This window comes from Caretta caretta, chromosome 9 (genome assembly GCF_965140235.1).
Source record: "Caretta caretta isolate rCarCar2 chromosome 9, rCarCar1.hap1, whole genome shotgun sequence".
Taxonomy (NCBI): Eukaryota; Metazoa; Chordata; order Testudines; family Cheloniidae; genus Caretta; species Caretta caretta.
In genome coordinates, this window is record NC_134214.1 from 82,081,903 (window position 1) to 82,226,081 (window position 144,179).

Below are 144,179 nucleotides of genomic sequence, written 5' to 3' on the forward strand. Positions count from 1 at the left end.
TTTGTGACTTGCTTTCCCTTGCCTGAGGCGCAAGACTACCAAGATGAGAGCAGCCCTCACAGTTGAGAAGCGAGACAGCTACCGGTCAGTCGGGAATCAATTTGGAGTGGGCAAATCTACTGTGGGGACTGCTGTGATGCAAGTAGCCAACGCAATCAAAGATCTGCTGATATCAAGGGTAGTGACCCTGGGAAATGTACAGGTCATAGTGGATGGCTTTGCTGCAATGGGATTCCCTAACTGTGGTGGGGCCATAGACGGAACCTATATCCCTATCTTGGCACCGGAGGACCAAGCCGGCGAGTACATAAACCGCAAGGGGTACTTTTCGATAGTGCTGCAAGCTCTGGTGGATCACAAGGGACGTTTCACCAACATCAACGTGGGATGGCCGGGAAAGGTACATGATGCTCGCATCTTCAGGAGCTCTGGTCTGTTTCAAAAGCTGCAAGAAGGGACTTTATTCCCAGACCAGAAAATAACCATTGGGGATGTTGAAATGCCTATATAGTTATCCTTGGGGACCCAGCCTACCCCTCAATGCCATGGCTCATGAAGCCGTACACAGGCAGCCTGAACAATAGTTAGGAGCTGTTCAACTACAAGCTGAGCAAGTGCAGAATGGTGGTAGAATGTGCATTTGGATGTTTAAAGGCGCGCTGGCGCAGTTTACTGACTCGGTTAGACCTCAGCGAAACCAATATTCCCACTCTTATTACTGCTTGCTGTGCGCTCCACAATATCTGTGAGAGTAATGGGGAGACGTTTAAGTTAAGAGTGCTGTCCAGAGCGGTCCCAACAGAGCACTCTGGGATAGCTCCCGGAGGTCAATACTGTCTAATTGCATCCACAGTACCCCAAATTCGACCTGTCAAGGCCAATTTAAGCACTAATCCACTTGTCAGGGGTGGAGTAAGGAAATCGATTTTAAGAGCCCTTTAAGTCGAAAAAAAGGGCTTCATCGTGTGGACAGATGCAGGTTTACATTGATTTAACACTGCTAAATTCGACCTAAACTCCTAGTGTAGACCAGGGCTTAAGCACCGAGTCATTCAGCTGACCTGTGCAGAGATGAGGTCACCTCAAATACATCTTAGTTTAATGAATGCATTATTTCCTTACCTTTCCCACTCTTGTTGCAATAATTTCTCAATATCTCACCATTCCTCAGGGGCTCTGGAAGGTGGCAACAGAAACGTTACAATGTAGGAAAAGTCTTTTATTTATTTGGTAAGTATACTCTGTGCATAATGGAGCTTAACTATGCTTCTTTCAAACGTCTTCCCCAGTAATATACAGTCATTCTGTCATAGCTAAAGTGACTACATGGTACTCACATAGCTAAAGTGTCCTCAGATGTAGAATTAAAACTGTGGGTCAATGTAAATAGGAGGTTCCAGTTTACTGTAATTCGACTGCCATGCCTGACTGTTTTCCAACTCCCTCTGCTTTCAAGTGGAATGCTCCTACAGACTTCAATGAAAGTTGGCTCAGATCCTTATCTGAAGAAAAGGATTTATGAATGTATAGGCATGTACAAAGCAGGCAGGATAAAAACTTCATGATGTCTTCCTCAAAGCCCACTAACTCACTTCCACTAGCAACCCAAATCCATTACCAATAATAATACACTGAAATAGCACATTCCTCTGGGCCCCTCAGTGTATCTGAGCTGTCCGTTCAGAATGTAAACTCATGAGATCAGGGGCAATGTCTTTAGTGGTTTTTTTTTTTTTTTTTTTTTTTTTTTTTAACACAGTGGTGAGAACAACTTATGTCATGATACTGTCTTGTGGACTGTGAAAATTGTATCATGATCAGTGGAACTGGAGTCTGAGCACCAGTATTCCCTGGAGGGACTGCTATTGACAGGACTTAGGAAAACAGGGATTGCGGGAGTTAGGTTGGAAGCAGCTGATCCCCATGAAATGAACAGTGCACAGGGTTTAACAAAGTTCCCTTTGTTCAACTTGGCCTGCACTCAGCAGCATGCTTTGCTAATGAAATATGGGGGAAACATCTGAGCTGTGAGTCCTCTGAAGTGCAGCAGCTGGTTGCCGTGTACCATGTCAGTCGGTCCGAAGCCCCCCAGAGCCCTGGATTTGCAAACACCAAACCTAGCCAAGGATGGACCCAGAGGAAGGAGGAGTTTAAGCTGTAGCCAGACCTGGTCATGCAGGAGGATTACAAACAGCAGGAAAGTAAAACTATTAGTTCACCTTATTGGGGAGCCAGGCAGAGAGGTTAGCACCATTCTGAAGCTCACCATCACAGCAGTCCAAGGAGCACTGGGGACCTATTGGTCCCCAAAGCAGAATGAATCTGTGGAGCAACACAGGCTTTTCACTAGAGATTAATCCAAAGGGTAGGGGCCCTATGTTACTGCCTTATGCACAGTGCCTGCCACAATTTTGGAGACCTGACAGATCCTCTAATTTGGGCAGTGTGGTCTGTGGCAGTTGGGATCACCCCCTTCAGGATGGGCTGCTCCAGGAAGGGGATCTCACACTGGAAACGTGCCTAGACATGGGGTGTGCGGCAGAAGCCTCAAGAGAAATGGTGAAAACCATAGCGGGTGCAACACCCCCAGAAGTACATGCAGTGAGATGACAAAGGAGAGCAGTGGTCCTTGCCCATAGCGAGATGCATTTACTCTGGTAGACAGCATGAGTGGGTAAAGGAGAAGTGCCTTGCACTAGGAGAGCATTGCAAGGTGGCATATTGGACCATTTCAGCAATGAGTGCAAGAGCAGAAGAGGCTCTCAGAAAGATTCAGATTGTACAAGAAAGGGACGGCACATCAGACAGTGGTGATAACACCATGACTCTCTCCTTGAGTCCCACAGCATACTGAGTTCAGGCTGTCAGGACAGGAAAGGAACAAGGGACAATACCAACCTCCATGCATGCAACAATGTCAATAGGGAAATATCATGTGATTTCAGCTGGATAGCAGGGCGTCCTGCAATGTGTTTCCTCAAGGGGAATTGGACTCACACATCCATTACAAAAAGCAGTTGCAATCCAATAATGTAGGATGAGAATATAATGCAACCAATAGGAAAATGTGACCTCATAGTAACTATCCCAAAAAAACAACAGATGGTACCAACTGAAGTTTGTGATGGTGGATGGTAAGCACCTCAGACCCCTCTGGGGGAATACAGCCATACAAGCCATGGATCTGATCAGCGTGCAGCATCAGAATTTTATAGCTGCAGAGCAAGCAGCAAAAAGGGGGTGTCCCATTGACAGTGGAGACCATATGGGGGTGTTTTCAAAGGCCTCAAAGGAAAGCTGCAACTGGAAGTAGATCCTACAGTGGAACCTGTGTGCTTTCAGGAAGGAAAATTCCAGTGGCACTGCATAATCCAGTATGCAAGAAGCCTGAAAGTCTCTGCAGAGCAGGGATATCATAGCACCCATAGAGGCCAGAACAACCTGAATCAGCAGCATGGTGGTAGCAGAGAAGCCATCAGTCAATTACACATCTGCATAGACTCAAAGCCACTAAACTGGGCATTGAAAAGATGCCAATATCCACTGCCCACAATTGATGACAGAACTCTACAAAGCCATAATCTTTATGGTCTGATCTGAAGAATGGGTTTTAGTACATACATGTGGATAAAGAGTCAAGCATGCTGACAACCTTTGCAGCACCATTTGGTCTCTACATTTGGCTGTGTATACCAATGGGCATAAGGCCAGCACCAGAAGTGTTACAGGAAAGATTCACTCAAATGCTGAAAGGACTGACCAGGGTGAAAAATAATAGCAGATGATATGCTTTTTGTAGGTGAAGGGAGTGATGATACAGAAGCTGAACACCATGACAGAAAACTATAAGTTTTTCAGTAGTGATCCAGGAACATTACGTAGAGAGGTCATGCAAAAAATACATGCCTTGCACCTGGGCATTGACAGCTGTCTGAGACGGTCTCGAGAGTATGTTTACTAGCTGGGATTGAATACACAACTCAAATTCTTTATAGAGGGGTCTGACACTTGCCAGTCGTGTGATACCTGCCAGCAGAAGAGGCCACATGAGTTGGCCACCTGACCATGGGAAAGGTGAGAGCGGATTTATTTACCTTCAAGAAAAAGCAGTCCTTGATTACAGTGGACTACGACTCACATTTTTGGGATGTCAATGCCCTGGCTGATATAAGAAGCAAATCAGAGAATGGCAAACTGAAGGCCCATTTTGTGAGATATGGCTTTCCAGACACTGTATTCACTGACAATGGAGCCCTGTTTGCCTTGGAATAATTCAAGGAATTTACACGCAAATGACCACCACACTGACATTATACTCCATATTCTTTATGAAAATATTCTTGTGGTAAGAATATGAATAAGATATGCTTTATGCAAGATAACTCTTGTAAGGTATCGTTGGAGAGGTTATAATTAACTGAATATGATTATCCTATTTGTATGCATGTATCATTTCTGTATCTGAAGTTAGGAATATTGACTATGTATCTATGTTTCAAACATGTTACTTTGGGGGACGCCCCCTGCTAACACTTCAGGTACAACAATGAAAAAGCGCAACAGTGCTGATGGCTCATCAGCAAGAGACAATGGATTGTAAAATAGCTTAGTCTTCCTGTGACCGTCAGCCTGTGAAGAATGGCTACAGGGGCCCTACAGAGGCATGTGACCATGTCACCTGATACTGGAACCCATCTTGAATTCTGTACTTTTCTCATGAGAAGCTGGGGTGGGGGTCCAAACTAGGAAACAAAGGACTCCCACCTTATGCAAATCCTATTTAAGGGTGGGAAGTGAGGTAATCCAGGTCATCAGTTCTCCCCTGCTACCCCACCCAAGATGACTGCTGGAACAACTAAGACTGAACTGGGGGAAAGAACTGGATCTAGGCTGGAAGGGCATCTGGCCTGTGAAGAAGATTATTGGAACCACATTTAGGGTGAGAATTCACATGGAACCAGTTTCTTTAGTTTATTAAGCTTAGTTTGCGTACTCTGTTTTATTTGCTTAGTAATCTGCCTTGTTCTTTCTGTCTGCTACCTCCTTAACTTCTTAAAATACACCTGTTATAGTTCATAAATTTCTGGTTTATAATATAACCCAGTTTATGTGATTTCTAACTGGGGCGGCGAGGAGTTGTGCATACCCTCCTCCCCATTGAGGAAAGAGGCAAATTTCATATAATTTTGGGTTTGTACTCCAAAGGAGTGGGGGTGGACATCTGGATACTGGGGCAAGCCCCTTAAACTGAGCCTTCCCAGAGTGGATCTCAGTCTCTGTGCAGCTGGGTGTGGCCCTGCCTGTGTGCTTGGCTGGAAAAGGCTGGGGACTCTAGCTTAGCAAGACCAGGTAAAAGGGGGCCCAGGCTGGTAGAATAGTCTGACTTAGTGGCATCCCAGCACACTAGGTGACATCCCAGGGGGTCCAGCTTGTCACAAACACCTCTTTTGCAGCGAGGGTTGCCAACTTTCTACTCGCACAAAACCGAACACGCTTGCCCTGCCACTGCCCTGCCCCTCCTCCAAGGCCCTGCCTCGCCCCTCCTCCAAGGCCCCACCCTCACTCACTCCATCCCTCCTCCCTCTGTTACTTGGTCTCCCCACCCTCACTCACTCATTTTCACCGGGCTGGCTAAGAGGGTTGGGGTGTGGAAGGGGGTGAGGGCTCCGGCTGGGGGTGCGGGCTCTAGGATGGGACCAGAAATGAGGAGTTCAGGTTGTGGGAGGGAGCTCCAGGCTGAGGCAGTGGGCTGGGATGCAAGAGAGGGTAAGGGCTCTGGCTGGGGGTTTAGGAGGGGGCTCCAGGCTGGGGGGTGAAGCCGAAGCATTCAGAGTATGGAAGGGGTCTCCCGGCTGAGGCAGGAGGTTGGGGTGTGGGAGGGAATATGGGTACTGGGCTGGGGGGGTGGGCTCTGGGCAGGACAGAAATGAGGGGTTCAGGAGGGGGCTCTGGGCTGGGGGGTAAGGGCACTGGGGTGTGGCTGGGGGTGAGAAATTTGGGGTGCAGGAGGGGGCTCTGACTGGGGGTTCAGACTCTTGGGTGGGGCTGAGGATGAGGGGTTTGGGTGCAGGAGGGGGTTCCAGGCTGGGATCAAGAGGTCCAGAGGGCAGGAGGGGGATCAGGGCTGGGGCAGAGGGTTGGGGTGTGGGGCCATGAGGGCTCTGACTAGGGGTGTGGGCTCTGGGTGAGGGGATTGGGGTTCAGGAGAGTACTCTGGGTTGGGATTGAGGGGTTCAGAGGGCAGGAGGGGGATCAGGGATGGGACAAGGATTTGGGACACAGGAGGGGGTCAGGGGTGCAGGCTCGGGTGGCACTTACCTCAAGCAGCTCCTGGAAGCAGCAGCATGGCTCCCCTCCGGAGGCGGGGCTAGGCAGCTCTGCATGCTGCCCCATCCACAGGTGCCACTCCCGCAGTTCCCATTGGCTGTGGTTCCCAGATAATGGGAGCTGCAGAGCCAGGGCTTGGGACGGGGCAGCATGTGGAGCCCCCTGGCTGCCCCTATGCATAGGAGTTGGAGGGGAGACATGCCACTGCTTCTGGGAGCTGCACATAGCCATGGCAGGCAGGGAGCCTGCCTTAGCCCTGCTGACTGGACTTTTAACAGCCCGGTCAGCAGTGCTGACCGGAGCTGCCAGGGTTCTTTTGACTGGATGTTCTGGTCAAAAATCAGACACCTGGCAACGCTATCTGCAGCATACCCACAAAGTAATGGTAAAGTGGAATCCACTGTGAAAACAGCTAAGAGACTTACATAAGGCTGTTTCTTCTAATTCAGACCCTTTGCTAGCAGGTTGGCACATAGGAATTACATCACAGGCATGCCAAACAGTCCAGGACAGGCACTGATTGGATGAAGGACCAAACCCTGCTACCAGTGAGGGGAGACCTCTTGCAGCCAGAAGGGGTTGGGGAGAAGAGACTTCATCAAGGGGAGATGGTCACCAATCAGAGAAAGCAGATACTAGAGTATGACAGGTCAGCCAAGGACCAGCTGGCCCTGGTGACGGGCTCTCTTGTGAAGAGTCAGCCATTAGAGCAGGGGTGGGCAAACTTTTTGGCCCGAGGGCCACATCGGGGTTGCAAAACTGCACGGAGGGCCGGGTAGGGAAGGCTGTGACTCCCCAAACAGCCTGGCCCCCGCTCCCTATCCACCCCCTGACTGTCCCCTTCAGAACCCCCGACCCATCCAACCCCCCTGCTCCTTGTCCCCTGACCACCCCCTCTCGGGACCTCCCGCCCCTAACCACCCCCCCAGGACCCCACCCTCTATTCAACCCCCCCTGCTCCCTGTCCCCCAACTGCCCCGGCCTCTATCCACATCCCCGAGGACTCCCACGCCTATCCAACCCCCCCGCTCCCTGTCCCCTGACTGCCTCCCCACCCAGAATCTCTGCCCCATCCAATTGCCCCCTGACTGCCCCACGGGACCCCCTACTCCTTAACCAACCCCTCTGCTCCCCGCCCCCTTACCATGCTGCTCAGAGCGGCAGGAGCTCGCAGCCACGCCACCGCACTGCCCAGCAGGAGCAGTGGGCCAGAGCACCAGCAGCGGGGTGAGCTGAGGCTGTGGGGGAGGGGAGACAGCAGCACAGGGGCCGGGGGCTAGTCTCCCCGGCCAGGAGCTCAAGGGCTGGGCAGGACAGTCCTGTGGGCCGGATGTGGCCCGTGGGCCGTAGTTTGCCCAACTCTGCATTAGAGGAACACCAGAGATAATGGACAAGAGGAGGCATGAGGCATGCAGTGGCACCCAGGTCATTTGAGATGACTACAGAAGAGGGACAAGTGACCCGAAGGAACAGGAGACACAGGCCATCAGACAAACCCAGAGAGATCCTACAGAGATCACAGAACAAAGACAGAACCATTCAGAGGCCAAGCCCACAGGAAGGGAGGAGGCTGCACAGAGATCGTTTGCTAGAGTCAGAGACAGTTGGCAGGGAGAGCTACATAACGCCCAGTGTGGTCACCTGTTGAGGAGACCAAACTGTCTCAAAGACCATGTAAACCAGCTGAGTCTATGATAAAGACAAGATGCCAACTCAGCTATGTGCTAACAACCTCTAAACAAAGGACACGGAGTGGGGCATCAATTAATTGTTTTTAATGTTTATACGATGATGTTTGTCAAATTGAAAGGCTATATCATGATCAGTGGAACTAGAACCAGAGGGCCCACATTCAGTGGGGGTGGGGGGGGCTGTTATTGATGGGACACCAGGAAAACAGGGAATGTGGACAATAAGGTCAGAAGCAATGCAGCCACATAGCCAGAGCAGTGCACAGGTTTAATAAAGTTCCATTTGTTCAGCCTAACCTACATTCTGCTTCACTCTTTGCAAAAGAAAGAAGAATATCTAACAGGAAGGAGGCTAGAGAGACACACAAAGTTAAGGGTTCTCCAAGTCTAGTTTCATCCATTATGGTGTTGATGTAATTGTTACGTAAGTATTGGTTCCTGAGATTCTCTACATCCACAAGTAGAAAATAAGAATAATAATGAAACTGAATATTGTATTGAAATTGATGCCCAATTTTCAGTCATGCGCCATTATTTGTTTTTATTTTTACTACTTTAGCACTTATCAAACAAAAGGATGCAACTTTCCAGGATACCCCTGGCTTGGTTTTTAGTCAATTACAATAGTTATTAAAACCAAGCTAGTAGAAGATGACAACAAACAGAAATATCCCCTAACATCAAGACTAAATATTGTAGGACCATTCTAAACCTAAACAAAAAGCTAGCTTGGGCTAGCAGGACTGCCTCAGTAATGTCTATCCACAGTTCAGAGAGGTGGGACCATAGCTCGGTAAACAAGCTGGGGTTAAGAAGTCAGCCCCCACTGAGTGATAGAAGGGCTGAATTCTGCTGACTATAACATAAAGAATGGTCACATGTGTTTAGTTTCTCTGAAGCTATTAACTGAATAAGCACTCAAGCTAAAGTTAGCATCTTAGCTGAATGAATGATTCCATACATTTGAGAAGAACAGGAGGGGCAAAACTCAGAGAACCAGGATGAAATAAAGGAGAGGAAAGTGTCAGCTGGACATCAGAAGATCTGGGGAGTGATGAATGCCACCTGAGATTATTAAAACTAGACTGTATAAAGCAGTGGACAACACATGGTAGAAAGCAGTCAGACACTGGCAAGAGAGTAGCCTAGATGACTGAGTGTTGTGGGGAACTGTACCTTTAAGAGGCTCTGGTAAGAGCCAGCTGGAACCAGCTGTTATGCCAGACTCCTTGGCTTTGAATGCCTACTGACCACCCACAAGTGTTTCCCAGCTCTAACTTCTATGACATAGTGGCCTAATTTCCAAAGGGGCTGAATATTCACAGCTCTCATTGAAACCAAATTAGGCCACTCCGGTATTTTCTTGTGAGCTGAACTGCTGCCTCTCCAGGCAGCAAATTTTGATGTTGTGATGCTGGACAAGACTGGACCCATTCAGCAGCTACTTTCATCTGAGTGGAGTTGCAACATGCTGACCTTGTATCAGGCCACCTCTTAACCAGACTGTTGTCTAGGTTCCCTGGGCTCCTTCCTGTTCTCCCCCTCGGGTGTACCTGCATCCCAGGATTGTCCTCTGTCTCCCCAGGATATACTGCCAAGGGTAGCAGTAGCAGCTCCTCAGCATTGGGAGTGGCAGGGCCCTCAGGACACGTAGCACAGTGCTCCTTGGTATACTGCTCCAGCCACGGGGAAAATGCATCTGTTCCCCCTCAGCAGTTCCCTCCCAACTGAGCTGCAGGGCTAGCCTTTTATACTTCCTCTTCCTGTCCCGCCCCTCTGCTTCCGGTGTGCAGGGTGTGGTCCCCCGGCTGTGACCACTAGGTGGCTTGCAGCATTCCCTCCGCATCTGCCTCTGAGGGAAGCCACACCTCCTTGCTACACCTGCAATCAATCCACAGCTGAGAGCTAGCCCCAAGACTCTTCCCAATGATATGGTCCAGATCCTCAAAGATATTTAGTCTCCTAACTTTCATTGAAAGGATAGGAGCCTAAATACCTTTGCGGATCTGGGCCTACAGCTTCATCCTTCTCAAAACTCCCTTTGAAAGGCCTTAGGTACAGGCAGAAAACTCTTGCTCCCATCAGCCTCCTGTGCAAGGAACTCCCACTGAAGTCAAAGAGCATTCTGCACTCAGAGGGCTTCTTGCATGCTCCATCCCCTTAGCCATAAGATTGAATAGAGCCCTCCTTGGCAGCTGCTACAAGTAAAGTCACATCTACTAAAACTGGTTAAATGTAAAACTTCTCTTTCAAAGTTACAGCGAACTGGAGTTTAGTTCATAACTCATTGGGATTATAATTGTTGGTGGTTGTGTTTTCTCATGACAAAGAGCCATTACTGTAATTAAGGTATTCTCTCTCCCTCCAAGGAGAATTCACTGAAGAATTGCTATAGCAACAAGCAGTCTATTCCTGTTAAGCAAGTGAGTCATCAAACACAATTACACTGATATCCGTAAAGATGATTGTGACATGTATCTCTGACAACAGAGCTCACCTTTTTGCCAAAATAACAGCACAAAAGTGGCCACAGAAAATGTGATCAGATCAATAGCTATTGGCAGGCGTGTCTCTCCTCTGGCCAAGAGAAGGCCATATTTAGATTCTTTTAATTAAAGGGCAAATATTCTACAGGTTCTAACATCATAAAACCCACTTGATTCTGCTCCTGTATTTCAGGATTGATAAACAGACAGACAGACACATAAATAGAGAGCAAAGTGGCTGGCTTCAGCTTTATTTGCATGAGTTTGGAATCCCACGTTACTCACCTGTGATGAAGCCAAGAGTGAGTGATGCAGCTTATCCCAGCCAAGAGCCAATACAACCTTTGTGCCACTCCACTGAATCATGCCTTTTGTACACTATATGCCATGCATTTTAAAGGAAAATGTAGCTTCGTTTGCAATTTAAACTCCATTTGAAAGGCCTTATGTGTGGCTATAAAACAGACAGGTAGGATTTTAAAGATATTCATTGGTGATATTTGTCCTGTCCCTATGGCTGCCTTTGTACCATAAATACAAGCCTCAGAGCTAATGAACCTCTAGACTGACCTGTAGTAGTGTATCTATCCACAGTAATGTCATGATTCAAAGGTAAATATTTCACCTTCCACCAGGGCTGGAAGCAAAAGCTTTATCCTTGGTAACCCCTGGTATAAAGCTCCCTTTTCTAGCCCTGAGGAGTCACTGAGCTATGTCTGAGGCCAGTGAAATTTAGAAGACAAACTCCCATAACTGGATGGGAAAGGAGGAAATGTTTCCTTGACAAGCCGATTTTTAAAATGGCAGCTGTTTGAAGCTGTTTAGAGGTTTAGAAAGGTGCAGGTAGTCCAAGCTGAGATGGACTAGTGGGCAGAGTGAAGCAAAGGTGCACAATATACACACTATGTCCCATAGATAATGTACTATTAAGCAAACACTCACAAGCCAGGCTTGTTAGGAGAGAAGGCACAAAACATTGTACAGCACAGCACTCTGCTCAGGCTGCATGTTCAGGCTTCTGAAAATATCCTCACTACACTGGATAAAATCCACTCCTAGCACAAAATATTGTGAGTAGCTCTAGCCTGATTGTAGGACCCCTACCTAAAATTGCCAACAAGCATGCCATTTACTGCCAGATGGGGTGGCAGTTTTTATGATGGGGACATTTGTCCACTAGGAAGTGGACTGAGTTCCTCCAAATTCATTTCACAGAGGCCATCTGATAATATGATCTTTGGTCACAGCTGACCTAAACTATATTTGAACCTGTGGCTTAGAGGTGAAAGTCTCCGTGTCCTATTACCAATGCCCTGAAATATTAATTCCCTGCATTCTATCTATTAAAACTGTACTTTGTTTATAAGAACACATGTTATCTGCTGGAAGTAAAGGACCTGAATTTACAGCCCCCTACTCATGTGACTAGTCCACTTGACTTTAGTGGAGCTACTCATGTGGGTAAGTGCTACAGAATCCAGCTCAAGAGGTCTGTCCCTTCCATTATTTCTCTTTCCCTGCACTATATAGGCACAAAATATAGTAGGTCCTAAATGACCAGTGTCTCTGGTTTGGTTTGGTTGTGGTTTCTGTAATCTCATCACTGCAGCATTACTTCTGATCACAGCAACTTCACCCAGTAATGCTGTATCACAATGTCTAAAAGACATTAAACGGCTCCATGAGTTTACATTGCAGGACGTGGGAAAGTCAGGCATGTTCCATGAGTTCCATGAGTTCCATGCTTGATACTGTCAGTAATTAGGCAGCAGGAGGCATACACAGTAAGTGCAATCATCACAGTCCTGGAAAACCTGGGCTGAAGGAGCGACTTAGGGTATGTTAACTTTTGTGCATGTTGCTATGATGTGTATTCCTGCCCAAGGGATGATGTCTGTAAGATCTTAGCTTCCAGTCTTAAAATGAGTTCCTTGTGGGTGAAAGCCTTATGTCTGTGCAGAGTTCCATTGATTTCAGTGGGGCTCTTCATGGGTTCCAGCGTCCATCCCTGAGGAACTCATTGCAGGATCAAGGCCTCAGCATTTAACACTAGTACATTATAGGGTTGCCTGACACTTCCCATTGCAAGGTCCTGTTTTCAGTTGCTTATAACTTTGAAGTTTTCCATGCTGGATGTCTGCCTGAGGCTTGATGTTAAAAAAAAATCTGCCAAAATGTGTCAGCTGTTTCCAAGAATCAGACTGGGAAAAATTCTGGTCACCTTTTCTTTGGAAAGCTATAATGACCCCATGCTTTTGAACAGGGGTTAAAGTTTGGCAGGAAGGTGGACTTTGTGTCAGAGATCTGCCTTTTGCTGTCCCCAAACTACCCAACTGGCCAAGTTATAAGCCTTTAGAAAATCACAGTTGAGACTTTTTCCATGTTTGCAGCCAAAACCTCTGAAGAGTCTGTCCTCCCTGAGCATGCTCAAGCCTTTCCTAACTCCTAAGCTAACCAGATTGCTATCCCCACAGAGCAACTGAGCATGCTCCAGCCAAGGACTACTGAGGCAAAGTGGGTCTTTCCCTGTAATGGTTGCTCAATTGCTTCAGGCTGGGCGCTAGTGCCGAGAGCTTGTCTCTGCTATGCTTTGAATGACCTCCCTTGCTGGCACCGAGGCAGTGTAGAGGAGGAAGCTGAGTCAAATGTAGCGGGGACAAAAGCCAGAACGGGGGTAGGAGGGAGGATAGGAATAGATTGGGACAAGGAGTCTGGTAAGACTGGGATTGGAGTGGGGAAGAGAAACTGACTGGAAGGCAGGAAGGGGTGGGAGGGCAGGCTGGAAGTGGTTGAGTAGGGAGAATGGGATGGGGAGCCAAAAGAGGGGGCAGAGGGAGACTGGGACTGATTGGGCACAGAGACTGGGACTGAGAGCCAGTGGGAGGGGGAGAGTGGAACTGATTGGGGAAGGGGAAGGAGACTGGGACTGGGAGCTGGTGAGGGAACCGGGGGGACTGGGGGGTGTAGGCATAGATCTTGTTGGGCACTCATGATTTGAGTGCAAGGTTAAACTGTAAGCAAGGGAGTGACAGGCTGGATATGTTTTTTTGGGGCTGTTTGAGGTAAGTGGACACGCTGTGAACTGATAAGCTTGAAATGTGGACAAGGTGAGGATGTAAGCAATTGGTCCTTACACGATCTGTGCGATGTCCAAGATTCAAGAAGTACAGAAGTTAGCAGCTGGGAAGAATGTCCATAAACTGTGTAGTGTGTGACATGATTTGGAATTGTGGTGTACCTAAGTCCCCTGCATCTGGGCCTAGCCAGCAAGGGCATAGGGCTGTTACATGCCTAATAAAGTAACCTGCATGACAAGTTGGAGTCGAATGAGTTTTTGGATCCCAGAGAACTGGAGGAAGTGTTCTCGCAAATCAGGACAAGGGGTTCTGGGTAAGCTGAGTGGAGAAGGTCTCAGAGGGAATCCCAAAGGGGGAAACGCTAAGATCGGACAAGGAGCTGGAGGGAGCTGGGGAAAAAAAGACTGTCTGGGAAAGGAGACTGGGACTAGGAACCAGTGTAGGAGGGAATGGGGTAAGAGATGGAGAAGAGACATATATGACATGGAGTTGAGGTGTGGTGGGAGAACTGGGACTGGCTGTTCAAAGAGACTGGGGCAATGCCCCAAGGAAGGAGTGAGGGGGGAATTGGGTAAGGAGCCCAGAAAGAGAGACTTGGACTGGCTGGGGGCCTGTGGAAAAGCACTTACGTGATCCATGTAATTAAAGACTGTATTGCAATGCATATGCACAAGCAACCTGAATTCTGGCCTTTCCTAACTTCTGAGTGCTTGACTTTGCAGACATAATAATGTTCTTTGATGTAGTTTTTTGTGTTTAATTATAAACAGCAGCATGTCATGGGAATATGAGCTACATACACGTGATACAGTGATAATATGCTGGAAACCGTCACTGTCAACAGGTAGTTAGCAGCATCTTCGGTGCATCTGTGCAAGTACCAGTCAACCTGCAGTGGTGCTGTTTTGACAAGGGAATAGTTGGCCACGGGACAGAAATGCCTTGTTTGTAAAAAGAACCTTAAAAACCAAACTTGCATTTCCCATCGGAATAGCTGCATCTCCCTGCTGTGCCATTGACTGGGTATCTGATTTTAAAGCAAACAATCTTTCTGCTCCCCAGACAACCACATGCTCTCTCAGCGAGAGTGAGAGCTTTATTCAATAGTCTGCTTGTCTTGACGTAAGAACCAAGATGATGACATTGTGAAAAAAAGTCAACAATAACTCTGCTGCAACTGCACGTGTTACTTTGGGTGTCTCATCTCATCTCAACTACTCGGCACCCATCACCATGATATCTGGGTGCCAAGAAAATACTTAAGGTAAGAATTAGTATGGAGATCTGTATTCCCAACTCTTCCCTTGCCTTTCCCTGGTAGCATTATCCCTAAATGATAATATATTGCTGTTATTTATGGATGAACTCCTTTGTGTCTTCCATTGCAGTAGTAGCTGGGAGCATTACAGGGTGTTTTATCAATTACTCTGCACTTATGCCCTCCACGTAGAGGGTATAAACCCCAGTTTTCTTTGTAATTACTTCTGCCGACTAGGTTTTCTTTAAGGAATACATATAACATGTATGTGCAACAGACCTGTGCAAACATGCATGCAGACCTGTGCAGACACTCAGATGTGCCGATGCACCTAACCCTAGAGCTGCCACAGGTCTTTTCATTCTGGTGCTAGCCCTTATAATAACTGAATGTACAGATCCCGCAAGGCTCCTCAGAGGAAACCTCCTGGAGCCAAAAGCAACCTTCTCCCATTTAAACCACCAAAAGCACTGAACAAGATGCCAGGATATTTACAGACCACCAGGAGCCGCCTGGGAAAGCCATCTAGGCCCGGATCCACAAAAGGACTTAGAACATCACTGGAACAACAATGGGATCCACAAAGTGTGAGTTAGGCACCGAGGCTCTCTCTACAATAACTGGGGAGAGAAAGGTGCCTGAGAATGAGATCTACAAAAGCCTGCATGCTAAGCCAACCAATGGAAGGGGTGTGTCCTAAGCTCTGCCCCTCTCATAGAGTGAGGCACCTATCTCTGCTTGTGATCCACGGCTGGGAACCCCTCTCTTGGAGCCAGGTGGCATAAGTGCCTAAGCTGTTCCTTGTGAGAACAAGTTAGGCACCTGCCTCACTCCATGCAAAACACCAGCAGTAGGTGACTGTTTAACTTTTAACCCAGGGGCTAAAGCGCTCACCTGGGATGCAGGAGACCTTGTTCAAATTCTTTTTCCCCATCTGGGGGGTGAGAGGAATTGAACCAAGATCTTCCCCACCCCAGGTGAGTGCCCTGACCACAGGGCTTTTAGTTATATGGTGTCTGCTGTTGTCTCTGGCAGCCAGATTTTGAATAGAACCCAAATCAGTCGGCATGCTCAGAGGCCACCTACTAGATTTAGCCCCAAACCCAAGATAGATGAGCAAACATCTGGTTTGTAGATCACACTGGATACCTAGATAGAGGCAGCAGTGCACATGCCTAGAGGCAGAAACTTAGGCACCTAGGGAACTTTTACAGCCAAAATGTAGGCACATATAGTTAGGTGGCAGCTGAGCAGGGGGTTTGTGGATAGTGGCAACTAAGAGAGGGACTTAGGCCTTGCATCTCTTTGTGGATCTGGGTCCTACAGCAGGCTGGCAAAATCCATACAGAATTCTGACCTGGTGCTAGCCAGAATGCAGGCATTGGGAGTGACACGACTGAGGAGTGGCTAGGTGTGAACTCCTTTTCTCTCCAGCTTGTCTAGCTGAGGAAAAGCAGCTGAGCTTCATCTGCTCAGGGCAGGTGGCCTTGTTATCTTTAAGCAGTCCAATTAAGGTAACCTATAAAAGTGGTCTAGTCACTAACACTAGAGGGGTTTAGTGCAAACTAGGAGGCTGGGTTCTGGGTGTGAATGTTGAGGTATAGGTGTTTGATGTGGATTTCAGTTTAATCATGGCTTTTTTTAAACCATCTGAGGGCAACTAGAGCTGGGTCAATCTATGCTGACACCTCAGTGTCTGCTACCACTTATTTTGCTTAATTATCTAGTGCTAGCAACATTCAGGTAGGATGGTTCTCCCATGATATTATAATTATTAATTGCTGGCTAATGGGCATTTATTTAAAAAAAAAACATACACACACTAGTCAGATGCACAGAACAGAATCTGGGGCAGGGAAGGTCTTTGATTTGCTACGGTGCCTGTCTAAATATTTTATTTAAGATAAATAAAAAGACCAAACTGTCCTGGGATTAGGTGAGAGTCTTCGGTTCTTGTCTTGCTTGGCCTCAAAGCAGAGAATTCACTGTGTGGTTTATTAAAGCAAGATTTACAATAGTGCCCAGCAGGAAATGAATTAGTAGGTTTGAGGTCCTCTTGCTGCCACTTCATGTTAACTCTGCATGCTGAGCAGGTCCAGCCTGCAGCTGTCCTCTGTCATACTGCAAAGCTGTCTCTCCATCTGAGGGCTCACATCACTGACTGTATGGAAGGTGATAGTCCTGCATAGGACTGATTCCTCTGCATCCCTCTTTGTTTTTGGAAATGTGCCCGCGCCTTAAGATATTACTGCTATCCCCTGTGCTGAGCAGTGCCATAAGGGCAGTTTTGAAATCTCTGTCGGGACTGGAATGTAAACTCGATGAGTGTTTTTCAACCTACTCACCCACGCAAAATTTCAGAATAACAGAGCATTAAATGTGGGCAGGGTGCAGGTCCCTGCCACTGAGGTCTCAGTCCAAATTAGATATAACCCAGCAATAGCTAATACACACAACCTGGCTGATCTAGCATGTAATGCTGCTGGAGTTAATCTTCTCAGACAGGGTTAGCTGATATCTGTAAGAGGCCTAGCAGGTGAAGCCCTTCCATCCCATTCACTGCCTCAGGTGTTGCTGGGACCATGTTGTTGTACTATCCCTGCTATTTTCTGTGGGTACTCAGAATTCACTGAGCATCCTTTGGGTCCTGCACGGGGCATTCATCATTCACTACTGATATGGGTTACGGGAAAGGGGCCTTTTGACTGATGGGAACTCAGAGACCATAGTGAGTGGATGTAGCAATGTATCCTGCTACCTAAATACTCTGGGGTAATGGCTAACTGTAGCACACATCCCATTGTGTGTGCATATCATACCGGGAGGGGCAGAGTTAACATTATGTCTCATGAGATGTCACATTTGATCACATGAGAGAGAAAGAGAGAGGTGTGTGATCTGCTGTCTGACCGCTGGACCTGGAGCCCTACTCCTGAGATCTGATCCTGGCTCTGATGTTTCCCATCATGAAGTGGAGATACTGATTCTTCCAAATGTCAAGCTGGATGTTGAGGGGGTTTGATAGCTAAAGTTTATAAGCATCCTGCAAAATACCATGGTTACTTTGAATCATAAGAACAGCATAAGGAGAATGCAAGAGGTAGCTTCCTCCCTGCCTCCCTTTATCACTTGTGACATGGGGATGTAGTGCTTGCCTTCAAAGGGACTGACACAGGGCACTCTGCCAGCACCATCAAATTCTGGGAGGCTTTATGAAATGGCTCCTCACATCCTATTCTGTGCTGGCACACCTAGCAGAGGAAGCCTAGTGCCCAGTGCCCTTGGTGGTCAGCCACTCCGGGAGCAGAGATTCTTATATTGGCCCAACTGCTGACAGTGTGGTATTCTGTCTCTGACAGTGGCCGAATGCTTCATACAGTCCCTGAAATGCACTTGTATGCAATTACACCTGTGGGGTAATGTTACACCACCGGCAGACATTCTTTCCTGCCCCTAAATGATGGTCAGCCTATATGCAGATGACAGAGAACCTTTGTAAATTTATTGTAGTGGGATCACAGTATAAGATTTGCTTATTCAAACAGATCTTCCCTTTTCTTTTGTGATCAGCTCTTCATTATTTCTACATTCCTCCCCTTAGATGTCACCTGCAAAGCATAATGGAACAGTGACTGTCCCAGGGGCTCAGTTATCCAACCCATCCCCATCCCTTTGAAACTCTTTAACAATGTATGGCCTACATTTTTTAAAGTTCCTAGTGATTTTCAGTGTCTCCATTTTTTGGTGCCCAATTTGAAACACCTTTGAGGGACCAGAGCACCCATCCCTTTAAAACATCTCCAGCGGGGCATTCAAACTCACTAATCAGTTTTGAAAATGTAGGATATATATGAGTGTATAGATGTGCATTACCTTTACACTAATAGGGGTGTATGTGTGTTCTTATTACCCTATTCTATTTTCAAAGATAAAACTGCACAAATTACCATAAATTATTGTTATTACGTCTTCCATTTACTCTAATGTGTATTTGCACGCAATGCTTACTGAAAAGTAGTTAGGGAGAAAGAAACTCCCAGCGAGAACTCAATGGGAAGCGGTGCTGAAAGCCTCAGTAGCACAATAGCTTTTCTGAAAAATACAACCCTCTTTTGCCTTAGTAACACTTCTGCCATTGATCCCAAGCCAGGCAGGTCATTCAGAGGTGGGTCTCTTTTTCAAAGTAAGGTAATTAACCAAGGGAGATTTCCACTCTCGGGAATGAGCTGTTATTCTGAGAACTGTGAGAGATCATATCATATGAAACAGTGATTCCGCTGCCTTCGCTGCAGACGCTGTGGGTTCAGTGAAAGCCTGGCCCTCCCGATTCCTTCACCTCTCAGTTTACAGGTCAGTGCTTTGATTTGAGGAGTCAGCAGCACACTGTAAGACTTTGCCGCTACACAGTGGATTTGGTGACTCTCTCCAAGAATCAATTTCTTCAAGGCCTCATTCTCTTTGAGATACCTGACTTCATCTGTGACCCTGTATTACAAAGCACTGTTCTCCCGTGGATGGATTGATTGTTGGTTTCACTGCACACCACACAAGCCTGTCTATTTAAAAAAAAATGTTGTGAGTGAATGTAGCGCTTGTGAAAGAAAGATTATTAGGGCAGATTTGACTCAGGCACAGCATGGGCAGGAACTGCCCAAATGTCTCCCCACCTACTGTAGTTCTGCCAATACATTTCCCTCCTGGCCCACAGCATGCCATGCCCTTCTAGATTCAGGGGCCCATACAGCTCAGCTCAGAATGCACCTCAGTGCTGATCTGCAACCACCCTAGTCTTGCAGTCCAGGCTCAGACAGCGCTCTGCTAATGCAGCACCACACTCTGCTATTCTTTTCTAGTCTCAGGTTCTCATCATACGTGTCTGCTAATGCACTTCAACTACTGATGTGCTGCTGTTCCAGTGCTGGACCCCTCCGCCCCACACATGGAGCCAATGCACAGCTTTGCCCCGCTGACCTTCCCAGCTACTCCAGTCCTTATCCATCCGTAGCAAAGACTGTCAGTTATGTTGGACTGTGCCAAACTCCAGGGTGCCAAATTGTGCCCAAACTGAATGACAGTGCAAACTCCACTACCAAGACCAGACGGTTTCTGAAATAGTTGCTCAATATGAGTACACGTTGCAGTCTTTGTGTCGGTACCCAGTAACTTGGAAATAAAACCACCTACAATTGTTTGCAGAAGCTTATGTCGAGCATTTATAATTCATAATTAGCTTCTGATTTTCTATTCATGTTCAGAAAACTTTATTACATAATAATAATTCTTTGGATTAGTATCTCATTGCACAGGGAGCAAATGGGAAAAAGGTCCACCTAGAAATCCCAAACTCTCCTACATAACACAATGAGGGCAGCAGTTGCTTCTATGACTGTTTAGTCCAGGCCCAAACTTAAGGAAACACTGTTTGGTAACAGGAGGGAGCCCTGCCAGAGCCCAGTAAGTCTAGCAGATAAAAAGATAAGGAGAAATACAGTGTCCAGCAGCAATCTGTGTCCAGTAGCCTCAATAAAGAATCTGCTTTATATTCAGCACAACAAAGTCCTGTCTCTTCTCTACCACAAGGCATGCTAGTCACTGTGTGTGATGCAGGAGCCTGAGTCCCATTTTCCAGAGACTTAGGCATAAAGAAAAGGAGTACTTGTGGCACCTTAGAGACTAACCAATTTATTTGAGCATGAGCTTTCGTGAGCTACAGCTCACTTCATCAGATGCATACCGTGGAAACTGCAGCAGACTTTATATACACACAGAGAATATGAAACAATACCTCCTCCCACCCCACTGTCCTGCTGGTAATAGCTTATCTAAAGTGATCAACAGGTGGGCCATTTCCAGCACAAATCCAGGATTTGTGCTGGAAATGGCCCACCTGTTGATCACTTTAGATAAGCTATTACCAGCAGGACAGTGGGGTGGGAGGAGGTATTGTTTCATATTCTCTGTGTGTATATAAAGTCTGCTGCAGTTTCCACGGTATGCATCTGATGAAGTGAGCTGTAGCTCACGAAAGCTCATGCTCAAATAAATTGGTTAGTCTCTAAGGTGCCACAAGTACTCCTTTTCTTTTTGCGAATACAGACTAACACGGCTGTTCCTCTGAAACCTGTCATTAGGCATAAAGGAGGTCCTTTAATGAGGTTCATTTTCTCTAAACTTTCTCACTACTTTGTCACCGAACATGAATCAAATTATTATTCCTGGTAATAAAAATTATTTATTTATATGTATTGCTTTTCATCCTGAAGGAATCCAAAGCATTTTACAGCTATGTGTACCAAAGCACAAATAAAATGCAGCCTCCTCTAGCCCCATGTCTTCCAAAAATTTACTTTGGGAATTTTAATATTGGTGCAGTACAGATGGGGCCTCAGCTCTTAAAGCTTGCACCAAAAGATGATTGCAAAGTCTAAATTAACTAACTGCAGAGGAAGTGCAGGTCTACAAATCTCTGTGTTCCTTTGGCTCAAAAGACCTTAATAATCTGGAGCAAAACTATTTGGACCAAAATATTTCAATCAAGTGGGGTAAAAGTAAGAACACCTTCAGTTGTTTTAGATGGGGTTTGTCTAGAAATAGGAGTGAGAAATCCGGTATTTTCAGGTGTAACCCTGAAAATACAGGGCCTGATTCTCATCTCACAGGTATGTTTTGCACCTGTGTAATCCACAGAAGTCAATGGAGTTACTCCTGATTTACACCAGCCCTGCGGTGTACTTATTCCAGTGGGGCCTCCAATACATATGTACATTCCATAGGGTGCTCCAAAGCAGCAGCAGGATTCAATTGAGCAGCATAGCAGCCACAGAAGAGCACTGTGGGGCACTTTCAAAGATGCCATTAATTACTGAGCACACCCTGAAAAGTTTCACCTGGAGTTGCCACTGCCACTAACATCATATTAATGAGTTAGTTGCTCAGAAACTCATGATGGTCTTTATGAAGCTAGATTGCAAATATTAAAGCCCAAATGGCATTGGTGGCTAGAGATGAGTGAATAACGGAACTAACTAATTTTATCTCTTACTGATCACAAATTGTCTGCATGCTAATTACAATTTGCTCCAGTTTGTTAGTTATTCAAAACGATTTGCCAAATAACATCTACAGCTAATTCTTTCTCAGTAGACAATGCATGAGTAGTTCTTTGCAAGCACTTGGAATTCAAGTTGTGAATATTCACCCTTCGATTTTGTGCCTGCAGATAATTGAGAGCACAATTAAATGTGGGAACATTTTACAGCAGTTGTGTGTCAAACTGTAATTCTCAGTTTCACCTCGTGCTTTCCCACTATCTGGTTGATGTATCCATGTGTTGTTTCTCAGATATGCTTACATTGTAAGCTCTTTGGGATAGGGCCCACCATTCACTATGTGTGTATAGTGCCCAGCACAATGAAGCCCTGGTCCAGGATCCGGGCCTCTAGGCTCTACTGCAATACAAAATAAACAACAACAGCCAAGTACACATTTGTCTAAGAGCTATAAAAATGTTCCTACGCTTATTCCTAGTGATGTTTTTAGTGCAAAAACAGCGACCACATCTGGAAACGGGGCCTTTAGAAACCTCCCTAATTGTCCATTACACAGAATCTTGCACCTTCCTCCAAAGCATCTCCTGCTGGTCGCTGTCAGAGACAGGATTCGTGACTAGCTGGGATCTGGTTTGATAATTCCTATGCTTCCCTGTTACCAGACTGGTGTTTGTATAAGCTTTGTCATTTGTATCATAAAAACCCAGTACGAAAACCCTTTTCCTTTCATCTCATTGGATTGATCTGAGGCATTTAACTCAAATGACACTGGTCGCAAAAGAGCCTCCCCCGCCCTCTGCTCTCCAGGGATTGCTGCGGCAGTAATGTGGCCTTCTTTTCAGTGCTGTCTCTGTGTAGATTATGCAAAGACTTTAAATGTAGAACTTTCCACAATCTCCAGCTGAAAACAAGCAGACCTGAAAGTTCCCATTTGGGAAAGACTGCAGGCACAGTACCGTTGTTTCCCCACTTGATTATTCAGCACTGCTAATTATAACCATGCTTAACTTCTTATAATTTCAAGCACCATTGGAGTAATAGAAAATAACACAGCCCGTCAGAAAAGTAGATACATCTATTTGCCTCATAAAAGACACTCTCCAGTATAAAATGTAGGGTAAATACCTGGAATTCCATCCTCATTTCATCCTTGTATAAGGAATTTTAAAGGTCCTTTCTACTCTGTGCTTAAACATGGTAGCAGCAAAATTGGCATCAGATATCAGGGCCACATCTCTCTCACACTCACACGCTGCAGGAGCTAATATGGTTGCATTTTCCATTGCAGACAAGCCCTTAACCATGTTCTAATAGCCTTGGACTTATTTTACATGTACATATTGTGCTGAAGCACCCAGCACTGGTGAGTCGCAGAGGAAGGCCAGTAGATTAGACAAACCATTGGTCTGTTCCTTTGTGGTAATTTTTAAGCTCCTAAATATGAAAACGCTGAATTAAAAGCATAAGATTTGAAGAACTCGTCCTGGTTCACAAACGATACTAATCGCCCCTCAACACCTAATTATGTAGTTGTGCATCCATTTGTAATATCTATTAGCTGAGAGTCTTTGCTACAGATTCTGTAACAGGAATTCAGATAAAGGATATTTACTACACTGTAAAATATTCATTTCAGGGAAGCCCAGTACTTATGACTTATCTAAAAACATACACTCACCCAGCACAAGAGAGAATGGCTAACAATGGTCCATCCTGAAAGGTGCAGTGACCGGAATTATTGCTGGTTATTATGATGCTTTGCTGGCATGGTTATGGCTCTATTGAAAGTGGTCAGATGCTCTGATTGCTGTCTTCAGAGCATTAAGAAAACACCAGACTTGAGGCCCCGTTTTCAGTGGCTTGAAGCAATCTTACAGCTAACTTAACTTGCTACTTTGCAATTCCAGCTGCAGGGAGGAATCCCAAAATGGTGTAGCCGGGATGGTGGGGTGTGGCTGGAGGGCTGTCGCAGCATGAGACTGTTTGGAAAAAACACTTCTTATGCTGCACAGCATTTTAGATGGCAAGCTCTTCGGGGTCCATGCTTTCCTATTTGCATGTACGTTGCCTAGCCCTCTGGGTATTCCCATGCTACTACTCTCAGCTCCCCTCACCATAGTATTTAAGAATTGGCCAGGACACTGCATGTCCCGATACCTTTTTCCAAAATGCCAGTTGAATCTTAAACATTCAGCTGGACAGTCCAGCACAGGAAGACAGAAAGAACTCAGATTTAATGTCTCAGATGAAAGCTTGCCAGTGCATTAAGATACTACACTCTCTGGCCTCAAGGTGGAGCCGTGCTGACAGGCCAATGGAAATGAGGGCTGAAGAACCAAAGCAAAGTCCTTTACCATAGCAATCTGATCAGTGAGATTGGCTGAAGAGGCATCTGGAGTCTTACCACATGAGGACAGGTTTCAGAGTAGCAGCCGTGTTAGTCTGTATTCGCAAAAAGAACAGGAGTATTTGTGGCACCTTAGAGACTAACAAATTTATTTGAGCATAAGCTTTCGTGAGCTACAGCTCACTTCATCGGATGCACATGAGGAAAGAGTTTCCATTACACAGTGCTCTGACAGAGCTGATTATGGACAAGATAATATGATGTGGCTCTTGTGTTAGCAAACGCATCACCTTGGATCCCGGAACTGCATGGACAACTTCTGGTCTTTGACATCCCTCTAAGAAACATTTTGGAGCCAAACTGATGCTGATGTTTGACACAGTGACTGACAGCAGGGAGGAGGAAGAATGGGAGGGGAGATTTATGCTAAGAGAAGTCACAGGTGTGTTTGGCAACCTAATGAATCAAATCTCCTGGATGCATGCAGACTTCCTAGAAGGAAGGAAAAGTTGTGAGTTCCTGTGAGATTAATAGAATCACAAATAATATTCCTAGGAACTTGCCAGTGGAGCAATATCATATGGAAATAATCTTTTTTGGAGGTACAAAGAGAATGGCAGAGCTCGTGACAAAAGGAACTGTTGTACAGCTATTGTGCATGGTGCTTTGTAAGTGTGTACGTAGGGACGCAAAGCAACACTCCAGATCGGAACACTCCAAACTTTGGTGTTGAAATACCAGCCCTCAGCTGAACCAAAAACATCCATTGACCTTTTATTTCTCTACTAATGCTGAACTTTGGGGTGTTCAAAACTCCAGGTCCAAACACTGAATCTTGAACTCATCTCTTGTGTGTGTGTGTGTGTAAGGCTTTCTACATACCTGAAGTGTTCTGATGACACAATGGTAACATGGGAATGAATTCAATATACGTTGTGATTTAACCAGATTACAACAACCTCCCCCACAGCCTGTGCTCCCAGCTGAAACCACGTGAATAATCCAATGGGAAATAATATTTATTGTGAATGTTGGCAAAACATATTATCAACTAATTACTTGATGAATATTTTAATTATTCAGCCAGCTCTGGAGTCTGCATGGCTGTAGAACGGCTCAGATAGCAAGCTGTGATGAACATTCATGAGGGTATTTGCTGTTTTTCATTGAATAAATTATTTGCAAATAACTAATAGGTTGGAAGCTCCATGGGGCAGGGACCATCTTCTAATTTATGTCTGTACAAGGCATCGCTCATGGGCCCTGATCTTTGACTGAGCACTCTGGGCACTGTTGCTATACAGATAAAATCACCACATCAGTGCTGTTATTTTGTTATTCAGCTGGCTTTACTCTCAGCTTAGCCCTGGCTTTTCAATTCTCCATCTATTAAACATAAAGCACAAGGTAAACTCCGGAGAGGAAACAGCCGTGACTGAGTCTGGCTCTCCCTTCTCAGGTGACCCTGGCTCATCGAGTCACACTGAATGAACGGGTACGCTGCCTCTGCTACTGCTGGTGCTGCTGCCCCCTGTCCAGCGTAGTTCACTGAGCACTGCCCACTGCACGCTCAGCTCAGAAAGCAATATGTGACGCCCATGCTGGCTGCCGAGTTAAGAAAGGCAGGTAAAACACAGAGCATCGCCAACACTTCCCCTTCTCCCCCCACCACTAATGGAGCTGGAATAGTGTGGCAGAGCTCCGACCTTGTCTCAGGGGGTCCCATGCTTCCTGGTGGATTACGCTAGCCTCAGAGGCTCACTGTGACCCTCTACGTAGCCCTTCTCCCTCTCGAGGCAAGGGTCACAGCCTACTGAGCCATTTTCATCATAAGCCAGCAAGGAGGTTGGTGAGAGAACTCCCACAGTCTCTGTTGTCCCTATGGGCTTATTCCAACATAGTTTAGCCTCCTGTCCTGACAGGGGCCTGTCTTCCTCTCCCAGGAGGTGTTTCTGTAGTGACGGGTTGGGGAGAACCCAGGCCTGCCCTCTACTCCGGGTTCCGGCGCAGGGACCCTAATGGCAGCAGCTGTTGGCAGCCAACCTTTTACTGCCAGAGTTGCTACATTTCACTGGGCCACTTCCCCACAGCTCTCCTGCTTCTCTCTCTCAACACCTTTGTCACCCTTGCCTTAGGGCTCCCTTTCCAGTGACTTGAGGGTGTCTTCATTACCCAGCCCTTCAGCCGCACTTCCTCTCCCTTAGCTCTCCCTGGCCTGACTGGAGTGAGCACTTTTATAGTATCAGAGGGGCCTTAATTAGAGTCAGGTGTTCACATTAGCTTAACAGTCTCACCTGTCTCTTTTCAGGTTAATTGGAGTCAGGTGTTCTCATTAGCCTAATGGCTTCAACTGACTCTTAGCAGGTTAATTGGAGTCATGCATCCACCATAGCCTGGAGCAGCCCCTGCTCTGGTCAGTCAAAGAACAGAAAACTGCTTTTCCAGTGGCCAGTATATCTGCCATCGACTACTCTGCTATACCCAACTGGCCTGGGTCTATCACAATAGTTATAGTTATATCAAAGGCAACCCTCCTAGTGGGGACGCAGCTTGTACCAGCCAAAGAGTTCTTTACTCGTATAGTTTCTACCAGTTCCCTAAACAAAATAAGTTATACCGGCAAAGGACCTTTTGCAACTATAACTGTGTCTACGCTAGGGCTTTTGCTGGCATAGCTATTTCAGTAAGGGGGTAGTTTTTCTCCACACCACACCTGACATAGCGAAGGCAGCAAAAGTATAGACCAGGCCTAAGAAAAAAATTAAGCCGCTAAACCTTATGGTTGGGAAGATAGCCTTCAAAATGTTAAACCAATGTAAAGCAGGCAGGGATGCCTGCTGGACTCTGCAGTCAGAATGGTTATGAGAGCAGACTGGATTTCCCCAGTTTATCACAATGGGACGCTAACTCTGCAGCCTAATGAGGATACTTTAAATGTCAATGATGTTAACTGTTTCCTCCTGAGCATTTTAGCAGAAACATTCTGGCTAATGAATCTTTTTGCATTGTTGTTGAATGCAGGAGCTGATATTGGACAGTAGGACAATCCAGTTGTATCCAGGTTTGCTAAGCTCGGGAGTGAGGAATTCAGCCCCTCACCCCCAAGTTTAAACTCACCTCTGCCTTTACCCTAGGGGAGGGAGAGAAGAGATGCATCCTCTCTCCAGAGCCAACCATTTTAACTACCTCCTAGTTGGCAAAGACAATTCCCACACACCCCTGGGAGCCAGAAGTTCCTGCAGTCCGCTATGCAGCTATCAAAACATGACAACTTCTGTAAGGCAGTCATGTGTTTCAATGCAAAAATCTGCAGCACACTGAAGATCTGCCATGAATTGAATTGGATAACAAAATAAATGATGATCTAGTAAACCTGGCAGCAGGGACAAACAAGGGAGAGGGCTTGGGGACAGTTGTGTTGTGCATAATTCTAAGGCATCATTTAGCTTGCCTACAGCCCAGGACAGGAGGCTATGCCAATGGGTGTAATATCAGGATTTAGCCTGGTGCATTTGCCTGGTATTTATACATTGATAAATTATGGACACACCAGTCACTGTCCAATATATTGATAGTTAGATTGAGCGTTGTAAATTTCCCCCCTCACTCAAACCCTAATAATGCGATCAAGTGTGTTCAAAGGGAATGTAACCAGCTAGAGCAGCACGCAGGGTGTATCAGGGATTGGATTGTTTGAATATCTGTTTTGGAAATTAGATCTGACTACGAAGAGGTGCTTTGGCTTTGCTGATTAGCTATTGTACTTAAACCAAAAGCCGGGGCTCTGGTCTCGCTTTCTAGTGTTACATTTGCATATTTTTTCATTCCCCACGTCTCCTTTCCGGGGACAGGCTGCGCCCTTTCTCAGCAACATGTATATAAAAAGTTAGCTGCTGCAACCAGAATCTGCAGGGCCCATGTGACTGAGCACTCGCTTCAGGTACCGGCCAGAGATTCTCCTGTGTTTCAGGGGACACACGCTCAGTGAATGGCACAAGTTTTAGTAAAGACATAGACAACACTTGGAGCAGTAAATAGCTATCCGTACCCGGTACACACTCTTATTTAATGCCAATTGTTATAAGTAGAACTATTCTATATTAAGTGTCCGGAACCCTATAGATTGCACTAGTATTACTCCTGTGATTTGCCCATTGCTATTAAATATTGTAGCATGTATCTTACAATGACGGGCACTAGCTATTTAGCTATTTATCTGTTTGTCTAGGCATTTAAACTGCATTCATCACCTTGCTATCAGATTACCTGGACACTCCTGAGTGTTAAGAACCTCAGCCCATTCTGTTCATGGTGATTGCACAGTCTCAAGCAAAGTACCTGGATCTTCAGCCTGAGATGTGAGCAAAGTGATTCCCCTTTTGAGGATAACCTTTGTCCTAAGCCATGCTGGTTTGCAAGCAGGGAGAGAAGATATAAGGAGCCCTGCCTGCACCCCACGTAATCTGCATGGCAGAGTCTCAGTAGAGCCACAGCTCATATACCTGTGTGGCCTACAGGTAAGGGTCATGTCTAGTCTATTACTTACCCTCAAACTGGCTAATGCATATGCTGCACTCTACATCAGCTACTATCCAGGGCACAGTTGGCACCTACTCAAAGAGCAGCACAATGCACTTGACTAAACATACCTTATCCCCCGAGAGGAATTCTAGGTTTCCTTTCTGCAGAGAATGCAACTAGCCGAGTCTTCACTCCCCATTTCTTCACCAGCCAAGGCAGCAGATTTTAATGCTGTGTAGGTAGAATAGGTAGATGGATAGTTTACCAAGCATTTTGGGATTCTTTGGGATTAAAGTTGCTAGATAAATGTTAGCTATTACAAAGAGGAAAATCACTGAATTCCCAAGAGAAGGGACTGCAACAGTATGATTACTCAGCTCCACCGAATAGGGGAAGGCAGATCCCAGAAAGAAAAAAATTGCTTAGAACAAGATCCTGAATTAGTCTAATAAGGAATGAGGGGCTTTGGAGAACTCAGAGATAAATAGATTAAGAATAATCTTATGCGTAAAGTGGGACTCAGGAGATCTGGGTTCTCTTCCCAGCATTGTTGGAGACTTCTTCTGCAGCCTCAGGCCAGTCACATCCCATCTCTGTAGTTCAGTTTCATTGACAGTTCCATCTGTCTCTCTGTTCTAGGGTTTTCTATCAGACCCATCTAGTTTCTAAGCTGGGGTCATAATTCTTGCCTACTTTACAGGGTTCTTGTCAGGCCATTTCATTTTATAAAGTGCTTTTAAACCTTCAGATGGAAGTCATAGAGAAGTGCAATAGAATATTATTATTCGCGTTGCTTGGTGCGTAATACTATAGTTAGACAACACGATGGTGAGGATGGTATAAATGGTAGATAGATCAAAGATCTAATTGCGTGCTCTCTGTATCGATCTATACCAGAGGTTGTGAATGCCTAATATTGAAGAGAAAGCATGTTGGGGGTTTTTTCCTTCTAATTGGCCATGAGTCTGTCTGCCAAGTGCTGAGCACCTTCATCTTCCACTGTAGTCAATAGCAGATGAGAGAGTTCATCATTTCCCAGGAGCTGCTCATCTCCAGGTTCGTCTTGTATTGGAGACATTACTCAAGAACTGTTTTTCCTTATGTAAAGATTGCCTTGCAGTGCTGCCAATGTCTCTGGGAACCTGGGGGCGGGGGGGCACGAGCCATGTCAGAACCAATCACACTTGTTAGCGCTGCCCTGGGGCAGTCTGATGGATGCACCTGGGTTTTAGTGATCGTTTTTAACTGTTCTTTGATTGTTTTACAGAATTTGATACTCAAGTCTAAATATAAAAACAAAGCTCATGGTGCCATCAAAGGCAATGCTGGGAAGGCAGAATCATGTGCAATAGCCTCTGAAAAGTCCATCCAAGAATGCAGGTGATGTGACTTTACAATTATAGGAATGAAGATGTCTTCCCTCATACAAACCCATGCATGTAATAGCATGTTGCTGTAGGCCAAACACTGACTCCTTATTCAGCCCCAATCAAATTCATGTGGAGGTTTGCCTGAGTTAAGGCTTCAAGATTTGCCCCCGTATGTTTAAAGTGGGAGCTCAACACTGTAAAACAATCCTTTCATATCTCTAGGAGCTTCTGCTTTTAGAAGCAGACTCCATCTTGTGGTCCTGTTCTCCCCTCCCACAGACAAATCCATGGGCAGGCTGAGTGGGGAGGAGGAAGTTCTATGGAGTTCTCCTTGTGGAGTTTCCTCTGAGTTCTCCTGTGTGAGGAGGAGAGGGTTTGCTCACCAGAACTGGTAGCTCCCCCACAAGATCTGCTAGAGGGAAAAAGGCCTCTGTGCACAGGCCTGGGGTGCTTCCTCCATAGTGTGGGGGCCCCTGAATCCCCCTCTAGCTCCCTAGCCAGGCTCTCCCCAACTGGTGATGCCTGCTCCTTCCCCAAGATGGGAAGTTCAGTAGATGAATCAGTTCCCCTCATGTCTTTATCCTGAGGGAGGGAGAATTGCACTCACGCCATTTTAAAATCATCCACTCTTTCTTCAGTCAAATGGTGCTTGCCTCACTCCCACAATGGGACCTAACAACTTCAGTGGGACTGAGATTGAATAGACTGTAAACTCTTGGGGGCAGGGACTGTCTTTTTGTTATGGATTTGTACAAGGCCTCGCACAAGGGGGTCCTGAGCACCAATCAAGGCCTCTAAATGCAATTATAGCAAAGATCAATAATAGCAGCGCAATTTGGACCATTATCTTATCACAGGAGGCTGTCGTTGCAAGATCTGTCAAATATTCTTTTACATCCTGCCCTTCCAGTTTTACAGTATAATTACTGTTAGTGTGAGTGTATTCATTCAGCTTGCTTATTTTGGTTTCCCACTCTCTTTTTCATGTTCTCTTTCCCTCTGCACATACCAGCCATGTAATCACATGAGCAAAAAACTCCAGACAGAAGACTATTAAATCTATGTCAGATACTCCAGAGATAGGCCTGGCATGAGAACGTAGATGCATAAAATGATTCTTCTAGGTGAAGACAAATCCTGCCTCAATTAACTTCAAATCATAATACTGCCATGAACCTGATCAAAAAGATCTAAAAATCTGCCCTAAATAGGAATTTACTGTAAATCCTATTTATTATTCATTTCATTCATTATATAGAGGTAATCTGCATTATTTTGAAAACTAAGAAGTGTTAGGTAGCCAGTATTTCTTACTATTGTTAATAATAGTAAGTAATGTATTAGTAAGTAAGTAAATAATCATAAGTAACTGTTACTATTGTTAATAATAATGATTATTGTTTTAGTTTATTCAGTATGGTTACATTTTAAAAATATACATAAATGAGCCCAGATTTTTATTTGTGACATTAAAATATTAAGAAAATACATGTTTTATCTTGTATTGTTGATTTGTGTTCTTGGCATTCCTATTTTAATAATACTACCTACTGTATGGATTATGAAACGACTCATGTTATTAAAAATCATTATGCCTTTTGGGGTGTTCTTTGTAGGATGAGTGCCATCCAAATAGAATATCTAGGGAGGAAATTTGTTTATACCTTCCATTGTAGCAGTGCGGTGATATGAAGCAATATTTTGTAGGGGGGACACTGCAGTTATAGTATATCACATCCTCTGCCACCACCTTCCCCCTCCCCGTCCCCCCGGCTATAAGGTTGGACTACAAAAGACAAGGAGCAGAATAAGCAAATGCAACACTAAATATTCTCCCAGTATTTCTCCATTACAATGCATGGCAGTCTGTCATTGTAGCCAACCAATATCATTTGCAGGTTCCCTCACACTAAGGGTGGCAGACTGCGGCATGTCAAATTTGACAGCATTCTTTCTTGTCCAAGCACAAAAATATTAGACTTTAAATACAGTCCGTCTCAAAGAGGATGGGGAGGAAATATGCATATTTCTGAGCTCTAGACTGTAGCTTTTACTATCTGTGTAATAAAACAAATCTGCATCTGTGTGTACACACTTTCTGAGCAAATGTGTTGCACGTACAGATAATTGTGGCTGGTGTAGCACTGATGTTTTTTGGGCTGGCTTATACAAGGCATAATAAACTCACCCACTCACACACACAAATATATGCAAACACACACACATAGACACATAAACACATGCATAGGCACAGCTACATATGCTTTCAGGTTTAATATACACTGTATGTTCAGAGATCAATTTTTGTCAGCCAGATGACAATCCATAATAATTTCTTTCTTCGCCAATGTACAGAATACATTTTTGAACAGCTTCCTACTAAACCATTTGGGGTTTGGTTTGGGTTTTTGAATTGCCTTTGAATTGCTCTCTGGGAAAATGGTCTGAAGGGCATTGCACTTGGTCAAATTACAGAATAGATAGGGCACAGTATAGTCACTGCCCATCAGGCAACACAAATATTTTCATCAGAATCAGCAGTAAAAATATATCTTCTCCCTTTGTTATGTCTTTATCTTGCCCCGGATGCCTAGGCAGGCATAGCAAGCTGTAACCCAATCTACATCCGCAAGATGCAGGTGTGAAAGATTTGACCTTGGGGGAGGTGTGTCCTAGTGTCTCTGAAATCTTATGAATGAAATTCCAGAGGATTGTATGTGTGTGTGCCTCTCTCGCTGTGTATGTGTATGTGTGTATCTCCTCGTGTATGCGTGTGTATATGGAACAAGGGAGGGAGACTAGTTGTTATTCTGATCACAGCTTCCCTGATTCACAGACTTGGAGCTGATCATGAATATAAGTGAAGACTTTGACGTCAGAGTTGAGATATATCAGCAGACCCAATGGGGCAAGAATATTAAGTGCAAGTCAATGCCAGCAATCTGCCAACGTTATTAGCAATGTTAACCAAGGAATGAAGCTTAATCCCAAGGACTGGAAGGACTAGCACGAAAAAAAGGGGAAAGCTGATCAGCAAGGATCAAACAAAGGTAAAACAACAGAAATACATGTCTGCCTATGTTATTGCATGTGTTTGACTTCTCTTCTGCGGGCTAAGGAAGGGGAAGGGTGTTTGCGTTGTATTGAGTTTGGAAAGCAAGCCAGTTAGAAGGTGGCCCTTTCAATATTTTAATCCTAGCGCTCTGGTAAATTGCATTATGGACAGCACTCTCAGGAGCAGCAGCAAAAACCTTGACGAAGAGATTCCGGACTAAACCATTTGTGTGACCTTTGCAACTTTTGTTTTCATAAGAGTGAAATGTGAGACGATATATACAAGGCGTTGGAGGAGATGTGATGGAGGGGGGGTGAAAGGGTTCCTACTTAGTGCAAGGGGTTTACTATGAAAGAAAACCATGTTTAATGCAGCTGAGATCCTGCAGTTTGCCGCCAGCAGTCCCTGAGTGCACCGGTATTAAAAACAAGCAAAGTTAATGCAGAATATTTCTAGTCTGTAGCCTTCACTGGGATCCGATTTAACCAGGAGGTTTGCTTAAGTATGAGGCTTGCCTGGCCAGAAATAATATATTTTTATTTATTACTAACAAAATTATTGTGTCAGAAAGACACATTTACAACAAGGGACTAGATGATGTAACCATTACTCTGTTTAACCCCCAAATTGCTTGTGCCCAAGTGTTAGTGTTGGAATCGGTCTGATCATGCTATGAATCTGCAGCTCTGTACGTGTGCCTGATGCAACCGTCTGCCTTTTAATGGGAACGCATGCAACGAGCATTGTGACGGGTGAATTATTGACACTCAGCCTTGCTCACCTTCAGCTGTTCAGACGGAACCCGAGATCAGACGAATCCCCCATCTGTTCATTCGGGGGAAAGGAAGGGGAAATAGCCAAGATGGGGAGGAAAATAATTTTATTCAAAGATCGAGCCTGTTTTTTTTTTTTAAAAATAAATAAAAGAAACGGGTTTGGGGGTGTTTCCTGCGGCTGCGTTCGCGCTCGGCTCCCAGAGGAGGGTGGGGGGTGTGCCACCGGGGAATGGCCCAGGCAGGGTACCGGTCTTTTAATCCTGTCTGTGTCCGATCAGTCCCCATTGCAACCGGCACTGGGGATACTGGGGGCCAGGCTGGGACAGCGGGTCTTGTCGTGTCTCTTGCGGGCGGCCCCGGGCTCAGGGGTGGATAGTCCAGGCTCTTTCGATGCTGCTTTCACCCTTGTCTCCTCTCTCTGTGTGTCCCTTGTGCCTCCTCTCTAGCGATGCTCCACAACCCCGCAGCAGCTGCGGCCGCCATGGAGGAGCAGCTGCGGCAGCAGCAGCTCCTGGTCCTGCTCAATGCCTCCTCCAGGCCCTTCCCCAGCAGCAGCAGCAGCAGCAGCAGCAGCATCTGGCCGTCCAACTCCTCTGCCTCGGAGCCGGTCACGGCGGCGGCGGCGGCGGGAGGAGGAGGCGGAGGCGGAGGCGGAGGAGGCGGAGCGGTCAGCCCCTGGGACATCGCCCTGTGCGCCACGGGCACGGCGGTGGCCTGCGAGAACGCGCTGGTGCTGGCCGTGCTCTTCTACACGCCCAGCCTGCGGGCCCCCATGTTCCTGCTCATCGGCAGCCTGGCGCTGGCCGACCTGCTGGCCGGCCTGGGGCTGGTGGTCAATTTCACCGTGCAGTACCTGCTGCAGCCGCCCAACGCGGCCGTGGCGCTGAGCGCGGCCGGGCTGCTGCTGACCGCCTTCTCCGCCTCGGTCTGCAGCCTGCTGGCCATCACCATCGACCGCTACCTGTCGCTGTACAACGCGCTCACCTACCACACGGAGCGCACGCTGACCTTCACCTGCGCCATGCTGCTGCTCATGTGGCTGCTCTGCCTGGGCGTGGGGCTGCTGCCCCTGCTGGGCTGGAACTGCCTGCGGGACCAGGCCACCTGCAGCGTGCTGCGGCCGGTGACCAAGGACAACGCGGCGGTGCTGGCGGTCACGTTCCTGCTCCTCTTCGCCCTGATGCTGCAGCTCTACCTGCAGATCTGCAAGATCGCCTTCCGGCACGCGCAGCAGATCGCCGTGCAGCACCAGTTCATCGCCACGGCGCAGGTCACCTCCACCCGCAAGGGGCTCTCCACCCTCTCCTTCATCCTGGGCACCTTCGCCCTCTGCTGGATCCCGTTCGCCGTCTACTCGCTGGTGGCGGATTCCAGCTACCCCGCCGTCTACACCTACTCCCTGGCCCTGCCCGCCACTTGCAACTCGCTCATCAACCCGGTCATTTATGCCTTCAGAAACCCGGACATCCAGAAGTCCCTGTGGCTGGCCTGCTGCGGGTGCATCCCTTCCACCTTCTCCTCCAGGCCCAGGACATCCAGTGATGTATAAGGGTGGTTGGCCGCCCGGATTGTCAAATGGTTTCAGGCTCTCCTCCTCCGCGGCGTTATGATGTGTTACCACCAGCAGGAGGAATCCCAGAGCGACCCGCGTCTCCTTCCCTGGAAAAAGATGTCAACGAGAAAACAAAAATAAGAGTGGTCTCCTTTAAAAAATGCTTATTTTCCTACATATTTTATTTATTTTTTATTTAAAAACAACAACAAAAGACCAAAAAAAAAAAAAAGATCAGCGCTTGATGCTTTTTTCTCATCTCGGTGTAATGGAAAGGGGGAGCAGCACGTTTGCCAAACCTGTGGCCCGAAAATGTTCAAGGGCCCAGGGCAACTCTACTTATTTCAAGCCTCCCAGCGAGGGGCAGGCCGTTGGGAAGGTCCCCGGTGAGGAACGGGGAGAGACCGCGGGCCAACTCTCCCTTGGCCCCACACCAGGAGTAACCCCACTGAAGTCACTGGGGGTCGCCCCAAGTCAAAATCCTGTCAAGTGCGGGGGGGAAGTCAGGCCTGGGACGTGGGAAGAGAATAAGATAGTGCCCTGCTGTTTAGAGCCCGGCGCAGATCTGATGCTGAGGGCTCGGGGCAAGATCTAGAAAAACGTGTACAATATTTGCTTGCTGTTAGTTTGGGTTTGTTTGGAATGGTTAAAAAATGACCATACCCAGGGGGCTTCACTTCAGGGGGGTAGAGGGTTTTGGTGGTGGTGGTGATTTTTTTTAACTATAATCAGGTTTTGCTCTGCTATGCAATAATAAAAGGGACATTGTGAGATGCGGTAACCTGCCAATATTTTTCATGCCAGACCGGTTCAGCACCACGAGGTCTGGACAGCTCCGTGAGAAGTGGTAGGAGGACAAGGGGCCTGTCTTACGATTTTATGTTTATTTTTGTAAAAAAGCACATGGAAGTCAAAGATTTACATAGGCCTCTTTAAGCGGGGGGGAAAGGAAGTACGATCCTGAGTCAGGAACAAATGAGGTCCATTCCCCTTCACTTGCTGTCCTAAACAATTGTATAGTGTTGCTATGTGCTGTTCAGCTGCTGCATTGCACCTCAGAGGAGGCTGCATTTCAGTGGTGGGTGAAGTGATGCCTGTATATTTATATCTCCTTTGTTTGTGAAGCACTTTGAGAACCTGCAGGATGAAAGGCACTTTAAGGTATGATTATTATTTATTATTACAATGTGAGAGTAAAGAGAACTCCTTGCTGAAAAATATGCTCACGGTGCATCATCAAATCTAAAGGTGGGAGGAAAGGACCTTTTAGGTTATCTAGTTAATCCCCCTGCCAGGGAGATGAAAGCAGTGGAAGAAAGTCAGAGATGAGGTTTTCTTGACATCGGAACCTAGGTTAATCTTTCACTTATTTCAGTGCAGATATAACACACTGTCTTTAGCGGCATTGTTAATATAGTATGCTGATCTCGCATACTGGGTGTGGGGAGGGAGGATATGATCCAAAGACTGATATTCTGAATGAGGTTGGTTCTTCTAAAGGGAAGCCTACATCATCACGTGTCTTGTTCCCGAAACTACTAGATTAATTTGCTTCCATAGAGAAGCTACGCTAGCCTCACGCTCCTCTACCCTATCATGTGCTTTGTCGTGTTAGTGAGAAAATGATGAAGTGTCCTTCGTCTTGTGCTGTATTTTGGCCAAGAAGTGGAATAGTGCATTCCTTTAAAAACAGAATAAACCTTCAGAGACAGACGGGGACTCTGTTCTATAGGAGAAATGTCCAGGGTTGCCTCTTGGGTTGGGGGTTTGTCTTACCACCTATTCTCTCAGTGCGCTGCAAGGAAATTGCTTTGAAGTGTGACCTGTGATGTCAATGCTCCAAATGTGTTGCTCTCCCTTAGAAAGGAATCTGTGCTACAAACGTCAGAAAGATCCCTCTTTCAAACAATAGCCTACCCCTGCAGCATCAGTTGCAAACCTGGCTTAGGTTTATATTATATAAAAAGACCAACAACAAAAGAGAGAATATCGCATGTAAATATTATAGTTCCATGAAGGACAAAGTGTCCAAATTTTATGTCTGAATGCAGGTGAACCAATCGTTTATCTATAGAACTGTGCAATGAAGGTCTCTTTCTAGCTCAGCAAAGCTCACTGCACATGACAAAACTGTGAATCTCAAATGTGTGCTTTGGGCCTGGACTTTTTTTCTCGCTCCAAAAGGTGTCCCAGCTTTTCAGGTTTTTTATGAGGAGCAACGTACAACATGCACAAATTCTAGTCAATATTTTTACAATTTTATTTAACGTTTTTGCTGTTCATTTATTTATTATTCTGTTTCCATGGTTGCAGACAACTTCCTGCAGTTCCTAAATGTGAAGACTCAATGCAGAGTTAATTAAAAACATTTCAAAATAATGTTTTTATACGATTTGATCTACAGGGCAGGTATTTGTGTTTCTCTGGGCAGCTCATTTTGTATTTTTAAATCAAATGTAGCATTTAAACATTCACTCTAGGCACACAGTTAAAATGAACATCTTACATTTTCTTGGATTTTCAGTTGATTTCCTTTTATCAAAGGTTTTGATTTCAGAATTTTCCCCATAAGGAGTTTAATGGTGTAAATGAAATTTAATGATGTGAATGAAATTTACTCGCTTTCCAGGGATTTGTAGATTAAATATGACATAGGTGCATAGCAATCAAAGCAAAATAATGAGGTTTTTTTTGTGGCCCTCAATGTCAGACACTCAGAGGAGGAGTGTTACATTGGGATGTAATTAGATAAAAGGAGGAAGTTACTGATTGTAAACCACCATGGAGAAGTCAGAGATTATATGAGCATGTCCTCTAAAATACTGTTACCTGGCCAAATCTATTTCTATCCATTGAAATCACTTGGCTAAATTCAGGTGCTTACATTAAATAGTATCCTACCCTGCTCTGGTGGTGCTAATTATGGAATAGGTGAATGGAATTCACTGTGGAATTCCTTGAAAATAAGGGTATCAGGATCTGGCCCAATGAAACTACACCAGAGGTAAATTTGGACCCAGATGTTTTGGATAAAGATTTTAATCTAGTTCTTTCCTTGTGGTTGTCTCAGAGAAGCAACAAGAGATGTTCAAAAAGTGCTAAGTATGTTTCACGAAGAATTTCTAAAACTCTTCATTTGAAAATTCACAGAAAAATTGAAGTTTTCAAATTTATATTTTTCAATTTCTGAATTAAAAAGATCAGGTTGGGGGGGTGTTTGTTTTGTTTTTCCTTTGCGCTCCCCTTTTCCTTTCTCCCTCCCTGACCCCACCTTTATCACTGGAAAAATGAAAAAATGAGGGAAGGACTGGAAAAAGGAGGATAGAAAGGGAAAAAAACCTGAAGTCCCCCTTCCAAGTTTGTTTTTCATTGAGTTGTGGAAATATCAGAATATTTCTTAAAAAATTTGCAGTATGAAAATAGTCCATTTTTGTTGGAAAAAGTTTTAAACTAAATATTTTGACCAGCTCTACACTGCAGCACTCTTTGTCAATATTTATTAAGGAGAGCTAGGTTAATTATTGGAAATATTTACCAAGTTAGTAAAGTTGTATGCACAATGATAACACAGTGATGGTCTATTGTCTTTCAAAGCTGAGTTCATGGAATGTGTTGCTACAAAACACTGGGCATGATTCTGTTCATTCTCACACTGGTGTAAATCAGGAAAAAGTCCACTGAAGTCGTTAGAGTTACACCAGTGTAAAATGTCTGGTGGAAGAGGAATATAAGATTGATAGGGCCTGATTTATCAGTGGATGCTTTGTAGCACTCTAATGATGCCAAACAGCTGTAAACACAGTTTAACTAGTCTGATGAGCCAAATTTACAGCTGCTTTGCATTATGGGAGTTGCACAAAGCAACTGGAGTGCCCTGGGGAATCTGGGCCATTGCTTATTGGCAAGGATCCTCCTGTTGGATTTAGTCCGATAAAGAAACCAAAACTGACACAAGCTATTTGAAGTGCTGAGGTATTGAGAAGCGAGCTCTGCTTTAATTATTGTCATATTAATAAAGGATAACAGTAGATAACAGTATAAAGGGCAGATCCTCAGTTGGTGCAAACTGGCATAAATCCTTTGACTTCAGAACAGCTAAACTGATTCATGACATATGAAGATCTGGCTTACTTTGGAGGGACTGCTCAGTACGTAGTCAAGGTTATTTATCCACTAACATATAGTTAACACTTTGCATATCAGAGAGAACATAATGCAGCGCTATATCTATTAAGGTCAAATGATTAATATCAGGAAAGTTTTGATTTCTCCAGAGGACCAAATCCTTGCTTCTCCTTTCCCACCTTATTCAGTAGCACATGGATTTTGTTTGACTGTTGTTTAGGTTTCCACCTTGTTCAGAGTGAACTACTAATTCAGTTTTCAACAGATGAACCGTGCCTCATTTAAACAATTGGTGAAAATGACCTCTCATCATTCCCTCCTGGAATGGGATGACTTACCTACCAAAGATCGCTGATGAGCAGGAGCCCCCATGTCCATCTCTGGGGCAGAGCCGGCTGCCTTTGGGAATAGGAAAAAGAACAATGCCAGCAAACCTAAGTGTAGGTAGGAAATCATGGGCAACATTCACAATCAGGGACATGCCTCCCCTATAGCCAGGTTCTATGCCCTGGACCTATTTCCTCCATCCTCTTGCTGCTGCATATAGCTCCCCTCTGCATGGATGAAGTCTTTCAGTGTGGGGAGTCAACATTGCGCAGATCAGCAGTAACCTGTGTAGCATTTTACCATGGAGTTTTGCTCCATGTGTATGGGTAGCATGCCACATCGAGCAGCCACTTCCCCAGCACCAGCCTCATGGTTGCCTCATGTGGAGCTATTGCTCCTCCCGTCACTTATCATCATCACTATGGCAAATCCCAAAGGGACATAGTCTCCTTGCAGATCAAGTGCCATCTGGATTGATCCTCCCTTTGTCGCCCCAGCCACTTCCAGCCAGCTTCCTCTCCTTTCACCACTGCAAGTGGCAGAGAGGATCTGGCCCCAGTGTCTTTAGCTGAGACACACTTGATCCGCAGTCATTGCTCCCCCTTGGAAAAGCAAAGTTCTCACATGCAGGCAAAAGGCTGTTGACTGACTATGACGAGCCAGATCCTGATCTTAGTTACACCAGTAAAACTCCTGGTGACTTCAGTGGAGTTAGCCCAGCTTTACACCAGTGCAAGCGAGTGAAGAATTTGGCCTTAAGCAATTGCACAAAATATTTAACACACCAAAACCCACCCCAGTGTTCTTTCAGAGTGACCAGAGAAACATGAACCTGTTTTTTAGTTTTTTCACTTCCAGGTGTCTTGTTTGCCCTTTTCTTTCCTACCACATGTTTGATAGCCAGCAGCACAGTTGTAAGAATCACTTATTAAGTTGCTCTTTGTTGTTTTTTTGAGAGGTAGGTAGGTAGGTAGGTTGTGGGGGGAGGGTGGGAGGTGGAAGTGAAGGAGAGGGGAAGGGGAAACATTCCTTAGATACACACAGTATTTGAAAAGCTTGGGAGCACAGATAAATGGGACACTGTCACAAGCCACATGAATTCCTGGGGCACCTGCATTGAACTTAATGGATCTGGTCCCATATATTTAAAAATATGCCTTTATCAGTGTTACTAACCATACCTTAGATTGTTGACTTTTACAATTTTTTTAAAAAATATTTTATTTTTTGTTTACTTCCCCCTACTCTCAGTTTGGTCAGTGGAACTGTAGTTGTCACTTTCACTTTCTGTCTAACCAATTTCACTTCACTAGCAGGAATGTTACAACCTTTGGGGTCTCAATCAAAACAGTGACAATTTTTACATCCCAAACAAATAGCTTTCATTGAATTTAGAATAAAAATAATGAAAACATTACTGTTCACATTGTTAGAAAGTTCCTCTTCTTTTTTTTTTTAACAAAAACTTAATTTTGGGGTCTAAATCTACTTGACAGTAAGCCTTTGATTTTCATAATTACTTAAATTGTATCAATGTATAGTAATAATTAATGGGACAAAATACATTTTTAACTGTCAGGAATAATTGTATGCTGCGTACGGTATTTGCCTCTCATTCTTCTCGTTAAAGCCAGTCTTTTTCTCTTGGTGGGGTGGCGGCGTTGGGATCTTCTTACAATTTCATTTGAATCATCATGATAAAGGCTTAATTGCCTCTTACAAAATAGCTAATGTAGTTGCCTTGGTTTTTGTTCCTGTGACCCTAGAGAAGAGAGGCAATTCCTGTTGAAAACTTTATGAAATGCTGTACAGTGAATGATGCAGAGAGATGGAACAGTCTATAACTAGAGAAGGCAATCCAGAGCCATTGTTCTAACACCTTTGTATCCCAGACCTCTGGGGATGTGGATAAAATGGGCTCTGGATCCAAACTGACCATGGGTTTTGCAAAACCAAATCCTGCTAGCAACATTTTCCAAAAATCAGCCATCTCTGGCTGCAACTGCTGTAGTCCAGAACTGGAAAAACAATATGAAAAGTGTTGTTGTGATCCACTGAGAAATGCTAAAGTGAAGCTACATGCTAAGTATCAGTCAGGAGATCGGCTTTTTCACCAACTGGGTAGGTTGAGAAGAATAACGGGTGCCTTAATAAATTCTGCTCCATATCAAGTATAATTGTTTTTTAGACAAAGGTTTTTCCCTTCACAATCTGTGTATCCTACAGTGGTCAGGAGGCTGAATGTCTGACAGCACATTATCATATCAATAGACTCTGAAGTCACAAACACAGTGTTATGATTTTATTGCAGGATCACGGGGATAAGACATCTAAGAAAAAGTTCTTATCCCAATGCACAGTTTCACTAATGAACAAATCTGCAAGCGAATGCAGACACTTATGGGCAAAGGAGATGTTAGATTTAAAGTTTATGCAGCATAGCACCTGGGGCCTGTTTCACCTCTCCACTACAACAGTTTTACACTGGTGTAAACCAGCTAATGTCAGTGGCGCTACTCCTGATTTACACCAACATGAGATCAGAATCAGGCTCATAGCGGAATAAATTGCACTGTGTATACAGATCAACTGTAACTCGGAGGGACAGGTTTCTGACTATAAGGCTTTAGCAACAGCTCTGTGCTGAGGGTTGCTGCAGTGTCAGACGAATTTTCTTTATGAACCAGAAGGTGCATCTAGCCTTTAAAGATAAATTGATGAGCTCAGCCAGATTTAAGAAATACAGGCCAGATTCTGCTCTGCTACACCAGTGAAAATCTGGAGTCTCTCCTGAAGAGAATGGATTTAAGCCACTATGTAACTGAAAGCAGAATCTGGCCTGTAGTATTTAATATATTTTGGACAGTTTGTGCCCTTAAGGCCAAATTTTCCTTTGGAAGCACATGCACAACCCCAGCTAAAAGTCAATGATCCAAATTCAAATTCTGCTCTCAAATCTGCACCGGCAGCTGCCACTAACATCAATGGGAAAGGTACGGATTTGGGGAAGAATGTAGCTCTAAACATATGACTGAGTCACATTGTTTTTGAAGACAGGGGCATCGCTCCAGATCCTGGGGTTTGGCCTCATCCTGCAAGGTGCTGAGTTGCCCTCAGATTCCGTTGGCTTCAGGAGGGGGTTAAGGGCATTCAGCATCTTGTAAGGGGCTTCTTGGCATGTCATACAAGTGGGCCCTTTGGGCTTGAACCTGCACCCTTTGGAGTCAGGGGGAATGGTGTGAGTGCATTTAGGTTCAGGCTCTGTGGATGAAATTCATCCCTGGACAGAGGGCAAGCAGGGGGTCTATACACAGCTAAGGGGGCCCACTGAAGCCCTCAGAAGGACTAATACCCCAATTTGCAGCCCATTCCTAACTATGTGCTAAAAGTTAAGCGTGTGCTTGAAGTGCTTTGCTGAATAGGAATGTGGACTTAAGTATGTACCTAAATGCTTTGCTGGGACCTGGCTGGTGCATAGCTCTTGTGCTGGCTCTCTGTATAATGCTGGCGAAAGTAGTGAACAAAAGGGTAGCCTTTTGAAGGAACAAAGTCATTTCACCGATCTAGGACCCCAATAACGCAAGCCTTTTGCGTGCAGAGAAGTCAAGAGAAATATCATATACAGAGGGTCTTGTGGGATTGGACCCACGTACATTGTCTCAGAACTATTTTACTTATTATTCTGGGAAGTAGGAAAAATCAGAACAATCAGGACAGCAGATTATTTTTATGTAACTTTTCGTTATCCTTTTAATCTGAATGGGTAAATTGATTACAAAGGAAAGTGTATCACTCCCATTCAGTTATGATTAAATAAAGCCCCTGCAATGCACTTTATGAACAAGTGACAATAAATCAATGCTGTTATTGCACTGTATCTCTAGTGTGTATATTATACATGCCTCTGTTAAGAGTAATTTATTTTTATTACTGTAAATAAAAATGTTAAAGTGATTTGTCAAGAGAATATCCAAAATGGAAAAAAAAATCAAAATTAAAACAATCTAAGATCTGGGCTCTTGTCCCAGGTATGTGCCATTTTGTTTGTGTCTGTGTTTTTATTCCAGATAAATTAATCCAGAAAAAATCACTTGTATAACATGGTATTTAAAACAGCTGTTCAGTGACCTATGTGAGTTGAGCTGGTGGCTTTCAGACGACCTACTGGCCTGGTTCTGCAAACTCTACTCACCCAAGTTGGAGACTTACCTATATGAGGAGTCTCACTGAAATCTCTATGTCTAGTCACAACAATTCTTGCTGGTGGCTGCTCTGACAATTTTCCCTAAAATACTTAATTAGCTTTAGGAAAAACAAATAAATATGCACATAGATACATCCAAATTATTGTCATTTATTTATGTAAGGGTTTTTTGTTTTGTTTTTAAACTCAATAATACAAATAATGTACAGTTGTCTCTATACTTTACTGGACCTAAACAGAATAGAAACACAAATAAGGAGCTTTGCATGTTCTTGTCTTTTGTTGTTGTTTCTTTTGCTTTTCTGGTTGCTTTTTAAAGACTTGCTAACTAGTAAGTCTGCTGCTATGAAAAATGATATTTGTATATTTGTTAATATCATTTTTTACAGTAGCAGACTTGCTAGCTAGCTGGGAGGCAGTGAAAAGTGATATTAACAAACACACAAATATCACATTTCACAGCAAATTTACAAAGCCCTAGCAAGCTGGGGGACAAATTAAGTCCTGGATGGGGAGGTGGGTAGTGAGGCAGCATAGGCCAGGGTGAAGGAGGAGGCAGTGGGACCAGTGCCAATGGACTGGGGGAGGCAGTGGGGGCCAGTGGGTCTGGGCCAAAGCTCTGTGGCTGGAGACCAGAACCCACCACCCCAGGGCTGAAGCCAGAAGCCCAAGTTCCACCAGCCTCAGGAACGTTGGGAATTCACACTGACTGCCTGTTCCTCCAGTGTTTCTGGCTCCAGAGGGGGGCAGGGCCCAACCCTTGCTGGTGGCCTTGCAGGAGGGGCCGTTATTTCCCTCCCCTCCCACCAATCACCGCCCAGAAGCCTGTGGCCTCAAGAAAAGTTCCTGGTAGCCACATTTGAGAAATGCTGGGACTCTAGTCAATGAGTAAGGGTTGCCAGATTGGGCACTATTGGGCCTGATTTTCAGAGATACTGAGCATCCACTACTCCCATTGACTTTAACTGGAGCTGAGCATGTTCAGCACCTTTGAAAATCAGACTCTATATATCCACCATGACATCTATCTATCTATCTATCTATCTATCTATCTTGTCAGGCTCCCTAAAGAGGAAACTCCATATAACAAACACAACAGTATTCCATAGTAATAGTCCAAAATATGGCAGTGTCTTTAAGGTAAGTCCTAGGGGTAGTCCTTTTTTAAAATAACCAAACAATTAAATGGGCATGGAAATAGGACTAGACTTTCCTCCCTAGAAGTGATCCATCCAGGGCAGGGATCAGATAGATAAGTCAGGGATGTGGGGGCGTGGGGAGGAATCGAATGCCATTGCACTGTTATTCCTGGAGCTGTACCTATTAGGGGGGGGAATCGAGCATTTCAGCCTGCAGAGCTGTCAAGTCACTGAGTTTCTCCAGCAGTGAATTCACATAGGAAAAGCAAGACTAATAACATGTTAAAAGCAAACTGAAATGAAGCCAAATGGGCCCAAACCAAAACCTTATCTGGATTCCAGCCTCTCAGAACTTTGGGGAAGTTCCAAGCCAGCTCAGCATGGATCTGGGTGGCTTAGGCCTATGAACGTTGTTCAACACCAGAGGAAGTCATCAAGTCATCTGCTGCACTGGGAAGCCTATCTCCAGGTTAGCTCACCACCAGATCCAGCAGGGTGTTCCTCCCTGTGTCAAAGCCAGCTCTCCTTCTTCTGATCTGCAGCTGCTCCTGTTGCCCAGGCCCATAGTGCCCATTCCTCTAGCTCAGTCTTCTGGTTTCTGGTGGAGTGATGCCATCACCTCTAGAACGGAGAGCTGCAGCTGTTTCATAGTGTGCAACAATGGGCACCCAGGACAAAAAGTGAAGAAGAATGCTGCATGCATTTGAAAGCGCAGGGGGATTTTGGAAGATGCTTAGATATCAAGGCCAAGATTTTTCAAAAATGGGAGCCTAAAATTAGGCTCCTAGGGTTAGATTTCAAAATTAGGCTCCTAGGGCCAGAGCTCAGCTACCCAAAGCTCCCATTTAGGCACCTAAGCAAGTAGTGAGATTTTCAAAAGTACTGGGTACTTAAAAATCTCTCATTGAGGGCTGGGAGCTCAGCACATTTGTATAACTGGCCATTTTTTTAGGTGCCTAGCCTTTGTCTCTCTCTCTCTCTCTCTCTCTTTTTTAATCTTGGCCCAGGATAATAGGTAGTGCTTAAAATACTAGCGAGAGAGAGAGTGATAATAACTCAAGCTGGACTTTAGGTTGATCACTGGGGCTAACACCTCTGTTCTTGGCACAAGGACCCTGAGATTTTCAGTGTTCACAAATGGTCAGGCTCTATTGTAAAGACACTTGCTGCAGTGTTGCCTAACCCCTCCTCTGCAGTGCTGGTACTGAGTCAGAGGGAAGAGCACCCTACATTTAATCGCATCACTAGGACCAATCATTACTGGGAGGTCTTCTAGCAAAGTATCTTCCAGGACCCATCTTCAGTGGAGATCCCAATCTGAGGGGGCATGGCTGCTGGACAAAGATATACATTGAACTTTGCATAAAGCAAGACTTAATGTGTAAAATGTTATAAATCTGACAGTGTTGCCAACTCTCATAATTTTATTCTGAGTCTGGGAATAAGTGTTTTACTGAAAGCGCCAGTTTGTGGATTCAAGAGATTGCGTGAGAATCTCAGCTTCCATTAGAAAAAAAAGCAAGTTTCTAGCCCTCAGGGTTATGGAGAAAAGCTCAAAAATGTCACTCAAGTGCACACAGAAAGTAAGTAAAAGAACCCAATATATTAAAAAAAACCCTCATGATTTTTAAGTCAATCTCATGATTTTGGGAATGGTTTTTGAATGTCTGAGGTTGGCAGTACTGGACTAGGATATTAATCGATATCATAGGTTCAACTGAGAGCCAATCCGTGTGTGTTTGAAATCTTGATAGTGGAAAGGAATAACAAAGAGGAAAAGACCTGTTCATTAGCTTCACTGCATGGAGTGGGTGTAACTACTAGGAGGGGAAAGTCTGACCTGGGCACACGCTGGGAAATGCTTGTCATGAAGTGAGTACACAGCAGGGTACTCCTTGCAATATTTAAAGCCACCTATATTATAGGACCTGCTTACCTGAGAGAACCACCTGTTGCTCTGTGTGCTGTCACAGCAATTGAGGCATGGCATGGCAAGCGTGGCTCCACTAATTAGGTGCCTGGACGCTGGAGAAGACTCGCATGTAAGGTGAGGCGGTGGCCTTGGGGGGAACAGGGGGTAGGTGGGAGGGGGCAGTGCACTGAGAAGAGGGGGTGGGGGGAATTTGGGATGTGCAGGGCTGTGGCGGCCAGAGAAAGAGGCAACTTTCCCCAGCTCCAGGGCTGCGGCTGCCGGGGAGAGACGGCCCTCCTCCCCAGCCTCAGCTCAGTGGCTGCTATGGCAGGGGAGAGACCGCCCCCCCTCCTTCCCAGCCCCAGCTCAGGGGCTGCGGCGGCGGGGGAGAGACACCTCTCCTTCCCAGCCCCAGCGTGGGGGCTGCCGCGGCGGGGGAGAGAGGCACCTCCATCGCATTAGAAAGGTAAGACTACTGATATGAAAATCTGAGTTGTGTGCTTTTATGTGTAGAACAAAAAAGGTTTATTTTTTTATATATATAGTGCTTTTACCCAAAGCGCTTTACAATAGTTAGCTAATGGTACAAACAACATTTGAAAAGATCATTAAGTGGTCCGCCGAGACCCTCAGCAATTTTCAAGTGGTCCACGAAAAAAAAAAAAGTTTGAGAACCACTGTTTTAAGAAATTCCCAGTGACTGAAGTTACAACACGCCTGTGCAGGTTATTCTTACTGTGACTGGGAAGAGCTGGCTTGTGAGATGTGAGTCTGAATACAGGGCACATTAACACCAGCTTTGCATGATGTGCATTCATTTGTGGAGGTGTGGGAGTTATGATGCCTATTGCCAGGTACCTGAGAGAATCTAATCATATACGCTATTGCTATGCAACTTTGGTGGGTTTCTGAAAGGTGATGGCAGGTGGCAGAGAATGTTAGCAGGCTGTCTTCCATTAAGCCATTTGATTTGCTTTAACCTTCACATTTCTATAGCATCCATCTCCATGGTTTCTGAGTGCTAAAGATGCTTTCTTAGATTGGCATGGTGGATATTCATGGTGGTGTGTTCTGCTCTTTGCAAGGTCCTAGTATTAGGACCTCTGATTTCTAAGGTGCCCATCACCGTGGTATCTAAGCATCATTTTGCTAGTCTTGAGTTTTCTCTGCCTACTCAGTGGAAGAAAGGGATGATCTGCAAAGAGGAGGGAATTCAGAGGGGAGCAACCAAATGCTAAAAGGACTGATTTACAAATTGAGATTAAATGCAAAGTAATGCACATTGGAAAACATAATCCCAACTATACATATAAAATGAGGGTGTCTAAATTATCTGTTACCACTCAAGAAAGAGATCATGGAGTCATTTTGGATAGTTCTCTGAAAAGATCCACTCAATGTGCAGCGGCAGTCAAAAAAGCTAACAGAATGCTGGGAATAATTAAGAAAGGGAGAGATAATAAGACAGAAAATATCATATTGCCTCTATATAAATCCATGGTACACCCACATCTTGAATACTGCATGCAGATGTGGTCGCCTCATATCAAAAAAGTTATATTGGACTTGGAAAAGATTCAGAAAAGGGCAACAAAAATGATTAGGGGTATGGAACGCCTGCCATATGAGGAGAGATTAATAAGACTGGGACTTTTCAGCTTGGAAAAGAGGCGACTAAGGGGGGATATGCTGGAGGTCTATAAAATCATGACTGGTTTGGAGAAAGTAAATAAGGAAGTGTTATTTACTCCTTCTCATAACACAAGAACTAGGGATCACCAAGTGAAATTAATAGGCAGCAGGTTTAAAACAAACAAAAGGAAGCATTTTTTCACACAATGCATAGTCAACCTGTGGAACTCCTTGCCAGAGGATGTTGTGAAGGCCAAGACTATAACAGTTCAAAAAAGAACTAGATAAATTCATGAAGGATAAGTCCATCAATGGCTATTAGCCAGGATGGTCAGGGATGGTATCCCTAGCCTCTGTTTGCCAGAAGCTGGGAATGGGTGACAGGAGATGGATCACTTGATGATTACCTGTTCTGTTCAAACCCTCTGGCATTGGCCACTGTCGGAAGACAGGATACTGGGCTAGATGGACCTTTGGTCTGACTCAGTATTGTCGTTCGTATGTTATGTTCTGAGCCAAATCTATTTCATTTGGCTACTAAGGGTATGTCTACACTGTAATTAAAAACCCGTGGTTGGCCCATGCCAGCTGACTCAGGCTCACGGGACTCAGGCTAAGGGGCTGTTTAATTGCAGTGTAGACCTTCAGGCTCAGGCTGGAGCCCGGGATCTAGGATCCTGTGAGGTAGAAGGGTCTCAGAGCTCAAGCTGCAGCCCAAGCACGAACGTCGACACTGCAATTAAAGAACCTCTCCTGCCGAGCCCAAGTCAGCTGGCACAGGCCAGCTGCGAGTGTCTAACTGCAGTGTAGACATGTCCTAAGTGGGAAGGAAAACACCAAGGAGGGAGAGAAATACATGGGATGATGCACAGGAGTTTATTAGGAAGTTATGGGAAGAAAATTAATAATTTGGCCAGACAGCAGGAAAAAACTGCAAATGGGTTTGCTTTTCAACTGTTATCCAAGGGAACAGGTAGAAGCCCAAGTGCTTGAGATGCTTAAAACTAGAACAGGCAAAGCAATGGAGAATGAAAGGACAATTGGCCCCAGGATGGATGAAATATATGAGGTCTTTTCCCACCCCAGTTTCTATGATTCCAATTGTGTCATGACAAGGTGACTGAGCATAAATAAATAGAGCTTGATCCTTTTATATCGTAGCAGTCAAAAAAGCAGCAGCAGGATGTGAAGGTACAAGGGATACCATTCCTCGGGGGTCAGAGGCCTGCAGCTGGTTGGCACTGCACCTGAGAAAGAGCTGGAACTTCGGTAGCTGATCCTTACGAAGAGAGGGCAGCAGGAACTGGCGTGAGAACTGCCTCTACAAAGCTGAGGGGCATGGGGCTGTGCTCCCAATGGGCAGCTACTGGAGCTGCTGCAGAGAGGAATTGCTCCAGAAACCAAAAGGGCAGAGGGGAGACTGTATGGAGGCTCTGAGGTAAGAGCCAGGAAAGTTTGAAGTTACTGAAGTCACTGAAGTTACTGATGGGAGGGACACATCTGGGGAGGGGCCTGCACAGACTTTGAGAGAGGAGGGTGCAAGGTTTTGATTTGTTTGTTAATGAGGCTTAAAATAAAACAGCTAATCCTGCTGGACACTGCTTCCCCGGGTTCCTTGAGCGAGCTCCGAGTTAAGCCATCCAGTGAATGGACTTAGCAAGAGTGAAGTCTGGGCTGATAGGAGGAGGGCGCTAAAAGATAGGTCCCAAACTTTTTGCAAAGCAGAAAGTGCTATTTGTGTATTATTCAGATATCATTCTGGCTAGGAATGTGCTGCATACACCCCACACGCCCTGTCACACATTCATACAAACAGGAAAGCTGGCCTTCCTCACTACTTTATTCAGGTTCTTTTTTCTTGGTCCTTAAAGAGGGCAGCAGATGAATAGGCTCTGTTCAGTGCCTGTGCGGTTACAAGACAGCATGGGCAAGTATAAAATAGATATGGTTTTCCCATTCATTCACTGTTCCCTCGCTTTAACAGGCTGAGGAGTTCCTCAAAGGCCTGAAGTGAGTTGCTCTGTGTGTTTCATGACTCATCCTGCTCTACACCAACACATAACTTAATCCAGGTTTATTCCTTTAGGTGCCAATAATCACAATCTGAGCTGCTTGGTCAAATTAAGAGGAGTGTCAAATTCCAGCGAGGTCTCTTTTAGATAAGCCAAATTCATCCCTGCTGCAACTCCAGCAAGGTCAATTCAGTTACGTCAGGGGTGAATTTGGTCCTCTGTGGTTTATATCCTCACCTTGGGGAGATGAGCCTGGTTTGAGGATTATTTGTTCAGCATGAAACATTAATGGCACATGATGCCAATGTAAGGATCATGCCAGTGATGGCTGTAGTAGACCTCACTTGCAAATTCACTGACCGTGAGCATGTGCACAGATTGTGCTTTTAACATGAAGAGATGTGCATCACTGTCAAGAGATGTCTAAGGAATTCCAATGGAAGACAAAGGCAGCAAAGAGCAGTATATTATTCTTGACACACTGGGCTAGATTCTCCTCTCACTTTCTGGACACCAGAGAGACACTAGTGTAACTCCACTGACTTCAATGGACTTACTCCATATGTACATCAGAGAGGAGCAAAATCAGGCCTATTGACAACTCTGGGAAATCTTTGCAAAATGTTTCACTTCAGCACAGCTCTGCTTAGGGAGCCTTCAACATAATTCAGCCATTGGTTAGTCTGATCCTCCAATTAATATGCTGGTCAAAATGCTAAGGACAAGGAGGCTTTTTTCATTTTAAAAAATGTCCTCTCTGTTTTGGGGTTCTTTTTTTGCAAAATTGTTGACATTTTCAACTTTTTTGCAAAAAAATAAAATAAAAATGCCATGCCTTTGCTTTTATATTTTGATTCAAAATATTATCAAAACCATTATCTAAGTGGTTATCTAAATATTCTATTTACTCCAAAATGGGCTGAACAAAAAGTATCAATAATCATTTTGATACTATTTTTTCAATATTTGTATCAAAAATGGTATGAAAAAAATGGTTCCACTTTGAACACTTAGAAATGAAACCAACTTTGACATTTCAAAACTTTTTGCAAAACTACTTTCTGCCTAGTTCTGTTGATGTGATCCAAACCTCAACAATGCTACCACATTATTTTCCATAATAAAAGTGTTTGACTATGGAACACTTTGCTTTTAGGTTGTTGCTGCGATCCCAGATCAGGGTGGCAGTGACCACAGTCTAACTGTCACCTGAAGGCTATTTGATGACTGCAGAATGAGTTGGTGTATCTCCTTGTGAACAAATGTCAATATTGCTAAAATGCCACCAGAACTGGAACCAATTGGCAACCTCATTGTTACTCTCAGCAGAGAGGCTGAGGACGGAATGAATATGGACAGAGAGCTATATTTTAAAAGGGGTTCCTCTATTTAAGGGTTAAGGTGATATAATGTCTTGTTGCTCCCGATTCCATACCTTTTCTGTGGATACAGAGGACTTAAAACACTAGGGATGTTAATCCATCCATTTTTAACAGAAATAAACACACTCTTAAATCTCTTTCCAACCAGAAAGAACCCAAGAATGTGAAAACCATAAATAGCCCCAGACAGACAAACCATAAACCTCTTAAAATCTTTATTTTCTTTTTATTACCACATGCATATAGTGTCATCAGTCTGGGATTATGTTGTACAACATTTTTTAACAAATGTAGTTACAAGCAGTTTTCAAATCTTTACAGTTTTCCTCTGTAGATTGTACAGAAGAAAATTCATTTTGCAACCATATAGTTCATACCTTTCTTTGATAGCATCAAGACAGGTAGAACTCACAACACTGGGAAAAATACACTTGCTTACATTTAGTAACTATGTACAGTGGATAGAGAGAAGCAGCAACACGTACTGAGCTATTGACTAAGTGCACATAGTTAAAAGACCCCCTTAGACAGTGAACATCTCTTTTACGTCAACTATATAATAATGCAAATCAGTAATCAAGACATATCTTGAAGCATGTGCAAACTCACAAGGTGGAGATAACTTTCTCCTGTTAATCACTTTTACCAAACGGAAATTCAGTTTTAAAAAAATAATACTTAAGTTTTAAAAAGTAAAAGCCATTATGTGAGCCTACGAGACACCAACGTAATTGTGCTGGATCTCCCATTTTGCTCAGTCTATTAGATGTCCCAATAACGCAATGTATGCAGAAACAGTGTTCCAATTGTATGGTTAAAGTTAGATGAGGCCTTCCTCACAGACTGGTCTGGTGTGTAATACGTCCCTAACTTGCTGCCATCCCATTGGTTTACTTGCTGATATCACACCCAGAACCACTCTTACGGAACAAAAGGGAAGTATCTTGCTTGTGATGGAAAATCTGCAGTCACATTTCATAATCAGCATGGCTACAACTCACACCTGCTCACTGAGCTTCCTCTGGCAAAGCTAAACAAACATGAAGGAACACATTGTGTACACGAATGCACAAGAGGTGGGAAGGGCAAACAGAAGTCCCGCCCCCCCCGGCCTTTGCACACCCTCACAGGGACCAGCCACAGTGGATGTCCTTATGCTCCGCCAAATATATTCTAGGTCAGTGGTTCTCAAAACCGGTCTGCTGCTTGTTCAGGGAAAGCCCCTGGCAGGCCGGACCGGTTTGTTTACCTGCTGCATCCGCAGGTTCAGCCGATCACGGCTCCCACTGGCGCGGTTCACTGCTCCAGGCCAATGGGGGCTGCGGGAAGCGGCGCGGGCCAAGGGATGTGCTGGCTGCCGCTTCCCACAGCCCCCATTGGCCTGGAGCGGTGAACCGCAATCGGCCGAACCTGCGGACGCGGCAGGTAAACAAAGCAGCCCGGCCCACCAGGGGCTTTCCCTGAACAAGCAGCGGACCGGCTTTGAGAACCACTGTTCTAGGCTCCCAGCCCCTCTCTTAGCTGCCAGGAGCTTGTCTCTCACAGGAGGTACAGGGCATGTGATGCTCCCAGTCCCAGGGTATGCTGAGGCCTACAGGGGCTCCCTCTCTGGCAATGCAATTTTGCACAGCCCCCTTCTGCAGGACCCAGCATACTAGGACAATTTAGCCCTTAGTAGTAGTTCTTAGAGGATAAAAGGGGTTCTTGAATTATACTCCAGAGCCCAGTGGTCTGGAAATGCTCCCAGTTCTGCTATCTCTGGGTATGTGGCCAGGAGAGACACAGACCAGCTGGGAGATATGTCATTATCCACCATTCAAAGAAGTAGTTTAATAACTGACCTAGCGATCAAGCTACTGTAACTAAGGGGCCAGATCAGAGCTCTGTTTTCACGCAGCCCTGACTCAGGGAGAGCTCCCTCCGACGGCAGTTGAAGTTTGGCCCAAATGAGGACTGTGTATAAGTGTTAAATAATCATTCATGAAGAGCCAGTGATTGCAGATGTAAGCGTGACCTTACAGTGTGAAACTAAGCCCCGTGCAAGTCATTCCCTGTAGCCCCAAGCACTCCACTCAGGAGCCAGTGCTCCCCCTGCAAGGGCTGATGGCAACTCAAACACCCCAGAGCAGCGCAGAGCAGGTTGGGGGAGAGGGGGATCAGAATGGGTGCCCCAGCAGGGCCAAGAAAGAGACCTGGTTAATATGCTCGTTTGGGATTTGCCTCTCTGCACATACAGAACTGTACTGATCAGGGGCCTTTACCAGAGATTTTCCTTCTTTCCCAAAGTTTTGCAGAGTTGGTGTATCCCTCCAAGTGTCCAGTCCTGGGGTGGCTCTTACTGATTTTTTATTCAGTCCCCGTTTGGTTTTACCAGAAGAATAAACAACACAGCCCCTCCCCAGGGGAGCTGATTAGTCTCACTGATTGTTTAGTTACAGCTGTGCTAACAGGCCCAGCTGAGATCACAGCCCCGCTGTGCAAGGCATTGTACACGCATATAGTAAGAGATTGTCCCGTGAAGCAGAAGAGTTGATGGGCCCAATCCTGCCTGACTGTACTCACATCAGTAGTGCTTAGGCACACAAATAACCCGACTGAAGTCAATGGGATTACTTGTGAAAAGAAGGGTAGCAGCAGCCTCTAGTCCTATGGTCATCACCTCTTTGTTGCCATAGGTCACTGCATTATTCCTGTGACGTGTCAGTATTATGAGTAGTTATTAAGTGCTGTGGGTGGATATAGTTCTGCATGAACACCCATCTCATTGGAACAGTGATATTTGGGAATGATGTCACCAGCACATGGGCGGAGCCAGGCCTGTATGTTGTCCCACGTACCATGTGTGTCACTAAGCAGCCAAGACACTGTAATAGAGTTTTCACTTTTTTTGTTTTAAAGAAAAGCTTGCAGTTTGCCTTAAATCATTCTGATTTTGTTACCATAAAGCGCAATCCATTGATTAGTAATAATGAAAGAAATTGTTTGCACTGAGCAACATTTGTGAATGGATTCACTGGCTTGATTTGGGACCTACATGTGTTGCGTAGAAATCCAGACTGATTCCATGGACTGAATTCTGGCTCATCTTGTGCATGGACACCTGCCAGAAAACCACTGCCCAAATCCATGCAAGTCACATGGTGGAAGATGGCAGCTTCAGTTCTGGCTCCCCTGAAAATACTGTCTGCAGACAGAAAGCTCCGCAAGGCTGCTGAAAAAGGAATACTGGAGGATCATAACAGGGCACGGCCAAAGGACAGGGGGCACAGAACACATGCTCGTAAGCATATGCGTATGTGGCTGAACCAGCTGCACGATGGCCTCTATGCACAGTCCTCTCTGCAATTGATTCCCACCCCGAGATGGAAGAATTTATGGGGAGGGCTTTGCGTTGGCCACAACCAGAATAAAGGCTTAGAGCAATGCTACGTTCAGTGAACAGATGGAATCATGGTTGATATTGTGTTGTAGTTTGTGAGGCACGGATCTCTTTGTGGGAGGGGGAAGTTGATGTTTCACTGACATCTGCAGTGCTGGTTCTTCCCCACCCCCCCCCAAGACACCCCTTTCCTGGTAGCTGTACTGGAAGGAAAAGTTAAATCTTGGGGACACAACCACTGGAAACAAAAATGAAAAGTTTACCACCTAGGTACAAATCTTAGTGCTTCTGAGGACTGTGGTATAATCCTCACCAGCAAAGTGTGACTCTTACTGGCTGGACCATGAACTTTGGCTTATGAGTCTTGGTCCTCTTGTGTAAGCAGTAAGGGCTGCTGCTAGTAAATAGAGAGCGTCCAGATTCAATCCCTGCAGCCAACCTGCATTACACTGGGTTAACTCTGAATGGCTGGATTGAGGAGCAGTCAAAATAGAGCCCAAACACCATATGTAGCCCTCCAGCTCTTCTGATGCAACACAGCCCCCTACTCAGAACTGCAGACACCTTCATAGCAACGGGTGTTCTTCACAGCCCCAACAGGCCCCGGTGTAGCAGCCAACTGGCAGCCCCCAGCTTCTGTTTGTTCCTGTCATCACCCTGGCTTAACAGGGACAAAAGGAGACAGGCCCAGGGCACAGCAAAAATAACAGGAAGTCTCAGGCTGGCAAGCTGAGCTCAAGGCGGGTGATATGGGCCCAGTACTAGTGAGATAAATGGTAAAATTCCTATTTGCTTGAAGGGTCGCATGAAGAGCTCCTGTGTAGGCATAGTCAAAAGCAGAAAGTTAATCTAGACTGACTGTGTGGGTCTACCTTGGCTCTGTGTGTAGTTTCCCAGCCCGACCCACACTAGCTGAGAACCCTACAATGCTATGTGCATGCATGTCATTTCCTGGTCCTGCGTGTTACTGATGATTTCATATAACCATCCCTCTCTCCCCTGCTCCTTGGAAATGTAATGTCAATTTCCATAAAAGGCACTTGTGTCGATAATGAATTTTGCTAATGCAGCATTTCCCAATTTCTTTCTAGAAAAAGAATGTAAAACAAGAGTTCTAGCAACCATATATAGCACAGTGAAACCTCTCAATACTGTGAATAAGCAGTGGGGAAGAGTCTCATAGTACGGTCAAACTAGCACTATGTGAGTGTATCATTCCAAATTCTCCACGGGCATGTCAAGCTGCTTAAAAATGGAGAAAGGTTATTAACATGGGGAAGTCTAAAGCACTCCTAAAAAAATTGTTTCAGGGAAAGGTTTTAGCTACTTTAATATCCAATCAAAGCCAAATAAAGAGTTTGCATTGGTGATGAATCTGACCAGAATGGAATGAAAATCTTAAACTTCTCTATATGGAAATAACTACTGAAAAAAAATCACTGAGAGCAATGATATTATTTGCAGTGACACTGAGGCTTTGTGCCAAAGATGCACACACCAGCAAACACTCCCCACCCCAGCACTGAAATAACAAGAAACGGAAATGTAACCAAGTGCACATTGCCATGCTCCTGGGGAAAATATGAAGGGAGACTGGATTTCACACCTGTGCAAAGGGAGGGCTCAACACCTATTGCATCACTTAAACTCCAACTTGTGGGATATAAGTGATTCCTTGGGCTGGGCTTCTGCACAGGAAAGAATTTCACCCACAGTGAGCGGAGTATGGATACTAAGCACATATGCTCCACTCCCGCCCCGGTGAGAGTCTCACAGAGATGGATAACTTCATAAAAATGCAGACATGATAAGAAAAAGAGATGGAAACTTTTACTCCGTATATTCCCTGCCACCCAAGGAGTCTGCTGTATCACACTGCATTTAACAAAGGTGTCAAACATGTAGGCAGCTCATTGTCAGTTTCATTCTAGGTGGAGGAAGTGTGAGCCATATCATTTGCAAGTATGGCCTTGAAAGCTTCACATTGTTTACCTGCCTTCATTTCATTGGATTCTCTCTCTCTGCTCCCCATTGGTTTTCTACAGTTTATATCAATCCTTGTTAGTAGTAACTGGTGCCAGCACTGTGTAGTTTTCTCCCAGTAGGCACTGAAATTGTCAGTTTCTGGGTCAAAAGTTACTAGGATGTGGAGAGAGCTGCCAAGACACTTTTTGAAGGAGCAGCAAAGAACATTTCAGTCTAGTTAAGCACAGATGGAATCCAGTAAGTCTCATTATTACAGCTCTCATCAACACGCTGCAATAACAGATCATTAATTTGTCCCCTTACACTACTTTATTCATGATTATATGACAAGGAAAGGAGTTCAGTCACTTACTTTCAGAAAAACTATCTTGAACCAATGACAGTGACCTTTCTGTCAGGCATTGCAGGTCTCATCCTGTCACCCAAAGCTCTAGGAAGTTTTGCCTGAGCAAGGGGGACACTTAATCCCTACATATTTATAATCACATCATTCTTTCTCTGTGGACAATTACTTACAATGGCCTGGTAATGAAATGGAATCAACCCCCTGTGCCTAAACGGAGCCCCATTGTCTTAACCGGGTTTCACAAGAGCTCAAGGGTCTGTTTGCCTGGATCTCATTACAAAATCTAGATGAAATTTACCCCTTTGAAGATGGCCAGCACAAAATCTATGCTTGGATCTAAGGGCAGGAACTAGGTGAAATTCACAGTCTGTGCACCACTTCACTCTCAGTTCAGCCCTGTTTGAAGACACAGGGGCCATAAGTGGGGCTCAGGAACTCGTGTGAATTTCACTCTTTTGGAACCTGCCTCTGAACATTCATTCATCCAGCTCTCACCCACTCCCAAAGCAGCAGCAGCAGCACAAAACTTTGGACAATCTCCTGGTCTTATGTGAGTATTTTTCCACTTTGAAAAACACTATGTTAATTAAAAATATAGATGTTTTAAAAATCAGTAGTAAAACAATACAATGTAAAGTGCTCCTGAAATGCAATCACACCACTGTGAGAGCATAGGCGATAAAGTCAAGAGAAAGAGATGGGCTTCATTAAAGGATTTTGCCCCCCTCGATATGCTGGGGGGAAGAGTAGAGTTTAATACTGCAGTGTTTCTCACTTCAGAACTTTGGCCCTTTGTGTAGCACCTTTCTTCTAAGAATCTCAAAGATTGATTGATTAATTAATCCTCATAACACTTCAGTCAGAGAGGTGAGCATCAGACCCATTTTCCAGATGGGTAAGCTGAGACACAGGGAAATGAGTTGCCTACAGCTACAACAGTATCCAGTGAATCAGTGGCAGAGCCACAATTAGAACCCCGGAATTCTGACGCCCAGTCATTCGCTGGAACAACCAGACCACATTCCGTAGAAGAAATCTTTATGCCCTCAGTTTTCACCCATGGTAACTTCATTGGGCTTAGTCAAAGTCAAATTTGTTTTTACTCTTTTATGAATAGTCTTGTGGAAAAAGTGTCTCTCTTTGTACCAAAAGTACCTAGCATGGATGTCAGGTATAGGCAAGCATGGATTACAGGCTAAAAAGTTACTGCTCATCAGCTTCAGTGGGAACTAAGACCGTTCAACCACGATAGGGCCTCCAGACAGTGAGGCATTTCCTAACACGGTGATGGACAGAATTTCTTCCTGAATCACATTTTTTTGTACTGTCTGCTCAACTCCCTCAATTCTTGCTTCCCCATTATTTATAGCCCAATTTCCAAGAGTGGCTACTCATTGGGAGTGCCCAGGTTTTGGATGGCCAACTTGAGAACATATTAGACTTGGTTTCCAGAGGTGCTGAGAGCTCACAACTCTAGCTGAAGGCAATGTGAGCTGCAGAGCCTCAGTACTTCTGAAAATGAAGCTGAACAGTCTCAAACTGGGCACCCCGCCTGGAGCCACCCAAAATCAGCAGCCGCTTTTGAAAATGTAGCCTTGATCTAATACCGTGTGACTTATGGATGGTCTATGACGGACTTCCAAGTGGTCCACAGAAGTGCATCCTTTTCCCTGTTAAAACACCTCCCATGCTTCAAGCAGTAACATTTTCCACACACTGCAGCCTTGTCCAGCACTGGTTTTGGGCTACCACTTTCCAACAAAAACCAATTTGTTTTTTTACCAACCAAGTTTAAAAAAACCTCTCCAAGCACCTCTCCTTCTCTGCAGCTGCTTCATGTCTTCCTTTCTCGGGTGTTTCTTTGGGGGGTAAAGTCAATCTTTATCACATTTCCGGAATACATTAAAACCAGAGAGGGGCAGCAAACACAAAGGAGGCCAGAAACAAACTGCAGTGCCACTGGAACGACTATGGTTGTAATCACCAAAGCGAGATATGGACCTAATAAATACAAAGTCTCATGCCTAGGGAAGGGAAATAAGAAGGAGAGATACAAAATGGGGGGACGTGCAACAAAATTGCTACATTAGACAAGTGTATTTTCATCTTCTCTCTTTAATTCTGTCCTTCTAATAATTTCTCATGCAACTAACTGCCAAAAGTTTCCATAAGGAGGTTTAGTATCAGTTCTGGGAGGCCAGTTGTGGGGAGGTACCCATGAGAGGGTGACCATCTTAAGGAAAGGTGCATTGTGTGGGAAAGGGTGAGAACCCACTAATCATTCGCACTTTACATCTTCAGAGCTCTGTGCAAACTCTGACTAACAGAGAAGAGATTAGACCAGCTAATGTGCCAGTTTTGCCTCCCAAGGACACTGTGGTGCGCTGCATTCCATCTGCCTGGCCATATTTTCTCCACATATTTCATGGAGTGATAGTTCATCCTCCCTTCCTTCCTGTGACACATTCTCCTCTGTCCTGGGTTCTCCAGTCAGAGCTTCCTACACCACAGAAGGAGATGATTAGGGAAGATCAAATCATCTCTTGTTTTGTTTACCTTGGAAGCATTTCTGAAACCTCAAGCTATTGGAGTCTTGAGGGCTTACTCAGGGAAAATAGCCCATTAAAACTAATACACACTTTGCCTCAGCAAATGACTGCAGGATCAGTCACTTGGGCAAGGCTCAATCTGGAGAGGCAATCCTAGACAACTCACTGAAGGAAAATCAGACCTGGCTAAAGACCCTTCTAGATCTTAAATAAAGATATTAGGGGTCAGCTATCTACAAGTCTGACCTTGCCTGTAATGCCCAAGGAGAAACATTCCTTAAGGGCTAACTGAACACAACATGAATGTACAGACAGAATCCCAATGGGAACCAATCTCACCTCTTGATATACAGCCTTAATAGGAAACCCTGCGTACATTTAATGCATCATGATCATTATTTATCAGGTCTAGAAACTATGGAGTGAAATCATGCAGCTAATTAGTCAGATTCAAAAGCTAAACATATCAGACTATGACAATCCTTGAATTTCCTTAGATATTAAATTGACATGTGATTTAAATTGTCATGTTCTGGATGCATGCACAACGTACTAACGTTATTGACCATCCAAAACAATAGAGAGAGAGAGATCAAATCCTGGCCTTGTGTAATACATTATGTGTGTGTTTTATAGATTAAAAAAAAAGCCAACTAGAAAGCATGTCTTTAATCGTACTGAACACAGGGTTTCTTCTCCACATTTATCTTACATTATCTGACGTACAAATTGTTCTTTTGCATTAAGGGTTATATATACTACACAAAGTACCCCAATGCGCTAAGCAGACAGTGCAAAGCATAGTCGTAGGGGTTAACCGTGCCAGTGGAGTTCATACATTGAGTGTGCCCCTGGGAGCTGTGAGGATGTACCACTGAAACCCCCAGCTAGGCATTTCTGAAAATTCTGCAGGGAAGCAGGCAAGCAGGATGTGCTTGGTCCATGTAGTCAAACTGCTGACACACGTTTCTGCAACCGAACAAGCAGACTTTAGCACTTGGGACCAGATTTTCAAAGGTAGTTATGTGCCTTGCTTGCTTAGGTGCTTTTGAAAGTCCCACTTGACATCTAGCTGCATCTTTAAGTGCCTGAATACCTTTGAAAATCTGGCCCTTGATTTTTACTGTCTTATCTTTGGCCATGTGTAAATATTCATATTGTTTGGCGGGGAAGATTAACCCATTATCTTTTGAGTCTATGACTAGCTCTACCTCTAATCCATTATTCCTAGCAGTGAGTATGATAATGAACACTCTTGGAAAGGAAATAATGTACCCAAGCAAGCAAGGCACCTGAATACCTTTGAAAATCTGGTCCCAAGTACTAAAACCCTTGAAGTATACTGTACTAGAATGTGATGGATGCTCTGTGTTAGTCTGTGCTGTGACTAACCTCTGACATCCTCTGGCCACATGTTTATTCTCAACTATGTCAGTGTACCATCAAAAGTACATGAATTGTTTACTACACCAATAAGCTGTATACCCCTTACTATCCATGCTCTATGATAGACTAAACATCACCATCACCTGCATGTAGAATACTTCTTCTCAGCCAGGCATGATTCATGTACGGAATGATACCAAAAAGGGAAAAGCTAATGGTACCAGGTAAACTAGACCCCATTTTTAGTGCTGCTATACGGTGCTGGAAAGGCAACTCTGGGGCCAGCTGCGGGGAGGTACCCATAAGTCTACAAAGGAGTGTTAGCACAAACACTCCCAACTTACCACCCATGTGTTGCAACCTTCACCCGGATAGACCCCTTCGAGGGGTGACAGGTTTGTTCAGTCTCCAGTGCCTAATCAATCAGTCTCACTATTGAGGCTCCCAGCTAGGCATGAGTGCCAGCTGTGATGGTGTTTGTGAAATGGACATCTTTACCTCTACTTTGGGCTATGATGGATGAAGGACCAGCATGACTGCCTCATTCAGTGCAAAGCAAGAAAGACAAATAAAGGCAAAATATGTCTGGGAGCACAGATACCAGTTTTAAAAATACATAGTATTACTTCCCAGGGCAACACTTCTAGCACTTTAATAGATGCTGAGAAGCCTAAACTGCCAATCTCACCCTAAACCCCTGGCTCACTTGTGCTCTCTCTTTATTCAGGCACTAATGAGTAATTACAATGTAGTGGCAGGGTAATTAATGACACCACAAATAGCATCTAATTAGATGGTAAATTTATGAATGTGTAAATGATTGATCTTTTAAAGTGCAGTGCAGGTTATATGATCTCTACGTTAAACTGCAAGCTCCTCAGGACAGCGTCCTGTCCTTTTATTTTTGTCCGTAAAGTGCCACGCTGACCTGTGATGCCATAAATAATAATAACGGTAAATACAATCCCGCTGATTGGATCTAGTGACACAGGACCAGAGCCTCTACCATGCACAGAGCCTGAGAGCTCTGCAAAGGAAAGTTCCTTAGGGTTGGAATGCCTCTCCTGGGACCACAGAATGGCAGGGGAGCTGATGCTGCCAGGCATAGGGGAGCCTCTGCAGTCACTGGGATCCACTGGCCACACCCTGAAAACTCCCCTCACAAACCTGCTCAAGGTAGCTTTGCTCTGCTAGGGCTGTACATTCATTAGCCTTGCAGTGCTTCTCTCTGCACAGTAGACTCTTGTTCTGTGCCATCGTGTCCAGGACTTTACTACAGTCCTGACCTGAGTCAGAAGATTTGGTCCACATTAATCCATAGGAACAAGTAATTTCAAGAGAGAACAATCCAGTGCTGGTGGACATATGAACTAAGACAAGCCCCACAAGTCACTCATCTCTAATATCTATGGTTCTATCAGTGTGTAATTACATGGCACTTACCACTAAAGCCTAAGTAAAGTTATTACAGGCCTGATCCTGAAGCCCTTATTCAGACAAGGTTCTCATTGACTTCAATGGGTGTGAGTAAGGACTGCAGGACCAGGCCCACAGTTGCACAACATTTATGCCCCAGTACCATGAAGTGTCACCTGTTCTGAGAAATTGCTAGCACATCACTCAAACGTAAAAGTATCAGTGTGCCGAAAATGCAGGAGAGGGGGGAGCTTCTCTCAGCTAAAACAAGTAGCTACTGGTTACACTGTCAGGCAGCTTTAAAAAGAGCTAAAGATAGAAGATTTATGAGGTCAGAGCTCTCTGGAGAATCCAAACTAAATATTATGTTTGGTCACCAAAAGCAAAGCCTTTAAGGGACAGGACATCTTCAAAAGTAGGAGCATTTGAGCAATATGATGGTAGCTCTTCCCCAGTTTACTGCATCACAACAGTATTCTTCAAATCCTCAGAGGAAGGTTGGAAAATAAATAATCCCTTGTCTTTCAGGTAATGATCCTGTGAGAACCGCTAGGCTCAAGAGCCTGATCCAATTCTCACTGAAGTCAAGGGAAAAACAGGGTCTGATGTCTGAACCTGCCCTGCCCTGCACTTTCCATTCACTTCAACAGGAGTTGGATCAGACTTCAGTAACATAATTAGCCATGGAGAATAGACCTCATTTATGGAAGATCTACCTCTCTATCTCTGGGATACTCATCACCATAGTAACTAGTCATTTCCCAGGAAGATCTGCACAGACACATCCCTTGTGGACTCCATGGAGTAGATGCTTCAACTGATTCTCCATAGCAGGCTCAACATAATGTATTTATTTTTAACTGGCTACAGGATATCTCATGTGGTAAATAAACTGAATACAGTTTCCCCTGTATGCAATCTTTTATTTACTATTTTTAATCAATGTCCATAAATTGGCAGGCATGACAAGACTCATAAAATGCTCTCACTAGGTAGGTCCAGGTTGTTAAATGTTTGGCATAGTGTGATTGTGTGTTGTCAGTAAACTATCAGGCTCTCTTTTAACATGACACATTACACCTTAATGTATAGTGGATTTTTGCTCAGCCTGCTTCCGATGTACTTGACAGAGAGGAGAAATTCAATCAGCTGTGACCTGGATTGTACTTTTTACTGGCTGCCAAGCTAGATAAAATATTTAAATATTCACTTTTATATCACCCCATCTGGGGACTGAATGTTTCTGGTTGTATAACGTAGCCTGGCCTACTTTTAGCAGTGTATATGGAAACAGGCACACATATACAAAATATTTAAAACTAGGAGTTTATGGGCCCTATTCTCAGCTGGTGTAAATTATTATAGTACCGTTGACTTAAATGGAGATACATCAGTATACACCTGTTGAGGATCTGGGCCTATATACATTTGATTTGATACATAATGTAGGACTTGGGACAAAAATATATTAATTCTGCCTAACAAAACTATATAAGGACCAATCCACTGAGGTGCTGAGCCCCTCAAGTCAATGGCAAATGAGGATGCTCACCCCCTTTGTAGGATCAGGCCCATAGAAAACATGTATGGTCCGATGGAGTAACTCAGTGTTGCTCCACAGAAGTCAGGTGAACTGTGCCAGTTTATGGGGATCTGGCCCATAAACTCTTAGTGAGCTGTGATTCTCCTGCTTTGCTTGCAGAACTTTGTGTAGGGAATGTGCTTATGTCTGAGGGGGAGTGATGGTTCTAGCCAGAGCTGCAGCAAAAGGACAGCAACATGTGCTCTGAATCAGGTGGTATTTATGAGGGAGAGGAGGGGAGCATATGGCACAAGCACGTAAATAGATATGGAAGGAAAAGCAAGTCCACTCGACTGCTGTGAGAGGGTTCACGGTGGCATTTTGTCTCTGCAAACAGCACAAGTGCGCACCTACCCGCATGCACTGAGTAGATATAGCTTTAAAAGCGTCTCTGTTAAACACCCCACCATCCAAAAGACTTTGTCCCTTAGGCTGCTGTGCAACAACAATGTGGCCAAATGGACTTTCGGAAAGATGGCTGGTGTGACCCCAGAGAGAACAAAACACTCCAAAGCTGTGTGCTAGGAAATATACTACAGGATCAATCCTGGCATGGGCCTGATCAATCTTACTACAGCTACTCCTCAGTGGATTGCTTAGCACAACACATAATGCAACTACAGCTATAAACACAAAAGAGAGGGGCCAATGGTGGCCAGCGGTGCTCCAGCAATGGACTGGAGTTGTTAAGGAGACGGAACAGGCTGGGGATCAATCCCCCTAGTGCAAGAGCAACACAGGGCCAACGTAAGCAGCCAATACACTACCCTCCTCAATCGCAGCACATAAGGGCCCCTTTCTACTCTGGCCATCGCATGCCAGTGTAGGAAGAGGTGTCCCCATATCACTCACTCTCGTGGGCTGTAGCGCAGCCTACAGACAGCCACGGGGATGGTGCTGTGAGTGAGAATAGCCCCTCTTCGAGTTCACACCAGGAGCTGTTTCAGCTCCCATAGCAAGCCAGAATCTGGGCAGTGCAATGCTGACATAAAGCCATGTGCTCCGGGGCTGTGACCTGTGGGCTATGCCTCTGTCTCCATGTGTGTCTGTCCCCACAGTTCCTAACCAAGATATGTCTTCCTATGTACAGCTTTGAGGGCTAATCTTGCTTCTTCTGAAACTACCAGGGGTTTTGCCACTGACATCAAAGGGAGCAGAATCATAGAGTCATAGACGTGTAGGACTGGAAGGGACCTCGAGAGGTCATCTAGTCAGGGCCAGCTCTAGGTTTTTTGCCACCCCGAGCAAAAAATTTGCCACCCCAAGCTCTGAGAGCGCAACTGCCCAAGCAAAAAAAATAAATAAATAAAGGGTGGCCAGAATGCTGCCCCTGGAATTGTGCCGCCCCAAACACGTGCTTGCTTTGATGGTGCCTAGAGCCCATCTAGTCCAGTCCCCTGCGCTCAAAGCAGGGCTATGTAATAACTAAACCACTCCTGACAAGTGTTTGTATAACCTGTTTTAAAAGCCTCCAGTGACGGAGATTCCACAACCTCCTAGGCAATTTGTTCCAGTGTTTAACTACCTGACAGGAAGCTTTTCCTATAATGTCCAACCTAAACTACCTTTGCTGCTTAAGCCCATTGCTTCTTGTCCTATCCTCAGAAGTTAATGAGAACAATTTTTCTCCCTCCTCCTTTTAACAACCTTTTATGTATTTGAAAAGTGTTATCATGTCCCCTTTCAGTCTTCTCTCCTCCAGACTAAACAAACCCAATTTTTTCAATCTTCCCTTATAGGTCATGTTTTTCAGACCTTTCATCATTTTTGTTGCTCTTCTCTGGCCTTTCTCCAGTTTGTTCATATCTTTCCTGAAATGTGGTGCCCAGAACTGGACACAATACTCCAATTGAAGCCTAATCAGCATGGAGTAAAGCGGAAGAATTACTTCTCATGTCTTGCTTACAACACTCCTGCTAATACATCCCAGAATGATGTTTGCTTTTTGTGCAACAGTGTGAAACTGTTGACTCATATTTAGCTTGTGATGCACTATAATCCCCAGATCCCTTTCTGCAGTACTCCTTCCTAGGCAGTCATTTCCCAGTTGGTCCAGATCATTATGAATTTTAATCCTATCTCCCAGGCCACTTTATGCCTGAAAGCAGGTGTGCCGGTTTGGAGAGAGGCCCCAGCTTTGGTTTGTTATGATGTCTTATGAAAGGCCATGTCAACAATGCTGGAGAAAATGATCAACTAACATCTTGGGTTGTGCAAATGACAACAAACCCATTGCAGAGCCAAGTCCTATCTTCTAGTTCAGGCCAGGCTCCCATGAACTAGTGAGTTTTGCTTGAGTAAACTGGGCAGAGTCTGGCCCTGTCACAGGTAGGAGCCAATCTGTGGTGTGCAAGACTGTGCACCTGATTCTGATGTCATAAGCCAGAGTAAATCAGGAGTAACTCACTGAAGTTAATGGAGCTACACAGGTATGAAACCAGTGAAAGTAGAGCAGAGTCAGGCTCTGTGGCTTTAAGACACAGCTCACATTTGCAAAAGTGAGAAGGGTAGTGGTCTGCGCTCTGGAGGCCATTCCCTCAGGCACTGTGCCTACAATGCCTCACCTGACACCAATATCCTTCTCTGCATTAGAGTCCCCACACCTTGCACATCCAGCGTGCAAGGGCAGGGACTGTGCCGAGGCCCCACACAAGGTCATAAGGGGAAGTCTCCTTGCAGCCTTTTCCCTTCCTGAGGTGCCATGTAGCCCTCAAGTCAAAATCCCCCTTCCTCTGCACTCACACACAACAGGGCCAATGTTCAGGGGCTGTTGCCAATCCCATCACTGCTTTATCACAGCCATGTGGGCCAGCTGATATAAACCTACGATCAGTACCAAAGATAAAGGCAATTACTAAATCTCGTTAGCATTCACTTTATGTCTGAATATATTATGTTTTTCATCTTACACATCAAGCCCATCAGTCTGGGATTTCTCTTCATTTGTCGGTCACATCAAAATCATGCATATATTAACAACACCATATAATAAACACTTATGTGGTTTTGTATATGTTATTTTTAATGTACAAGGCTTTTCCTGACCTTGCAGTAGGGGTCTAATCCTACTCGCCTCACTGAGGAAAGCAGCATCATTGACTTCAGTGGCGCTACTTGCCTGAGTAAAGAGATCAGGGTTTGGCTTGCAGCTTCCTACCTCTGTATTTTCCATTTCTCAGGGAGGGGGTTGCCTGCTAGTTCTTAACAGAGACAAGATGATGGTAGGAGCAAGAGCCTTTGGTGTAACTACTGCATACCAGGACTTCCCAGCTCAACAACACGGCACCAGCTCTTTCTATATGTGTTTAACATTCCCATTGCCCCCGGAGCTGCAGCTGAGCTGTTGGGTCCTCTGTTAATGCCACTGAGAATCTGTGTTGCATCCTGCTGGGTTGTTGTCTTGTTTTCTTTCTCCTTTCCTGTTGCTGGTCTGACATGTGCCGTCTAGCTGCAGTTTTTCAGGAACTATTGCTGCTTGGTTAGAATAGCGAACCCCCTCGCCCCCGCTCCCTGCAAAGCGGGCTGGCTCAATAGCAGCATTCTCTAGTAGATAAGGGTGAATGGTGGCACTAGCCAAATGGGACCCTATTCAAAGTGACACTTGTGGGCTCCAGCCAACGTTTTCCCTGCCCTTCACCAGGTCTTCCTGCCTGCAGGCACCCCAGGCATTCTCACTCCGGCTGACCACTAGCTGCCTGTATCCTTCCCTTGGCTTTTTTCAGTCACCTGCATGGACAAAGAAGCCAGAGGGTGGAGCCAAAGTGTAAGCTTCCTGTTACCGGGAGGGAAATAAGAGAATCCAGTTTCATTCACCACCCATGAGTCAGACAAGACTGTGGATGGGGAAGTGGAAATGGTGAATTTGCTGATGTGTACGTGTGTGTCCCTGGAACACTGGGGCCCTATTTGACCATATCATACAGACTCAAGGGTGACACTGGCCAGTTTTCTATTGGTCAGAATCCATTTCCTGTTCTCTTGTAGTTTTCAGAACTGACTGTGGGTTTTCAATATTTCCCATAGGATCCCTTTGGATTCTCAGGGCTTCTCCCTTAGTATGCATGAAAATGCTTTTATGAATCACTGTCCATTTGGATTAATAAACCAAATACTATTCACTGGTGTTTTCAGCATCTTAACTCAGGGCCTGATCCTGCCAATCTTACTCATCATCCCCCAGTTCAGAGTCATTGTCAGGTTTGCTGTACTCCACCCCGACCCAGTACCACTGCTCTTGGAGTACAGTACTATTCAGCCTGAGTAAAAGTGGAAGAATTGTTCCCTCAATAACTATTTCAGGAATAAGATTGAATTCGCCTCAATTGTACAAGGAGATTCTCAGATACTAGAAACTGAAAATCAAAATTCAACCCAAAGGGACAAATATTGCTCCCTACTAACTCCAGTGGGGTTGCTTTGGTGCAGCTGAGAGTTATATTTAGCCTGGTTAATTTTATTTCAAATAATAATAAGGTGATACAACAATAGGACAGCACTGTCAGCCAGTTATTTCTAGGCCTTCAGAATCTTTCTTAGACAACTTAAATCTATTGCAAGGTTCTTTTCTCTTTAAGCTGACTTTATCCCTTTCTACTCAGTAATGAGTGCTTTGTTTCTTGGCTGATGGCAAGAGAAGAGCAGGTTTACACTAAACTTTCCTTTCATGCTCTTCTCCAGGGAATCTGAGTGCAGAGAGGGAAATATAACCATGCCACAAACATCTGTGCCACCCCAGGATGTGCTCTTAAAAGTGAAACTGGGAGACAGCAGAGAACTCTCCTTTCTGACTGTCAGAACGCAAAGCTAACGACATTACTTTAAAGGGAAAACAGACTCTTTCTGCATGTAACTTTCAGGGCAACGAACAGAGCTTTTCCCTGGTTCCTATGGTCCAAATCCCAACAATTTTAAACATCTGCAGAAAATACAAACAAGTGAATTGTGATCTCTAGACACCTAAGACCATGTGGCTGTATTTGCTATGGGAACAGGATGCTTTTTCAGGAGCTTTTCATTATAAAATTAACATCTGGCCAAATAAGCAGTGCTGTTTCTGCAGTTTTGTTTCTCTACAAACACATGCATGGGGCCAGCTTGTGATTGCCGCCACCCTAGTGTAAATCTAGAGTAACTCCATTGATCCTCACCTCATTGTGTTCTCAGCATTATTAAAGTGTCATCGCCACACCTGGCGAGATTCTGGGCCTATGGCTGTTATTACTGCTTTTAAAGCATGTCCCACCAATGCACACTCTCCACTGACAACACTGCCATCATTTTTTCAGCAATGCAACATGGTGTAAAAGCAAAGCTCCTGAATAAGCCACACTAACTGCTGACGGCGGTCAGCATTCGCTTTCAGGGAAGCCCAGCCATGCACACCTTCTTGTGGAGAAGCAGGGAGGGGGGAGTACACTCCAACACAGCATTCTGAGCTCTCTTAATCTGACCACTCATTGTCGTCCAGCTCCGAGTCATCGTCGGATTCGCTGTACTCCACTGCAATCCTGCGGGACAGGATAGTGGCTACATCATTGCCAACTGGCTCCTTCTTCGCCTCCTGCTCCCACTGTTCCTGGACTTTCCGGAGTTGAATTCCTGCAGTAGAGAGGAAGGAAAATCTCCAAGGTCAGCAAGAGCAGCTTACTCCCATTGTCTATATAAGCATGTGTGATGGCCACCCAAAGAGTGAACCAGGGACCTTCAGAACTAAAAGCATTGGCTGCTGTAGCTTAAACTACTGCTCCCTAGCTGGTGCTGTAGCTGACTCATCTCCTCTATGGATCTGGCAAAGAGGAGGACCTGTAAAAATCCACCCGCCTGCCCACCAGTGGGCTCCACGGGGCTCCAGAGCCACAGCCTGCCTGTCTGCCTCCCTCCCTACTGTTCAACCCAGCATTGTTCGCAGAAATGAAGAAGGAAAAGGCATGTTAGATCATGCTGTCCACCGCTTTCTCCATGGTGCCTAATGCAAGCTTGTTCCCTATTGGGCATTTGCTTGTGCTCTGTGCATCCCGGTTTTAAACATCCTGAATGATGGGGCTTTCCCCCACGTTCCCTGGGAAGCTGCATGCAGTATGTTTCCCCTGATATCCAGACTGAATGGTCCTTTGCTCAGTTTCATCCCATCTCTCCTTCTTCTAACCCCCCATCAATAATTCCCCTCTCTTCAGTGTTTACAGGTAACGTTAGCAACAAAATCTTCTTCAGAGGTCCCCTGAACACGCGGGCCTTGATCCCAGATCATGGAAACCAGTGCGGGACTTTGCACTGACTACAATGGGCTTTGGATCAGACCTCTAGCGTGCGTGGGCATGTGTGTCTGCTGGAATCCCCAACATGTCCTTCTCTCTCCATCTCTGCTGAGCCAAGACCCCTCCCGCTCACTGCTGGTCAGTGCCAGTGTCCCAGGCCATAACTCACCCCTCCGAATTGCAGCAAGCAGGTCGCTCCTGGCATCGCTCATTGGTATCAGAGGGATCTGAGGTTTCCGAGGTTCAACCACCGCCGCCGGGGATGACGCCGAGTGAGCCGGCGAGGCAGCGACTGTTGGAGGACCAGGTGGAGGTGGGGGAGGTGCGACGGGGGGCCCCATGGGGCCAGTCTGAGGGGGGGAAGCAGAATATGGGCAGGGTGGAGCCGGAGGCGGGGAAGGTGCGTATGACGAGTGAGCCACAGAGGCTGCAGCGCTGGGCGCCAGGGCAGGAGGTGCTGAAATGGGGCTGTCGAAGGCAGTCTGAGCAGAAGGTATCACAGGGGGTGGGGGCGGAGGAGCAGGAGGCACAAAGTATTCTGCCAGGGGCATCTGCTGGGGACTGCAACAATTAAAGGACAGAAAGCAAATCAATGGCAATAGCAGAAACCATGCTTGCTAAAGAAATACCACACATGAACCATAATGTAAGGAGCCGCCACTCAGGGTCACCTAGTGGCAACCCAAACATCCCAGATAAATTCCAGCTTTGGGAAATGCACAAGCTCAATTCCCCCTGCAGTTTAAAGTGAGCACGGCATTTATCTCCAATGTCTGTCCTAAACTATTGTGCAGCTCAGCTATGTGCTGGTAAACAGCTCCCATGTTCCACCCCAGCAGTGGCTGCATTTGAAATGATTCCTATATATTCAGAGAAACCCACTTTGGTAACAAAAGCAGACAGTTTTCTAAAGTGTCACCCGAAAAGACATAAACACCAAAAATGACAGGGAACTCAGTCCCTGTAAGTGGATATACCGGATCAACTCCAGGCCTGGTTCCAGCAGGTGTAACTGCCAAGGAAGTCTCTGGGCCATGGAAGTTGATTAAACAATGGGCATAAGCTGTAAAATACTGTATCTTGGACCAGTTTGCCATTCAGTGAGTATGTAAAAACACGTGGGATTTACATGCTCAGAGGCAGGGGCAGGACAGCAACTGAAGGAGGGTGTAAGGCAAAGTAGTGTGGGGAGGGAAGCTTGTAAATCTTGAGTGAGAGCTGAGACGCTGGTGAATGTGGCTTCAGATGGCCTGGAAGGTTATGTTCCCTCTGGTCAGGGGACACCTGTTCTCCGTATTTCACCTTGAAAGGATATGCTGAAGTCCTACTGAGTGACTGATCATTTAAACGTACAAAAAGTAAGGGGAATACAGAGATCTGGCTCAATCCCCATCCTTAGGTCAGTACATTGTGCCTCTGAATGGGAACCGCTGTGACAGGGGTCCGCAGCCTCTGATAGATCAGTGTTCCACCCAAAAGAAAATATATTGTTAACTTATTGTTTGGAAAATGTCTTTGCCTTGCAGATGCCAAAGGGGCAGGTAACATAGTGGCAGTGAGGTGCTTCAGACTCATTCACAAAAGCCGGTTAAGTCCCTGCATCATACCAGGAACAGTATCCGCAATTACACCAGCTGAGACAAAGTTAAAGGGGCTACAAATTATTCTCTGTCAAGGCTGGTCTGACTGACTGCTGGGGTCAGGATGAAATCTCCCTCCCGTTGTACAGAATTGTGCATTTAGGTTCATTTCTGTGAGGGTGCAGGGGAGATTACACCTTCCTCTGAAGCCTCTGGCATCGGTCACTTTAGCTATTCAAAGTGATACTGAATTAGAAGGAGCAGTGTGACTATCTGTAGGATCCTGTTAGGCTCAGGATACATAATGATCTTTGAAGACTGACATCCTTTTATTTGATGGTGAAGCTGACCAGACAGAGAGAGAGGATACATCTACACTGCAATAAAAAACCCTCAGCACCAAGTCTCAGAACCTGGGTCAGCTGACTTGGGCTTGTGGGGCTCAGGCTATAGGGCTAAACATAGCAGTGCATCTGATGAAGTGGGTTCTAACCCACGAAAGCTTATGCCCAAATAAATTTGTTAGTCTCTAAGGTGCCACAAGGACACCTCGTTATTATAGCAGTGTCGGACGTTCAGGTTCGAGCTGGAGTCTCAAGGGGTCTCAGAGCCTGGGCTCCAGCCCAAACATCTACACTGCCATTTTATAGGCCCACAGCCCAAGCCCTGTGAGCCCAAGTCCACTGATGCAAGCCAGTGCTGCCCATGCCATGGGTCTTTTATTGCAGTGCAGACATACCCAGGAAGAGAATTGAGTTTAGAACCCAAATGGCCCCTTTAAAGGACCATCTCAAATGAATGGATTGAATTATTTTTTTAGTCTTTTGTTTTGCTTGTGACTCTGGAGTAAGAGCTCCCATGGGATTATGAACTTGGAGGGCACTGAAAAACAGAAAGAGAATGCTTGCAGAATAGGAAAGGTCTCCCCAAGCCAAGTGCTCACTGGAAGCTGTCCAAGGTCCCGAACAAATTATTTCCCCTCCCCTGCCACCTTCTAATTGGCAGAAATCATCACGAGCAAAATTCTGCCCTCAAATAGAATCATGTACAGGGTTCCACGGGATGACAGAGGGCAAAATCTGAGCTTGATTATGACTTTTTTGACAGCAGTTTATCTTTGGGTGACAGTAAAGGCTAGTAGCAAGGGGAAGGCTGGATGAGTCAGAGAGTTGGGACTAGGATAGGGATCTTTACATATCGAGGTTACTGAATTGAATTTGGACCAGTCTTGTACTGGTCTAGTCATCACTGTGGCATGATGTGAAAGGAGATGGTGTTTTCTGAGTGCAGTTCCTGATCAACAGGTGTTGCCCTCTCACAAAGCACCCTCACAGATGGCACCAACTGATGTTCTTGTTGGCAGGCTGATCACATGACTTAAGGGATGAATGGGCCATGGAGACTGAACTACCATCTCTCACCTCATGAATGGTAAGGGACACTTACAGAAGGACCATCTACGGGACAGTTGCTGCCTATCGCTTACTTGTTCTGTGGACAGAGGACCTCACTTTCTATGGCTGTCAACCGGGCATCTTTCCAAAGCACGAAACTCATTTAAAGGGAGAAACAGGACACTGGATGAAGGAAAGCAGGTTGAAATCCATACCCATACTCCTTGACTATCTGAGGTCTTGGTCCATTCAATATAGTCTCTGGATGCTGCGGCACATGGGGCTGCTGGACTCGGTTGAGACTGTTCTGACGGCTTCCTGCTGCTGAGGGCCTGTAGACATGTTCCTGGGCCTGGTTAGCGACCAGGATGATTTCTTTGTTGTCAGTTGACAGGTGTGAGGCTGGAGCTAATTGCTGCACAGGGTGGTTAGGACTGGCCGGGTATGAGTGATCAGCTGCATCTGACGCATAAGATCTATTGCACACAAAAATACCAAAGGTTGTATTCCTGTATGGAGGGCCTGGAGGGAAGGCAAGGTGAGGACAGGTCAGGGAGGAGTATTATGGCACCTATTGGCATTTGGGATCAAGGCATCAACACGAGGAGACATGATGTGTAGCCACCAAAATACAAACATGCAAGACCGTATTGGGATGGTGCAAGCAGAGGGTAGGGAGGCGGCAATAGCCTTTCAGGCTAACGAACTAGCCTTTCAGCTCAGCTAGGTGGAAATCCTAGCTTAGGTCCCAAATGAAAATGTTCTGGTCTCATCTCAGCTCCACACAGAGATCGCAAAACCAATGCGGAATTAGACATGATTTGGCAGGTGCAGGACCAACCTAGCAGGGGTGTTGCACATCAGAACGCAGGTACATGTGCTAAGCAGCAGGCTGTGGGAGTAGTTTGCACAGTGCCTGCCTTCCCTGAACCTGCTTCCTAGCCAGCGCTAAGGGTCCTTCACTGCCATGAGGAACCAATTCACCCAGAAAATCGAAAAGGAAAAAAGAAAGGTGAAGAAAAGCAAAGAAAAACAATAAAGCGTGTAATACAGAAAACCTGCCTATTGTCTGGGGACAGTGATCCTTCCGATGAGGCCATGTGATATGGGGATGGTGAGAACCTGTTATCGGGCCGGAATTCTTTATCATATGCCATCATGTTCCACTCCAGGCGCCGGTTGCGGGCTTTTCTCACTTTCTTCACCTCCCGGGTGGAATCTTCCACTAACCGCTGCTCCTGGAAGCAGATAAGCACTGTCCTGTTAGCATGACTGCAGGGTGGCTGCCTGCTGACTGTACACAGCACAATGTTTGTTTGAGCTTGACTTCAAGTAAGGATTTTAGGTTATGTATATAAGGGTAACAGGGATACCAAACAATCCTGGAATTCTCAGGACATATTTTTTAGATCCTGAGTCCCAACCACTAGGACATATTGTTAGCACTTCCCCTCCACACTCCCTTTCCCTCCTGTAATGATGAGTCCTGGTGCACCACCACTGCCTGTTTTTCATTCAACTACGTAATAAGGTTGTGCTGATCTAAACACCAATCGCAATCACAAGGCTGGTTCTGGAGCAGCCCAGAGCATGTACAATGGAACGGAAGGCTGTGAGCACCGGCAAGTTCAGCCAGTGTCTTCACCTTCTAAACTGGTACAGTTAGCTGTGAAAGCTGGGATAGAATCATTGGCGTCTGGAATACATTCCAGAGACTTTCCATGTGATTTCCATGTAGATTTGGAAGCCTGAGCCAAACTACTGACAACCCAGAGAACAGTGAGGACATCAGTAACTCAGCCAGAGGTTAGGAGTGGGTGAAGTTCTGTGGCCTGCAATGTGCAGGAAGTCAGACTAGATGATCATGATGGTCCCTTCAGACCTTAATGTCTATGAGTCTATGAGAACATGGAAATTCAAGTCCGCAGTCACACTTGATGGAGGTAATAGCGTCAGGGTGAATCTCAAGCTCATGCCAATTGCCCTTTGTTGCATAGCCCATGTGAGCCTTTGGATTCCAGTGGGCCATTCCCACACCCATTGCTCTGACATCTTCCATCAGAATAGGCATTAGCCAAAGCAAACAGGACAAGACAAGGTCCAGCAGCATCCACTGGTGCTTATGGGATAAGCCTGTTTCTCTTCAACCCAGGCCTTAAACATGTTCTCTGACCACATGTGGGGCTTGCTTCTATTTTAAGACCTGCTTTTCTGTCCCTGGGCTCTTTAAAAAGAAAAGCAATGGGGTATCCTTTACCTACCACTGAAACTCCAGATTTCCTTTATATTTCTATTCTCAGGGGCCAATCCCTTGAATGCCTTATAGCTAAGGGGCATATAGGGGACTTCAATCAAGGTAGCATAATGTCAGAAATAGCCAAGAGGGATTTGTTTTCCAAAGGTTTCAGTGTCATATGACTCCCCAAACCAGAGCAAGCAACAAACCAGAAATTCATGGACACTAGACTGTCTTGTGATTCTTTTATTGCTGGTCTGGACATTAGGAGATCTGTATGTTTCCTGAATGTAAAAACCTCACAACTGGTGACTGGCACACATGAGGTAAGAATACCCAAGCTCCACCCAGGGCTCCTTGGGCAGTAGCCTGTTCAGGTGATAGAGTGGGAACCTAGCAGGCCTCCTTCACAAGTGACTACCACCAGAGCAGCATTGACTGGACATGAGTTTGAGGATGATAGTACGGTGAAGGGCACCTTAGAAATGGCAGAAAGAGCAAGAGATACTGCTCCCATTTCAGAAGGACACTATAACCAGACCGTATCAGACTATCAAACTAAGTCCAGACCAGCCTCATCTTAGGCCTGATTCAGAGCTTTCTCTGATGCCTTTACCTTCTGCCGGCGTTTCTCCTTTCTCTTGTCCTCAGTCGCCTGCAGCATCTTCTCCTTCCACAGGTTGAAGAAATATGAAGGGTCGGTGTAGAATTTGAGGCCATCTTTCTTGTCATCCCTGAAATGATCACAGCAGAGTTGAGGAGGGGTAGAGGAAATTCTCAGCAACAGGATGAAATATTATTAATAACTTAATGGCTAAAAACAAAGGCACGTTAATGAGCCCAGCACTTGGGAAACGAACCCCAACGAGCTCCGCTGGTTGGTGGCAAGACACCTCTTTGCTTCAGCCTATAGTTGCCTATTCTCTTCTCTCTAGCTGCCGCCTTCCATCCCCTCACTGTTCCATCCCCATCCCCTATCCCACTCTCCTCCCATTCCCCTCTCACCACAACATAGATCATTAAGGATTTGGCACAAAGGACACTCAAGTAATTGCTAAAAAATGGAAAATACTATTGGCTTCAAAGTCAGTGGTTTATTAAGGCCTGTTTGACATACAGGCTGATATAGAATTCCAGGAGACCCTCTAATTTTCCAAAGAAGCTCCCATATGTTACAACTCCCTCCCACCCCCTAGAGATACATGAGGGTGGGGTTTGGGTTCCTGCCTTTTTAGATGATCCAGGCCATATTTAGCTTCAAACTGTTAGTGATCAGTGACGCTTTCTCACATCACATTTGTCATTGGAGGATCTGCACTGTGCAAGTACAGAGTATTATTGGCTGTATTAAATAAACTCTGGGTGGTTTCGGTTGAAGTGAGCTGCAGCTCACGAAAGCTCATGCTCAAATAAATTGGTTAGTCTCTAAGGTGCCACAAGTACTCCTTTTCTTTTTGCGAATACAGACTAACACGGCTGTTCCTCTGAAACTTGTACGAGAGATGCGATCGTGGTACCTGCAATGCCGAGAAAGCTGAACAGCCGGGAAAAGAGCATCATTTACTGAACCATCACCAAACAGTGGACCAATATTCTCCTGTAACCACCCAGTAACACCACTCGAAACAACTGTGACTTCAGGCTGACTCCAGCGCAGCACTTGAGGACAAGGGCAACAATGGACTTCCAGAGGAAGCCCCATACAGCAGCATGAACAAAGTGTACAAGCAAAGAGATAAGGGGCCTGATTCTGAGCTAGCTAATGCTGATGTAAATCAGAAGTAACACCACCAAAGGCAATGGAGTTACATTCGAGTAAAACTGATGTAAGGCTGATCAGAAGTGGATCCTTCCAATCTGATAGGAAACAATCTCTTCCAGAGTAGGTTTGGCTCGGCTAGGAATTGTTTGGTCTATGTTGAACCGTACACCGTGGTCACAGAGTGGGCATGAGGCATGTTGCTCAGGCCCAGCCCCCACATGCCCTACCTGTATGCCGTGAGGATGTTGAGCGGTGGCGGCTTGTCACACCGCTGGTACATCTCCATCACGGGGTTAGGGATGGAGTTCCGAGAGACCACCTGCTGGTTCTGCACCGTTGAGCTCTTGAATGCTTTCCGCATGTTGATGTCTTGAAGTGAAACTGTGACCACACAAGAAAGAAACCTTCATGTGCCAGGGGAAAGGCTGGGGGCCTGCTCTTTGCATTCTCAACACAACTCCTGAGCCAGGTGCCGGCCTTTTCTCTCTGCACCCTGCACTAACAACGCACCCTCGCCATTCGCACTGTGTCCTTGCATTTGAGCACTCCAGCCCTAATGCTCACATTGTGTGTTTGCCAGTCCCACCTGTGCCCAACATGTGCACTGCATCCAGCACTCACATGGCATGCCTGCTGTTTTCCCCTGTGCCCAACACTCATGCTGCATGCTTGCCGGCCTCACCCGATACCCAGTGTGTAAATGTACAGCTATTCAAAACATAAACCAGACTTTGATACTCTAGACTAAAAGGTTGGCTCGTGTTCAATTTGAGTTTATTTGTGCAGACTAGAGACTCATCCCAGGTCACTTTGGATGCCAATGGTGCCTAGGCATTAATATTTCCACCTCTGTGTTATTTCACTGTTAAAATCAAAGCCTCTCCGATGGCACCAAGCAGAATTTCTGGCATTTCCCCCACAATCAATGACAATCCATCCAGCCCTTTAGATCAGCGAGCATTTGCCCCGGCCTCTCCTGCATGTGGGCAAATGAGGCAGAGCTGTGTGTGGGGAGAGTGGGAGGCAGAAATCCAACCTCCGGCACAGCCACTTGAGCCATCCAAAGCTTTCCTGCTGACTGCCTGAGATGCCAACTCCACTACAAGTTGTGCTGCAGGAGCTCCCACCAGATGGAAACAGCAATTTGCCAAAAAAAGGAACCACTCTGAGCTTGCACACAGGCATACGCTGTGACAGCTCTGCTGACAGGCCTCCCTTCTTTGATGGGAAGTGGGCACGTTTTCATCACTGAATTGAAAGAGACCTACATTGGGTGAAGTTTCACTCGTGGCAGGATTTGTGTCAGGCAAGCACAAGCAGAAGTTCTGCACATCAGTGTGAGCTGTATGAATGCACTGGATGTTACAGAGGCTAAATGTCCAAGGAAAGGCAAACTGTCTCTAATGGAGGGAGTGTGCCAGACTCTGTCAGATACACATGCAAATTTACTGGGGCAGATTCTTGACCCTGGTTAAGTCTCCTTTGCATGGAACAGCGGTACCTTTTGATTGGTGAAAAACAGCAATTTTGCTCCAAAAGTCACAAAGCGAAGGGACGTGGCAGAGTGCAATGGGATTTTGTGCAGAGGAATTTTTCTAAGCTAAGCCCAATGATAAGTCCAATTTTAATTTTCTAACATCCTTTGCAGCCACATGCAGCGTGACACTTTTACAAACAGTGGTGTTGCCTACTCTGCACTATATTCAACCAGGCTGTCTTGAATTCTTGGCCAATTCTTATTAGAGATGGGCCTGAACCAACCCCCCCAGATCTCAACACCCGGAAACTTTGTGGAAGTTCTGATCCAGGCTAAACTTGAGGGCTTGTGGTTCATCTCTAACTCCTAATGTCTCATCAGAAAGATTGCACTGGCCCCCCTCTGCTATTTGCTGGGACTCTGGCTTTGTGGACCTGTTAGCATTTGCCACTCTCCTTCTTCTCCCCAGTATTCAAAAGATATCAAGTTCCCACATCAAATAGCCCAGCACAGTCATGGCTGTCTCCTAGCCTGTTCAGTGGACCAGGAAGCAACCTACATCCATTGAATCCGCTCTCTAGCCAGGCTGTGTGTGTCTGCAATACAGCTGGTCAGGAATTTTTCAATGAAGCCTTTTAACATCAGCAAATGTCGATTCATCAAACCCAAACTTTTCACAGGAAAGGGTTAGTTTCAACACTTCTTTTTGACTAAAAAAAATGTTTGGGAAAAAAGTTTAAAAGTTGTCAAAATGAAACAGTTTGATTAACTGGAGCCAAAAAATTTTTTTTCAGCTTTTCAGTCTGTAAAAAGATTTGAGAACGATTTCTCGCCCTGATTCGGGGTGGGGCATTTTTTCAGTATCTCAGAAATTTTCCTAGGATGGGAAAATCGTTTCCCTCACAGCTCTCATCTGCAGACACACTGAGCGCTTGTTTAGCAGGAGAAAGGCTCCGTATGTGTTACGGCCTGCACTCCTGTACCTATGTGCCAGGGTCTGTTGCCTGTGCTCCAGTGCCTAGATCCCCATGTCTTTAGCCTCCATTGGGATGTTTGTAGTGCTTCTTCATATGTCTGACTGTCCATCAGTCACATTGATTAATTAGGCAGGTTTCCTGCTTCCCCGCCATCCTCTGCTCCTCTCTCAGGCTAATCCCATGCAGTGAGGTGATCAAATAATTGCCTGTATTCTCTCTGCTCCCAAACAAGGTAACTGTTCATATGTTTGCCGGCGGTATTTTCTCTTAACACATTTTGCATGGAGGGCTGCCAAGGCAGCAGCTACGCCACACAAGGAGGGAGGGGTGGTCTGGAAGGCAGGAATCGCCGCCTTCTGTCTGCAGGGGTTAAGGAGTGGCAGTGACAGACTGCCCAATTCTCCTTGTCCAGGTGGGTAGCCGCTGTGACCCCGGGTGATGGGCAATTCACGGCCGCATCAGCAGATACCTAAGGCTGCCCATGAGAAGCACTGAGACATGACTGTTAAGTTACCTGCATTCCAGGGATTCAATGAAGAAATAACCATAGCAACTGTGGCATTACACGGGGCTACCTCTGAGACAGCGCAGGGAAGATCTTCTTAAAGAAACACGCGGCGACATTTCCAAGGGAAGGACGTGTGTTACAACGGGCACAGCCTGCAGAATGACTTCCAGCCAGCTGGAACCAGTATTCAATGCCAGAGGCCAAATCCTGTTGCCACTTAGACCCCGGTAACTTGGACGGGCCAGAGAATACACCATAGTCCTGATCATATTGGTAATCTTTCCTTAACCCTCCGGGCTGCTCTAACTTACGCTCAGCTGCCATAGCCCCCAGGGGCTGCTCCAACAGCTGAGAACAGCTAACGTGCTGTGAGTTATGTTATCTGGGGTTAGAAGAGCAAGGATTTAAAACAAAGGAGTTCTGGAAAGGATACAAACCCTCCTGCTTTCCGGCATTAGCTGGCCTCCAGCTAAGGGGGTTAGGAAGACATGTTCCCTAGGAGCACTTTAGCGCGTAGCTGACTTCGGCAGGGTTCCTTGCACCTTCCTCTGAAGAATCTGGCAGTGGTTCATGACAGGATGCTGTCCTAGACAGTGCACTGGCATGGTGTGGCAGTTGCTAAGTTCCTCCATTTCCATGTTTCTAAACCTCCCAGGGTTTTTGGGGAACTTCCTCACTCAAAACTGCCTCTAAATTTGGCTGTTCATGGGCATTCACAATCTCAACAGAAATAAGAATTAGGGTTTTTTTAAATGACTTCCAGGCTAGCAGGCTAATACTGCCCCCTGATCCTTTGGAATGATTCTCCATGGCAGAGAGAGAGAAAGGAGCAGGCCAAATATTAGTAAAATCTTAGTAGAGCAAAGTTACCACTGAAATTCCTTCCAGCTGCAACCTCCACATTCTACAACCAACACAACAGAGATGAACAAAGACAACTCCTGCCGGCCAGCCCCATCTTACCTTCCTCCACAGTTGAGTCCAGCTGAGTGACCTTGATCACCAGAAGATCTACCCTTTCCTGCAGGGAGTTCATCCGCATATAGAAACTATTGGCTTCATTGAACAGTTCTCCAAATATGTCTTCAGCATGTCTGCCTTAAAGAACAAAAGGCAAAGGGGGGTGACCATGGCAGCTCAACTGAGAGATGGATGATTTAGTTATAGAGAGAGGCAAATGTAAGGATTGTCCCATGGGGACTCCGCTACAAAGGACAGGCATAGCCAGTACAAGCCTGGCCTTCCCAATTGTTCTCCATGACATTAGTCTGCATTCCCAGCCATTATTTCTGCAGATCTGTGGAGCCTTCAGTTTGCACAAACTAGCCACAAGCATGTGCAGTGCATTCCTCCTGGGGTCCTGGGAGACATGTAAAAGATGGGAACACAAGTCTCCAGCCCTCATGCTCAGCCATTACAGGTCTGCTTGTTTGCAAGAATCTTTCCATATTTTGTGTGTGCAGTAAAAGGTTTTGGTGGGCAAAGCAAGTGATAATGAAAGACAGGAATACGCCTGATGGAACGGATTTCCTTTTAACTGCCATCTTCATGTCTAAATTGTATAACTGGCCAAGTGTATTAAGTGTGTATATTGTAATGAGCTGATGTTTTTGTGCACAGCACTGCCTTCGGCTGCACAGAATCAGAGCTGCTCTGAGGGTCTGCCATCCACAGCATACTGCTGTCTGCTAAGGAGATATTCTCCTTGAGCTCAAAGGAGAATTCTGCTTTTGAACCAGCAGGAGCTTGTTTCTACCACCTGCTATTGCCATGAAGGTCTCAATAGCCATGGTGAGCACCAGGGACAACGGTGAAATCTTGGGTGGCCATGGATTTGTTACACTATATAACCAAGAAAAAGCAACAGGAGGACTTGTGGCACCTTAGAGACTAACCAATTTATTAGAGCATAAGCTTTCGTGGGCTACAGCTCACTTCATCGGATGCATAGAATGGAACATATAGTAAGATATATATATACATACAGATAAGTTGGACATTACCATACAAACTGTGAGAGGCTAATTAGTTAAGATTAACTAATCATCATAACTAATTAGCCTCTCATAGTTTGTATGGCAACTTCCAACTTATCTGTATGTATATATATATCTTACGATATGTTCCATTCTATGCATCCGATGAAATGTAGCCCACGAAAGCTTATGCGCTAATAAATGTATTAGTCTCTAAGGTGCCACAAGTCCTCCTGTTCTTGTTGCGGATACAGACTAACACGGCTGCTACTCTGAAACCTGTCATTATATAACCAAGAGCACAGGTTCTCTGCAGCACCCTCATTCTAAGTGGCTTTAACATCAATATTTGTGCATGTTTCTGAATGCGGAAAATGGCCATTTTGTCACTGTCAGCGAGTGCTTGGCCCTTTCAAACCCTGTCCCAGAACAGGTGCTCCCAGGTTAGCTATTTAAAAGGATGGGGCAGCACCTACGGCTATAAAGAGCCAGGCTGCCAGTAAGGAATGGGGTGCGGATGTGCCTGCCACAGTCACTGGGAGGAGAGGCAGTGGGAACCTGCTGGGGGGAAAAGGGTCTCATGGGAGAAAGCCCTGGGAGACAGTGCTCTGTGAAAAGGGCCAGGAAGAATCCTGCAGGAGGCACTGAGAGGCAAAGGGGAAAACCCTCTGGCAGCTGCAGTCCATGGTGGGCTGAGAGACACTGCTTTTGTGTTTTGACTATGTTTAGAAAATAAAACTGTGCCTGGAAAGTATCTCTGGGCATGGGCAGTGAGCCCTTCATGGGCTGGGGACAAGCCAGCGCCTTTCAGAACAGAGCCATAGGGGGAGCAGGAAATCTAGAGACCCTAAACATGATCAGGGTTCTGTTGCACCAGGCACCGTACACACACATACCAGCAAGGCAGCCCCTCCCACAGAGAGCTTACAATCGAAACAGACACCACAAAGGTGGGAGAGGGGAAACTGGAACAAGAAGCAGCTTCACAGGGTTCCACAGCAGGTCAGTGGGGAGGACTATGAATCAAAGCTAGGTCTCCTCAGTCCCCATCCAGTGCTCTAGCCTTTGGACCAGACTGACTCTTATTAGAGAGCATACAGACTGAAATGGTATAGCCAAATCCAGGGATTAACGTGTGTGTGTGTTCACTATAACTGCCCTGTTAGTGACCTCTCAGACTATTGAGATCAGTATTGTTCCCAGTCCATATGGAGTTTAATAACATCTATTCAAATTAAACTGTCCTGAAAGAATTCAATCTTGAATGAGCAAAAACTGTACTAGGGCTGACTCAACTGCTTAGAAGAAAAAAATCCACTATTCATTTTGATGCAGCTGAAAGACTCTGAATTAAGGTTGCTTATATTATTTGACAGTTCATCACATTTCCATGTTAAGTCTTTTAACGTGGGAAAGGTCTAACCATCACAATGTTTATCAAAGCTCTACTGACACCTGCAGGTGAGAATCATATTAATTCAACCCTGGTACATGACTTAATTGGACTGATCTCTCCCTCTCTCTCCTTTTGAGAAATAATATAGTTTTAAATGTGGTGCCTTTAGGTTGACAGTTCTGAGCTGATTTTTTTTCCAGCTACCTCTAGCAAGCGATCCCCACAGATTCAGGATCAAGGAGCTTTTCATGCAGATAGACATCTTCAATAACAAGGAACTCTGTGCTTTGTAGCTTTCTGATTTGATCCAGTTGCAGAGCAACTCAGCCAGTCTTGGTTTAATTTATTTCCATTCTTTGTGATGAGTAGACCATGGGGATTGTCATGTGTGTGTGTGTTGTCCCTGCATGTGGCCCACTATTATCAACTGTTGTGCTCTAAGAAGCTCAGAAAACATTTGGGATTTTTAAAAAATAAAAGTGAATTTAATGCAGATGGAAGATACCAGAGTGACAGTGTGGAGAGAGAGTAGGTCACTGTTTATCCACTACATAAGCACAGCACGGGTAGAGCAGGGCAGGTTTTCCCATACCACCCTCACCACTGCCCCAAAGGAAGTTCATCTGTAGGCAAGAGGCAGGTTCATCCTCCACACCCCTTTCTCTCCTCAGCGTCTCTGCTGAAACTGCCTCTGGGGAAGGTGCGGGGGGAGGGGAGAGAATTAGAGCCTTTTACAAGCTGGATACATATTAATAACTGCAAAGATATCCCCAAACTAATCTAGCAGAGACAAGTGATTACCCATTAACAGCATGAGTGCCAATCTGGGTCAAATTCAACCTTTGACAGTGGAGGTAAAAGCTCCCAGAATCCCCTTTCCGATCTCCTAAAATATACGGTCCCTTTCAACATGCTCCACAAAAGGCAGTGTGCTCTAGTGTTTAGGTCCCTGGATTCTATCATCAGCTCTGCTACTGACCTGCTGTGTGATCCTGGGCAAGTCACTTAATCTCTCTGGGCTTCTCGTTCCCCTCCCACACGTTGTATGTCTTGTCTGTTTAGAATGTAAACTCTGTGGGGGCAGGGACTGTCTCTTATTACATGTTTGGCAATGCCCAGCTCAATGTGGCCCTGATCTCATTTGGGACTTCTAGGGTCTATTAATAATAATACATGTGAAAAAAAATGTAATCACTACAGTGAGAAAACAGCTCTGCATAGGGGGCATTGCAGATTATTCATTTACATTATTTCCGTAGCAAGAGGTATATTTAATTCTTCAATCTATGTTTCAAGTACTGTACATAATAATCACTTCCAACTTAGTTTAGACTCCCCAATTTAAGTTTCAGGGCCTGCAAAACTTTCTCTAAATAAAAAAAAACTATTCTATATTATTTTTGAGATGGGGATACCAGAATTGCATGCAGTATTCAAGGTGTGGGTGGACCATGGATTTATATCATGGCATTTGATATTTATTGTCTTACCCCTTTCCTAATGGCTTCTAACATTGTTAGCTTTTTTGACTGCCACTGCACATTGAGTGGATGTTTTCAGAGAACTATCCATGATGAGTTCAAGATCTCTTTCTTGATTGGTAACAGCTGATTTAGACTCCATCATTTTGTATGTATAGTCGGGATTATGTGCATTACTTTGTGTTTATTAACAATGAATTTCATCTGCCATTTTCTTGCTGAGTCACTCAGTTATATGAGATCCCTTTGTAACTCTTCACAGTTAGCTTTTAACTTAATTATCTTGAGTAATGTTGTATCATTTGCAAGCTTTGCCACCTCATTGTTTACACCTTTTTCTAGATAATTTATGAGTATGTTAAACACTAGTCCCAGTACAGATCCTTGGGGGACCCTGCTATTTATCTGACTCCATTGTGAAAACTGACCACTTATTTCTACCCTTTGTTTCCTGTTTTTTAACCAGTTACTGATCCATGAGAGGACCTTCCCTCTTATCCCATGGCTGCTTAGTTTGCTGAAGAGCTTCTGGTGTGGTACTTTGTCAAAGTCTTTCTGAAAGTCCAAATACACTATATCCACTGGATCACCCCTGTTCACAAGTTTGTTGTCCGCCTCAAAGAATTCTAATAGACTGGTGAAACATAATTTCCCGTTGACAGTCATGTTGACTCTTCCCCAACATATTGTGTTCATGCATATGTCTGATAATTCTGTTCTTTACTATAGTTTCAGCCAATTTGCCTGGTATTGAAATTAAACTTACCAGCCTGTAATTGCCAGATCCCCTCTAGAGCCTTTTTAAAAAAATTGGCATGAAGTTAAATGCCACTGTGATAAGTTTCTATGATATTTCTCCCCCATAAGGATGTTAAATGAAATCACATTATGGTGGCTATTGCTGAGCAGTTCAACTATAATTCCCTTCTCGGACCAGATCCTGTGCACCACTTAGGACTAAATCAAGAATTGCCTCTCTCCTTGCTGGTTCTAGGACTAGCTGCTCCAAGCAGCAGTCATTAATGAGGTCTAGAAATTTTATCTCTGCATCCCATCATGAGGTGATATGTTCCCAGTCAATATGGGATAGTTGAAATCTCCCATTATTATTATTGGGGTTTCTGTTTTTGCAGCCTCTCTAATCTCCCTGAGATTTCACACTCATAGACCTGGAGCCCATTCACACCAGCTGACATTCTGACCCAGTAAGCCCTGAAGTGGGGATTTTTGCAGATGATGAACAAACAACCACTCTGCTTAAGAACCCCACAGAAGGTCCATACTTGCCCTCCTGTTTTCAACTTACTGAGGCTACCCAGCTGCTTGATGATGGCAGCCAAAGTGCTGTTGGTTACACATTCCAGCTCGCTGGTCACCCCATCAGGAAGAGCGCCACGGCACAGGTGACGAGGTTCAATGTTCCTCTTCACCAGAGGCATCTTTCCAGGGAATTCTCACTGCTTTCCCTGGGATGAAGCAGAAAAGGAGAGAAATCTGTTTTTCTGGAAATCTCGAACCAAACAGGGAATCCTTCTAGCAGCTGCCCTTTTAACAAGGGAAATACAAGTCTGCTCTTTACCTGCCTCCAGCAGAGTTCTTAAAATAGGTCCCTGCCACTGGGTTGCTTGAGAGGTGATTTAAGCTGGACGATGCAGGGAGCCCTGCCTCTATCCTCCCATGGATTTTTAATGCTCTCACTTGGCGAGCTATGGTATTCCAGGCGGCGGGGGCGTAAATAAAATGCATCTGATGGGCAGCAAGCGGCAACCGCTTCGCGGAACACCTCCTGAGCAAGACACTGTTTCATCTCATGCGATTCAAGGTGTGCAGAAAACGTGTATGCCCAAACACGCGGCTCCCCATCCCCAGGGCATCCGCCTGCCCATGCACACACGGAGTGAAGGTGTCAGTCTGGAGACAGTCTACATTTTTAAACGTGTTGTAATTGAGTTTGGCACTCATGAAAGAGGCCAGCTTGATAGTCCTAGAGACTGCACTTCTCTCTGCCAGGCTGGGCTCTGTGCAGACAGAAGCAGTGCAATCTACCCCGACATTGGCCTCAGAGGGACCTCTGCTAGAGGGGAGGAGATCCACAAGGCACCCTGGCCCATTCAATTCTCCACCTCTCTGGGGAGGTCACGAACAAGGCTGCCATGCAGTACCAGGCTGTGCTGGCAGAGTCACCTGTGCTAAGAGCCAGGCTGAGTCACCTCCCCCTCACCAATTCTTTGCACACAAGCCACCCATCTGCCAATGGTAATGCTGTTCTGTCACTTACCTCACCCAAGCTGGATCCAAGCCAGAGACACAGCACTATAAAACTCCACATCTTATCACCAGTCTCTTGCGCCATCCAGCCTCCTACCCTCCACTCTTGAAAAGCCCCTGAGTGGAGCCTTTTCCAACCAAAATGACAAAACTGAAACCAGCAATCACATGTAATTCCATTATCTCCAGCAGAGTGAAAAGCTCTTTGGGGTTTATTTTTAACTTGGGGCACCATGATATACTGATACAGGCCATCCAAGTACAAAGGCGCCAGTCTCCGCTCTGCCCTGCCCCAGCAAATCATGCATTTTGGTGTGTGTCAGTTATTCCCAATCGTTCTGTATGTGTTTCAAATCCACACGCTCCTTCTTTTGCTCATTGAAACTGGGTTACTGTCCATCAGTTACAAGAGCCCAGCTGCTTAGAATGAAAAGCAGCACAGAAATCCTGCTCACGCCGGCTGCCAGTTCCGTGACAGCCCGGAGCAGTGAGCACACTCTATTAACTGTTATCATCAGACACTGGCAGGCAACCCAGAGACCGCAGAAGAATCCAGGGATGTTTAATTTTCTGACAGGTTCAGTGAGACGTTGGGAGATCCCAATATTAAGCAAGCCTAATGAATTCGCTTCCCATGGCCTCCTTCTCCCTTCCCTATTGCCAAAGAAATTCTTGCCTTCAAAATTTGCTAATGCAGATGGGACCAGCTTAAGATGGACTAGCTGAAATAACACGGGATTGATTCGTGGATGAAAGGCCTGGAAAAGCCATTACCTTAATGGGGTTCAGTCAGACTCCTCCATTAGCATGAGGGGTTGGTTGTTGTGGCAAAAATTAGCAATGGGGCAGAGCAGATAGTAGTAGTTACTGCTGTCCATTTGAGAAAAATGAAGACATTTATCAATGGAGTATGGGCAAATTAAGTGCATTATTAACCTAGTACAACCCTATGCTAGTTGCTTTTCAGTCAGCAAGAAGACAAGGTTCCTGTCTAAGACAGCTTACAACCTAAGGGTCTGGTCCTGATCTCACTTACAACAGGGTAAGTCAGGTCTTACTCTACTGAAGTCCATGGAGTTACCCTAGTACGAAAATGGCAGAAGAGGAGTATTAGTCCCTAAACAATCAGTGGGCTCGCAACGAAGAGCAAAGTAATGGACCAGTGGCATTTCATTTTCTCCTTAGACTTACGCTTTCTGTTTGGAATTTTTAATTAATATTTGCTACCAGCTATTTTGTTAACTCTTCTTGGGGCAGCGGAAGCTGAGAGAGATGGGGGCTTACAAACACCCTGGAAGAAGTGTCCGTGGGGGGGGGTGCACTTGTAGGCGTTCCGGAGCTCGGCAGCTGCAGTTTTAGCAGTCATTCGTACGACGGCAATCATTCCAAAGCTCAAGCGGTTCTACTGCTGACTTGTGCACAGCCATGGGCTAATGCCAAGCAATGTCAGGGAGGAACACTGAAATCAGCATTTATTAAACATGAAGTTACCCTGGAGCTTGAGGAACTGTGTTGCAGTGACTTTCACCTCTAGATCACTGGTCCAAATCCAGCTCAAAGTTATTAGTGACCCAGAGCCTCTACAAAACAGGCCAGTGAAACGAGTTTGGTGGGTCTCAGTTCTCTTCCCAGTTGAACGGTATCCATAGAGCTAAAAACACTATTGAAACTGGCAATGGTTGGACCCCTTGCTGACAGTCTCATCCAAGAGGCCAGGGATTGAACGGGCCATGGAAAATGAACTCTCCTTTTGCCTCCACGGCAAGATTGAGGCCCATTGTATTCCCATTCTTCAATTATCACTTCCATCCCAGGCTGATGCAGACGTGTGGAAGAAGCTACAACACACCAAATGTCAGTACAGCTTACAGCCGAGCTAGCTGTGATAGATACAGGATGGCAGCTGCATGCAATATCTTTGGGGACCATATTGGATCGAGTTTATGAATGGTTTAATGTAACACTGTGAGCCAGGGACTGTATGAAACTCTGGAGCAGAGGTGACCACAGCTCCTCCAGGAACGAAAACCAGCGTGGAGGTGGGGATGATTGCGGTGAATCATTCAGGTTGTAAACACCTCCTGAGAGGTGTCAACCCCAAGTTACCAGAGACGTAGCTCCAGCTACAAGTTATGTCTTCCTCTGGCCCTAAGGAGCAGAGCAAGGAGGGACCTCTCCTTGCCAGGAGGATGGTGAGGAAATATGACCTCCTCATAGGCCACTGCTAGGATCAAACCAATCTATGAGCTGAGTGTCTGTGCAGGGCTCCAAACAACCATTTATATTGCTTGTTATTAAGGCTGGCCCTAATGAGCATTAAGTAATCTAGGTTAGCTTGCTACATATGGTCCAAATTCGCCCCTCAGTTACACCCATGCAACCCCACTGTTATTAATGAGCCTAAATCCTGCCATTTTATACCCCATGCAAACCCATTGCAGCCCTGTGTCCTTAACTAAATCCTGTTATACTTCTGCAGTCAAGGAAAAACAGCTTACCAAGTCAGATGTCAATAATTCAAAGCAGAGTAGTTAGGCACTATTAACGAGAGCCAGAAACCAGCAAAGTTGGGGGGGGGGGGTTTGGTCCATCAGTGTGGAGAGCAGAACAGCATCCCGCTGGAACCACATGGTCAACTTTTCCGGCAACTCCATACCCCACAGTTCCCCTGTATAGCTTGCTTTTTGTGCAGACGCTGCCATTGTTTTCAAATGCAGATCAGGGACTGTGCAGCACCACAAAGTTGTTTCTAAATAATTAATACTGAACTCTAATGTGGTCCGAATTGTGCTCCTGCTGTGCAAGGAGAACAGACGACGGGTGTGCTAAACGGTCATGCTGCTTAGTCTAGATCTTAACAGGAATTGCCAAAATGTGCTACAGATCAGGAGCCACAACGTTGCTACCCCTCCCTCCCACAGCACTGGTACATTGTTGTTCTTGGTTCAAAACTATTTTGAGAAGGTTTCCCTCAAACACTTGAATTTGAAATGAATATATTTCCCTGGGACACAATTTTCATGGGAGACCTTTGCTGTCTGCTGGTATGTGTGAGCCCACAGAAGAAACAAAACTCATTTTCCAAGCACTTGGCTGCTTTAGACACCTGTAGCTCTTTTCTTCTGCACACATGCATATGGCCAAAAGGTCTGAGGTAAACTGTAAAATAGTGAATGCAAAGCAACAATCACAGGAATGTGAGCGAAACGTTCTAAATATGCCAGGTAAGAAATCGACGACAATGCAGGAATTCAGTGCTGATGGTGACAAGGATTAGGATGCTTAATGCATTCCAGTGGGTCCGGGCTCCTCTGCACAAACTGTTGTAATAAAGGGCTGGGGATCACCATTACAATTTTACTTTCATTTCCTAGTTCCCACTCTCTGGATCAATTGCAGAGATGAGAAACTTGGTGTAACTTACACCTTCTTCTAGCCTCCTAGTTACACCAGTTTCCGCTGCCATCCTCTCACATCCATTACTGGCAAGTAAATTACACCTCCCCTAAAGTATCACCTTTGAAATCAGTCCCCTGAGGCTAAACTGGTGTAATTTATATACTATGGGGTTTGAAGAGAGGAGAATAACTGGGAAAGCAACTCACAGAAGGCTGGACCTAGGAGCGCAAAGTAGAGGGAGCAGGTACATCGACACTGGAATAAAAGACCCCTGGCACAGCCGCAGCTGGCCTGGTCAGCTGATTCAGGCTTGCAGGGCTCAGGCTGCAGGGCTAAAAATTGCTGTGTAGATGTTCAGGCTTCGGCTGGAGCCTGGGCCCTGGGAGCCTCCCCCTTGCAGGGTCCCAGAGCTTGGGCTCCAGCCCGAGCCCGCATGCCCACACAGCAGTGTTACAGCCCTGCAGTCGGAGCCCCACGAGCCAGAGTCAGCTGACCCAGGCCAGCTGCAGGTGTTTAATTGCTAAGTACCCAGAGAGCCTAAGGGAGTCTTGGTCAGATTGGCTGGTATGCGCCAGATGCTTCGCACCACTGCAGTGATGCCAAAGAGCTGTAAACCTACTTTAAGTGCTCAGTTAAGCTGAGTTTACAGCTGTTCCTAGAGTGGTGTAAATCAGCCAGAGTGTAGCCGTGTATCTGGCCCTCTGTGTCTAGGACCTTGTCTAGACTAGGAAGAAAGGTTGTTTTTCAGTCTCAAGCTGGCCAGTATGACTGAAAAATCACTCAGCACCAAGTGTAGACACAGCCTGGCATCTTTCCACTCATGGTAGCTGGTTGTGTTCTAACCTAGTAAGGAAACCAGAAGGCACCTTTCTACTGGCAAATGGACTGAGACCCATCCACTCTTTTTCACATAGGCCACCAAAAGGCTGTTTAGATGGCAATAGCTGCCAGTCACTGCTAGCCTGGACTTGATTCAAGCTAGTGAGCTAAAAGCAAAATTCTCTGTGTGCCATACAACTAACTCTGCATAGTCCTCAATTCAACTCACTCTGAAGTTCAGTTGGGCCATGGCCAGCACCGGGACAGGAAAGGGAGGTTGGGGAAAAGCATTTAATGAGCTGCTTGAGCCAGACAATTAAAAGATGGAAACAAAGAGGGAGTCTTAGCATCGGCCAAGAAAATGGTGATCCAGTGCCAACAGCCAGCGTTTCTGTCCTGCTGACACAAACTTTGAGCACCAGCAGTAAGACAATGAATGAAAGGGGAAGCAGGGTTTCCACAAAGATGGACACAGATAAAAGGCACAGTGGGCCTGATACAAAGCCCATTGAAGTCAGTGGAAAGTTTCCCATTGACTTTAATGAACTTTATTTAGTAGGTAACAGTCCTGCTGAAGTGGATCACCCTAAAAAGTGTCACTTTCTCTTGTTAAACGGCCAGAAAAAGAAAAAGCAAGTGAGGCTGGTACTGGGCAACTGTTATGGAAGAGGTTAGAGCCAGCCATGGGCCATGTATCTACAGATTCTTAATTGACTGCCATGAATAGCACTTCATGGCCCACAGCAAGTCAACAAAGGGTCCAAGGAAACAATGCACAGATGACTGGTAAATAATGATGAGGACAGGAAGACATACAGAGCCATCTGGATTGCTTGGTAACCTGGGTCCATTCACACAAATACACCCAAAGGCAGAGTTCTACAAGGAATGTAGGCCATACCCACAGAATGGGGGGGGGGGCTGTATCTTGGAAAGCTGTGACTCTGAAAAGGATTTTAGGGGTCATAGTAGACAAGCAACTCAAAACAAGCTCCCGGTGCAATGCTGTGGCAAAAAAGGGCTCACGCAATCTTTGGCTGCATGAATGGGGTAGTAGTGACTAAGAGGAAGGAGATGATTTTACTTTTGTATGTGACGCTTGTGAGACCCAATCCTGAAATCCATTCAGTTCTGTTTGCCACACATTGGAAAACTGGAGACAGTTCAGAAAAGACCCACAAAAATTATTCAAGGGCAAGAGAAAATGTCTTACAGTGAGAGACCTAGAGCTCTGTCGGTGTAGGTTATCAAACAGATTATTATTGAGAGGTGATTTTGATCACAGTCTATAAGTACCTTCCCGGGGAGAAAATACCAGGTACTAAAAGTCTCCTTAGTCTAGCAGAGAAAGGCACAGCAAGAACCAGTGGCTAGAAGCTGAAGCCCGACAAATTCAGATTAGAAATCAGGCATAAATTTGTAACAGTGAAAGTGACTAACCATCGGAACAAACTACCCAGCGAAGAGATGGATTCTCCAGCTCTCAATGCTGGATGCTTTTCTGGAAATTATGCTTTAGTCAGACACAAATTATTGGGCTCATTACAGGGGTAACTGGGAGAAATGTAACGCCAGTAAAGGCAGTTTAAGGATCAGACTCCCACAGTTGCCAAAGCTCCTTTGCTGGGATCCAGTCCAGCTTTGCCCAATGCCTATAACACAGATCAGATGTCAAAAATATCACCTTTTTGGCTACTTGTAATTAGCTCAAAGGCTGTACAGACTCAAACTTTTAGTCCAGTCACAAGAGCAGGGCAGAGTGCAGCACTGAGCAGGCATGGGTTACACATAGCTTACACAGATGCAAATGTTATTTGTGCATACTATTCCCACCAGGGAATACCCACACGATCAGTAGTTATAAGGATTCTGCAGGTAAAAGTCTGCCCTAAGTTATGCACCCCAGCCCCACTGTCTTCAGTGGAGTTGCCTGGGTCCAAGTAAGAGCAGAATTTGTCTCTGAAACTGGAATTGGGTTGAACGGAATAGAATTCAGCCCGTGCTCCCATTGGCTGCCTTGGCGCGGCAGGGTTAACAGCAGTAAAATGTAGCTCGTTTTTATTTTGTTTTGCCTAAAATAAGCAGATCGGATTTTAAATGCACCCAAGGAGCAGACCCATTAGTAAGAAGGTGCTAATTTCACGGTAATTATGCTTCAGAGTAGAACACTTTAAAGGGGTCTCAGAGAAGTGCCAGATGTGTCATCGTGCACTATGGATTTTCATTAGTTCCTAACAGAATGTTCATGCCCAGACAGGTTGTTGAACTATTATAATGCCCTCTTGCCATCAATTTTCTCTAACCCTCCAGTTTTCTGGCTGTCTGCAATCTGGTGAGACCCAGCTCACTTTAAGCCAACATCCTTGACATAGAAAACCCCCTCTCATAAGAGCACTCCAGTGAGAGGGGAAACACTCCAGGGAACCCATCCTAGAGCTTGGACTTTTCAACAGTAGTTTTTCTCCCCTTGCTTTTAAGCTTATCTCTCAAGAAAGCTGTCCCAGCTAATATTGAAAATTGTCTTGAAAACAACAGCTGTGTTTTTTGACCTTGCTAGTCAGTCTCTCAAAAAGATCAAGTAAAAGGCAACCTGTTAGGAAATCAGCCATACCATCAACATCACCTGCAGATGTGTACCATGCAAAGCCAGCAGGATTTTTATTGGGACAGTGAGAGGACATAGCTTTACACACTCCTTTGGTATTTCAGTGCTGACAGGACTAAGAATACGGATCAGGAGAAAGTAGGGGCCTAGCTGGAGAAGAGCGGGTCCTAAATCACCTTGTCTCCACCAGAAAACATTGAGAAGAGTTAGATGTAAAGGACAGACCGTGTTTAGTGGTTAAAACCAAAGGACTGGGAACCTGGACTCCTGGGTTCTCTTCCTGACTCTAACACACTGTTGCATCATGCAGCCTTGAGCAAGTCACAGACCTCTCTGTGCCTCAGTCTGCCTATTTGTAAATGGATATAATGAGACCTACCTCACAATAGGTGTTGTCAGACTTAATTAACTGATGTGTGCAAAGAGCATGGAGCTCCTTAGCTATAAGGTGCTAGACAAGAAAAATCCCTATTTTGCCCCCTGCGACCTGAGCCAGCTGGAATTTCTCTACATCTAAAATTCCACACGGCACAGGCACCCCCGACCTCAGCCATCTTGGGTGGTGCAACTGGGCAGCAGTGACACCTCCAGTGGTTGCCAATGATTCAGCGTGCAGGCCTAGGCCAAGCCTCCCAGCTGTAGTGGGAGCCCTGGACATTTGGGACTTTTTTCTCTGTCTCCCCTTGCTTCTCACAACCTGCTTAGACCTGCTCCCCCAACCACCCCCTGAGTCCTGACATGGCCGGAACAGAGAGATGAGCACGCAGCCAGGGGAATAGTCCTTCTTCTGCTGAATATGTCACCTGAGTCAAGCTCTGCTCTGTCTGGGGCAGAGTGGGGAGTGCTGATGAGGGGACGGAATGAAGGAGAGGAGTAGGTGGCCATTTGAAGGTACTGGCAGGGTAGGAGGGAGGTGAAGGACAGGGGAAATGGATGGGTTTGAAGGGGGACTGTAATGGGGTTCACTCCCATCACCTGGTAGGCAAGCAGTTAAGAGCCAATTAGTGCACCTGGGATTGATTGATTGCCCCCCTAGCCAGATGGGGCGGAGCTAGGTAAGGATCATTGGGCGACTGGGCCTTATAAGGAACTCAGGAGGAGAGAACTCAATAGGGGATAACTGCTATTTTTGGAGGGTGTGTGTGTATGTGTCTCAGAATGGAGACCTGCTTGGGGACTTAAATTTTCAATCACTAAAACAAAGGGGATGATCTTCACTAGAAGAAAGATTTATGAGTGTCATTCATATCTTTGTGAAGAACAGGCACATGTAGTTAATAGTTTTACATTTCCAGGTGTATTGTACGATAATAAACTTACTTGGAAGGGCCATATAGAAAGTATTACAAATATAAAGGAGGAGTAATGTACCTAAAGATATTGCTGGGATTAATTGGGGAGCAGATAAGAAAGTGCTGATGAAGCTATATACAGCATTAATAAGATCAGATTGTGGGTATCAAGCCTTTAGCTCTGCAGCCAGTTCGGAGCTTAAAAAGTTAGAGTAAAGTCAAGCTCAAGTACTACAAATAGCATGTGGTGCATTTCTCACAACACCACTGTGTGTAATGCAGGTGGCTACTGGAGAAATGCCTCTCCATTTAAGAATGAAAATGTTAGACCTGACGTTTTGGGCTAACAGTGGGAAGGTAATATCTTTTACTGGACCAACTTCTGTTGGTGAAAGAGACAAGTTTTCTTCCCCTAAAGTCAAGGGAAATAGTGCAGATAAGAATGCTGGATAAATATAGGAGGAATGTTTGGAAATAACTGGATGAAATTTAGCCTGACACAATAAACTCCCTTGTACTCTTAGGGTTAAAATGTGGGTAAAAAACTTAAGTGAAAAGGAAGGACAAGAAGATACTAAAGTCTATACTTCTGGGGCAATAAGTTATACCTGGAAAATTGTCTCTCCAGATTTGGATTTAGAATTATATAATAAAATCAAGAGAAACAAAGAGCTGTCTTATATGAAAGTTAATATATGGTAAATGGAGTCACAATAGCTGAATATATACTGATGGCTTGAAAGATGAAAAACAGGTACAGTGGGAATAGCCTTTTGACCCTCTGTGATTGGATTTAAGAAATCTAAAAGAATATCTAATGTTTTAGCTATTATGACAGCTGAATTGGTGGGAATAATATTTGAATGAAACTGGATAAGGGCCATATGGCCTACCACATCTGTTCTCTTTTTGGATTCATTATCAGGTATACTGGCAATTCAAAGCAGTGCCTCTGAAAGCAGGAGTGAGCTAATCAATGAAATATTGTTTCTGACAACACTTAGTATGCTCGGACGTGAACACAATACTAGCATGAATTCCAGCTCTCTGGGATATCTGGCAATGAAATAGTGGATAGGGAAGTGAAAAATGGTTTTAAAAAATTGAGAAATTGATATAAAGATTCCTTTGAATAAGCAGGAATTTAAAAGTTTGGTTCAAAAAGGATTTAAATAGGAAGGGCAAGAATTATGGACCAAGGAGAAAAGAAGAAGATTCCATGAATTATGCCCCAAAACAGAGGATAATGCTCTACTCCGAACGTAGGAAAGGATCAGTGAAGTACTCATATTCAGACTGATAGCTGGTCACTATGGTTTGAATAGTAATTTATCTTTATTGAATAGACACAAAGATGGGTTATGTAAGATCAAAGAAACAGCTGATCACCTGATATGGAATGCAGGGACTGTTTTCAGGAAAAATAGGTTCTTTAGAGAACAATTTAGATGCTTTAAGGTAACAGAATTTACTATAAGGGGTCTAGTGAGCGTAATGGGAAAGTTGATCACATTAAAAAAACTCTACTACTTATTTTAAGGCTATAGCGCAGGGTAAGAAAGTGTAGTGGCATGAATTTATGAGGAATATAGTAGGTGGCAGTTACAGACTCAGCAGATGAGTCGCCTTCCCCATAAACCATAAGAGAAGAACTCCATGGCACACCCACACCTTGAATCCAGCATTCAGGTCTAGAAAAGGGACAGAGAAGAGCGGAAAAAACAATTAGGGGTATGGAACAGCTTCCATACAAGAAGAGATTAAAAAGACCGGGACTGGTTAGCTTGAAAAAGAGACGATGATAGGGGGTCCGACAAAGGTCTCTATAACATCCTGTGTGGTGTGGAGAAAGTGAATAGGGTAATGTTATTTTCCCCTTCCTATAACACAAGAACTAGCGGTTACCTGATGAAATTAAGAGATAGCATGTTTAAGACAAGCATAAGGAAGTACTTCTTCACACAACGCACAGTCAACCCGTGGAACTCATTGCCAAGGCTTGTTGTGAAGGCCAAAAGTATGACTGGGTTCAAAAAAGAATGAGATAAGTTCATGGAGGATAGATCCATCAATGGCTATTAAGCAAGATGGTCAGGCACACAACCCCATGTGTAGGTGTCCCTAAACCTCCAACTGCCAGAAGCTGGGACTGGACAACAGGGGATGGATCACTTGAAACTTCCCTGTTCTGTTCAATCCCTGTGAAGCCTCAGGCACTGGCCACTGTCAGAAAACAGGATACCGAGTTAGATGGGCCACTGATCTGACTCAGTATGGCCATTCTTATGTAACTCAGTTACATACTGAGAAGGGAGGGAAACTGCAGAAGAGACTGAACTCTCCTGTGGAGAGAAATCCGAAGGGTACGTCTACACAGTGATAAAAAACCCGCGCCACTGAGTCTCAGAGCCTCGGGCAGCTGACTCTAGCTTGCAGGGCTTGGGCTGTGGGGCTAAAAATAGTAGTGTAGACATCTGGGCCCGGGCCGGAGTCTGGGCTCTGAGACCTTCCCCCATCTTGGGATCTCAAAGCCCAGGCTCCAGCCTGAGCCTGAATATCTATACTGCAATTTTATAGTCCCATGTGCCTGAGTCAGCTGACCCAGCACAGCCAAAGCAGTGTCATGGGTCTTTTACTGCAGTGTAGATGTACCTACAGAGTGCAGGTGAGGCTTGGGTGGGAGGAACCTGGAGACAGAGCTTAAACAGGTAAGAATCCAAGTGGGATGATCCCCAGGGAGCAGGTTAGGTTCCTGTGGGGGGCTCCTGAGGTAGGGCCAGTTAAAGGCACTTCAGTGGTGGAAGAGGGGTTAGTTCAGCAGAGAAAGGAGAAGCTGGAAAATCTAGAGAGATGCTAGAGGCTGACAACCAAAAGGAGGTTCCGTTAAGCACAGGCTGGGGGTGGGGGGGGGGGCACAGCTTGAGGGGGCTTAGAGGTAGGAAGCAGCCCAGGGAACCAGCAGTGTATCTGAAGAAGCAGACCTAGCTGCTTAATACAGGGTCACTGGGCTGGAAGCCAGAATAGAGTGTGGCCCTAGCCCCAGAGGATGCAAGCCCTAGGGAAGCAATACTGAGCCCAGGGTGGAGCTGAAGACCCCGAAGGACGGGCTGAGGAATAGCCCTAGCGGGGGACTGAAGACTTGTTTCTGTTGAAATGTTTTGTGAACTTTCAGCTGGACCTGTTTGTTACCCTGGAAGGGGACTGAACTGTATGTGTCTTGGTCAGAGGGTTGAGCCTGGTAAGAGGCAGATGGGATGGCCTGCAGGAGGTTCTGGAGGCAAGGGCCCCTTGCAGCACTGAACCCTGACACAAAGGGGTGCTATTGGTCGCAAGTACGCTACCTTACAAGGACAACGAAGAAGGAGGGGGAGGGGTCAGAAAGTGAAGTGGAAGAAACAAAATCCAAATTTCCCTTCAAGCCTGAACAGTCTCCCCACAGCACTGAGCAAAGATGCTTCAGACACCACAACTAAATCACATGGAGACCTAAACTGATTAACCTTATGTCTGTCATCTGAATCCTTCCTTACTCCTAGTGAGGTTGCATCCTCACCAGCCTCTCAAATCCATCATTTACACTGAGGACTATTTGGGGCAAGGCCCTCTCATCTACATATTCTTAGTGCAATGTCCAGCACACCTGTGAGCACTATACAATAATAAATAATAATGGGCCAGACCCTCCACTGATGTAAATCAGCATAGTTCTATTTTGGTCAATGGCGCTATACCAATCCATGCCAGCACAGGATCCGGCCCAGTAAGTGACAGCTCTGCCAGCAGTCATTACATGGCTGTCATTCTTCAGAGAAAGCTTCAGGATGGATTCCAGCCCTGCAGGATGATCTCACACTCAATATTTCAGCAGCCTGTTCCTGCAAATTAACCTGATGGCTTTGTTTACCTTCCAAATCTCATTAGAAGCTCTGCAACTGTATTGCACATTATGAAACAGCAATTAGTCAACACTAGAAGCTGCTACACTAAACTCAGGCATTTAAGGCAATTTCCCAGCATGCTTCTTAACACGCGCTTCTCAGAGTCAGGGTCAGGCAGCTGGGAAACTGGAAACGATGTGCCTGATCCTGTTAAGTCTTGAGCACCCTCAACTCCTGTTGGTGTCAATAGGAGTGGAGAGAATTTACCGCCTTGCAGGATCATGTTAGCAGAAGGTTTTCATTGTTGTGCGCTGTTTCATGCCTATAAGATTGAATGCACCTACAGGCGGGTGCCACCAACTCAGGCTAATGTAATGAAATACATGTCTATGGGTTTGGTGTGCCACATGCAGTGGAAGGACAAATAAAGGCAGAAACCCTGATTCTCCTCTCAATTAAACCAGTGTAACTCTATGGACTAACTGGAGTTATACCTGACTTTCCCCTCACACCACCCATATGAGACCTGAATCAGGCCTTCAAAACTAGGACTTAAGTTTCACCAGCAGGTTCTTTGAGTTGAAAGAAACAACTTCTCTATGAGCCTTTACTGTCCCATAGTAACAATCAACCCATTACAGTCCTTACTTTCTTTCACCGTGTAACTAATATCACCTCCACTGAGTAAAGACAACTACCCTCTAGCGCGACATTATTTATAAACCAATGATAAAGCTGAAGATGCTAAACTAGGAGGAATGAAATCTCAGGCTTCAGGGCATAACCTGGTCACTCATGGCAGTCAAGATGGAATCCTAATCTTTCCACTCTGGTAGAGCAATGCACATCTGATCTTGTAGGAAGGGTGGGAAGTCACTTTTCTCTGAAGCATCAGGAACTGGCCACTCCCAGAGGCAAGATAGACTTGATGGTCCTGCGTCTACATGTTGTACCTTGAATTTACTTCACATCTTGCTACAAATACCCAAAGAGAGAAGAAAGCAGAAATGCGTAGCTCTTCTAGTATGAAACTAGTTTAATGGGAAAGGGAAAAGTAGCTCTTTCCCAAGGGCACACGCTTAAGAACTTGTTATCTAAGCAAGGAAAACCTTTCAAGCTCATCAGCTGCTGGATTAGGCCAGCTGTTTTGCTTGTCCCGACGAATGTTTACTGCCTCGACACACCAGTGTATTCTGACATACCTACCCCCTAACTCTCAGCACAGTTCCTGGGGGCATGGCCTTTTGGGTAATTTCTAGATGGGAAGCACTGCATTGTGCTTGAGGAAAGGCACCGGAACCAGTGCAGCTGCAAGACTTGCTCTCCACACTGAACAGAAACCCTAGCAGGCAGCCGTGGTTCAGCCAGTGCAGGCAGCGCATGCAGATCAGTATGAATAATGCTTGTAATGGACCTGCCATCATTGTAACGTGAGAACACAAGGGGCCAAATCCACCCTCCGGTACAGTCCCTCTATACTCCAGCGCCCTAAAGGGTTGCAAAGGCCCCTGGGTGAATTCACCCAAACAGAGGAGCTGTGCAAGGTCAACGTACACAGAACTATACTGCCCCCTCTTCATAAGGGCTTGGCAGTTGCAGAGCTGGGAGGAGAGGGAGAGCAGCTGGACCACTTTGCATGTTGGCAATCCTGGGCAGCAGAGCATCCCATAACAGATAGTTCAGACTGCAATAAGTTAGAGCCCCTTCCCCTCCCCCTGCACCACCTGTGCTATGCTGCCTGCGGGGTTCCAAGCAATGACTTCTTGTGATGTCTTTCTGCCCAGTGCAGACAGCGCCTAAGAGGACAGGACAAGTAGCTCCCCTTGAATGGGACCAGCTGTTGATTGTGTTTATTACTGGAGCCCTCCTATAAAATGTGTGTACTGCTGCTGAGGTTGCTGTGGCTTAGCAGAAGAAGCAAAGGCTGTCAGCTGGCAGTCGACATTTTGCGAAAAGGAGCCCCTAATAGCCTCTCCCCAAGACCAGGTGGCAGTTCATTACCAACCAATCACAGCCAGTCAGCCACTCACTCCATTGAAAAGAAGAAAGGGAATCCCAGTCCTCCCTTAGGGCTCCTGCTTTTCTCCTCAGACTCATCTGGTAATTCAGATTAGGAAACATGCCAGCACTTGAGGGTTTGAGGCTTTATTTCTGCTTCATCTCAGAGTCCATTAGGAAATGCAGGCAACTGTATCAAGGGCTGCCTACAGAATCCAGCTACTGCAGGCAATGTCACTGGCAATGGGCCCACATCTACCCTTTAAATCCCGCCACTAGGTTACTCTTAAGTAATTGTTCAAGTTCTTTGGATGCCGCAGCCATACATTTACACCTGCCCTGAAGCCTTTGTGTAGCTGCCAGTGTGGAAAGCACCAGGGTTATTACAGCCAGTGCTTAATTCATGCCGGGGCTTGCCGGGGCTGAGCCATGGCACCTAGAGGCATGACATTTCATAGCCCCAGCCGCTCTGGGCTTGCTGCATCAGTTATGAAAGCAAAAAAAAAAAAATGCTTGCACCCTAGCACCTAATTCCTGGAGCCCCAGTACCTCTTTCATTATAAATCAAGCACTGGTTACAGCTCAACACGTGTCTGAACACAGAGCTTTGTTCTAAGTGGGGTGTTTACGAGATTACCAGTTTTTGATTTCATTTACTCTAGTTAAAATCCACTGTGTCTGATTCTCCTCTCACTGATATCAGTGTGAATCAGGAGTAAGCCAAAGAAAACCAGTGGAGTTAACACTGGTGTAAAACTAATGTGAGAGGAGAATCAGGCCCATTGAACTTAACAGCAATTAGCCAGGGGTTTGGCTTCCTTAGACCTGTGGAAGCAATGATACATTTCACACACACAGAGACCCCAAAGTTCTCTCTGCTCTGTTGAATGAATCAATAACTCTGAAAACTTCCCATACTGGAAAATGTTTTGAGCAGAAGAGAGTCCTGATGACTCTCACAGAGCTGTCATGACAAGACAAGAGTCACCATTCTTGATGTTTACTGGAAACTGTCTGCTTCTAAGCAGCACATCGCTGCTTCCTCGGATAGCACATTTCAGCTTCCATAATGCATCCGTCAAACATTTTTGGCATCTCAGCTGTGTTGGTTGCATTGACCTCCCCAAGCTGTTTCTGTTCTGGGAGATGCATTGGTTTGCTCAGTCCCATACACTGCACTTGCTAAATCTAACAGAGGGCCTGGCACTTACATCACAGAGTGCACTAGATTTCAGACACATTTTCACAAATCTCTCTCCAGGATAAAAAAAAAACCGCAGTATTTTCCTAGGCCGCAAAAATCCACAAGCTGCCCAACACCCATCCAAGTCTTAAAGTGCTGCAAAGGCTGTGTACTCAGAATCAGGGGAAGGGTAAAGAGGGGAGAGCACCTTGAATGACCCCTCCCACCATTACCAACCAGTCAGTATTCTGAGCAACACAAACTCTGAAGAGAATCACATCCAATTCTACACAACCGGAGTGAAGACAACCACAACAGAGGGACTCTGAGAGTAAGAGGAATAAAGAGGAAACAAGCTATGAGCTTCACACTGCGCAATCTCCCAAGGAAGGATCATGGAACTACAGAATAGGTAGAATGATATTGGCATGCCGTGTGTTTAGATTGCTGGAAGGCCTACACCTACATTCTCTCCTTCTGAATTTCTCTAAACCCTGCAGGGAAGGACCACGGAAGTGGATATGAAAACATGCAGCAATGCCAGAGAGCAGAGGCTGCTGTCCCTGCTGCCACTGCAGGCCTACAAATGAAACCACACGCAATTCATGAGCATGGTTTCATCTGTAGGTAGCATAGCTGCTGCTTGGACACTGCTTCACATTTATCCAGAGAGACTCTCTTAGGGTCACCTCCACCTAAGAAGCCAGTACAGGGGCAGTGAATGGGTCTGCTGCAGTCATTGATCTCATCAACCATCACCCATGGTGCCCTTAGAGTGAAGCAACCACCTGGAGCCCTACAGTAGAACCAAATACTCATTCGCATCCCCAGCCATGGCCCCATCCAACGTTGGCCTCCCTGTTCTGCAAAGATGGAAATCTCTATTTGCCCTGCCCCACAGTTCTCTTCGACACATGTGTTTCAACCTTGTTGCTTCACAGTGCATAGAAAGGGGTCACTTGAGAGAGCCAGAGAGTGGGAGGGGTCACAAGTAGGCAGGATGAGGCTAGATGCAGGTCTGGGCATATGGAAATATGTGGTAGGGAGTGTGATACAGGAGGGCCAGGGAGCAGTGGGAGAGTGCTAGAGGGGAAATATATAAGCTCAAGGCTAATTAAGGCATGGTTCCCTGTAGACTAGGGAAGGTGGCTGCAGGTTAATTGGAGCACCTGCAGTCAATTAAGGCCCTGTTAAGAACCTAATAAAACCCCCTGCGTCAGGCAGACAGAGGAGGAGGAGGAGGAGGAGGAGGAAGGAGCGGAGCGGAGCGGAGCGGAGCGGAGCGGAGCTTAGAGGTGTGTTGAGAGATTTGGAAGACCTGAGAATTGAAGTAAGGGAGACCCTGTCCAGTAGGACAGGGAGATTCCCTTCCCCCCAGCATCTAAGGACCGAGGGTAACCCCACCTAAGGGGGATGAGGGTAAGAAACCAACAGGGGTTGAGAGGGTCTGGGACTCAGAGCAAGGAGCAAACCCAGATGCCTCCCCCGCTTCCCTCCTCTACCACCTTCCCGGGCTATTAGCGGGGTCCTCGGCACCCAAGAGCAGGGGCAAAGGGTGGCATCTTAGCTCCCCGCCAAGAAAAGCGCAGGACCCACCAGACTAAAATCAGCCATCTTGCCACAGGAGGAACCGGTCACAGATAGCAAAGAGAGCTGGATGGGGCCCTGCGCATGTTACCATTGCATGGAATCCCTGCATGTACACTCGTACTGCCTTCATTTTACATCATGCACTGAGCAGTTCCGGCTGTATCCAAGGAGCTAGGAAGACAGCATTTTCCAAGCTGCCTCTTGGAGCATTTGGAGAGGACCATTACAAGAAGTTCCATGTTCAGCCATCACTTCTCATTATTCTCCAAAGTATCCTTTTATGTACATGATTTTATCATCGCTCTCCTCAGGAGCCCCTGAAAGCCGCCTCCCATCTTACCCTGACCAGGAGGGATTCAGTCACTGTTTACGAAGCAAACCTAATTTCCTACAAGTGATTTTGGCCTGGAGTGGTCCAAGGAATCATTCTGCTGCCCAGACTCTGCATGCTGGTGTCTGTGCACCGTGGTGCCCTCCATCAGCACACAGCACTTGTGATGGATCACACATTTCCTGGGTTAAAACCATTGAATCTGGGTAGGAAGGTGTAAATTACACCCCACCCCCCACACCAGCACATCTCAGGGACAGCCAGTCCGAGTCCTGCTGGCAGAGGCCACTGAGGGGATGTGCTATTTTAGCACATTCCTCAGCCAGCCTAGCCATGCCCCCTTTCCATCCAGCATCACTCACTCTCCAGGCAGCACTGACTCCCATTGGCCCCCCTGTTTCACCACCACAGCCTCCTCTCCTGACAAGCATTCCACCACCACCGTTCTGCAACTGGGTTTACACCAGCGCTGACCCATGAGTGAATCGGACCCCCCCAAGCTGTAAAACCACACGGGTCCTGGTGATGAGTGAACCTCAGAAGGTGCAGTTCGGAAAACCACGTGCAAGCTTAAATCCTCATCCAAAGCACTTAGGTCTGCAAAACTGGGAATCTTGGAAGAACAGGCTTTCTTGTCAAAATCTGGACACAGGCACCTGGAGAGAAGCCTTTCTTTCTGTATTTCTGCACTTCTGCTTCGGATCTTGGCTATGATCAAGAAGGGCAGATAAGTGAACATCAAAAACAACAGAGAAAAAGCTAACCAGACTGAGAGTTGGTTTAGCAAGTTCTTATTTCATATGAACATGTAAGATCAAAGGCAAAATGACAACAGTTCAGTGACAACTATATAGCAGTTGTGCATGCTAAGATAAAGCCAATCGGATCCCCCTCTCTCTGACACTGGTGCAACTGAACTTAGAATACTGCATTAATTTCCAGGCACCGCACCCCAGAACGATATTGACTGACAAATGGAAAGAAGCTCAAAGAAGAGCAACAAAAGTGATCAGGGATTTGCTGGGTTTGATTTATGATGACAGAACAAGGGAGCAAGATATATATCACCTAACTAAGACATGACCAGAGAAGGAAGGGACCACATGAAAGAGCCTATGAATGTTTGAAGGAGGTAAAATCCCTGGACAGAGAAGAATTATAGGGTGACATTGGGTGAATGGCTAGGAACAATGGGATAAACATGTAGGCTCAGAAGGGTTCACAGCAAGTGGGCTATTCTGAGGTTTTTATGTTCTCATGTACTAGGGATTCTGAAATTTCAGGTCAGCTCCATACAACTGGGCAATTATTTGCACTCTATTCAATCAGCAGCTGCTGGTGCCACCAAGATTACAGTTCAGTCCGTGTTTCCTTTGGAAACTTGGCCATGAACATCAAACAACCCAAATGTCATAAGCCCACATTTTCAAAAATTGGCCTCTGATTTTGGGTGCCTAACTCGAGACATCTTGGGCCTGGTTTTCAGAGGCACTGGGCACTCAAAGCTGCCGCTGAACTTTAACTGGACTTGTGAGAGTTCAGCACTTCTTAAAATCAGGTCCAAGGTGTCTTGATTTGGGCACCCATGAACTGAGTCTCCCAAAATCAGAGCTTTGCAAAATTGTGCCCTCGCTGTCTATGCGTGAATGTCCAGGAGAGATCCTTTGATGCTTTATGGGCAGTTAAATAATCTCCTACTCTTCAGATTATATCCCCCATATGTGACCTTTAATCCAAGATTTAGTCTGCTATGATTAGCTCATTTCCACTGCAACTACATGTTCCTTCCCCTTAATTCCTCTGCTTAACTATATTTTTATACACCCTGAGGCCAGATCCTCAGCCGGCGTAAATCACTAACTTTAATGGAGCAATGCCAATTTATGCCAGCTGAGGACCTGGCTTCTTGTGCTTATTTTTTAACTCTCCTGTCTACTCACCCTCTGCTCCTGCTATCCAGTGCCATAGCTTTGCCTTCTGTAAAAATCCTGGTTCATCACTTGTTCATGCAGAGCAGGGACAGCCAGTGCGTGGCCAACAGACCTAGAATGGCCCACAATGCTGAGGTGCAGCCTGCGAAGACTATAGGTTCCAGTGTGCGATACCTTGATCAAAAAACAAGTCACTCAAAGCATCACACGCTTGGAATGGTAGTCCCCGGGGTTTGTATTCCTCCATCCGTTTCATTTTAATTAGGTGCAGCCCATAGGCTGCTGGAGAGTTATCAGTGCAGCCTCAGGTTGGATGAAGTTTTAATCCCCCTCGCATGCAGCCAGTCCTCCTTGGGCAGGATGCAGAGGCTCCACATTTATTTCCACTGCTTCAGAGCGTTAACAAGAAATCATCTCTCTCTTCATCCTAGCAGAGGAAACAGATGAAGCTCTGGCGAACTCTTCAGAGGAAGAGAGAGAACAGAAGGTGTTGACAGTTACAGAGGGTTGGGGACAATGTTGTAAAGATGTGAAGCAAGAGAAATCATTTTGGTGTAGCATGGAGTCTGGTTACTAACATCAGGGGATGAATGTAGCTCAGGAGACAGGGAGGTATGTAATCACAAAGGCTGAGCCTTATTTATCATGGATGGCTTGGCAAAGAGGAGGACTGATGCAGAGTGGACTTCCGTGGAGATGTTTGCAAAGGGATTTAGAAACATACACGACTATCTCTGAAAGAGGTGGTGAGGAAAAAATCCGCCATTCTACTGAGTGTTTATCAAGTGAGAAACACACGGCTTGAGTCGCACATAATACAGACAGATAAAATGCAGAGTTTCCTAGTCTGCTCTGACAATACCCCTTCTCATGACCAACAGCACCTCCTACTGCTCCAGCAATGGGGCACTGTTAAGGGGAGACAGTCAGGTACAATGGATGCCTCTAAACTGAATCATGGATTTGCAATGCTGAGAAATGGGGATAAGCCCAGCCCTGACCTGGGATATGAGCCCCAGGCTCCAGAGATGAATGGCTAGCGCACTAAAGCACTACACCACCTAAGCTTTAGAATGGGAGCCCCAACTATTGCATTTATAATACCAGCTTGTAAGGCAGCCAAAGTGCTAGTAATGGGAGGTCAACAACATTTCAATAAACAGAGGAGAGCAGGTGATCAAGGGTGGCCCTGGTGCAAGTTTGTTTTCTAATTCAGTATGTGCAGCAAACACGGAAGAGAAACATATTTAACTCAGGATAAGGAAATATATAGAGCATAACTGAAGACACTCCATTTTGGGAGGAATCTGGTAACCATGCATTGATCTCACCATGCGCTGTCTTTGGGGGAAACCTCCAAAGGTTCAGAAGTTTATAACAGTGCCCAAAAGCTGATTCACTCAAAATGGGGGTGCAAAAATTGTAAGCACAGATTTTAGCTCAAGGTTTGCCCAAGGCTTTGGGGTCAGCTCTCATTTTATTTCAGTCACTTTGCCTACCCTTAATTATTATTGCACCTGCCCAGGATGACTGGCCACTTACTGTACCAGAATATCAGAGTATTGCTGAACCCAGAATGTCAGAGAACTGCCAGGAACCAGAGCTGCAGAGTAATGCTAAAAAAACCCGGAGTACTGGACTAATGCCAGAACTCAGAGTAGTTCGAGAAAATGAAAACAGTATATTGAATATCTGTAATCCTGGGAAAGGGAAAGATGAAAAAACTTGCAAATAAAAGTCAAAAGAAGAACAAAAAAAGGGGACTCAGGGCCAGATCCCATAGCCCTTCCTCACACAAGCAGCCCTCATTCACATGTGCAGTCCCAGTGATGGCAATAGGAGTATTTGGGTGAGTAAAAATTGCAGGATCAGGCTCTAAAATTGTCAACGAAAGCAAAAACACAAGACAGTCTTTAAATATTTAAAGACTTAAAAAGTCAGGCTGTGGGGTGAGTGAAAGGACAGGCGAGGGAGATGAGAATGAAGCTAGCTCCTGGGAGCTTGAATGGAATCTCTGCCCCAGCAGCGTTCACAAGAGAATCGGAGGGAAGGTTCATTCTGGAGAGTGGAAACAAAAAGGATCCCTACACTAAGTGAAATATGAAAGGTTTTCAAGTCATAGGAGGAGCAGCTGAGAAATTAAACCAATTGTAAAAGAAGTTAGAGAGTGCTAGACCCAGATAAACAACATCTCCTGTGAATTAATGTGAGTCACTACTCACAACACTTGAACCCAAAGCTGCCTCAACCTTTGCATTGCTTAAAATAAAAAATATGTTAATTTATTGCCCCTTTGTCATTTCCGTGATTTCCCTCCACTGCCTTTATGATCTAGTGATAGCAACATGCTGAAATACAGCCCAGGCTGCTGGGTTTTCCATCCAGTACTGACCCTTGACTGAGCTCTACAAAGCTGAGGAGGAGGCTGCTGGACAGAGGGTGGGGAAGCAGATTAAAAATGGCAGCAATGCAGAAGGAGACCTATGCTGCTATCAGAAGAGCTGGGTAGGGAAGCCTGGTAGATGTAAGTTGACTAGCCAGCTGCTATCTGTGAAGGCTCTTCATTAACTTAGTCCCATTAGGAACCCAACATATATTTTCTTCTTCAACCAATCCATAATGCACCCAGAGGATGTTTATTTTTAAAAGCAGATTCATGATTTAAAATTTCACTGAGAGTAAGTCCTAAGCCTCATGAAAGATGCTGGACTGGCAGACTCACAGACAGAAGGCCTCTGCTTATCCACAGACCATATATAGGACAGGCATGAGCTGCTAAGCTTTCCCCACCAAGTCTTGGCAACATGTCTCAACCCTATCATGGAAGGATCAGGGGATTCCATCTCCATGCCAAACAGCCAGCATTGTGTTTTATTCTTTGTTGAGACTGCAAAAAAGGGTGCCAGTTGGCGTCAACGGTGGTGGTGATTTTGGAGATGAGAACGCTTGTCCACTTGATCAGTGGAACTGAATAAAGAGCACACGATAGAACATTCAGTAAACAATTAAGGCAGAAGAAGTTTTACTTCCATATTTTTTACTATTTTTGGTCAACATCCATGCAAGTTATTATTTTCCATTTGTCTATAAATTTGCTAAGACTCAAGTTCAAAGAGAGAAAACCCCATGGGTGGTTTATTTCCAAACTCATTGTTTGGCCACACGTTATTAAACGTGGTTTGCATAATAAAACATGTTCTCCACTTATGAGAAGGACAAATATATAAACGTCTTCATTAAATTAACATGTCGCTTTTTTAGCCCAGCACCATCAAGGTTTAAGTCAGTAGAGAGTAAAGTGCATTTTATTTATTTATTTGTCATCTCTAGCTGTTGGTTTTTTTCCCTAGTACTGATGAAAGAACTGACATGGGCTGGGCAGCATCCCCAATGATGTGCTCCACCTCTGATCTAAACAGAGCACTTCCAGAGAGGAAGGATGGTGCCGTGTTTAGGGCATAAGTCTGGGCCAGCTTCAATACCCAGCTCTACTGCAGAGCTCTTGTTTAACCTTGGGTGAGTCACATAGTCTCCCTCTGTCCCTCATCTGTGAAATGGGGATAACAGGACTTCCCTACCTCACAGAGATGTTGTGAGTCCCCAGTGCAATGGGATTGGAGCCTGTAGGCATGACTGTAATACAAATAACGGTACTCAGAGAAGCTTGTTATCTACCTTAAAGATTGCAAGGTGCTGTAGTAACAGGGGCTCTATAAGCACCTTAGATAGGGAGTCAGAGAGGAATTCAGTCCTTGGCCTCTCCACTGAGAATGCCAGTTGGAGTAAATTGTGGTAGTAGCTTTTTGTGACACTCAAGTATACTCTTGGACTAAAAAGGGGGAAATTTACATAGAAAACCAAACATATGGGTCTGATTTATGCAATCGAGTTGTGATAGTTTATTAGTGATTGATATGAATGATCACTTAGACCACATATCGTATCGATGTGAAAAAATACCATAGCTCCATTTAAAACTTATCCCACAAAAACAGCTTTAACTATCAGAGATTACATTACACTTCGGAACTACTGCTGAACCTCACAAGGATTTAAAATAAGACAGAGGGGTAGACCCTCAACTAGTGTAAATTGTCATGGCTCCACTGACTTACACCAGATGAGGATCTGGCCCATACGCTCAATTCTGAACGTTTTTCATACTCAAAGGTTTGTTGTTAGTTTCAGTTTTGGGAAACCCAAGCTGAGCCATAATGACCTCAATGAAATCAGCACATTTCAGGGACAGGTGTCAGACAATAATAACATGTTGCACTTGAGACATTGCCATGTAACACTGGTACAAATACTGTAAATAAATGTCAACACTTGTCATGCAGACGTGAAAGGAAGAGGAACTTGGAGGCAAAAGTGATTAGGAACAAGAGCCAGAGCCTTTCATTTCTTGGTCATTGATTTAAAGGGTATCCAGATCGGGAGCCTCCAAACTTCATTACCATGTAATGGCTGCTTGGTGATATATGTGAAATGAGTTGATAAGCATCAGTCCCATTCGTAGGTCTTCACATTGCTGAAATATCTGCTAGCAGAGAAGCCAAGAACTGAAGGGGCTAGGAAGATTGAGCTACAAATATCAAATCCTAAAGCCCTCCCAGGGCCTGGATGAGGCATCTTTGAGGCTTACGCTTGTTTTGTCTCTTGGTAGAGACAATACCTCTGTCTCAGTACAATCAATCTATCATCTTCCACCAATATTAAATTAATTCATTCAACAAAATCTGACATCCTTAACTTCGATAATAATTGAGTAGAAATTTTTCCTGTGAAATTCAATGTAACATTAAATCACACCTAAAAATATTCCCATTACTGCACAGTTTCATTAATAAACATTACATTTTGTCTCTCTTTCTTGCACTGTAAAATGCTCAAGATCTAGGAATTACACTTGACTAAATTGCTTTTAAATCACAAATTTGTTTGAAGACTAGGTTCTATCAAGGAACTATTATCCAGAAGCCTATCTATAAAAGGGATGTAATAAACTCAAATGCTTCTTTACCTCTTGGTCACTGTAAGACACCACTTGTACTGTATGTCTAACACAAAACACTCAGGGTTCATTATATATTTCTTATTTAAAATCATAAAGAATAAATAAAGAAAAATTAAATGTTATTTTACAGATGAAAGCTATCAAAGCCTAATACATAATTGGTAATCAAATTTTCATTTAGCTATTTTCCCTGTGCTTTTAGGTTTCGTGGTATTTTGTTTTTTTCATTTGATTACTTAGAAATATCTAATGTTTACTATTCAACAGTGTTATTAAAAGTACAGCTCAGTTACAGACCATTATCATTGTATTGTCGCCTGCACCTCCAGTCATGGATCAGGGCCTCCTGGTGATAGGTGCTGTACAAACACATTACTAAATGATGGTCTCTGCCCCAAAATATTTACAACCTAAGTCTAAAATGAGAGACAAGATATAGATGAAATAAACAGGGGAACGAGGAAATAAGATGATTGTCAATGACATGATAAGCAGTGGTCACAGCACGAGCTGCCTAAAAAGAGCACAGTTTTATCCCTTTCTACGTTTTGCCTCCTATCAACCACTAGTCTGCTCACTTCCCTGGATTTCTCCTACCCCTGGATTTTTCTCACATCACCCATCATGCATACAATCTGCTCCCTGATTCTTTGCACCTTCCAGCCTCAATCTTCTCCTTCAGACCCCTCGAGACTCACTCCCTTTCAGTTCCCCTTCCAGGTCAAACATCTCATCTAGCTTTGTTCTCTTATAAATATAATATCTTCACATTTTGACATAATAGAGCATGGAACCAACCAGGTGAGGATGTAACAAAATCTTATGATCTTTTAACATAACCCTCTTCTTCCTCCCTTTATCTCCTCTCCAACCTTTACCTGTCCTATGTTTAATTTTGATTGTAAGCTCCTTGGAGAAGGGATCTGTCTTCTTCATTTATCTGCAAAGCAACAGGCTGTAGAAATCCAGCAGCAGCAGCCAAATCTTGACGTCTACTTTGGCGGAATAGTAACAGGCATTGGTCCAACAATAATAACTGTTAGGTATTTTAATTCCTCTTTTAAGCTTTGTCACCGGTATTCATAGCACAGCAACATTTCTTACCTTTTATAAGCTTTGTGCAATGAGATGTAAAGCACTATCACACTGACCCAAAGCCATTCTCCCACAATATCCCAAGGACTTTGATAACCCCAGGGACAATCTTTGAACAGTATATCTGATGTTTTCCTTTATCCAAATGCCTTTCTTGTCCCTAATTTTAGGTCATTGCCCAGTGCAACGCCTTTCATTGTGGTCACCTTGCTCTTCCATGATACTAGATGCTCTTCCAGACAAACTTCATTGCTGTTCGCTTCCCAGAGGAAAACCTCATCAATCTTTCTGGGGTCAGTATTGAACAGTGAGAACAATTAAAGCTCTTCAGCCACAATCAATCCAACCGAGGGACATAACTGCAATGTGCTGAGCAACCCAACTCCCACCGATTTCCGGAATGGAGGGCACTCACTACCTGGTAGGATTGGGCCCAAAGCTTTATATGAAAATCAGGTGCATGGTTATTGATGAACAGCACTCCAGGGGCATCCAAACATTGCCCACTAGAGGGCCACTTTTTCAGCTTGCCAAGATCTCAGGAGCCACAGGGCTCCATCATCTTGGCTACCGTCGCCTTCAGTTGAGAGCTGCGGCCTGTGTAAACGGCGGCTCCAAGTAAAAGATGCTTCATGCTGATCTCAGCAGCCATTACATGGTCTCTCTCCTGGTTCCACCGCCTTATTAAAGAAGAGAGCAGCCAAGGGTCGCACTGTGGAAACCCCACAGCCTAGATCAACTAGATCCACTTCAAAGCGCTCTCCAGATAGCGGGCATCCCTGTGTTCTCAGACAGCATTAATACACTGTGCAAGTTAACCTTTCTGGCTTACAAAATGAATTAATTCTACCCGTGTTGTTCTATCTACATATTTGTCTGGGTCTTTACACTGTACCCATTACCATCATAGCTGACGGTAAAGCTGTTGTAGACAAGATAATAACAAATAAAGCACCTATGAATTACGCTGAAATGTGCCCGAACTCATGTTTTGAGCTGTATAAACCAGCAGCATTTTTAGCACATTAAAACAATGACAAGGAGACAGAGAATCTCCTGAGACTTGAATTATAAAATGAAAACTCCCTATAAGTAAGAGTGGCTGAATCCCGGAGTGCTGAATCCTAGGTGCTCTTTATGGGTAATCTATACTTTGATTTTGACTTGCACCTGTCACTCTGAAACCCTGGTGATGGGCTCACTGGAAATGCACAGAACAGACAGACAGGTTAAATGGGCGTCCCACAGGAAGGTGCTGATTCCAAGCATTAACACATGCCTAATTACATCTGGTCACTTGCCAGGTGGAAATGAAAAAAATCCTCCTCGGGTGCCCCTGTCACAAGCCAGCAGCCAGCAATTGCAAATCTGACCTACAACACTGCCCCCTGCCCACACTAGCCCCATACTCTCTCAGGACAGACATGTTATTACACACAATATAACCACTGACACAGCAGGTGCAGCTGAACAGTGAAACTGTGCTAATGAAAGGCCTGATGGAAACAACACACAAACAAATCCGCCAGTCACTAGTAAAAATGTTACTCCAAGGAAATTAAAAATTGCACACCCTGGCACACACCTGCCCAGACCGACCGCCTCAAGATCCACAAACACTTGTGGCAGGTGTACTTTGTTGGCAGGTCAAGATCTCATGCTGAGTTGACAGCTGTTGTAACATTGATGTTTCTTCCTGATTAGCTTGGCTTTTCCCAATCCTCATCCCCATCCACCCAGCCAATCACATCTCCCAGGTCTCTCAAAATCAACTTCCAAATCCCCAAGGGATTGAGGAGTGGGAAGGGGGGGGGAGCATCTACAAGTGTGAAGTCATCAGCTTAGGGGAGCCAATGGGGTGGGCATTTTGGGGTCAGCTGCCCTCAGCATGTCAACTTCACCTGCAAGCTTCCAGCTCTTGCTGCCTTGGCGGATTATCAACAGAGAGTGGAATCAATGCTGATCTATCTCTGCCTCCATCCTAATAATGGCCAGAGCGCTGAGCTCAAACCCCAGAGCTCTCCGCGCAGCCAGAAGCGAAAATCCATCTTTAAAAGCTCCCATTAAATAGATCTGAACTGAGCCTCTGATTCTGACAGGCATCTTGCAGCCCCGCCGGGTTACTCCAGCCTGCTCTGAGCTATCCAGCCTCCAGCCACCGCCAGCATCTTAGCCATAAAGTCCCAGGCTGCTGCTGGGAGGGTATCAGCTGTTGCTGAGTTTCTTCAGCGACCTACCCATCCTCTGCATGTGGGGCTGGATCGGTGCCCGGGAAACGCTGGGATAAGGTCCCCGGGCGTGGTCGGTAGTCCTCACACCCAAATGCAGCTTAGCTTCCTTCCCCCTCCCCTCTCTGCTGCCCATCGTAGCGGATCCAGACGCTCCGGGCTCCCCCCCCCCCCCCCGCCCTTCCCAGGAAAGCTAGAGTCACTCCGCATCCCCACCCCAGCCCCGAGTCCCCCCTGTCCCCTAGCGCGCGGATTCTAGGGGGATCCTTCCCGCTCTCCCGTGAGACATTCCTGCTCCCCCACCTGTCCCAGCAACGGCTGGACCTGCTGCTCTCAGCAGCTATCTCCCCCCCCCCAGCGCCCCCGTGCAATGGGAGAGGAACCCCGACCTCCCCCCCCCCCCGCTCATCCACGCAGGGGGATCGGAGTCCTCATGCACCGCGGCGTGTCCCCTTCCCCGCGCCGGGGGATCCGAACCCTCCAGCCCCCCATGCAAATGGCTGGAGAGCCCCTGCATCGTCACGCAAAGGGGCCGGGAAGCCCCCACGCCCCGCCATCCCTCCCCAGCCCAGGCGGGGAGAGCAGAGCCCCCACTGCCGCCCTCACCGCGGTGCCGCTGCTGCTGGCGGGCGCGCTGCCTTCAGCGCGGGGCGGCCGGGGAGCCCGGGCGGCCGGCCGGGGCGTTCATGTTTGCGGCGCGGGCGGGCGGAGGAGACGGGTGCCGAGCCGGGGCTGCAGAGAGGGCGGCTGCCTCTGCGCGTGTGTGTGCCCGGCAGCTTCGCCCAGCCTGGCACTCCGCAGTGCTCGCACGGCGCATGTGCTCCGCACCCCCTGGCTGGGGACAGCCCACATGCGAGGCGGCTGGGGCTGGCCCTCTCCAGTGGGGGGCCGGGGGGGGGGCGCAGTCTGCTGATTTCATTCCCCGTCACCCTGCCTGCCCGAGCTGGGCCGCCCCCTCCCCTTCATCTCCCTGAGCGCCCCCCCGCCCAGCATTTGACTCCTGTTTGTTACCCCCTTTGATCGGGGGTGGGGCCCCACACCCCACTAACTTTATTCTGTCATTATCCGAGTGATCAGATCTGCGCAGACCCCCCCCCCCCACTCCGAAGCTCCCCTGCATCAGCCAGCCCGGTGCTCTACGCTGCCCACCCCACCCCCGGTGTATCCCCACCTCCGCGTATTTCCCCATAGCCCACAGTGATCCCAAAGCACAAAATACTCGGTATCCCCCCCCCCCCACCGCGTAGCCTCGAGCTCCTCCCCACCGTGTACCCCCCCGGGCCTCCGCACACACGTCGCCTCTCCCCCCCTTGCACGGATGCCTGTAATTCCGTTGAGCGCTCAGATGCCATGGGGCGGGAGGGACAGTCAGCTAGGCAAATGCTGCTTCCTCGAGATAACCCAGCACTAGGTAACTAGGGCTCAAAGGGTAAGACTTTACCGGCAGGATCCCCCTCCTCATGCATTCGGCTCATTCCTTCCATATGCCCACCTGCCTTCCCATCTCAGCCCCGGAAGTCCTGCGCGCAGCTCCCAGCCGGCAGTTTAGTTTCTTAACTTCTCCATCTGGGTAGAGACACAGGGGAGGCGAAGGAGGCAAAGCCTCCAGGACAAAATAATTGGCTCCGGTGTCTAGAAACTGAAAGAGCTGGTCACAGTAACTCAGATTTACCCTCACCACGGTGGCGTCCCTCTCAGCCGCCAACCCGGGAGGCAGACAGGGGTGAAAATGCCCGCTCAGCATCCTCCCCTCCCATTCATAGCTGAAGTATCTATTCTGCCCTGGGTGGGCAGTGCTGTGACAAGCAGCTGGTTGTGAGCCGTGCAGGTTCTTTGCGTGGTACTAGATCACTGACCTGAACCGTGACCAGGAGTTTCTAAAGGCAGCAGCTCTATCCGGCGAGCCAGCAGGACAGTCTCCCGGGGGGAAAAAGACTCAGTGCTACTATGATAATGTGTCTATTGTACAGTTTGTGGACCCTATCCTACCCCCTCTGCTGTCAACAGGAGTTTCCCCCTTATCTGTAAAGGTGGCTGGATGAAGTTTAGGTGAGCTATAAGCAGCTGCCTCAGCTTGAAGCTGTCCTTTGCTTATTTTGTACACACACTTAACTCCCATTAATATTAGGGGGAGCTGCAAAGGATACTGTCCCAGCAGATCAGGTGCCTTAGTTTGTTGCCGTTAATACATAAGGGTGATGTTATTGTTTTTGCTGTTTTTATATGTCAGCGTGGACAATGTGTTTGTACTCAGACACGACACAGAAGACAACTAGGTCCCTGCCTTCAGACGCTTAAAATCTAGGGGGCCAATCCTGCATAGAATTTAGACCACTCTTATATGTCTTTCTCCTGCAAAGGGCTCCACAGATCCTTCTGCTCCAAGCTGGAATAAGAATCAGGTCACATGGATGATCAGCCCCTTTTGCAAGATCAGGGCTGTAATTTCTTCCACAGAGTCCTATTGATTTCAGGTAACAATAGGTGCTGTTATTGCTCTTTGCAGGATCAGACCCTCCGTGACGTTGTAACTTAATAAGTATTATTTAGCATAGTACATAACATATATAACATAAACATAATCATATATAACTTAATATTTCAGAGGTAATGCCCCACAAAGAAACCATTGCTTTCTAGTCAGTTATGCTTCCTGAATCCAAATTGAAAAATAAATACTAATGGGAGATGCAAGAAGATACCTTAAATCAGATCTAGTGGAAATTTAGGACAGTTATTTGGTAGGTGTGTTCAGGGGTGCTGGAACAATTTTTATAGTGGGGGCGCTGAGAGCCATTGAACCAAACTGTAAACCCTTGTATATAATGGAAACCACTTCAAGCCAGGGGGCGCTGCAGCACCCCGGTGCCCCTACTTCCAGCACCTATGGCTCTGTTTGTTTTATTAAAACAGTTAACACATGCCTGACAGTAACTCTTACAAAGAGTTTAAAAAAACCCTACATTCTGCAATGCCTGGCATACTCAGGGAAATACAGTTTTGCTCCTAGGTTTGGACAAATCTCCCATTGTATCTTGTCCAGCAAAAAATTAAAATCCCAGTGGGTGTTTTTGCACTTCCAGCCAGGCTCGCCAATTCATCCCCTAGCACTTGAGGGTCAATGTTACAAAGCGCTGCTGCTCTGGGACTGCTAATTTCATATGAGGAGAAACGGGAAGCAAAGCCACCAGAAAGGAGGAGGAGATGGAACAAAACCAAAAGAAACAAAACTAACAAGAAGAAAAGGAGTACTAGTGGCACTTTCCACTGGATGCATCCGATGAAGTGAGCTGTAGCTCAGGAAAGCTTATGCTCAAATAGATTGGTTAGTCTCTAAGGTGCCACAAGTACTCCTGTTCTTTTTGCAAATACAGACTAACACGGTTGCTACTCTGAAAACTAACAAGGAAACTAAATAATTAAAAATGAAACTAAAGCCTTGTAGGTAAATTCACTTTCTTCTCCCAAAAAGAAACAACACACAGAGAGAAAAATTACAGCCAAATACACCACCAACTCTCTCCACGCACCACCCCAAAGAAATTATCAGACAATCCTCAAACTACAGAACCAACTCAACAATGGAGATGGATCCTGATCTATTTTGTTTCCATTCTGATGAGGTACAGATGGAGCTTCCCTGAGAGAGGAAAGGGACATGGGGTGCATTTGGATATTCTACCCGTTGCTTCATGCTTCCTTGTTCCCACCAGACAACAATTCACCTCTATCTATGGCCCCCACTACCAGAGTATCTGAGCACCTCACAATCCTTTATTTATCTCCACAATCCCTCTCTGAGATAAGGAAGTAGTGTTATCCCCAGTTTACAGCTGGCACAAAGAGACTAAGTGATTTGCCCAAGGTCAGCAGGAAGTCTGTGGTAGAATAAGGACTTGAGTCTGGATCTCCCAAGTCCACGGCTAGGGTACTAAACACTGGACTGTCTTTCCTCTTGGACTCATTTGGTTGTCATTTATTCTTCTAGAATGGTGCCTTCCAGTTTCTGCTGGGTCCTGTTCTGAACAACTCCAGCGATAGCCCCAGAATCCTTTGCAGAGGTTGCAGCAGGGCTTCAAAGGAGGTGTTATAGCACTCACCACCGAGAATGGTGTTGCACACCTGAGATCCCAAGGCACTCCCATCATACGGCTGAGCAGAAAAAATAATCCCCTTTTCTGAGAGGTCCTGCGGCTGAAGCACCACAAGTCAGAGAGAATGGTTTGAGGCTGGCCTGTTGGTGATTGACTGTCAAAGTCCCAGTGCTAACCCAGCACTAGCCCCTTACGTATGGTACCAAAGTAGCCTGCTCCTAAGCTCTTCCCTGACCGTGAGTGCTTAAAACCATGCAAACCACAGCCGTCTAAACCAGGGGAGAATCTCATTGCTAGCCAGTTTCTCAGAATGATATTTGTCTACAGATTATAGGTCTACAGATTATAGGTAATAATACAGACATTTGTCTGTATTACAGACATTTGTTTACAGACATTTGTCTACAGATTATAGGTAATAATAAGACTTTTGCATTTCTCTAGCCCTTTTCATCTCAAAGTGCTGGCAAATTTTAATTAGTGAAACTTCACCCCCTCCCAGTGAAGTAGATAAGACAGAGAAATCAGGCACAGTTCAGTTAAATGACTGACCACAACAGAGCTCAAAAAGGAGTCCAGGAGACATGACTCCCAGCTTCCTGCTCTAGCTATTAGACGACATGACCTCTGACCTGAGGCTGAATTGACACAGTGGACCTGTTCTGTATTCCATTTTTATCTTTGCACCACAGATAAATGTCTCATGGGGACATCTTGACCAAGATGTATTGTATCGGCCAGGGGAATAGACCAGATAACCCGATAAGTTTTCATTATCTTGGGCTATGAATCTATGATATGTGCAACATGTTCTCTGCTTTAAAAGCTGCTGAGTTATCATGAAACTGTATCTTACATAAGGTTTGTAAAATTCAGTGTGATTTCTCTTCAATTCAGTCAATTTTAAAATGGTTAGATACAGGATTCTAATTTAAAAAAAATTGATAATGTGAAGACAGCTAAAGGTATTAGCTTTCTAGATGTACAGCTTTCTGATGGACTGACGATGATAGCAGTAAAAGTGAAGAGCATACAAACATTTGCAGCCTTGATTACAATCAAAAGCAAGCACAGTGATTTTCAGAGGTGCTTTATATTCCAGAACAGTCATTCTACTGAATGTTCATTTGCTGCTACACAATAAACAAACTCTGGGAAATTTCTGCTGGAACCTTTCCGGGAAGGTGGCTATTGTTTGGTTGGTTGGGTTTGGGTTTTTTGGGGGGGTGGTCCTTTTTTTTTTACCCTGTCACATCATATGCAAAGGAGAGGTTATCCCATAAAATTAAGGGGCAGTCAATGTAGAAACAATGAAAGGAAACACTGTTTCATGCCAAGAGAGCTCAACCTGTGCAATTTGCAGCCACAGGAGGTCAAGTCAAGAATTGGGGCTGGATTTTATAAAAGGGTTGACTAATATGATGAGCAATAATATTATTCAGAGCATTAGCTTTATGAAGTGCTTGTGAACATTTACCAACCTATGCACATCCTTGCTGTATCAAGCTATGCTTGATCATGCTGACAAATGCTTACGGTATTTTACTCACTCATCAATAATAAAATAAATTCTCACCCTGACCATGTGAAATTTTGCACCACTGCTTTAATAATGTTTATAGTGATGCAAACTAAGACAAAGGAAGAGTAATCAAGAGCTGATCGCCACAGGAAGGAATTTATCTCTGTAATGTGCAGCACTGTACAATTAGCTAGATATATTAGACAGTGTTTTACACCTTCCTCTGAAGCATAAGGCATTTGGCCACTGCCAGAGCCAGGATGGTGGACGAGGACAAATGCCTGACTTTTGTACATAAAAAAGATGTTACAGCTCAATATATCTTACTAAATAAAGCAATAATGCACAATGCATCTGTTAGTTATAACCCTCTCTCCCTTGAATTATTAGGACTGTCATATGCCCATTGGCACACAGAGGGGAGGAGAGCTAAGAAAGTGCAATGCTGCCATCCCTTTTTAGAATCCATCTCACCACATTCCTGAATCCAAAGAGAGGATGCAAAAAAAGGCAGCTTTTCAAAAATAAAACACAACCTCTCCCATGTTAATGACATATCAATGTGAAAGGCAAAGTGTGGCCTTTAGCCTTTATATCGGCCAGCACCAAAGTCTCCATTTTAATCAAAACCCACAGATGTTTGTTAGGAGAAAGCTCCTATCACCTGTGGCCACTGGATTCAGGAACCAGGATTAAATTAGCACCTTGATAAAAGGGGATAAAGATTGGCTTGCAGAGGGGAGGACAGGTGCTGTCCTGAATAGGGATGATTTCTGGAATCGAGGCCAAAACATCTGAGCCTTGTCTGAATGACAGCATCCCCCATTGCTAACACTCAGGAAGCTGTATTGATGGTGAGTTTGGAATTTGAATTTTGCCGGCATAAACGAGGTCCTTCTGTGGACTCAATTTCACTGTCACATTCTCTAGCCTGGGCCCAGTACTGCTGTGTGCCTTGGCTGCCCACCTTGCAGGTGAGGGTTTTTTAAACGAACCCAAATATTTTTGCTGATTTGTAATTTTATGAAAACATTCTCTCCATGGCCAGTGACGGAGAACCCCACTTTCTCACACCAAAGCTAATTTTGAAGGCTTAACTGTCTGACCAGGTCCCTTTAAATCTGAAGAACTGGGGTTCTACATTTTAAATCCAGAGTAACTCAGTTAAGACCTGGTTTACACTAGGAATTTTCTTCTGTATAGCTGTGTCTCAGGGGTGAATACCAACCTAGCCTCTGGTGTAGACCACTGCTAGCTTGCTGAGGTAGAAGAAAAAGTGTTCATTTTGTTGCTTTTTAAAAAATAGCTTTTCTCGATTGGACACTGTAAATAGCAAAACAATGAGGAAGCAAATTGACAACTGTAGAAAAGTGTGTGGGATGATTTATTATACTTAATTTATACTGTAATAGTATTTTGATCTTCAGAGAAATGCTGTTTCATAGAGGGAGATCCAGGTGAGATGCCTTTTTATGTTAATTACAAACTTTGCTACTGTGGTGTTCTGTTTGTAGGACAAACATTCTAACCAGCTCAAATGATTTTTTGGTGCATTTGAGAGAGGAAATATATTACACTACAGATAAACACAGGTTAGTGCTTCTTACGATGGAGCCATTAGTTACATAAAAATGGACATGTCGCTGTGATGTTCCCCTCTGGTATTATCCGGACCGGTGATCTGCTAGGTCACTCCAATCCTTGACTCTGGGAGCCAGCCTTACCCTGCTCTGCTGTGAGAACCCCCACTCCTGGGCTGTTCACGCTCAGCTTCTCAAGCATGTAAGCTGCTCCTTGGATTGTGCAACCGAATGACACTAGCCAATATCTCCGGTCCCAGACACAACCCTAGGAACCTCTGTCTTGCAGTGTCCAGTTACACCTGCTGGATGCTGCAAGCTTATATGAGTTCGTCAATTTAACAAGGAAATTGATATGCACCAGGCTTGTTATCCCAAGGGGAGTCTCTGACATACTTCAAACCAAACGCACTGCTTCAGGTAGAATAAACAAACAGATTTATTAACTACAAAGATAGATTTTAAGTGATTATAAGTCAAAACATAACCAGTCGGATTTGGTCAAATGAAATAAAAGCAAAATGCATTCTAAACTGATCTTAACACTTTCAATGACCTACAAACTTAAATGCTTCTCACCACAGGCTGGCTGGTTGCCCTTCAGCCAGGCTTTCCCCTTTGATCAGCACTTCAGTGGTGATGTCTGTAGATGGAGGTGAAAGAGAGAGGAAGAGCATGGCAAATGTCTCTCCCTTTTATCATGTTCTTTCTTCCCTCTTGGCTTCGCACTTCCTCCCCCCCCCCGTTCATAGTCTGATGATCATTACCTCATCGCAGTCCCAAACTGACCAAAGGAAGGGGGGGTGGCTCACTCAAGAGTCCAACAGATCCTTTTGTTGCTGCCTAGGCCAGCCTCCTTTGTTCCTGTGAGGCTGGGCTGGGTTTGTCCCATACCTGCCCTGATGAGGTGTGAACTGCCCCTCTGCTCTCAGCCTGAGCTTATTTTAAGACATGAAGACACATTTTCAGCCTCATAACTATACACATGAAATTACAACCTATAACATTACTGTAACAACAATTACTATAACATCATTATAAGAACAATGCTCAGTGCATCATGATCCTTCCGAAGACACCCGACATGACAAAATTTGCATTAGATACCACAGAATCATATTATAAGGATGAACATGGGGGTGTAGGGTTTTCCCACGAGGTAGAGAATGTCACAGTTGCCATAGCAGAAAAGATGTACAGAAAACTGGGAACCCTAATGACAACATATCAGCTTGCTTATACACAGATAAGTAACAGGATTAACATCTAAGCCCAGTCTACCCAGGAAGCATAAGAAAGTAGACAGTATAAGGATGGCTGGTGTATGCCAAATTTCTTAATTCAATCATGGGTTGTTTTGCCCCTTTGCTGTCTGTTGCTTGAATGTGGCTAACTGAAAGAGGTCACCATATGTCCCTCTCCTGCGCTCCCTCCTCTTTGTGCTCCAACTTGTGTCCCACTGTCACAGAATTCACCCTAACCACTGAATCATTGTTATGTCATGCATAATATCCAGGCTTTCTGTGTGTGGTCATGTCTCCTGCTAGTAGCTGAGCCCAGGGTCTGTAGCAGCCTACTGGTTTCTTACAGCTCTCCTTTAGTTCAAGTGAAGAGACCTGGGCCTGTGGTTTAGAAAGTCCGAGATCCTATCCCTATTGATAACTATTGTGCCTGTGTGCATGCATCAGAACTCATTCCATGTGGTCTCTTTCTCTCTCTTTTTCAGTCCCCATGCTGTCTTACTAGCAGGACCTGGACTGCGATGCTTGTGGAGGCTGCGGCTTCATCTCCATGGTGCTGTGATGTCCAGCTGCTGGTCTCTTCCTTTGCCATGCTGTCTCCTCATTGTAATTCCTACCTCTTGCCCCTGCGTGCACAATGGGTGTGCATTACAGTTGCTTGGGAAAGCTCTGGAGATGCATGTTTGCAGGGATGAGGAGAGGTGACCCAGTTTTAGCCTGCCCCTGCCCTTTTTCATGAGACCCCCACCCCTTTTTCTGATTGCAGGCAATGCCCATGCACTCTCATTTATGTACTTCACTCTGTGCAGAGCATATCAGCACTGTATTCTCCATGTAGGATGTGATACTTTCCCCTTGGATGGATGTCTCTGTGCTGTTTGGACAATGGAACTGAGCCCACTAGTGCCAGGCCTGAATTTGGCCCTTTGCTACCATGATGCACTGAATGGATTGTCTGTCTCCTAAGATTTGATTCATCCCAGTGTAGATATCAGTAATTCCCATGGTCTTCAATGGGAGTTATTGGTGTCCTACCAATGGGAGAATCTGGTGCCCAGAATTCAAGCAGTCTTAGGGCTCTGCCCCACCCCCATCTCTGTCCTCCCTGCCCCAAAGCCTCTGCACCCACACATGCATACCCATTCAGTGCCAAACATTCAGCTTGTCTCTCTTAATACACACTCTGCTGCCTGGATTACAGGCAACTACTTGCAGAGCTGGAGAAGGAGTAATACTGAGGAATTGCTCAGAGGCATTTGACCAGAAATAGTGATGAAATTCTTCATTCCATTGCTCATCTACTTACTTGTATTACGGCTGTGGAAAGTCTGTGGCTCAGGCCCAGACTTTGTGTTGCATGAATGAAACAGGCTGCAGGTTCTAATATGTTCCCACCCACATTTCATCTGTGCACCTGAAATTGCTACTTCTTTCTTTGATGGTGAGTAAGGGATAGTTCTCTGCACATGTTTGACTGAGACTCATATTTATGGAGCTGCTCACATGTGCAGAGCAGAAATGTTATACACATGCTGCTGCGGAGTCAAGCAGATGCTAGAGGACAGAGTGAGTGACCTAGTGACACACTTCTCTGTTAGGCAAAAGCAGTACTCACTGCTAAAGAGGTCTGGAAAGAAGCTTAGGGGGATCGATCATAATCTGGGGGCAGCAGCTTTGCTAAGTGCTCAGAGTGCAGCCCTCAGCAACCCAGCTTGACTTTTAATTATTATTGTTTCTGAGCCTGTGCCCACTTCATACCCCCCTTCCACTTTAAGTATGGGCTATACTATTCCGTTGCTCTGTGCAAAAGGAATGGGAGCGGGGAAGATTCCTTTATGGATGTGGAGTCTAGAGAGGCAAATGCTGAATCACAACACTCAGAGGAAAAAAATATTTCTAAATTGGTTTTATATTTAAACCTCACAAGACACTGATCTTGCTACCTTCAGCTTCGATCTACCAAACTGAGCAGGGCTAGGATTGACACGTAGTTAGAAAGAAGGCAAGCCCTGATGGTCCAGACAGGGGTACTTCCCCCGTTGAACCAATGTCCCAGTGAGGGGCTAGGAGGTGCAATGGTAGTGGTGCAATGACTTCTCCATGAGATCCAGAGGTCCCAACCACTTGACCACAAAGATCCTGTGGCAGTTAATGCAAGAGTTGGCTCAGGAGTCCTGAGCGTTTAGAGTCTGCCTGTAGTTTCCATAGGACATGGTGTCCTTCTCCCCTTGCCCTATACTGTTGCACAGGACAGGAGAAGAAGGACACCATCTCCTACTGAAACTGTATCAGAGTACAGTGTTGTACAGTATAGCTGTGCACTATTAATCAGTTGTATTCCACCCTCAAGGTTACTCATTTTAGTGACAAGTGATTTTATATATGCAGGGCCTGATATTTAGTTTAGTAACACTCAAAGGCATATGCAGTGCTCCTAATTTGTTCTTACAGTTACTGGCACTGCATGCAAGTCTGGTAATTACACATGCAACTGCATCTCATTAGCTAATTGCTCTGACAGTGGTAATTGCATATACAAACTGAGTAGGGATTTGTCCATTCATTTTATGTGTGCAGTACCTAAAGAATCTCACATTAAGCCCACCAACCAAAAAGCCCTTTGGAAGCCTTCAAGCGAAAAGGTGACATACACATGTAAAATTGTTAATAATTATGATGATTATGGGATGAGTAGTAGAGCTTTTGAGCTCCAGGTCACTGATATATAACATTGTGTGTCAGCTGCTACCTTTCTGCCTCCTGAATGATGTCCATTCCCCTCCTCCTCTTTGTGTTTCCTCTTTCTCTGATCACTCTGCCATCCCCACTGAGACAGCTAGCTCCTTCCTACTTCTCTACCATCCTTGCTGACCTGTTAGATTAGATCTGTGGCAGGCCTTGAAATAAGGCTTTTATGGAAATCAGTTAGGTCCCCACCATCCACCATCTTTTGACTCTGACTTACTTCCTTTAACAGGACTATCAAATTTGTAAGGCCTGGCTTTGCTTTTGCATGTGGTCCTGCTGGATGCCTTTGATCAAGCTCTAACTCTCTTTGTGCGTCTAGATCCTCTCTCCGGGAAACGTTTCTGATCCATTTGAAGCTATTGAAGTTGAGCTTGTAGTATCACAGATCTCTCTCCTCCAAAAAAATAAAGTTAGAGGGTAAAATCCTGGCCCCATTGAAGTCAGTGGCAAAGCTCCTATCGGCTTCAATGGGCCCAGGATTTCACCCAGTGAGTGAAAAGTAGCCAGAATTCAGTACTAGAGACTAAAGTCTCCCCCCCACCCCCGGAATAGAATTGACATAGCCAACAAGGGGCCATCTGGATACTAGGGAAATTACAACTCATAATTTACCCCTGGTATAGCTCCAACTGTGGTTGAATGCTGTAACTCTGGTTTAAAGATAGGCCTCCAAGAGGCATCCTTAGAAACACCTGAGCTCCATCTGCTTTACAATTTCCACCATGCTCCACCGGAGGAGTAATGCCGTTGGTGAATTACGGCTCCTAACTCATGAGTGACCAGCAGACTCAGCAGGGAATAAATCAGCCTGAAATGTTGTGAAGGGAGCTCAAGATTTTTGTTACAAAACTGCTTGGGCCAGAGATGGCTTTGATTGGCCAGTTATTCGGAATCACAGATACCTCTCGGACAGTTGAAATCAGAACTTTGCAGTCTCCTCTGATCCAAGTGAATGTTGTCAGAAAAACAATTGACTCTGATGTTCCTCACCAGGTAATTTCTGGAGTGCAGTTTCTTGTGAACCTTGGCACATCCTGGAAGCACCCCAGCATAGATGGAAATGGTTGTGTCAGAACAGCACACTCTGTCACAATCCGCTGGTACTGCTCCAGCCAGGTCAGTAATTGCATGGTCACCAACGTGCCTGCAAAGGGGAATTGAAAAGCCTCTATACCTTTTCTCTGTGCGTCCTATTTGCCATTTGGGGAACCCACAACCACACAACCCAACAACAACAATGTTAGGAGACAGATTCTCAGCTGACATAAATTGTCATAGCTCCATATATATATATGGCCATCCTGTTCAAATTTGGGTGCTTAAAGTTAGGCACCTAAATCCATAGTTAGGTACTTAATCAAAAAAGGCTTGACTTTCAGAGCTGCAGAGCACCCACAACTCTCACTGAAATCCATGGGATTCAGCACCCCTGAAAATCAAGCCATCACTTTGGGTGTCTAAATATAAATATAGGTGCCTAATTTTATCCAACCAAGTTTGCGAATTTTGCCCACATGTTCATTATTTTAATAGGGGCTCCTAACTACAGTAGTGTCTTCTTTGCAGCTGGCCCACAAAGGACCCATCATCTCTCCTGCCCTCCAATTCTGTGCAGTTCTGCTTTCACAGTGGAACTGCTGAAAGACCATGAGACTATTGAGGCTGGGCTTGGAGCCTGAGAAAGCCCCCTGCAGGCTGGGCAAAAAGCCTCAGGTTTGGTGATCACCTTCGCTCACAGTAGTGAAAACCATCTATTGTAGCACCCACCTTATTTTACGAACATAAACCCTACATGTTGCACATTTCACAAAGCAGTGTCTCAAAGGCATAGATCAACATTAATCTGTTCTCTTACCGAACCTATGCTTCTTTGTTAGAGTGAGATCAGGGTCTGCCCATAGCACAGTCGTACTTTTCTGTTTGAATCAGCAAAAATAGCAAACTCTGACCCCTTGTCCAAAGGCCTAATGTCCTGTTTATGCATTTGAAAAGCGCTTCCATGAAGGCCTTGTCCGCCTGAGCAGGGAATTTCCTGATTTTGGACTGGAACAATCCATTTCATTATTTGTTTGCTTGAGGAAGCGCTCTTGAGAAAAAGGCCCTCCGTGAAGTACACACTGAACTCTCTACCTTCCTCAGGGGAGACATTTCACTCCAGTAACTGTTTGGGAACACTCAGACCGCAGTGAAGTGAGTCACTCTCTAGCAGCCATTCAAAGAGACAAGATAAAATGTGCTCTCAGGAACATAGGAAATCCCTGCGTGGGAACAATCCCACTGGGCATCCTGTCCAAAATCCTGTCTCTGACGGGTCTATATCAGATGCTTCAGAAGAGAAGTGTGCATACCACACCTTCTGTGAAATCTTGGTCTTAAAAGAAACGGTGCTGCCATCTTGAATACCCAAGTCTGGGAGCCTCGGCATGAGTGGTGAAGATCTGCAAACCTCTTGTGCTAACCTTACCTGGTTCTAGTTTCCAACCTCTTCCCTGCACTCAAATGCCAGGCTTCTTGTTTTGCTACAGTGATCAACAGGCTAGTTAGAAAATACAAAGTCCAGTCTACATAACACCATGTTTGTAACTAGACCAGGCCTGTTTCCACTCCAGGAGCATCTGTTTTATTAATTCTCTCTAAAACTAGGCTATTAACTCTTATTTTGCTCACTGCCTCTGCCCACAGCATTTACAAATTGCCTCCTGAAGTATACGTTATAACCACAGAGTTTACTTGAATTTGCAAGTCCAGCTTCATTAGCTGTGAAGTCCTCTCTGACACTTATGTGCAGCCAGATGCCACAGTGAGCAGAGCCTCATATATGCAAATAACAAGAATAACGAATGAATTACACTGTGCACCATTTCATACGGTATTATGTGATATTATTTAGCTTCATTTTTCCAACATGTCTTATTCTGGAAGCAAAATAATGGTTCGTTATCAGATATATATAGAGGGCCAGGTTGTCACAGATACATTCCTGATATAGGCACACACAGTTCAGGTGTTAGTTCATGCAGGTGGCTTCTAGGGCACCTAACTCACCACTAGTTCAGGCAAATGCTGTTCACACCTGCACTCACGGCTGTTGCATGCACAAATTAGGCCGTATGAATAAACATTGAGTGCAAGTAGCTTTGACAATCTAACCCATTATACATAGTCAATGTGAGACGAAAAAAGGAATGTGGTCTTGATAAAAATTGAGACATATAAACAATTTTATAATACATATAAACACGTACATATAAAGAATGCAATGATAGAGCCACATGGAGATGTTGTTTACAGAGAGAAAGCGTGAGAAAGAGAGAGAGAGTCTCCTTTTTTGCTGCACTTTTTTGACTGAGTAAGGGCACAGTTTAGAAGGGTGGCTGGGCTGGGTTGTGGACATCTGTTTTGAAAAGGGATTTGCCAGTGGCAAAGGTTGTAGCTTGCTGCACTGGGCTAAGAGGGCTCTGTAAAGGTCTTATGAAAATAAAATCAACAATAATACCTACCCCTTTAAATCTGTAGATCTCGTTAGAAAGTGAGTGTAATCAGATAGCAAGTTTAATTTCCTTTGTTATAAGTTGAGAAAACTGAGGCACAGAGAGGATACCTGATTTGCCCAAAGTCTTACCGTAAATCAATGGGTTGGGAATAGAGCAGAGGACCTGATTCCCAGACTGATGTTTGCCTCCACGAATGATGTGATTTTTGCATACTTATGGCCTGATTGTATGATCATATCAGTTAGGCTAAATGTCTTCCTATGTTTTGATCAAAAGCTTTTTTTGGTTGTTATCTAATGCCAATCAGTTGTCTTTGCCCCAGCATTGGTACAAATAAAAATATTGCAAGGAAATGTTGTTGTGTAAAAAGTGCTTCAGGGCTGACAGTGTGTTTAAAAGTTTCACCCCAAACTGTCTTTCTATTGCTAAACTGCACATCCCTGAAGAATGGGATTGGCACTTAACTGTCAGTGGAGTCAATCCTTACACAAAAAGAAAAGGAGTACTTGTGGCACCTTAGAGACTAACCAATTTATTTGAGCATGAGCTTTCGTGAGCTACAGCTCACTTCATCAGATGTTTACCGTGGAAACTGCAGCAGACTTTATATACACACAGAGAATATGAAACAATACCTCCTCCCACCCCACTGTCCTGCTGGTAATCAGCGGCACTGCTATGGGTACCCGCATGGCCCCACAGTATGCCAACATTTTTATGGCTGATTTAGAACAACGCTTCCTCAGCTCTCGTCCCCTAAAGCCTCTACTCTACTTACGCTATATTGATGACATCTTCATCATCTGGACCCATGGAAAAGAAGCCCTTGAGGAATTCCACCACGATTTCAACAATTTCCATCCCACCACCAACCTCAGCCTGGTCCAGTCCACACAAGAGATCCACTTCCTGGACACTACAGTGCTAATTAACAATGGCCACATAAACACCACCCTATACCGGAAACCTACTGACCGCTATTCCTACCTGCATGCCTCCAGCTTTCACCCTGACCACACCACACGATCCATCGTCTACAGCCAAGCTCTGCGATACAACCGCATTTGCTCCAACCCCTCAGACAGAGACAAACACCTACAAGATCTCTGTCAAGCTTTCTTACAACTACAATACCCACCTGCAGAAGTAAAGAAACAGATTGATAGAGCCAGAAGAGTTCCCAGAAGTTACCTACTACAGGACAGGCCTAACAAAGAAAATAACAGAACGCCACTAGCGGTCACCTTCAGCCCCCAACTAAAACCCCTCCAACGCATTATTAAGGATCTACAACCTATCCTAAAGGATGACCCAACACTCTCACAAGTCTTGGGAGACAGGCCAGTCCTTGCCTACAGACAGCCCCGCAACCTGAAGCAAATACTCACCAACAACCACATACCACACAACAGAACCACTAACCCAGGAACTTATCCTTGCAACAAAGCCCGTTGCCAATTGTGCCCACATATCTATTCAGGGGACACCATCACAGGGCCTAATAACATCAGCCACACTATCAGAGGCTCGTTCACCTGCACATCCACCAATGTGATATATGCCATCATGTGCCAGCAATGCCCCTCTGCCATGTACATTGGTCAAACTGGACAGTCTCTACGTAAAAGAATAAATGGACACAAATCAGATGTCAAGAATTATAACATTCATAAACCAGTCGGAGAACACTTCAATCTCTCTGGTCACGCAATCACAGACATGAAGGTCGCTATCTTAAAACAAAAAAACTTCAAATCCAGACTCCAGCGAGAAACTGCTGAATTGGAATTCATTTGCAAATTGGATACTATTAATTTAGGCTTAAATAGAGACTGGGAGTGGCTAAGTCATTATGCAAGGTAGCCTGTTTCTTCTTGTTTTTTCCTACCCCCCCCCCCTCCAGATGTTCTGGTTTAACTTGGATTTAAACTTGGAGAGTGGTCAGTTTAGATGAGCTATTACCAGCAGGAGAGTGAGTTTGTGTGTGTATGGGGGTGGGGGGGATGTGAGAAAACCTTGATCTATGCAGGAAATAGCCCGACTTGATTATGCAAAGAGTTGTCACTTTGGATGGGCTAGCACCAGCAGGAGAGTGAATTTGTGTGGGGGGTGGAGGGTGAGAAAACCTGGATTTGTGCTGGAAATGGCCCACCTGTTGATCACTTTAGATAAGCTATTACCAGCAGGACAGTGGGGTGGGAGGAGGTATTGTTTCATATTCTCTGTGTGTATATAAAGTCTGCTGCAGTTTCCACGGTAAACATCTGATGAAGTGAGCTGTAGCTCACGAAAGCTCATGCTCAAATAAATTGGTTAGTCTCTAAGGTGCCACAAGTACTCCTTTTCTTTTTGCGAATACAGACTAACACGGCTGTTACTCTGAAACCAATCCTTACACAGCGTCACTAGGTGGCGCTGCTGCAATAGAATAAAAGCAGGCCTTGCACTGCAGCCGTTGGAATCCAAAACGTATACTGGCGGGCCTGATTCTAATTTCATTTACACGGGTTTAAACGAGAAGGAACTTCACTGATGTCAGTAGAGCTGCACCAGTGTAAGTGAGAATCAGGCTCTGCGTTTTGTTTTCTGTGATCATGCATTTTGTATAGCGAAGTGCAGCTACTCCTGCAGCAAAGATGTGAGTTTTAGTTAGTAAATAGAAAAGGAGGACTTGTGGCACCTCAGAGACTAACCAGTTTATTTGAGCATAAGCTTTCCTGAGCTACAGCTCACTTCATCGGATGCATACTGTGGAAACTGCAGTAGACATTATATACACACAGAGACCATGAAACAATACCTCCTCCCACCCCACTGTCCTGCTGGTAATAGCTTATCTGAAGTGATCATCAAGTTGGGCCATTTCCAGCACAAATCTAGGTTTTCTCACCCTCCGCCCCCCCCCCCCACACAAACTCACTCTCCTGCTGGTAATAGCCCATCCAAAGTGACCACTCTCTTCACAATGTGCATGATAATCAAGGTGGGCCATTTCCAGCACAAATCCAGGTTCTCTCACTCCCTCACCCCCCTCCAAAAAACCACACACACAAACTCACTATCCTGCTGGTAATAGCTTATCAAAAGTGACCACTCTCCCTACAATGTGCATGATAATCAAGGTGGGCCATTTCCAGCACAAATCCAGGTTTTCTCACCCCCCCACCCCCATACAATCACAAACTCACTCTCCTGCTGGTAATAGCTTATCTAAAGTGATCATTAAGTTGGGCCATTTCCAGCACAAATCCAGAAAACCTGGATTTGTGCTGGAAATGGCCCAACTTGATGATCACTTTAGATAAGCTATTACCAGCAGGACAGTGGGGTGGGAGGGGGTATTGTTTCATGGTCTTTGTGTGTATATAATGTCTACTGCAGTTTCCACGGTATGCATCCGATGAAGTGAGCTGTAGCTCACGAAAGCTCATGCTCAAATAAATTGGTTAGTCTCTAAGGTGCCACAAGTACTCCTTTTCTTTTTGCAAAGACAGACTAACACGGCTGTTACTCTGAAACCTGTCATTAGTTAGTAAATGGTTTACTAGTTTAGGTGTAGTAAGGACCTTGGTGCACTGAGGTCAGTTTTTAAACCTGAAAGCACCATTTGATGTATAATTCTTCCACAAAAGATCTACTGCATAAACATGTTGATCCTACATAGGGTTACCAGATAGCAAGCGTGAAAAAGCAGGACACTTTATTGGGGGAGAAGGGGAGGGAAGAGGAGATAGTTGCCTAAGTAAAACAAAGCCCCTAATATCCGGACATCTTGTCACCTTAATCCTACATCACTGGGAAGCCAATCCCAGATGAAGTTCATGTTTGTGGCCATGGTCTAGCCACAAAGCTCACAGATCCCAGCCAGTGCCCTGATGTCACAAACGTCATCATGTTGGAAAGCATCCACATTCTGGGACCCCCAACCCTGGACCAAGGGCGGCCCAGGAGAGCCAGATACAGAGGGAAGCACTTGCCAAGAACAGTCCTGCACTCTAGGAGAAATATCATCCTCTCTTACCAACACACTCTCAAGGATGGGCTCCCTGATTACTAGCTCTTCCCTAGCTGGCCTCACCGTGTTGCTCTAGTTCTGTTCTAGCAATGTTCTAGTCCCCTGGGAAGCCCAGGGATTCAAGGCACGGGCTATGAAGCCAGGAGCTCTCGTGCTGCTGCAGACTTCCTGCAGGAGCTGGAGGAAGTCACCTAATCCCTCCATTTAAAACGGGGGAACTAATCACACCGCCTAACCTCCAAGGGGTGCTGGGAAGATAAGCTAACCTGGGGAAGCTCCCTGAGATTCTCAGGTGGAAAGAACTGTAGAAAAGCCAAGAATATTATTATTGACAAATCCAAAGTCTCCTGACTCAGTTCACTGGACTTGAACCTATAGCCAGATCAGACGGGCTTCATGTCCTGTTACAGATGGACTGCTGTCTAAGGGACTGGTACTGTGAGCTACTGAGCACCTCCTGTATGGTGATGGGTGCACTCATCTCTCATTCAATTACTTCCCTGGGAGCTGGAGAATTCAGCCCCTTGTGACACTGGGCCCTGATCTAGCTTTGGCTGCGGGGTCATTTCTGATCTCTTTGGCTTTTCCAGAAAACTCATGTGAATGTATAGACCCTATGTCACACATTCTAACTAGAAGCTGGGACGGGATGACAGGGGATGGGTTACTCGATACATTGCCCTGTTCTGTTCATTCCTTCTGAATCATCTGGCACCAACCACTGTCAGAAGACAGAGGCTCGATCCACCATTGGTCTGACACAGTATGGCCGTTAGTATGTTCTTATGCAAGGGACAGACATTTCCTAGGTTCTTAGCACGGCAGAAAGTCCAGAGCTGGCGCTGACTGTACCAAGTCTGGTATATGTTTTCTTTGGCAGAATCATGTGCTCTTTACAGATATAAATCATGGTGATTTGCTTTTCCTCTCTGCCTAATCCCCAGGCCACAGGAGCAGATGCTCAGGAGTCCCTTTGGAGTTCCAGAACAAGTGCACACACACAGCTCAGCCCAGATCCTCAAGATACACTTTCTGTTACTGTCGAGGAGATTTACAGATGTTAATTGCACCCAAGGCGTTACTTCTGGATCTCTTCTTCACAAGATAACAGGTCAATTATTCTTTCCCAATGTATTTAGTTTTACATTAACCATAAAGTGTGGGTGAGAAGAACTGGATTGACAGGCCTGCGTCCATGACTTATTATATAGCCCTGTCTGCCACCCATTGTTTAAGAAAGGGAATTGAATAACGTCAGTACTGTGTATTATTACTCTGATTGATGAAGGAGCCATATGTGTGTGTAGATATAGAATACACCTACCAAAGATGGGTGAGCAGATGTGACTCATCCAAGGTCATGCAGCAGGTTAGTGGCAGAAACAGCTACAGAAGCCAGTTCTCCTAATGCCCAGCCTGGCACTCTATTCACCAACGTAGGAGTTGAACCTGGACTTCCCCACACGTTGGAAGGGAAATGGATTTAGGTCCAGAAGGGAAGGAACACTGTGATCATCTACTCTGACCTCCTGCATAACCCAAGCCACAGAACCTCATCCGGTAATTCTTGCATCAAACCCATAACACCTTTTTGAGCTACAGCATACCTTTTAGTAAGCTAGCCAGCCTTGATTTAAAGACTTCAAATGATGGGAAATCCACACATTTGGAGGTAAGTTGTTCCAGGGGTTAAATACCGATCTATAATGTGTAGGGGAAAAAGCTGCATACTCACAGGGGAGTTCAATTTGTGTGACATACGCTGGAGGTCTCATACTGCCAGTACTAAAACATCCTTGGAATTTCTAAATGTTATAGATGACAATCTCCTAACTCAAAAAGTTTTTCGTCTAACATGAGGAGATTCTATATTAAACTACTTCCTGACAGACAAAGAGGAATTGATCACAGAAATAAAAATTAATGGCAACTTAGGTACAAGTGATCATGGCTTGATCACATGTATAATGTGCAAACAAAATAAAACCCAAACCAGTTATATATATATACTTGGTGCTTTAAAAGGACCAGTTTCACAAAGCTGAAACAATTATGAGTCAGATCAGCTGGGAGGAAGAACTTAATAAGAAAAATATGACTGGTAGTTGGGAATTGTTTAAGAACACTTTATTAGATGTCCCAAAATCCACAATCCCACAATTGAAGAAGGCTGATTTAGAAGTGAAGTGAAGGCAGGTATAATTTTTTTATATATATATAAAACAAATTGAAGAAAGGGGAAATTGAAAGTAATGAATATAAATGAGAAGCTAGGAATTACAGAGAATTGATAAGGGAAGCAAAGGGACACAAGAAGAAATCTATGGCCAGCAGAGTTAAGGACAATTAGAAGGAATTTTTAAAGTATATTAGGAACAAAGGAATCCTAACTAGGATATTGGTCCATTACTAGATGGAAATCATAGAATTTTCAATAATAATACAGAAAAGGTAAAAGTGTTCAATAAAATATTTCTGTTCTGTATTTGAGAAAAATAGATGATGTAGTCATATTATATGATAACAGTCTTTCCATTCCACTAGTATATCAGCAGCTATTAAAATTAGATATTTTTAAAGCAGCAGGTCCAAATAACTTGTATATTCGAGTTTTAAAAGAGCTGGCTGAGGAGCTCACTAAACCATTAATGTTGGTTTTGCAATAAGTCTTGGAACACCAGGGAAATTATAGAAGACTTGAAGAAATCTAATGTTGTGTTAATATTTTGAAAGTGTAAATGGTTTGACCTGGGTAATTATAGTCCTGTCAGTCTGACATCGATTCTGGGCATGATAATGGAGTGGCTGATATGGGACTCAATTAATAAAGAATCAAAAGAGGGTAATGCAAATCAACATGGGTTTATGGAAAATAGATCCTGTCAAACTAACTTTATATCTGTTTTGATGAGATTACAAGTTTGGTTAATAATGGTAATAGTGTTGATTTAATATTGATTGATTTAAACTTTACAAGGCATTTGACTCGGTACCACATGCCATTTTGATTAAAAAACTAAAAAGGTATAAAATGAACATGGCATATATGAAATGGATTAAAAACTGGCTAACTGATAGGTCTCAAAATGTAATTGTAAATGGGGACTCAACATCAAACAGGTGTATTACTAGTGGGACCCCACAGGGATTGGCTCTCGGCCCTATGCTATTTAAAATTTTTACTAATAATTCCTTTACAGAGTGACTAAAAGAGTAAATGCAATCCCAAGTAATAAATGATTTCCATTGAAATGCCTTGAGATTATCATCATCATCTCTATAATTAGCCTCTCTGATTTTTATTGTTATTGTTATATAAAATATTAATTTGTATTTTTATTCCCATGTCTCCTATGCTCTGTTATCAGAGGTCCTTCTACCTCTGGAATAGCTGTGGCACCTAGATCTCGTGGAGACACTATCTTATTATTAGAGAAATAAAATGTAGACACTTTGAATGGTTGCAATGATGAAAAAGTGTAGGTCTACCGGGTGGAATGAAACTGACCAGACTGCTCCTGCGTTAAAAAAAACTTTGCACTCATGCATTGTTGTTTTTAAAAAAATCAAATTTCTGAAATACTATCGGAAATTGCCCTTCCTAATGGATGGCATTGAAAATTTGCAGCACTTGTTAGAGAAGGACTGCCGCTGGCTGATTAAGATTATATAACTCCACTACACACACAGTGTGTTAATATGCAGATGACACATTTATTCAAGAAACACAGCCAAGTTACTTTTAATTTGCTTTAATATTTATTTGTTTTAACTTACTACTTCCCATTGCTCAGACATTGGAAAAGTAACAGTTCTGTCCCTCCCGAGCTTTGGCCCCTTGATTTTTGAACAGTGATGTTTTCCCCTGTATGTTTCTTTTAATGGAGCACAGACAGCCTGGCTCCGCTGCATTTACTTCTCTGATTGTGGCACCTTAGAGACTAACAAATTTATTTGAGCATAAGCTTTCGAGCTGTAGCTCACAAAAGCTTATGCTCAAATAAATTTGCTAGTCTCCAAGGTGCCACAAGTCCTACTTTTCTTTTTGCAGACACAGACTAACACGGCTGCTACTCTGAAACTTCTCTGATTGTGTGTCAATACCCATCACTGAGGATATTAGCATAGCTCCACCTCCTGGCTATACATAGGAGAGCAGATAATATGGTGGCCTGTCTTTTAAAGGGGCCTCAACCTCATTTGATTAAAGCCAATTTAAAATTATAGCAAAATTAAAAGTTCTGGTTTGGAAATGTTGGCCCTATAATTCCTGCTGAACAGTGATTGCTTTTTCTATTTTGATTACTAAGTAATAGCTGTGGGTTAAATATATATGAGCTAAATTCATCCTTGGGGTAACTTCATTGCCTTTAATTAATGTGGGAAAGACTGAATGGACCCAAGACTTTATAGGGTGCCATTTTCCAAAGTGTTCAGCATTGGCCTAGCTCAGCTCCTATCAAAGTCCATCAGCGGAGTGCTTTGAAATGTCACACCTTTAGAATCCATAGGACATTGTTTATCAGAATCAAATGCTTTTAAGTTGTCAGTTTGTTTTGGCCAGATTACTCGGTAGATTCCCTTTAAAGTTGTCTGTTTATCTCATAGTGAAGACAGTTGCATCAAAATATTACTGTATAATCTTGTGAAACCTGAATAAAATCAGTGCCATTTAGAATTTGTCAGGAAATGTAAATGTATTAGAGTGTCATTAGTACACATTTTATTTATGGTATATGGATAGGGCAATACAGCAACACATTACCTTTCCTTTAAAAGTAAAGGCGATCTCTCGATATGTTCAGGCATTCAGAGATCTAGTGTTCTTACTGGTATTTTTATTCCTGCAGCTCTTGCTCTCTGAACTGAGTGTTCCAATGCTCCTGCCAAGGAATGCTCTGTCACTGTTTCTTCCCCCTCTGCCCCTGAAATCATTTACTCTACTGAGATCATGTATTTGTTGTCTTTGTCAGGCCAGATGAAGTGGCTGTTTTAAGAACAGCTGAAATCTAAAGAGAAAAGCATTGCTAATGACAATCACAGAGGAAAAAAAAGTAACCACGTGCAAGCATGGAAATTTCTCTGCTGGTAGCCACTTGTTAACATAATCAGTTTCCAAATACTGACAACTTGTGCTGCTTGACCAAATGCAACATGTTGCTTTTGATGTCTGGTCAATGCAACTCTGTTGCTGGGATAAAGTCCGAGTACCAGATCACAAGTCTCTGCTGCTTCAGTGAAAATGAATTGTGTATTCCTCTTAGTCAGACACATCGTGCTGTTAGGCTTCCTAAGAAGTTTGCATAAGATGTTTCTATGCAGTCACTTTTTCATTTCTGAAAAACAAAACAAAACAACATATTTTTGTGGCTGCCAGTAACTTGGTGTAAGAAAGTTCTAGTAATACAAGGAAAGATGAAATTTCTGAAACCAACCACAGTTGATGCACAGCATTGTTCCACCCTAATGACTGTAGAATGGCTGGAGAACTGCTTGCCTTCTGCCTGCCTCTGATAGCCACAATTTGCCACCATTCTTCAGGGACTTTTCCTGGGTCTGATCCAATTCTCACTGAATGCAATGGGAGTCTTTCCATTGACACTACCCTGCAGGAGGCTGGCTCTGTAGCAGAGAGGTTCTTTTTCAGCACCACCCTTCCTCACGTGATAAAACAAAGGAAGCTGGTGAGAGCCAATGTGCCACCTTTTTGTAGCTGCTGTGCTCACTTGGTAAAGCCTGAGTTCTGGAAGCTGCTGTCACTGGGAAATCCTAGTGAGACAATGGCTGATTTGCCTCAAGATGAATATCCACTTGGCTGATGGGTGCCAGTACAAAAACCTGGATAGACAGAGCCTCCACCAACACTTTTAGTTACATGTAGCATTTAATGATACAGTTCTTAAAGGGACACTGTCAGGCTAAAAACATGGGTAAAATCCTACCCTCATTGAAGTCCGTGGCAATGAGGCCAGGATTTCACCCCATGTGTTTAAACAGTGTTCTTGAATTGTGTTATTCATGACATATTAGATTATTAGAAGCAGAGAGCTTTCAAAGTCTCCTATCCTTTATGTATTTCACTTAGCTTGGTCAAGGAAAATGAACTAATTGGTTTTCCTTTTGTTCTAGTCAGTTTCATTTTGTGGCTCTAGCACATTAGCTCGAGGCCAAATACTGTAGGGGGAGGGTGTTTAAATCCAAATAAAAACCGTTTTTAATTTTTAAAAAAATCGTGGAGACATCGAACTTTGCTGAAAATATCAGAGTCCAAACTCTATGACCTGCTCTGTAGGCTCCTTCATGCCAGAAACAGCCCATCACCTCACCGTCAGGTTGACATTCATTCTGATCTTCAAAGCCCTCAGTGGGACCCAGCTACATAAATGACTGCATTACTCTCCACCATCCACTAAGACAGCTGTCTCTGGGACAATGCAGCTCATGCCATGAAAGCTGGAGATAAAAAATACTCCATTGAAACGGTTTGGCTGTGAAATGAGCTTCCAGAGAAGATGAGATTAATCCAGTGTCTGGCCACCCATAGGGCATGCAGCAAGACCTTCCTTTTTGATAAAGCCAGAATGATTTAGATAAACAAAATATAAAACACACAAAACCCCCGAGGATGAATCAGAGCCTTTTATAACCAGAGAAGGCTCCATGAAGCCAACTTGGGAACCCTTTATGCCAAACTCATTTGACTGAGCAGGTGATGGGTGCTATAGAAAACCAATAGGTTATGGGTGGGTGAGTGAGGGGGTGGGATTTGAAACACAGCCACCAGTGGAAGAATTCCTGATTCAGATCTGGGAGAAGCTGCAGGGACCTGTGGAAGTTAGATGACGACCAAGGGCACTTCATAGATGCCCTGATCTTCAGCAGATCCCACTATAACCTCCATGCCCCTTCCCTCACAAAATAAAGAATTTGGAGGTTCTCCTCATGAAATTTACCTTCTCCTGGGCCTTCTTCCACACTGACTTTTTACCAAACATACAATTTGGGCCTAAATTAGCCTGCCCTCTAGGTCAGTGGATGAGAAGAGCATGATGTTACTGGACATAATACAGTAATGAAGGAGAGCATCTATTTGTAGGAGCAGCTCTTAATTTGCAGGGCATTTTTTTTTTGTTAACTTCAATTATAAGCAATTAAGCAAGTATCCACCTTTTGCTTTGGAATCACCCGGGGCAACAGCATGGTGGATACTCTAGTATTGGTCTTCAGGGAAATCAACGTCACTCATATTTATTCTTGCTTTTCATGACACGCACTATAGAGCTAGAAAGTTTGTAGCATTATTCTAAAAATGTAGTGAGAGAATGCAACGACAATTTTAATATCCAGGGAGAATATAATCATTTCTCCATGGAGCTACTAAGTGTCTGTACAGAACCTAGCACCAGGGAGCCCTGGCTGGTACTACAATAAAAAATAATTAAAATGTATTCCTAATTCAAATGAGTTGACACCTGTTGTCTCCAGCATCATCAGCCCTTGCTTTAGGATGTTGCCTCTTTCAGGGTCTACCCTAATTTTAAAGCAACGGTATTTATATATACAACATGATGGGAGGGGTTCCAGGCACAGCAGTAACTCCTTTGATGTGATATTGGCTGTAGAAGCTCACTGGTTATTTAGAAGCCTACTGGTGCAATAACCTTGGCAAACAGCCCTGGTACCACTGTGGCTGGCCTCAGGAGAAATGATTCAAACGCAGGTTGAACCTACTTTTGAAATGTGGCACAGAAACAATGGGATTGTTTGCAACTTGAACTCTAAACAGAGAGCCTATTTTTATCATAAATTCTTTCCAGGCCAGCCACTTACAGTCAATTCTGAGCAGGTCCCATTCCATCCAGTGGAGGATGCACAAACCTTCCATGCACAGACATGTTACAGCGCAAACATGGAGTTAAGGAAGAGCAATCTACAAGTGGGAAGGGGATAAAACTGAAGAACCGAAAGCTGGGAGGCTGACAAAAGATGGGGTTCACCATGAGGGTTCTACAGGGAGAAGGAATTCAGGGAAGGGAGAAGATTATTTTTGCTTTTAAATACATTTAAATGTAAACTGTGGAGCAAAATGGGAGTCTGCAGAGGGGCTGTACTCCTGTCCTGTGTGTCAGCGACAATGCCTTGGTGTGCTCTGTTCAAACTCAGTCTGTCTCTCACACAAGCATGGTTCAAGAGCAATGCAGGAACAGTCAGGAATCCATCTCTGACGTGTGGGAGAAAGCAGTCTGTAATGGAAAGTTTATAAGATCCAATAGTCACTGATTTGCAGGCTGGTGGAATGACAGCTCAGCAAGCAAGCAAACAAACAAACAAACAAACACAACAACACAGCAACAGCCAGAAAGAGAGGCTCTTTAAAAACCCAAATCAAGGCAAGGTCACACAAGCAAAACAAACATTTCCTCAGCTGGGGGATCATCCCACTCCTTAGAACCCAGTTAGTGCCCCTAGTCTTCTCTCTCTTCTGTGGCCCTGCCTTTGACTATGCCTCTGCCAGGGGAAGAAACAGGGAAGCAGGAACTGACTCTGTGTGCACTGCTGTGGAGCAGATAATTCCACTGCACTCTCTCCCAATTACTTTTCCAGACATCTTTACTTAGTCATCCTGGAGGTAAAGAGAGATCATTATGGGGCTTGAACAGATATCCTTTCAATCTGATAGCAGTCTGATACTGACACAAATGGAAAGGCAAAGAAAGCATAAGGCTTGGCATACATTGAAATATAAATAACTTGAGGCAAGCGGGCTTGAAGACCTACTTTAATACTGACACCTTTGTGTGTAATTATTTAATAAAGGATAGAAATGGGAGGTACTTTTAAAAATTAAATAAATGTAATGCCAAGCACATCCCCAGCAGGTTTTAATCAGCTGTATGAACATGTGGTTGCATGCTGTGCCAAAGTGGGAATTCTCTGAAATATTTTTATTATTCCTAGGCATGCCTCAATTTCTCGCCATACTTTGCATTGCTATGCAGTGGGTGCAAAAGGGTGAAAAACCTGCTCTTGACACAGAGCAAGAAACATGATAGGTGTTGTGTCTGGGGTGGACTGAATGGGTTGTTAAAAGACCGGCAGAAGCCGACCTGTATCAATGGAGGGTCTGCAAAGTCAATAGAAGCCCCAGTGGAAGCTACTGACACTTAACCCATGAATATCTCCAGCAGGTGGAATCTGTGAACTCAGCAAGGGACTGCAGGAGTTGGACATGGGATGGAAAGGTTTCAGTTGGCCAGGATAAGCGTTAGCTTTTCAAAGAGACTCAGCAGCTCTCACCTGGGACTGACAGAGAGATGGAGAGACAGAGCAAGAAATGGATTCCATGGTAGTTTGGCTAGGTGAAGCACTGGCTTGGCTGGAATGGACTATATCGCAACCTGTATGTCTCTATGCTAACCTAAGGACTTCCCGCTGCTGTGTCCCAGCTGAACAATAAATCCTACTCTGTATTGAAAGGCTGCCAGGTGTCACTGCAAATACTTGCTGAGGTGCATTGGTCCCTGAAGAGTGTAAAAGTCTCTGACCAAGAGTCTCCCACAGTTGGGCTTGCTGGGCAGAGCTCATGGAGTAGGAATGCTCATGAAATAGGAATGCTGGAGCCCAGAGGCCCAGTCTCAGAGGTGGTGAGACCCTGTGTATCCATGACACATGCATATGGCCATGGGAACACAGCACATTGTTTGTGCTTAACAAATAACAAGTTAATAATGTTAATAACTCAGGACTATAGGATCCCCAAAGCCCAAGCCCTTAAGACCAATACATAACTCCTTTAGCTCTGCTTAAACATCAGGCTCTTAACCTTGCAAGGGGCCAGCCACTAGAGGGATACATGAACACATGCACTCAGCTCATTTATTACACAAGTTCACAAAACTTTTCCATTTTAAAAGACGCTGGCAA

General features: G+C 45.2%; 2 protein-coding genes across 4 annotated transcripts; one reads left to right on the top strand and one right to left on the bottom strand.

The window, feature by feature from the left end:
* The first annotated feature begins 32,891 nt into the window (after positions 1 to 32,891).
* LOC125642714 (G-protein coupled receptor 12-like) lies at positions 32,892 to 43,999 on the top strand. Its single transcript, XM_048864422.2, has one exon. The coding sequence runs from the start codon at positions 34,406 to 34,408 to the stop codon at positions 35,504 to 35,506; it is 1,101 nt and encodes a 366-aa protein (XP_048720379.2). The 5' UTR covers positions 32,892 to 34,405; the 3' UTR covers positions 35,507 to 43,999.
* Positions 44,000 to 52,442: 8,443 nt separating this feature from the next.
* On the bottom strand, positions 52,443 to 116,355 carry LOC125642517 (actin-binding protein WASF3-like). Of its 3 annotated transcripts, none has more exons than XM_048864048.2 (9): positions 116,168 to 116,355; positions 87,234 to 87,393; positions 82,038 to 82,172; positions 78,340 to 78,493; positions 76,967 to 77,084; positions 75,237 to 75,352; positions 74,330 to 74,590; positions 71,310 to 71,701; positions 52,443 to 70,484 (listed from the first exon to the last, which is right to left on the bottom strand). In XM_048864048.2, exons 2-9 carry the CDS (start codon positions 87,364 to 87,366, stop codon positions 70,327 to 70,329), a joined length of 1,467 nt encoding a protein of 488 aa, XP_048720005.1. In that variant the 5' UTR covers positions 87,367 to 87,393; positions 116,168 to 116,355; the 3' UTR covers positions 52,443 to 70,326. The 3 variants fall into 3 exon arrangements, with proteins under 3 accessions (XP_048720005.1, XP_048720003.1, XP_048720004.1); XM_048864046.2 differs by having other exon boundaries at positions 75,177 to 75,352; positions 116,168 to 116,353; XM_048864047.2 differs by lacking the exon at positions 116,168 to 116,355 and adding an exon at positions 88,206 to 88,256 and having other exon boundaries at positions 75,177 to 75,352.
* Between the last annotated feature and the right edge of the window lie 27,824 nt (positions 116,356 to 144,179).

Excerpts from the sequence above, each read along its gene's own strand:
- LOC125642517 (XM_048864046.2), bottom strand. The coding sequence starts at position 87,366 with ATGCCTCTGGTGAAGAGGAACATTGAACCTCGTCACCTGTGCCGTGGC. Across the intron at positions 77,085-78,339 it reads AACATCCTCACGGCATACAG|GGATGACAAGAAAGATGGCC; the intron begins GTAGGGCATGTG and ends TGATCATTTCAG. Across the intron at positions 70,485-71,309 it reads GCTTGCTGCAATTCGGAGGG|GAATTCAACTCCGGAAAGTC; the intron begins GTGAGTTATGGC and ends TCTCTACTGCAG.
- LOC125642714 (XM_048864422.2), top strand. The coding sequence starts at position 34,406 with ATGCTCCACAACCCCGCAGCAGCTGCGGCCGCCATGGAGGAGCAGCTG.